Here is a 142,579-nt window from a genome sequence, read left to right as displayed (position 1 = left end):
GGTTACTAACCACTGGACCACAAGAGACGTCTACGACTTTATCTTTTTTATTTAAAATTTCCTTTTCATTAGGAATTATTTAAGACATATTTTTTAAAAAAAAGTAGAAACAGTGTCCCCATCACCCTATTTAAGAAATAAAGCATCATATACACATTCTCTCTGCTCAACTAAAGTCAGAACTTCATATCCCATGCCCTGGAGGCCTCCACTCCCTTCTCCATGCTGCTCATGGTCTGTGAGAGATCCAGATAGTACACAATCAGATCCTGCCACAACCCTCTTGAAAACCTCCACTTAGTAAGATAAAATCAAACACATCCCCTTGACATCCAGGCCCTTCGCTTCTGACCCCCACTGACCCTTCCTGTTTGATCTCTGCCGCCCAAAGTCAAAATTCCCCTTGGCATTTCTTTTCTTTTTTAAAAAAGAGATTTATTTCTTTTATTTTTTGGCTGTGCTGGGACTTCCTTCGTACATGGGCTTTCTCTAGTTGTGACAAACAGGGGCTCCTCTTCGATGCAGTGTGCAGGCTTCTCATTGGGATGGCTTCTCTTGTTGCAGAGCACAGACACCAGGCCCATGAGCTTCAGCGGCCAAGTGGCACGGGCTCAGGAGTATGAGCTTCAGTGGCTGAGGGGCATGGGCTCAGGAGTATGAGCTTCAGTGGCCGAGGGGCACGGGCTCAGGAGTTGTAGCTTACAGACTTAGTTGCTCCGAGGCATGTGGGATCTTCCCAGGCGAGGGATCCAGCTGGGGTTCCTTGCATTGCAAGGCAGATTCTTAATCACTGGACTACCAGGAAAGCCCCCCTTAGCATTTCTTAAGTGTCTCTGCTCCTTGCATATGTCGGCTCCTCTGCTGGGGGGTTCTGTGTAATCCTTCTTTTCTTTCCTTCCCTGCCTCCAGGAGAAGCAGCATCCTTTGATCCTTCAAGACTCCCCGAGCACTGTCCAACTGGGATGCATGTGTGTGTCTCCCCTCAGCTGTAGGGTCCTGCAGCAGGTCCATGACTGACACATTTTCATCTGCTCCTGGTAAAGGAGAACCATACGCTGGACTCCACAGTTGTAGTTGAGTGTGTTTGGGGCAGCGTGCTAAGGTGCAGTATGGATGGTCATCCAGTGACTCCAGCCCCATGCTTTTCACTGGGAACTCACAGTCCATCAGCTTTGAAAGGTCTGGGGAAGAATCCAGAGGTCCTTAAATGGGGGCCTCATTTTAAAGAAACTCCAGCACAGTGCGATTTCCTGCAGTGCCTGGTTTCCCTTCTCCTTCCGTCTTCTCGGTTCTCCGTTTCCTCTCTTTGAGCTCCTCATGATGAGTGGATCATCCCTGAGACTGAAGATGTGAGACATTCAGTGACCATGTCATGGATCCAAGAGACCTGTAGGGTTAGGGAAACCAAGTGGATGCCAGGTCTGACTCCAGACAACCTAGGAGCAAAGGGGTTGCTTCCAGAGCGGGGGCTCCTGGCCTGTTTTCATAACGCCAGGTGTACCTGCAAGGCATATTCTCTTCACAGAGAGAGGAGAGCCTGAGTGTCCATTGAAAGTAAACTGAGAAGTGCACTCTGCCTCTAGGGAGGAAGCTGAGTGCCTCACAGGAGGGTGGGGAGGGTGGGGAGAAGAGGGACACTTGCTTCTATAGACATTTTGTTCTACGTTCATCTCTGATTTTTTTTTTTTAATAAAAACATATTGGATGATAATCAGAAGAGCTGGGTTCCAGTATTGCAAATACCAGTGACCAGCCTGTTCACCTTGGTCTCTCTGAGCCTCACTTTAATAACCACCCAGTTCTGAAGCTCAAAGAGCAGACCTTACAAGGGAGACCTTTGTAAACTAGACGGGGCTGGGTGCACTTAATTATTATTTACTCTGCACTCAGTTCATCTCAATAGACAATCACTGAGGCCTCTCTATTGACCATAGTGTGTGGATCTCTATATACAAGTTTGGGTGTGTATATCTGGGCATGAGGGTGTGGGTCTGGGTGTGTGTGTGCCTGGACATGTCAGGGTGGGGTCTGAGGTGACTGTGAACTTGACCACTACAGGGTTTCTGCCCCAGGGAGCTCCTGGTGCAGCAGGACAGGTGACCAAGTGAGCAACTTCCTCTGACACTCCTGAACTCTGTTGCTGTTGTTTAGTCCAAGTCGTGTCCAGCTCTTTGCAACCCCAAGGACTGCAGTCTGCCAGGCTCCTCTGCCCATTGGATTTTTTCAGGCAAGAATACTAGAGTGGGTTGCCATTTCCTACTGCAGGGGATCTTCCTGACCCAGGGATCGAACCCGTGTCTCCTGTATTGGTAGGTGGAATCTATACCACTGAGCCACCAGGGAAGCCCCTCCTTCATTCTGCTCAGGGCCAAATAAAGAGAAGAAAATGTGGGTGCACAGAAAAGGCAACATGGAATCACACAGGGGCCTTTGTCCTGGCTGTTTCTTCTGCTTGGACTGTTCTTCCTCAGAATCCTTAAGTTCCGCCGCCTTGCCTCCTTTGACTTTTTGAGCAAATGTCGCCTTCTCAAGGAGGTTTACATGATCATCCCACTAAGTAGCAACTCCACTCTGCACTCCCAAAATCCATCCTGGCATTTTTTTTTTTTCTTTTAAACCTAGGCCCTTACTTTCAATGACAGTAAATTTATCTATAACAAAACTTACTTAAAATAGTCTTATACTTTACTCATTTTTGTTTAATTGTCTGTTTCCATCCTTTGCTTCATTAGAATGAAAGCTCCTGCTATGTCCCTGCCCAGGGCCTGGAATGGTATGCCTGGTGCAGAGAAGACACTCAGTGAGCATTCATGAGTAAGGGTGGTAACAGGGCAGGTGTTCAGGGGTGGGTGGCAGAGAGGCCATAGCCTCTGTGGACTAAAGGGGTGCCTTGTGATGTGGGATCTGGGGTCCCTGCAGATGCTGGGGGTAGGACACTCTGGTGGGCACAGGCAGAAAACATGGCCTGGAGAAAACTTAAGACATTTTGGGAGCCATTCTCTATGTCCCAAATTCCAGCTGAGTGTCCATCTTTTCCCTCTGCCACCCTGAGAATCACAGTCTATGTTATGGGGGAGGGGAGATTCACGGGCCCAGCTGGTGTGTGGGGGAGGTGATGAGGGACCCATTCATGAGAATCAAAGGCAACCTGGAGGTCCCTTGGCTACGAGAAGGTACCTATGGGGACATGGGGGGTGGTGCATTTAGAAGAGAGAAGGCAACAGAAGTCCCTGAGATGGTGATGGTGGTGCTTGCATTGTAGACTCCGTGAAAGTGGAGATGTTTTTGCGAGTGTTGGTAACAGAGAGCAAGGTCCAGGCAGAGGGCACTCCTGGGACCATAAGCTAGACAAGAGCTTGAGCAGGGACTGAGGACAGGTTGGGAAGGGCCTCAAAGCCAGGCAAAGGAGTCAAGATAGAATCCTGGGAGCCCTGGGGAACACATAAGGATCTGGAGCTGAGAGTAGGAGATGGCAAAAGAAGGAAACAATTTCTCAAGAAGATTTGCCTTTCAGGGGTCTTTACCACTGTGAGCTGCCCCAAGAGGAGGAGGAGACATGCTCTCTGAGCCTCATAGACAGAGCAGGGGGACAGAGTGTCCATCTCACTCTGGTAGTCCATTCATCGACTCACTCACTTTATCAAGCACTTAATGTGTGCTGGACTCCATACTAGGATTTGGGGATCCCAGGAGAAATCAGTCCCAAACTTTGACCCCATGTGAGGGAGAGAATACCCCAGGAAAGAAGTGACAGCTCCAAGGAGGCTATGGTTGTGCCCAACTGGGAGATCAGAGAGAAGGATTCTAGGAACAGGAGGCATCTGAACTGGGCAGTAAAGGATGGTCAGCGGTTTGAAATTCATCTGATCAGGAAGAGAAAGCATTTTAATCAGGAGCTCCAAAGCAGAGGTTTTAATGCATATTGTTTCATTTAGTTCACCCAGCAACTCTTGGAGGAGGTAGCCAGGCCAGAGGAGGTGATATATTATAGATAAGGAAGTAAAGATCTGGCCCACCCAGGTCAGCGCCCTGAAAACCGCAGAGTTGAGACTGGACCCCAGGGTGTTGGGCTCCCATCCAGGTGCCCATCCTGTGGGTTCACAGCCACACTGGTTGTTTAGGACTTGAATTCACGGCTGCTCGCTGGCGCTATGAGTGCTGTAGAGAAGCTGTCAGTCCGTCCCCACCCCCGGGATCTTGATCTGCCTCTGCCTGACCCCAGAAAGGATCCAGGACAGGGACCCAAGACCCAGTGCAGGCTCCTCTGTGCTTGGCTGTGGGCCCTGGTGGCTCAGAAGGTAAAGAATCCGCCTGCAATGCAGCAGACTCGGGTTCAGGTTAGATTCCTCGGTCGGGAAGATGCCCTGGAGGAGGGCATGGCAACCCACGCCAGTGTTCTTGCCTGGAGAATCCCCATGGACAGAGGAGCCTGACGGGCTACAGTCCACGGGGTCCCACAGAGTCGGACACGACTGAGCAACTGAGAACAGCAGCGCAGCCCAGGCAATGGCTAGGATGGAAAGGGGCTTGTCGGACTTTGAGTCTGAGGGCTTGGTCCCAGCTGTGCCACGTGCTGGCTGAGCAGCTTAGGCAAATCACCTCACCTCTCTGGGCCCTTCAGTTCCTGCCTCAGTCAAATGAGACTGCTGTTCACTCTAGTATTTCCCACGTCCAGTCAGTGGAGAAACCGAGGACACGATAGGTATGACCAGATAAAAGCTAGCTGTTATTATCTTAAGGGACTGGGGGTTGTCTGCACCATGAGAATGATGACAGGAACACTACTACATTATGTCTGCAGGGTGAGTTTCTCTGAGTCCTTACCAAGCCCAGTGCTGAGCACTTGCTGTGTATTAATTCACTGAATGGAGTGTGGATGGGAAAATATTGTGGGTAAAACGATCATCAATATGTATGGTCTGTAAATATGATGATGATGAGGGAGAAGGAGGATAAAGATATCTTTTAAAGCGATGTAATTATCAGGTTCAGAAGTCTTGGCCAGCTCCTGGGGGCTTTGCAGACTCTGTGGCCTGGCCCCTTGACAACTCTGGGCCTTTGCTTCCTTCATCTGAGTGGCTAACATCCTCAGAGCTCAGGCATCCAGCCTCCCAGCCCCTGGATGAGGTGTTTAGGCCCCAAGCCAGGCCAGCCCCAAGATTCCTATTCTGGGGCAGCCCAGCTACAGCCCCAGGAGGGCCGCCAACAAGGGGCCCAGCAGCTTATCGCTGTGCGGGGACTCTCCAGCGGGCAGACTGTCTCCACTGCTGCTGAGCCAAGCTGATAAAGAGGACAGACCCTTGTGTTTACAGTGGCTGGGAGAGTGGGGCCTCCTGGGGGCGGCCCCATCTCCTGTGGGAACAGACTGTCTGTTTGCTGAGATAGCATCGCATTCCTGCAGCCCCAGGATGGATGGGGGCGGGCTGGGGTGCGGAGATGGGAGGGGAGGAGGAAATATGACAGCTGCCTGCTCTCTCTCTGTTCCCTGGGGCCCCACGTTGAGAAGGCCGACACTGGGTCTTCTGGTGGGTCTATGGTTTCCCAGCCTGATTGTTAAGCACTTCATTAATGTCAGTGATACCCAACACGGGCACTTCTCTCTACAGTTTATAAAATATTTTCTCAACATGTATCTTTTTTTGGTCTTCCAGAGAACCTTCTATTTAGTTAGTTTGAGGTCATAACATTTCACAGAAAAAGATGCCTTTCTTTCTAACCAGACTGGCGCAGAGGACCGGTGACATGACTGGACATTGGGGCCGGGGTCCTGCATGACGCTCAGCTGACTAGGCCACCCCACAATTAAAGCTACTTACATACTGCTTGCTATGGGACAATGACTGTCAAAAGTACTTGAGATGCACTAAGTCATTTAATCTTCACAACAGCCCTCGTGAGATAGGTGCTATCATTATACATTTTACGGTAGAGGAAATCAAGGCATAAGTCACACAGGAAGAAAGCGAGCGGGCTGGGATTTGAACCCCAGCAACACGACTCCAGCATCCCCAATTTAACCATGGGACTACACTGCCAGCTTAAACTCAGTTCATGATAGTTATTGGGTCGGTCGGCAAGTTCATTCAGGTTTTTCCGTAAGATGTTATATCTCTCCCATGCTTACAAAGGCAGCAAGTGTTTACAACCACGGAAGCAGGAACTGGCCTTGGAGTTAGGCCTGTGTTCAACTTCCAGCACTGACACGAATGACCTTGGAGGCTGACCCTCGCCTGTCTGAGTCTCAGTTTCCTTCTCTGGAAAGTGGAAACAAGACCAGCCTTAGCAGCCTTAACTCTGACCAGGGTGTCAGAGTTGTTGTATGCGAAGGGTCTGGGACAGGGTAGATTTTCATTAAATAACCACTCTTATTACTTTGACAGCTGATGTAGGGAGGTGGCCTGCCCAAAATTGAGATTTCAGAAGAGTATCATTTAAACAAGAGAGACCCGCCACTCAGCTATGGAAGCACAGGGGAGGGGTGACATCTAGTTGAACAGATCTGGTGGCTTCTCAGGATGCAGCATGTGGGTGGGACCCTGGCTTCAGTTGGACAGCCTTGAGTTCAAATTCCAACATCCAGCCCTTACTCTCTGGGTAGACTTGGGGAACTGCTTGACTTCTTTGTAAAATGAGAACACTAGGAGAACTATTGGAGAAGGCAATGGCACCCCACTCCAGTACTCTTGCCTGGAAAATCCCATGGACGGAGGAGCCTGGTAGGCTGCAGTCCATGGGGTCGCTGAGGGTTGGACACGACTGAGCGACTTCTCTTTCACTTTTCACTTTCATGCATTGGAGAAGGAAATGGCAACCCATTCCAGTGTTGTTGCCTGGAGAATCCCAGGGACTGGGGAGCCTGGTGGGCTGCCGTCTATGGGGTCGCACAGAGTTGGACACGACTGACGCGACTTAGCAGCAGCAGAAGCAGCAGCAGCAGCGGCAGCAGCAGCAGCAGAACTATCCTCCTAGGGTTGTGAAGAACGGATGAGATTGTTCAGGAAAAGAAGCACTGGGCACACTGGCAGGTGTGTGGTAAGTGCTCAATAAATACTGCTGATATTATTGCTCCTGGGGTGGGAGAGGGGGTGGTAGACAGAATAATGCCCCCCTCAAAGATGTCTGTGTCCTAATCTCTGGAACCCTCAACTGTGTATCCTAATCGCTGGAACCTGTGACTGTGTTAGGTCACGTGGCAGAGGGGAATTCAGGTTGCTGGTTGAATTAAGGTTGCTAATCAGATGACCTTGAGATGGGGAATTATCCTGGGTTATCAGTGTGGGCCCAGTGTCATCACAGGGCAAATGAGTTAGGATAAACTAGATAATGCTGTGGTAACAAATATCCCCCCAATCCCAGTGGCTTTACTATAACCATGTTTAGGTACTACCTGATGAGTTATCAGGATGCTCTGTTCTTCAAAGTCACTCAACCGTCCAGCTGTAGGAAGTTCCACATTGATATATTTCTATAATGACAGCGGCAGGGAAAAGAGAACATGGCAAGCCACACACTGGCTCTTAAATCACCTGCCTAAAAGTATTGCACATCACTTCTGCTCATATTTTATTGGCCAAAGCAAGTCACATGGACACATTTGAGTTCAACTGGGTGGAGAAGCACAATCCTACTATCTTCCCAGAAGAGAGAAATGACTATTTATCAAGTCTTAATACCTATCATCAATGATATAGTCCAGAGTGGGGCTTGGGTTGAACGCAGTTCAGACATAATTTGTTTGGCATGTTCAGTATTTTAAATAATTATATAAAGTTTCCAACATGTATGACATCAAACTATGTCATAAGTTCATATAATCTGGCTAAATTTGAAAAGTTAAACTATTGTGATAGTGAGCCCAGCTGTATTAATTAGAATTGGGTTGGGCAGATTATAACAGAAAATGTCAAAATAACAGTAGTTTAAATAAGATACACGTTTCTTTCTCATATAAAAGGAGCCAGGAGATAAATCGGCAGCTCAGGCCTGGGTAGGTAGATTCAGAAAGCCATCAGCGGCTTAGGCTTCCCTGTTCTGTTGTCTTCCGTGTACAGCTCCCATTTGCAAAGGCTGCTTCACAGTCCGTGGTGGCTTCCAGGGCTCCAGCTATCACATCCACATTCTAGGCCAGAGAAGAAAAGCTGAAGTCAAACAGGGGGCCTCCGGATGAGCCTTCCCAGAATTCCTGCACAACACGCCTCCTTGCAGCTTATTGTCTCAATAGCTGCATGGCTATACCAAGGGCAAGGGAGGATGCAGATGGTCATGTGACTGAGCTCAAGCCAAAGTAGTCCTTTTCTCCCAGGATGAAATTTTCCCAGCTGAAAATAAATCATCTTTCTGCTATTAAAAAGAAAGAAAAAGAACTGGGGTTGCCATTGGCACTTAACAGTCTCTGCCAGGAGCCTGCAGTCCTGGTTGTCTGGAGTGGAATAGTAGATTCTCATTCACACTGGGCCTGAGTGCATCAGTTTCCCACAGACCCCACCACTCCCTGATGCCTCTCCAGCACTCTGTCCGTTACTATTTATCATTGGGCTTATGTTGGCTGTTTTGGTCTTTTTTCGTAGCAGAATTAAGAGGAGAAAGAAATATTTCTTTTATTTTGTTAAAAGTCAAGAAAGAGCAAAAAATATACCAAGAGAATCATGAGAGTAGAAGTATATTTCTCTGGGGAAGAGAAAAATATTCTTTTTAAAAAAAATTTAAAAATATATTAAAAACATTTTTTATTGGCCACAGTATGCAGTATTTTAGTTTCCTGACCAGGGATTGAATCTGTGCCCCTTGCATTGGGACTGTGGACTCTTAACCATTGGACCACCAGGGAAGTCCTGCGAAAAACATTCTTAGCTGTGTATCATGCAAACACAGTGTATTAAAAAGAATGCAGCTTAATACACTGCTCTGAAACAGCTGACTTGCTTTGGTTGCCGCTCTGGCCGGGCATCTGACTGGTTATGTAGCTCCCTGGGAAGACAGTGGGCCTGCGATCCTCCTGGTTTTGCACAGCTCACCTTCTTTTTGGGAGGAGAATAGCCTCATTTTGTCCAACATCTTTTACCCCTTATTTGGGATCACCCTGCCCTTCTTTGTATTCGGGACTTATTTTGAGCAAGTTGAAAACTGTCTTGTAAAGTTCAAGATCATTATGGCAGGCAAAAATGCAGTGAAATAGCACACCACTGTCAGTTAATTACTAAAAATCCTTTAATAGCTGACATTATTATAAATTATATACCCATTATGACAGGGACAATTGAGCTCTCTGTTTTTTTTTTTTTTTTTTGCCCTGCATTGGAACCCCAAACAATGCTGTCTTGTTGGAGAATGACCTGGATGCTCTTGGAAGCAAGTTGGGAGTTTTCATGGGCTACCTATGCTGACCACAGCAGCCTGTGGGCCTCTGAGGACACCCTGTTGCTGGGTGGGGATGAGGCAGCTACCTGAAAAGGCCTCAAAAACAACCATTTTCCTGTTCCGACCTGCCTCCCCCACTGCTATGGCCGCAAGAGTCTCTTCCCCAGTGAACCTCCCAACTCCCTCTGCTCTGTCCCCTGTTCTTTCCCTGTCCTAGGCCTGGCTCAAAGAGCCCCTCTTCCAGACAGCCTCCCCTGATTCTCCTTCCTGAAGCTCCAGACACATAGTTAGTTGGTTCTCTTTTGGTTTTGCTTTTAGGTTGAGCACATAAAGTACACATATTAAATGTAAACCTTGAAGTTTTTTTTTACCTGTGTGTACACTATGTAGCCTCCTCCTGAATCAAGACATGGACTATGGGTCCTCTCTTGACTCAGAAACGTACCTGTGCATGAGAATTCCCTCTGGAGAGTGACAGACCTCTAGATGCGGCCTCTGGCCTAATCCAGAGATGCCAATTCAGTAGATCTTGAGTGGCTCAGGAGTGCAGATGAATAGCACTCAGGTCCTCAAGTAGAGGGGACTTCCCTGGTGGCTCAGTGGCAAAGAATCTGCCTGCAATGCAGGAGACCCGGGTTCAGTCCCTGGGTTGAGAAGATCCCCTGGAGGAGGGCATGGCTAACCCATCCACTATTCTTGCCTGGAGAATCCCATGGACAGAGGAGCCTTGTGGGCTGCAGTTCATGGGGTTGCACAGAATCGGACACGACTGAACTAAGCAGCAGCAGCCTCAAGTGGAGCAGGTCTGCAGCCCACCCTGGAGAAACCTACTTAGTGCTTGAGGGGGTAGGTCCCCTGTCTTCTTTATTACCCGCCCTGTCAGATGGGGGCATGTTCTGGTCCCTTGTCTCAGGACCCAGCAAGGTTCTGGGCTGAAAGAGGCATCCACAGGGGTGCTTCTAGGCTGGGTGCTGTCTGAATCTATGCAATTCGGGATGCTGGCCCAGAGAAAAAGAATACTCTGATGGGTGCAGGGCCTTGGAAGGGCCTCCTACAAGTTACTTTTACCCCACTTTCAGTCTACCTCTGGCAGCCACTTAAGAGTTCATGGTCTTAGATGTTGTAGGGGTGAGACGTTGTCTGCTGGATAAGACAGCTTACTCCTTCCATCCACAGGAATGGCCACCAGGATGCTCAGCCTTGCTTCAAATTAGAATCACCTGGGGGAGCTTAAAAAGAACCCCACATACCCAGCCCCCCATTAGATATTCTGATTTGATTGGTCTGGGGTAGGGGTAGAGCTTTAGTATTTTTTAAGTTCCCAGGTGATTCCAATGCACAGTCAAGGCCGAGAACCCCTGAGCAGAGGCCTGGCTCTGAATTTTAATCTTTATCTGCTCCAGATATATACTGAGTATATAGCTTCATAGATACTGTATAGAAGTATATAATATATATATACTTAGTATATATATTTATAGTCTTACATATTTATACTCAGTATATACACTCATATATAATATTTTATATGTCTAAAAGTCTATGAATATACTTATATAAAAGATTATATCCATATATAAGGGTTTATATACCAAGAGTATAATTAAAACCAGGTGAATGCGTGTCCTCCCGCCACCTCCCTTCTGCCTCTCCTGAAGGGGCCAGGACTTCTGACTGTGGTTGGTGTCATCCAAGCCAACCATGTCCCTGGGCTACCTTCGGGCACCCACTCCCTCCTGGAGACAAATCAACTAATAATATTGGACATTTATGAAGCATCTTCTGTTATATTTCTAATCCTCACGGCAACATTGCATTTCAGCAGGAAGGAAGCTGAACTCAGGAAACCTTAGTGATTGCCTTCAGAGCCTCAGTGGGTAGGGACTGGAGCTGGGATCACACCCAGGCCTTTAGGGTTCCAAAGGCCACGTGCATTTCCCTGGCCAGGCTGCTCCTGGAAGCAGTGCCTGATTACTGAACACCGGCCATGCTCAGGGCACAGGCCCACTTACCCATTAGGCACGGCAGACATGGTACCTAGGGCCCATGGTAATTTTAAGGGGCCTAGAAAATGTTTTAGTTTTCATTGTGTTTGAAATCAGAAGAAAAGAAATAATAATGATAAACATACAGTGATGAATCCAGCCTGGATTACATTTGTCAAATGTAATGTCAATTACATATGCCAAAACACTTGTAAAATAAATAATTTTTTTTTTTATGGAAGAAGGTACCCATGAAGACAAAGTGTCTAGGGACCGTGGAAGTCACAATGCAGCCCTGTGCAGAGTCCTGGGTCCTGGAAGTTGCTGACCATTGTGTCCCCCAGCCCTTCCCAGAGCACAGTGAGTGCTAGTGAGGACTGAGGCAAGAAATGTTTATTACACACCCTCTGTACACCAAGCTCTGGGAAGTAAACAAAAGCGACAAGTGTGTCCCGGTCTAGCTGAGAAGAGACGATATGCAGACAGGAAGCCAGACAGGATGCCCTCTCCCACTGTGGTCAGTTCTTCTATCTCTTCTTATTTTTTTTAATGTTATTTATTTGGGTCTTTGTTGCTGCGGGGGCTCTTCTCTACGGCAAGCAGAGGCTACTCTCTAGTTGGATTGCTTCCATGTCTTGGCTATTGTAAATAGTACTGCTAAGAACACTGGGGTGCATGAATTTTTTCATATTAGAGTTTTCATCTTTTCCAAATATATGCCCAGGAATGGGATTGCTGGATTATACAGCAGTTCTACGTTTAGTTTTTTAAGGAACCTCCATACTGTTCTCTGTAGTGTCTATACCCATTTACATTCCCACCAACAGTGTAGGACAGACTTCCTTTTCTCCACACTCTCTCCAACATTTATTATTCATAGACTTTTTGATGAAAACCATTTGATTGATACTGGTTTTTTGATACAGACTTTGTGGTTTTGATTTGCATTTCTCTAATAACTTAACAGTGTTGAGCATTTTTTCCTGTGCTGGTTGGCCATCTGGATGATTTCTTCAGTGAAATGTATATTTAGGTCTTCTGACCATTTTTTCATTGAGTTGTTTGTTTTCAGTTACTTAATATCTTGATCTTTTCATACTGAGGGCTGCCTCATTCTTTTCCAATAGCTGGATGATATACAGTAATTGATTTAACTAGATCCTTTATTGATAACCTTGTTTCCAATCTCTTCGTTATAAAGTCACCTTATGGAGCATAACTCCCACTCTTCCAATTGTGCATTAAATAACTGTATATATACATTATTTCAGTATGTGCAAGCACATGTGTATGTCTGCATATAAAATGGAATCACAGCATCAACAGGTGCAGGCACTGTGAGGGAGGGGTTGTTGTTTAGTTGCTAAGTCATTCTCAACTCATTGCAACCCCATGGACTGTAGCCCGCCAGGTTCCTCTGTCCATGGGGATTTTCCAGGCAAGAATACTGGAGTGGGTTGCCATTTCCTTCTTCAGGGGATCGACCCAACCCAAGGATCAAACCTGTGTCTCCTGCACTGGCAGGCAGATGCTTTACCACTGAGCCACCAAGGAATCCTGCGAGGGAGGGGAAGTTGGGACAACTTCCATGGGGAGGTGAAAGTGGCCATATTTATCTACATTAAATTCCTTCTCCCCAATTTTGGGAGCACCTCCTGGGTGCTGTGCTAGGGGTACAGAGGGGAAGAGCATTCACGCTTTGCTCTTGGGGGCCTCTCAGATTGGGACAATCACTTGTGTTCCTGGGAAGGAGGTCTGTACAGATGCCAGGAGAGCGAAAGGGTGGCAGCCACAGGCCTGTCTCTCGGGAGAGAGAGGAAAAAACTGGCGGAAAAGAAGGAAGAGCATTGCAGGCAGGTGAACCAGCTTGTGCAAAGGCTGGGTGTCAGTTGACAGGAAACAGGGGGCCTTTAGGGTGTTCTGGGGCACAGGCCTTCTCTTGTTCAGGGTCCACGTGATGGGAGGGGAGCTGAGAGGGGACCTACACCTAATTGGGCTGGGAAGTGATTCTGCCCTTCCGGGTCATGGGGCTTGAATGGTTCTCAGTCTGGGAGCCTCACGATGAGAGAGAAGTGCTTGAGACCTTTTCCTGGCTGTGGTGTGGAGGAATGACTGAATAACAAGGACTACCCAGTAATCTCCCAGGCCCTGAGGGGCAGGCTCCTTGCCCGAAAGGCCTTTGACCCATAGCAAGCGCCCTATAGAAACACGTCCCTGAATTACAGTCAAGAACTCAAACAAGCCCTGTTCCCGGGCGTTGTCTCTGAGACGAGGGCTCCTGGATTTGGCTGAAGGCTAAGGGGCGTGAGCTTCCTCCACCAGGAGGCCTGGGCTCAGGCCGGGGGTCAGGTCTGGGGTCACAGTCCGGTGCTGCTCACAGTGATTGTGACATTCTTTAGGAATCTCTCATCTCTGTTCAAAGAAAAAAAAAAGCCCCTCCATTTTGCAAACTATTCCCTGATACATCTAGGTTAGCTTTAATAGTAAAATGGGATACATTGCAAATATAATATAAAAGTAAATTTCTCCAACCTTTTTGAGTCAAATTAGCCCTTCAGAAAAATCCTTTGACTTCGAGGGATTCTCCTAGTTTGAGACGGATGGATGAAGGCAATCCAGTTTCACTGCAGCGAAGCTGCAGTCCTCACCCAGGTCTCTGTGTAACTACCGCTGGCCCTCTTAACAACGAGGAGACTGTTGCTGATGAAGACTTCACTTATTCACGCCTCTGTTCCTTCATTCACCTGGTATTTCTGAAGCCTGATAATGTGCAGGGCAAAGGGCTTCCCTGGTGGCGCAGAGGTTAAAGCGTCTGCCTGCAATGTGGGAGACCTGGGTTCGATCCCTGGGTCGGGAAGATCCCCTGGAGAAGGAAATGGCAACCCACTCCAGTACTGTTGCCTGGAGAATCCCGTGGACGGAGGCGCTTGGTAGGCTACAGTCCACGGGCCGTAAAGAGTCGGACACGACTGAGCGACTTCACTTTCACATGACACTCACAAGGAGCAAAATAGCAGTAGCAGCTGTAAATGCTTTGCATATATATCAGTCAATACAGTGATCCTACAGGGTAGGTACTAGTATTATTAAATCCATATTACCGATGAGGAAACTGAAACTTGGAGAGGATAGGTAAAGTGACCGAGGCCACCCTGTAAGCGCCAGAGCCAAGATTAAAACCAGGCAGTCTGACCCCAAGGCTGCCCTTTTATCTCCTGTTCTGTATCCACTGCACAGTTAGGGTGAGAAGCCTTAGGCACTGGAATAAGGGGCAAAGAGCCCTCGGAGCTAGAAAACCTCAGGTCAACCTCTGACTCCTTCCAAGTGGCCCTGTGATCTTGGACAAATCACTCTTTTTCTGGTTCTAGAATCTCCTCTGGCTCCCCTCCCTGTCCTGTTCTGAGCTGTTTAGACTATTTAGATAGTGGAGGGTTATGGGCAGCGCAAGGGGTGTGACCAGCAGCATTGGGAAGGGCAGTTTCTCTAGGTTCCCAGGAGCTGCTGAGTTCCACAGGGTGCCAAGACTTTATTCCTGCCACAGTCAAGCAGGCCCATTTTATCGATGAGGAAATTGAGTCTCCCAGAGGTTAAATAAAACAACTAACTCCTTGCTTATTTAGCTAAGGTGCGTGCTCAGTCGCCAGGTTACATCTGACTGTTTGCGACCCCATGGACTGCAGCCCGCCAGGCTCTGTCCATGGGATTTTCCAGGCAAGAATACTGGAGTGGGTTGCTGTTTTCTTCTCCACGGGATACTTCCCACCCAGGGATCGAACCTGCATCTCTTGCGCCTTCTGCACTGGCAGGCGATTCTTTACCACTGTGTTGCCTGGGAAGACAACATCTCCCATGTGCTGAGCACCTATTAGGTGCCAGACATTGGACTAAGCCTTTGAATCTTCAAAACAACCTCCCAATATTATTATTACCAGTTAAGTGTCAGGCTCCCCATGTATAGTCTCTAATCTGGGAGTAATAATAGCACCCAATTGGGGTTTGTTTTAGGAAGTTAAGGAGGTTGCCTATGGTCACACAACTGAGAGGTAACTGAACAGGGTTTGAACCCAGGTCTGTTTGGTTCAACAAAATGATGGTTAAGAACCATTACCCCGTGCTACCCAAGCATAGGCTGCCTGGAGTGGTAATGGTAAAGTCGGCATTTGATTCATAGAGGCTGTGGTAATAATAGGTTCCATAATTGTAGACAGGACCAGGAAAAGTCCTTCTGAGAGAAAGTAAGATGTGAGCAAACAAAAAAGCCTAAAAGTAGGTGAAATTAGGAATTCGTTAAACCTGCGTTCCCAAGAATGCATGTATTCAGATGGTTATTAGGATAATTCAGGTGATACACAGATAAACCGCCTATTTTTTAATGTATTATGTATATATGTATTTATTTTGTAAGAAATGCTTTATTTTTAAAATTTGTTTGGTCACACTGTGCAGCTTGTGAGATCTTAGTTCCCCAACCAGGGAATGAACCTGGGCCCTCGGCAATGAGAGCATGGAGCCCTTACCACTGGACTCTAGGGATTCCTGATTTTATATATTTGTTTCATTATTATTATTATTAAAATTTATTTACTTTTGGCTGTGCTCTTCGTGGCCGTGCATGCTTTTCTCTAGTTGTGGTGCACAGACTTGCAGTGGCTTCTCTTATTGTGAACCACAGGCTCTAGGACACATGGGCTTCAGTAGCTTGGCACATGGGCTCCGTAGTTGCGCCTCCAGGCTCTGGAGCACAGGCTGAGTGGCTGTAGTCCATGGACGTAGCTGCTCTGTGGCATGTGGAATCTTCCCGGACCAGGAATCGAACCTGTCTCTTGCATTGGCAGGTAGATTCTTTACTACTGAGCCACCAGGGAAGCCCCTATCATTATATATACATATATATATATATATATATTTTTTAATTTAAATTTGGCTGACCCAGTTTTTAGCTGTGGCGTGGCTCTCAGCTGTGGGATGTGGGACTAGTTCCCTGACCAGGGATCAAACCCAGGCCCTCTGCATTGGGAGCGTAGCATCTCAGCCACTGAACCACCAGGGAAGTCCCTTTATGTATCTATCTTAAAGTCATAAATTTAACTAGCACATTTGTGACGCCATGGCTATTACTGCTTGTGACAAGGCTAAATAAAAGTGGTGAACTGATTTTTTAAATTAAGTAAATAAGCGTCAGTAAGGTGTCTACACTGTTCAGACGTTCTCTCACACTCTCAAGTCTGTGTAACAGCAAGTCACACTGGTTCTATCTTCAGATATGTCCAGGATCTGACCTTTCCTCCCCATGCCAGCATGGCCTCTCCTGGGCCACTGCAACCGTCTCCCACCAGGCCACAATCTCTGCCCTGCCATCTATTCTCCGTGTGGCAACTAGGGGGAGCCAGTCAAACAGAAGGCAGACCGTGGCCCTCCTCTCAGAACCTCCAGGGGCTCCCAGCTCACAGGACAAGCCCAAGACCCACCAATGGCCCGGGTACCCTATAATCTGCATGCCCCCCCACCTCCCACAGTACTTGTCTCATCTCATGACCTCTTTGATGGTCCTGGGATATGCAAGGCACACTCCCACCTCAGGGCCTTTGCATTTGCTGTTTTCTGAGCAACATTCATCTCCCAGATAGTGTCAGATAGTGTCAGACAGTGTCACCATCAAGACCTTGCTCAAATGCTATCTTCCCAGAGAAGTATCCCCTGACCACTTTCTCTGAACCACATCCACTTTCTCCTGGCATTTGTCTCTTCTTATTTTTAACATTGGCACATTTATCTTCCAAGATGCTGGATACGATTATTTTGTTTATGGTCAGTCTGTCCTCCCACTGGACTCCTTGAGTTCAGGAATTTTTGTGTTTTGCTTACTGAAGTATCCCCAGCACTGGGAACATGGCCTGGCACCCAATAGGAACTAGATGAGTATGTGTCATGTGGGTGAATACATGCCTGTGTGCATTCTTCAAGACAGAAAGGGTCTGCAGCATTCATCAGTCTCAGAAGGGTTATCCATCCCCAAAGGGTACCCATGCTCTCCCACTTGGGACCACATTGACCAACGAGATTTAACCTTCTAAAGGGGCAGATGATACCACTTAGCCAGTTGTTGTTGGGCCTATAGTTGTTTTCCTGAGAATTAATAAGAGAAGCCTTGATTTATCCATTAGTTTTCTGTGAAGTGGGCTGGGATGACTCAGTCTCCCTGCCAGTCCATCTCACCATAGCAAGAGGCAGCCAGACTCTGTCTGTGATGCCTCTGTTCATAAGCAGTAGCCCCTAGAGCCTGGCTCTTCCCACCACCAAGTTCTGCCTTGTGTTCTTTCTGCTCTTTCATGCCTTGTGAATTCCTAGCTAATGTGGAAACATCCAGGCTTCCCAGGTGGCGCTAGTGGTAAAGAACCCGCTTGCCAACGCACGAGGGATAAAAGTTGCAGGTTTGATCCCTGGGTTGGGAAGATCCCCTGGAGGAAGCATGGCAACCCACTCCAGTATTCTTGCCTGGAAACTCCCTTGGACAGAGGAGCGTGGTGGGCTATGGTCTATAGGGTCGCAAAGAGTCAAAAACACAGAAGCGACTTAGCATGCAGAGGCATGGAAACATCCCAAAGACAAAAGACCGTGTTTCCTTTTTTAGGGCCAGATACTAAGAAGGAGAACACTCAACTCAAGCGGCCCTGGGTTCAAGTTCCATCTCTGTCACTTCTTGGTTGTGTGACCAAAGACAAATTACATAACCTCTCTGTTTGCTTTAAAAGTGATTTTGTAAGAACAGGAACAAAATCTGGGGGGATTTGATGAGATAGTGCAAATAAGTGTTTGGTCCAGATGATCATGAGCATGGAGCTTGGTGAAGCAAGGGGTTTTATTTATTTATTTATTTTTAATTTTTATTTTTTTTTGAAGCAAGGGGTTTTAAACAAAGCATGTCGCAGATATAAAATGCCCATTATGTGACAGGTGTTATGCTAAAGACTGGGGAGAAGAAATGGGGTAAGTCTTGTGTGAATTAGCTTCTCTGATGGTGCAGATAGAGTGAGAGTGAGAGTGAAGTCATTCAGTTGTGTCCGACTCTTTGTGACCCCATGGACTGCAGCCTACCAGGTTCCTCCATCCATGGAATTTTCCAAGCAAAAGTACTGGAGTGGGTTGCCATTTCCTTCTCCAGGGGATCTTTCCGACCTAGCAATCGAACCCGGGTCTCTCGAATTGCAGGCAGATGCTTTACCATCTGAGCCACCAGGGAAGCCCGATGGTACAGAGGGGCATCAAATGGCCTGTTTCTGACTCGCTCAGTGGGGCTGTGGGTGGCCTGTGCCTGACAGTTTCCCCATCTCTAACCACATGACACTTACATTCCAGAGACAGAGGAGAATTGTGATCAGGTCGTATGGGTTTATTAACTGTGAGAAAACACAGGGTACTTTGGGGGAATATTAGAACAACAGGGAAGGAGCAGATTTGAATCTGAGGGGTCAGAGTTACTTCTTCGTGAGTTACTTTGTGAGTAACCTGACTGTGGAAACCTGGGTAGCAGCAGCTAGGACCCTACATTTCTCCCTTCCCATACCCCCAGGAAATTTGAGCTTGTTCTCCAGAGGGGTGGTTTACAAAGGTGTCCTTAGGCTGCTGGAGAAGACTCTTGAGAAAGCAAGATCAAACCAGTCAATCCTAAAGGAAATCAACTCTGAAGATTCATTGGGAGGACTGATGCTGAAGCTCCAGTACTTTGGCCACCTGACGGGAAGAGTCGGCTCATTGAAAAAGACCCTGATGCTGGGAAAGCTTGAAGGCAAAAGGAGAAGGGGGTGACAGAGGATGAGATAGATAGATAGCTTCACCAACTCAATGGACATGAATTTGAGCAAATTCTGGAGACAAGTGGAGGACAGAGGAGCCTGGTGTGCTGCAACAGCCCACGGGGTTGCAGAGTTGGATACAACTTAGCAACTGAACAACCACCACCTAAGGCTGAAGCTCTGAGGCTCTGCCCTCTGGGCACTGCCACACGCACCCTCTAGTGGTCACAACATAGGCAGCCGCAGGCCAGGCTGGATGGGCCCTGGAAATCCAAGGACAAGGGGGCTGACTGTCACCATCCTTTCTTTCCTGATATTATTGCTATTGAGACGCGGTCTTCCTGGAATGAGGGATGCCTCTGGGACCTCATGTCATTGAACTTTGGTTACCATCTGTGGCACGATTCCTATTCCCACCCCAAGGCTTATAGAGCCGAGGGAGGTTAAGCAGGATCAGTCCTGAACTCAGGCCTACCACACTCTGGTTTCTGTGCTCTTCAGGTGCCATCTAGCTGGCACCTAAAGGCACCCCACCCCCAATGCCTCATCTCTGGGTGAGCAGAAGGCAAACTGTCCAAATTACTGCTCAGGAAAGAAGGCAGCCCTCCCCAGGGAGGTTTCTGTTTCAGTCTTTCCTTGGTCTGAGGCCCCAGACACAGACCTGACATCCCTCAGGGTGCTCCCCCAGGAACCCTTCAGAAAGGAATGTCCTGGTACCTCAGGGAGGAACTGGGGAATGGAGGGGGAAGGAGACATGGTTTGACTCCAGGGGTAGGTGTTGAGCATTTGTGGAAGCCCTGAGGGGTAATCTGTCTGCTTGCTGTCCTTCCCCTTTAGATTCCCATCACATACACCCCTTCCCCCAAACTAGCTGGGTTGAAATCCAGCCTTTGCCACTAAATACGAGCTTGTACAAGTTACTAGGTCTTTGTGCCTCGGTGTCCTTAACTATAAGTTAATGGTTAATAACTATGCCTACCCCCAAATTGTTGTTAAATGGAGTCTGGGGCCTTACCCCACAATGCTTTGATTCAGCAGGTCCAATGGACCGGTTTGAAAAGCACTGTTCTCAAGGATATGCTCTGGCAACACAGACCCACATCACTTCCTTGCTGTCAGGGTGAGCGCACATACCGGCTGATGTCTCTGTGGTGTTAGCATTATTTTAGCACTTTGAAGACTATCTTCATGTCAATGATTAATTCCTCTTCCTCAGTTTACTTACCTGTGAAATGGAGGTAATAGTATCTATCAGGGCTGTTGTGAGAATGACTAAAATCTCTGTAATGAAACATGGCCTTGCCCACAGTAAGTGCAAGCTATTATTATAATCCACAGCCAAACCAGCGGATACCCTGATAAAACACTTTACATTAAATTTCTCCTCCTATTTTAAGACGCACTAATTTCCCCAGGGGACAGAAGTGACTGAAAAGAGGCCTCAAGGTCCGTTGTCCTCTCCGTATTGCTTACACTGGTGTTTTGTTCACTTGTGAAAATTCACCCTGTCTGCTTGTGATTTGTACACTTTCCATGCACTTATCTCATAGGGGCTTCATGGTCCCATGAAAACGCAGGACAGGCATCATCATCTCCGTTTTTCAAACGAGAAAATGAGGCCAAGACCGCTATTCTGTCTCGGCTAACGCAGAACGGGATGCGGGTGAGGAAGCTTCTAAGCCCGACCCTCATTCGCCAGAGTAACCGCCTCTCCCAGAGGGCGCAGACTGAACAGTACCTGGTCCAGGTAAAGCTCAGCAAAGGGTGAGCCCATCCAGCAAACACTGCCCTACCCCCAGCGCACACTTAAGTCGGGGCGGCCCCGGGGACTCGCACTGCGGCTGCCTCACACGGCCAGCCCCACACGTGGGAACCCACACGAGAACCGCGCGCCGGCGCCCCCTTCGCCCCCGCGGGGGAATGGCGCCCAGCCTCGGGCCAATGAGAGTAGCGGAATTTATTTCATTCAGTGCGGGGCCGGGCTCTTGCCCGGAAAGGGGCGGGGCGCCACGCCGGGGGCGGTGCCGCCGCGCGCCCGGGAGAGGGCGGTGCCCGCCCCGTGGCCGGGCCAATCGGCGCCGCGCCCGGAGAGGGAGGGGGGACCAGGCCTTTTTTCCCTCCGCGCGGGGCCAATCCCGACTTTACAAGCTTGAACTTTTGCCACCCTCGGACGAGAGAGCGCGCCCGAGGAGGTACCCCGCCGCGCCGGCTCCAGGGGCAAGAGCGGCCTTAACCCTTCCCGCGCCAGGCGGTCCGCTGCTGCCACCGCGCCCCCACCAGCTTGCCCGGGATCAGAAGGGATCTGGCCCCCAACCCACTCCCATTTCCATGGTGAAACGTCGCTGGGGAAATCACGAGCCCTACCCACACCCCTCTTTGTGGTGCAGAGAATAAACTGGAGAAGGACAGCGGGTGGAGAAGTCACCCAGCCTCGAGGGGGCCCGGACGGCTGGCGGCCCGCCTAGCTCTGAGGGAAAGACTTGGCGACCGAAAGGAGCCCGAGAGAAGACGTTCCCCGCCGCCACCCCACCCTCCGTAACTCCTCACCTCGAGCAAGCCTAGAGTCCCTCTGCGTGAGGTATCCCACGCCACCCGACTGGCCCAGCAGACTACCCCCGACTTTGAGCAGGGGTGTGGAAACCGTGCTATCACGTTAGATCCCGCCACCCCAACAAATCAGCCGCCCCCTACTGCCAAAAAACGTAAGCCAGGAAAGCACACACGCACACCCATTTTTATTAGCCTTCCCTGGGATAGGGGTTTGTACCAATTCTAAAGTGCAACGTGTGTTTGAAGTTTGTGCACAAGCCAAGGAGAGGCAAAGCGCCCCGTTTGCGTCCGAGTCTCAGTGGGTCCACCAAACTCTCGCGCAGCCAGCCTGCCCGTGGTTTGTGTAACCGTGTGTGTGAGTGTGTGCGCGCGCACGCGCTCGCATCTGTGCCCGCGGCGCACGCGAGCCAGAGAGCCGGCCGTGGGCGCTGTCAGGCCCTGGGCGGGGGAGGGGGGTGGTGCTGGGGCAAGCGTGGGGCGGGGGCCGGGGCTCGGCCCGCCCCGGGAGCCGGCCCCTTGGAGCCTCGGGCCCTGCAATGGGACGTGTTCTCCTTTAAGAGTTAAGAAACTTGAAACCTTGTTTGCGCAACAATCAGCGCCGCGGAGCCGCCAAAGTGTCTAGACTGGCATATGATGGGAGGCAGCCAATGACTCCGCGGCGCTCCTCCGGGGGCCCTCAGTGTGCGTTTGAGGAGAACAAAAAAGAGAGAGAGAGAGCCGAGTGGGGGAGCGAGCGAGGGAGTCGAGCCGAGAGAAAGAGCCGCCGGGCGCTGCCTCGCCAGACCTCGCCGGGACCGCGGGGCCACCGGGAGGCACTTTTTGTGGAGGGGGAGGGGGGCGACCTCTGCAGCCGCAGCGTCCTGGGCGTCCGAATGCGGCGTGGGGCGGGCTATGACCTCTGCCTCGGTGGATTGCATTTTAATTAAGGATTCCCAGCAGCTCTTTGGGATTTTTACAGTTTCCACTCATGTGTTGACACCGCGTTCAGGAGAAATTCGCTCCAAGTGCATCTAGCGCCTGGGACCTGAGACAGAGCTGGCCTTTCGTGCATGCAATTCCAGGGATTTTGGTTTTGTTTGGGGTTCTTTTTCTTCCTTTCCTTTTTTTCCCCCTTTTCTTTTTGCAGGGAGTAAGAAGGAAGCCGAGGGTATCATCAACAAGCCTGCCTTTCGGATCCTGCAGGAAAAACCCATGTAGTGAAGCGCTTGGGTTTTAAAGGCAGGGCTTTCCAGACACATTCGGGGAGTTCAGCTCGAGTGCTTTGTGCTCATGGACCAGCCGCGCAACTTTTGAAGGCTCGCCGGCCCATGCGGGGTCTTTCTGGCGGCGCGCCGCCTGCAGTCCCTCTAAAGTGCCGGCGCTGGAGTTGCTGAGCTTCCCGGCCGCCGGGGTCCATGTAGCCGCGGGCCGGGCGCGGACTGCGGATCGGCGTGCGCGCGTTCCCCGCCGTCCAGCCCCGGCGAGCTCCCTCATGTTGCAGCCTTGCGGTGCCCCTTCGACGACAGGCTGTGCGCGGTTTGCACGGCGCCCTGCGGCAGAGCTTCATGTTGGGCTGCGGCCCGCGCAGCCGGCGCCTCGCTGAGGAAACGGACCCCCGGTAACCGGAGACCGCCTCCCCCCCCCCTCCCCCGGCGCCAAAGGATATCGTATGTTCAGGTCCAAACGCTCGGGGCTGGTGCGGCGACTTTGGCGAAGTCGTGTGGTCCCCGACCGGGAGGAAGGCGGCGGCAGCGGCGGCGGCGGTGGCGACGAGGATGGGAGCGTGGGCAGCCGAGCTGAGCCGGCCGCGCGGGCACGAGAAGGCGGAGGCTGTGGCCGCCCCGAAGTCCGCCCGGTAGCCCTGCGGCGGCCCCGGGACGCGGTGGGACAGCGAGGCGCCCAAGGCGCTGGGAGACGCCGGCGCTCAGGGGGCCCCCCGAGGCCCATGTCCGAGCCGGGGGCCGGCTCTGGGGGCTCCTCGCTGGACGTGGGGGAGCCGGGAGGCCAGGGCTGGCTGCCCGAAAGTGACTGCGAGACGGTGACCTGCTGTCTCTTCTCGGAGCGGGACGCCGCCGGAGCTCCCCGAGAAGCCGGCGAACCCCTGGTCGGGGCGGCCCAGGAGCCGGAGGGCGGCGGGCGGAGTCGCGAAGCCCGCTCGCGGCTGCTGCTGCTGGAGCAGGAACTCAAGACGGTCACGTACTCGCTGCTGAAGCGGCTCAAGGAGCGCTCGCTGGACACGCTGCTGGAGGCGGTGGAGTCCCGCGGCGGCGTGCCGGGCGGCTGCGTGCTGGTGCCGCGCGCCGACCTCCGCCTGGGCGGCCAGCCCGCGCCGCCGCAGCTGCTGCTCGGACGCCTTTTCCGCTGGCCCGACCTGCAGCACGCCGTGGAGCTCAAGCCCCTGTGCGGCTGCCACAGCTTCGCCGCCGCCGCCGACGGCCCCACCGTGTGCTGCAACCCCTACCATTTCAGCCGGCTCTGCGGGCCAGGTAAGCACGCCGCGCCCTGCGGGTCCTCGCGGTTCCCGTCCAGCCACCTTCCGTGGCTTTCTCTCTCCCCTTGACTCTCGGGAGGGAGGGCGAAGCTGCGGGTGTTCCCCCGGGTGCCCCGGAGCGTGGGAGTTCCCAGTGGAGGCGCCTCATCCTGGCAGCAAAACCGGGTAGTGGGTATGTGGGCGCACACATCAAACGGCAGCTTCATCTAAGGCTTCAGCAAACTCAGACTGGCGCCCTGCCGTCCATGGGGTCGCGAAGAGTCGGACACGACTTGGCGACTAAACAAACTCAGAAAGGTGCTCATTGCACTTTGCTCTGTGCGGCTTCAGGGCTTTAAGGCAGACCCCAACTTTGTAGACAGTAGGGGAGAAGGGCAGGTCTAGGAGAGGCCAAAGACACCCCCCACCCCCCAGTGCATTAACCTCTAGTCCGAGCCGTGGCCTGAGGCATTTGTGTGCATATGCCTATACCTGTGTTATACTTTGTCGGATCCAAGTAGATGCAAGTTGTAAATTCTGGTGTAGACAGCTCATGGCTGGAGTCGAAGGTTTTCGTAAATGTCCCACTTGTTCCTGTCTATACTTTGGAGCAAAGCTTTGGCAGGGTAGCCTTTCTCAGAGTGAAGACCACCGTCTTGTTCTGATTGTTTCCAGAATCCCTTGGGTGTCAAATGCATGGCCTTCTGTCATCATCATTCTCTATTCTGTGTCCAGCTTTTCTAGAGAATCAAAAGAGTCCTGGAGGTGTGTAGCTAGGGAAGGAAGCAGGCTATTTTAGTACCTTTGAGAACCGCTCCCCTTCTTTGTTCTGTTCCTGGGATTTTCTGTACACGTGATCTACCCAGTCCTGCTTACCTGAGCAGGCTCTGTATGCTGGAGCAGAGGTGAGGACAGATGGAGACTTCTGCATCCTCACCCCCTTGCACTACAGGGATCACACGTTTTAGCCTGTAGCATCGTCTGGGTGTATGCATCTTAGGTGGCATGGCGGGGGGTTCGGGGTAAGGGGGGGGAAGAGGGGTGTTCTGCAGGGGTGTTGGGTCTGGGCAGGCCCTGAGTTCTTCCAGTCTGGCCCTTCTTGGGAGAGACAACACCCAGCCTGGGGGCGTTTAAGAGGGTCAGATCACACAGGTCTTCTGACTCCCAGTGTGGAAGGGAAGGGCGGGGCTAGAAGCATGGATGTGTCCCAGGTGTCTTGTTTATGTCTGGGGTGGTGGCTTGGAGGGGAAGGACGGTGCTTCAGCGGTGGTTCCTGAAGAGAGAGCACTGAAGGGGGCTGGGGAGAGGCAGCGTTGATCTGACTACCTGCTCCTCATATGGTCATTCCAGGCCAGATTCTCAGGGGCTTGGTCAGTCCCTTATCTGTGGCCCACTGCGGGCCTTTTGTGTTCCTTGTTCCTCTCTGACAGCTTCCCCTGGAAGTGGATTTTCCCACTTTTCTTCTCTGACTCCTCCCTGCCTCTGAGGAGTAGGACCTAACTGTGGTTGCTCTGTTCCTGGTCCCTTTTTTTTCAGTGGGAGAGAATTTGTGGGGTTCCCTCTGCTCTTTCAGAAGGCCCCGCTGGCCATTTTCTTTCTCACCACATCAGTCTGCTAGGGGATATTTGTTGAGCACTTACCCTGTGCCAGGGACCACGCTGGGTGATGTAGTGGGGAGAGTGGAAATATGAGTAGCATCCATGCCCTCAAGAAACAGAATCTTTGGGTAGGGGTCAGAGGAGAGATGGGACAGAGATGCGGGAAGTAGGGCCAGGCCGGGCGTCTGGGGTGTGCATGTGACAGGAGCACCTGTAGCAGCCTTGCAGGCTGGCTGGTAAAGGGACATGAGTGTTGCAGGGGAGGAGGAGGGGCCCTGCTGAGAGTCAAGATGCCAGGCAAGTTCAGGTGCGTGGGTGGGAAGAGACGGGATGAAGAGATTGGAAACAGGCAGGACCCACCCTGCCCATACTTTTTGGATAAGTCTTGGTTTGAATTTGGTGAACTTGAGCAGTGTTAAGTTAAAGGGCAAACTGCAGTGGACTGGTTCTGACCCACAGACCTGGTCCTAGGCTCTGTCCTGCCAGTATGACAACTTGACCTTGGAGGGGGAGTAATCTCCCCTCTCTGTCTCCCTATGGGTCAGTGGGATTGGCTCTAGAAAATTCTCGACATCAAGTTCCAGACTCAGCATTGGCACTTGACTCCTCTCCTTGTCCCAGAAGGAGGCGCTGTTGCAGGGGCTGTGCCTGTTCAGCTTCTTCACTAGCTCAGCGCTGCAGCCGGCCCACCCCACCCCCCCATTCAAGCCACGCCAGGGGGATTTGGGAGGACTGGTGGTCTGGGACGAGTGTCCTATAGGCACCAGATTGACCCTTTTGCTTCATCCTCTGCCTGATGGCTTAAGCCACCAGGACTGAGAACTGGGGGTCTGGCGGGCGGGAGGTGGGGGGGCGTGCGGTGCTCTTTGCTGCCCACCCCACCTCCGCCTCCTGGCCGCCAGCCTGACTCCCTGAGCTGGGCGGGTGCATAGCTGGAGCTCAGCAGTGCGCGTCCTGATAAGGAGACTGCTCATTCCAGGCCCCTGGGGGAGAGGGCTGGGGCACCGGGGCCAGCAGACACACAGAGAGTAGGCTGGAATACTCAGCAGGCCAACTGAGGGACACCCACTTGCACCCCAGTGCCCCCTAGGAGGGATCCCTAGTGACAGGCGGCCCCACTCTGGGCAGTGTGACTCCCTGCTGCTCAGAGCAAGCGCTGCTCCATCCTTCTGCTTGCTTTGGGGCATTGGGGCCAGTTTTCTTTAGGCCTCTTTCTCATCTGTAAAGCAAGGGGGCGAACAGCATCTTTAAAGTCCGATGGGTGGATTCCAGGTTACACAGGCCTGCCCTCTCCCTCATGCTTGTCTCAGAAAGTGGGGTCCCCCATACCTAGCTCTGCCCTGGGCTTCCTGCTCCCGTGGGACTCAAGCCCTGGCTTTCCCTCCTTCTGGTGTATCTTTCTGTCCCAGGAAAAGCCAGTTCGCTGAGCTTGGTGCCTATGTGGACGGAAATGTGGAGAAATACTTTAATCACAGTTCTAACCTGTGTTTATAGAGCTCCTTTCTCCCGAAAGTATCCATTAACTTTGGAATAAATCTCCTGCTCTTTGCTTCACCACTTTTTTTTTTCTGTAATTATATTCAGTAAATTACTATTATCCAAATTGCGCCAGGGAAAGAGACAGAGCTAGGGAGAGAACTTCTGAACGACTGGAGGAGGCCGCCTAGGAAAACACAGGGTTCCCAGGCCAGGACTATAGGAATTAGAATGGGCTAGAAAGTTTTCCTTTTATTTGGCCCGGCATTATCCCTTTGAAATGAGATCAATTTCAAGTTGGGCTTCCAAGCCCCCGCCCCGCCCCTCTGGCGGCCCCTCGGCCTGCCCGCCCTGCTCCTCGGAGCTCCTCCTTGGAGGTGAGGAAGGGGTGATAATGTGCAGTTTGCCTCTTGCTGGCGCCAGCCGGCTGCGCTGTTTATCTGGCTGCCGGGGGAATCTGGGCAATTAGGCTCCGCCGGCCTTAAAGCGCCAAGAGCTTCTTTTCGGCTTCTCCCACCCCAGGGCTTGGGGTTGATCCCTCAGGTTCTGGGGGTGGAGGGGACAGGCACCCGGGAGGCCACTCCTCTGGAGGGTGAAAACTGGGAGGCCCAGGAAGGCACGTGAACCTTTCCTAAGAAGATGCTAGGCTGCACAGATGGGGTGGAAGGTAATGTCTCCAGTTGAAACCTTACCAGGCAGTGGGAGAGGCTGTGAACTCTTCTGGCTTTGCAGTTAGGGTCTAGATCCCAAAGGCTCAGTACCCCCTGGGGGCTAACCAGAGGCTTGTCTGGGCTGAGCTGAGCTGACCTGAACTGGGCTGAGTGTTAGCCTTCTGATACCCTCGGCCCCTGGCTGACTGCTCTCACTTCTGAAGGAAGTTGGAGGCGATTCCTGAAGTTAATGTCTGAGGCTGGCTGTCTGCAGAGGCTGGAGTTTCTGATCTCTTTCTCTCTCTCCCCTCCCCAACTTCCTCCCTCCCTCTCTTCCTCCTACCCATGATCGTTTCTTTCCAAGGGGCCTGTAGAGCCCTAAGAGCGCTCCCCTTGAAGTTTAGAGCACAAAAGTTATTATTCGGAAATCAGCACAAGATTTCTAAGTACTAAGGTAGCTTCTAAGAGGGGAGTGCTGACAGAGGGCCTGGAGGCACCTTACACTTTCTCTTCAGACCTTCTGTCCCACCTGAGTTCTTGACCTGGGGCTCCCTCTTCCCAGATCCATGCGGGGAGGGTTGATGTGTTGGAGGTGCCAGTGAGAGGTTTGTGTATAGCAGCATTTATTCTGTAAGAACCAAAAAGTGGAAACAACCGAATGTCCATTAGCTCATAGATGGATAAACAAATTGTGGTATAGCCATCCAGTGGAATAGTATTCAGCCATAAATAAGAATGAAGTATGAGAGGACAGCATGGCTGAGCCTGGAAACCAGTATGTTAAATGAAGGAAGCCAGATACAAAAGTCCTCATGTTATAGGAAGCCTTTGGTGTGAAATATCCAGAATAGGCAAACCCATGAAAATAAAAAGTAGATTTTTGGTTGCCTGACGTTTAGGGATTGGGAGGAATGAATGACTGCGAATGGGGCAGGGTTCCTTTTGGGGTGATGAAAATGTTCTGTAATTAGGTGGTGGTGTTGGTCTCACAAATCTGAATGTACTAAGAACCACTGGATTGTATATTTTAAAAGAGTGGATCTTAGGGTATGTGAATGATAACTTTTTTTTTTTTTTTTAATGTAACTTGGTATTAGTCCTGAACTGGCCTCCCCCTTTGCTTAGTTGAAGTAGAATAACCTCGGCCTTCCTGTGTGGCTTTGGATGGGCCCTTTACCTGCCTCTACCCAACTTGCCCCATCAGTTAAAAGAAGTTGAGTTGGGGGGAACCTCTGATATTCTAAATTCCGGTGTCTTGGGGGTGGAGTCTCTTTTTTACTTGCCTAGGATGGAAGTTTGGAGAAGGCAATGGCAACCCACTCCAGTACTCTTGCCTGGAAAATCCCATGGACGGAGGAGCCTGGTGGGCTGCAGTCCATGGGGTCGCTAAGAGTCGGGCATGACTGAGCGACTTCACTTTCGCTTTTCACTTTAATGCATTGGAGAAGGCAATGGCACCCCACTCCAGTACTCTTGCCTGGAAAATCCCATGGACGAAGGAGCCTGGTGGGCTGCCGTCTGTGGGGTCGCACAGAGTCAGACACGACTGAAGCGACTTGGCAGGATGGAAGTTAGTGATGTGCTTCCAGTCTCTGTGCAGATGGTTTTGCTAGAATGGAGGAGGATGGGGGTGCTGGTAAAGTCCCTCCTAAAAGCTTTGCAATTCCCAGGTCTGTGGAGTTGCATTTTGCCTCACTCATGTGTTAGATGCCCCCAGCTCAGGTGTGTCTGTGGGTGGTGAGTATCGTAACTCAAGGCCTAAGTGGCTTCCGTGAGGGGGATCTTCTTGAGCCCCTCTTCCCCTTTCCAGGTCCCAGGTTACAGCCACTGGAAGAGATGCTGGAGTTGATTACAGTTGCTTGACTCTAGCCAACACAGCCCATCGCTGCCAGATTTCACTTTTGGGGACAGATCTGGGGGCAGATGTCCAGACTTCCTGCCCACGTGTAGCCTGGGCCTCAGCCAATCAGATGTTTGCAAGAGGAACCCTGACGCAGGAGTCGGAGGCCTTCTGATAAGCTGGTGGGGGGTAGTGGGAAGAGCGTGAGGCTGGGGGTCAGGAAGCCTGGCCTCTGGTTCTGCCTCTGCACCAGCCCCCTGCCAGACTCTGAGGGAGTCACTTCTATTCAGGCCTCAGCCTTCTCCTCTGTACAATGGAGCACTGGCTTCAATTCTCTTTCCCTGTGGGTCTCTAGCCCTTCCTGTGTTTTGCCTCTTGTTCTGAGAGTCTAGTCCTCACTTGAGTCTGGTCTTTAGCTCTTCCAAGGTTGGTGGATAAAGGGGCTCCTACTGAAGGAAGCAGTTCCCCTCCTTGAGTCTTGTGTGAGGTCTCTCTTGGGTGACCCTTTTGGCCCTGTATGTCCTCTTTCTCCCTCCAGCTTTACCATTAACCGTATCACTGTTGTCTTTGTCCACATTATACTGAATGCTTTCTGTGCATGGGATGTACCAGACCCAGCTGGGATGAAGGAGTGGAAGACTGAATGCTCCTTTTTTTTTTTTTTTAATGTGGACCATTTTAAATCTTTTATGAATTTGTTACACTATTGTTTCTCTCTTATGTTTTGGTTTTTTGGCCACGAGGCATGTGGGATCTTAGCTACCCAACCAAGAATTGACCCTACGCCCCTCTGCATTGGAAGGTGAAGTCTTAACCACTGGACTGCCAAGGAAGTCCCAACAGGGTGCTTCTTGATGGCCTGTCTCATTGGGGTGTAGAGTAGAGGCAGCCCTGGGCTCTGATCCCAGCTCCACCATGATTGGCTGGGGAGGCACTGGAAAAGTCAGTTTTCTCATCTGTGAAATGGGGATGATAATGGTTGTCTTATTTATTTTTGAGAAAGGATGAAATGAAAGTAGGCACCCATTGAGCATGATTAACCACTCTGTACCTAAGGTCCAAAGGAATGAAATACAGTGAATGAAATGGAAAGGCCCCAGCGCAGAGAGAGACACAGGGTAGGCATTCAGCAAATGTTTGCTTCGCTCCCAGTGGCTAATCCATGATTCAGTTTCCTTCTCCCCAATCCAGTCCACAAAAGATTCCCTGTTTCTAGACTTTGTTGAAGTCATTTCTAGCTGGAAAAGCTGGGTTGGGGAAGAGGTGAAGCTGCCTGCTCCTACAACTAATTGTGCCTTATTATAATTGCGAAAAACACTTATTACCCCTTGTGTCATTCCTGATACCTGCCTAATAATAGTTATTACCGCTTTACTACCACTGAGAGTTTGTTTTAGTTTGCGATTTGATGGTGTTTAGTTTCATTTACAGAAAATGAAGGGTCATTTCATGCATGCAAATTGTTACTTAGTTTAGCAAATTGTTACTTCCCAGAAAGCAAGAGGCTAAGGAATTCTTCTGAAGACAAAGTATATGTTTTTAAGGACAAGTATTTTAGGCAAATGAAAGGAAACCCAAAGGAAAATGCCATAGACAATGAGGAATCACACAGGGTCTGAGGTGGGCAGCCACGGAGGTGGCGTCCTGCCCCTTCTCTTTACGGAGGGGGAGACTGAGGCCGAGAACCAGTGGTGACTGGGGTATGGTCTCCCGTCTGGGGAGCTGGGTTTGGCTTTTTCGGTCCTAACCAGTCATGCCCGTCTCGCCCTGAAGGGCCTTTGCTCTAGTGTAGCTTGTTTGTAAGTGAGCTTCTGTGTCTCTGTGGGCCTCTGCCCTCACTCAGTTTTGTTAGAGTTACCACACTTAGCAAAGCAAAGCACAGAATGCCCAGTTAAATTTGAATTTCAGGTAAACAACATGTAATATTTTAGCATAAGTATGTCCCAGATATTGCAAGGGGCATACTTATACTCAAAGTGTATCCCATGTATATCCAAAATTCAAATGTAACTGAGCATCTTAGCTCTGACTTTGCCTGTACCCGTGTTTCTCTCATTATAATAATAATAGCTGCTGTTTGTCTCGATATTTTTCTGCAGTTCCAAGAATCGTCTTGAGCATTTTACGTACTTTATTTGCTTTTGTCTTCCTGACAAACCTAGGGAGTCTCTCTGATTATTTTCCCCATTTTAGAGCTGAGGAAACAGGCTCAGAGAGGTAAGGTAGCTTGCCAGCTGTCACACAGCCGAAGGAGATAGAGCGGGGATTGCGCCCAGGTTTGTGGCCTAAGACTGTGGCTTTCCCTATGCTGGTCCAGGGGATTTGGGCAGCAGAGGTGCTGATTTCCTGGGAGCTGGGTTTATTATTTGAGGAAATCAATCATCAAAAACATGTAGAGCCCCTCTGTGTGAACTTTCTCATCCCGGCAGTGACACACTGACTCCTGTCTTCCAGAATCACCGCCACCCCCCTACTCTCGGCTGTCTCCTCGCGACGAGTACAAGCCACTGGGTAAGTGTGTCCTCCTTCTGACCCTTGGGGAGGTGTGTCCATCCCAGGCTCCCCCAGGGCCCCGCCTCAGTGCTGAAGAGCAAGGGGAGGAAGGGATCCCCAGCCTGGTTGCCTTTGAAATGGGGTGGGTGAAGTTTTACAAACACACTCCCAGTTGGGCCAGAGCCGACCCAGCCTCTGCAGTGGGCTATTTACATCTAGAAATTCCTCGCTCATCATTAACCTCTCTGTGACCTTTAAACATGAGCCTGTGGGAGATGAATGGGTTTTGACTTCAGCCTCTCATTGGAGGTGGGTTAGGGTTTCTGTCTCTTTTCCTCTCCTTCCCTCCCAGCCTTAGGTGGTTCTCCTTTGATGTGTATTAATTAGCACCATGACAGATAGGCTGAGCATGAAGTCACTGTCGAAAGGAGCTGTATGTGTCATTCCCCACCCCCACCCCCACCTTTATTAAGCCAAGAAATTCACCTGGGCAGAAAGAACAGTTGAAAAGTTTAGAAAGCAAGTGTCTTGGTACACTCAAGCATGGAGGGTACCCCTCAGTGGTAATGTCACTGTTGGCAGGTCCCATTCAGAGGTAGGATGTGTTTTCTGTAAAGCCTTGGGGCTGAATGCTTAGCCCATATGCTGGGGTAGATGCATACGGTTTTAAAAGTAGAGATGGCTTGTTTTCTGGCCCTCCTGGTTCCTCCAGTGGAGAATCCCTGTGTTGGGGTGAGTGAGTATGGCCTTAATAGCACCAGGAGAGTGACTTGGTGACCCAAACAGCTCCCATGAGACCTGAGCTTTAAAAGTCAGATGGCGTGGCAGTGATGCTAACACATTCCACCAGTGACCACAAAAAGTGGGTTTTGTTTTGTTTTTGGTAAAGGCCTCTTCCCGGTAGTGTGTGTCAGCACCATCTGGGAGGTCACTCCTGAGTGTCATAAACTTGCAGGCATCCAGTCCAGTTTTCCTTCCAGGCCCCCCACTGCGGAGACAGCAGTGCCCACTGGTTCCCTCTGGGAGTTGGTCCTCCTCCGTCTAGGACGACAGAGGCTGTCCCAGGATGGGGTATGAGTCAGTGCCTTAATGGTGGCAACTTCCTCATTGCTTTTCCTGAAGTATGGTCATCTCGTGGATGGAGGAGCTTGGTTTAGTTCTCTGAGGAACTGGAAAGGTTGTCTGGGGGTACCCTGTCACTTGAAGGCTGCCCAGCTGATAAGCAGTGGGGCTGAGGCAGAAACCCACAGTAGCCCCTGTTTAGCTCAGCGGTACCCCACCCTGCCTTCCCAGGCCTGTCTCAGCATTTTCTGAGTTAACATAATTGTACTCGTTGCTTAGAAGATCCCTAATTCAAAAGATGGGGGAAAAGAAAAACCAAAACCCTCAAATGTTCTTAGTAAATGTAGCGCCTGAGCTTGAGTGTCGAGGATCATTGCCCTGAGGAATCGTGGGTCATCTGGTGATAAAGCCACAAAAAATCAGGACCCTGTCCAGCGAGGCAGAGTGACCATTTGAAGATGAACAAGTGTCCCTGTTATTTTACAAATGGGACCACTGAGATGGAGAAAGAGGAAGTGACGTTTGCTGGTGCTCAGGAGTCAGAAGACGACAGCCCACCGTTTGTTTTTGTTCGTGGCTCATGAGCCGAGAATGGTTTTTGCTTTTTAAAATGGTTAAAAAAAAATACAAAAAAAACCCAAACAAACCCACCCAAAGCAGAAGACTCTTGTGGCGTGTGAAAGCCATGTGAAATTCACATTTCAGCATCCCTGACGGTGTTCTGCTGGAAGCCGGCTGTGCTGTCTGTGGCCGCTGCCACAGGACCACAGCAGAGGTGGAGGGTTTCAGTGGAGAGTTTCACAAAGCTGAATACTCTCTTTGGGCCCCTGGCAGGCAAAGCTGGTGACCCCTGATTTTACTAAGAGTGGAGGGTGGAACTCGAATCCTGGGCTCCAACTTCCAAATGGGGTTCCTCCCTGGGACTTGAGCAGTGACCGAGGCGGGGAGTGTTCTTTTCCTACAACGGCCTTGGAGGGCCTCGCTAGAAGCCCCAGATGCGAGGGGTTGGAGAGTGCATGGCAGGGACTTGTAGCTGCAAGGGATGGAAAACACCCATCACCCAACCCCTGGAAAGTTCATGAAGCTGGCTGTGTCGGCTCCACAGCACTTCATGAAGAAACAGGGTTCAGCCTGGGATGTTACTGCTTCAGACAAGAAGTGGCAACAAGACTTGGGGCTTGAACACTTTGGGAAGATTAGGTATGAAAAGCAAAATTCTTTTACGAGGTTCCTACTTAGGCATTGAGGTTATTGTCTTTTTTTAAAAGAGATTTTCCATCTGTCCCTATTTTCCTCCAAACCTGTTTGACCAGGAGATAACTTTCTCAGGCCCTGGTAAATAGTCTGAGTTATTTTTTGTATTATTTTCTTTTCCTTGCATTGTTAGTTTTTCATAAACAAAAAGTCAGTTCACTTCTAAGCTGCTGTGATCACATGAAACCAAAAAACAAAATAAAACCCAGAACACCCAGTCAGCATCTGGCAAGTGGGAAAAGAAAAAGGAAAAAAAAAATAGAGAAAGGCCAAATTGGTTAATGTTTCATCTTCCCGCTCCCCAAGCCATGTGGTAAAAGGAAAAAAATTCCTACAGGATCGAATGGAATTCTAGCTCGCAAGGGCCTAGGCTAACGGTTTTTGTCTCAGGGTTTCCCCAGCTTGGAGTGGCTCTCCTGAGCCAGTGGGACCAGCTGCGCCACACTGAGCTGGGTGGGAAGATGAAAGATGCTACAGGCCTTCCAGGAAGAACATGTCTTCTGACTCCTGGACAGACCTGTCCCTTAACAGGGACAACACCCCGTTGCTGGTGGCAGAGGCACAGGCCCAGGGAAAACTTCCCAAGTCAGCCTGTCCTGAAAGGCACCGGCTTGTCCCACTTAGCAGCTCAGTGTTCAGGAGAAAACTTGTGCAAAAGAATTTCCCATCTCCCTTCTAAGTTGCACTGCAGATAGAGGAAACAAAGAGTGTACGCTGTATGAAGTACTTAAAACTACTTAAACAACAAATGAATGCCTTGAAAAAAGGAAAAACCAGTCCAGACGTTGAAAGTTCCTTTGGGAGCAGGTTTGGATGTGAGAGAGTGGGGGAAGGGAGAGAGAAAACAGTTAGTCTGGGAGCAAATGCTTGAGCCCTTAATTAGAGGGGTGTAAGCGGGACAGAGTGAGGATGGCTGGTAACTTGTTAAAACAGAGTTTCCCCAGCTCCAGCAGGAGGAAGGAAGGAAGGAAGGAAGGAAGGAAGCAAGAAGGAACAGCTTCAAGAATTTTAATGGTTGTAATTAAGTACAGCAGCTATGAATTGTTTAGGGGCTTAATTTAACCTTACCCAGGGAGGCTCCAAGTTACTACTTGCTTGGTCCCCTGAACTTGGGTTATTTCTGTGGTCAGAGCAATTGAAACTTTTTCAGGTGCCAGAGCTGCAGCAGTCAGCATTTTCCAGAAGAGTTCCAGGGTTGGCCGGCCTGGTCTCGTGCGATCGTGGGACAGGGAGTGGCAGCAGAAAGTTGTGAGGCACAGGCTGCCCTTTGCAAGCATCCGCATGCCCACATGTGCACGCGCATGCGTGCGTGCACACACACACACTCGCATGCATGCTTGAGAAATAAGAGAGGAAACCCCGACAGCCAACTAAGTTCTCTTTCTCTTCCCTCCTGCAGATCTATCTGATTCCACATTGTCTTACACTGAAACAGAGGCCACCAACTCCCTCATCACAGCTCCGGGTGAATTCTCAGGTTGGCATTTCTTTTTCCCTTGCATGTTACTGTTGTGTTGAATTTACAGGAGGGGGTCCGGTGGCAGGGGCCTGATGGAGGTCTTGTTATTGTCCCCCCGCCTTTTCTTTTCCCTGGGCCTCCCACCCCTCAAGGAGAAGACTATCAGTGTCTTCATCACTGGTGTTCTTGGGGTGAAGAACAGTCTGTATGAATGAGGCCTGCGGGTGAGAACCTGTCCAGTGTCCGGCAATCCATGCTTTAACTAGTTGTCTGTTGTGGAAATGATGAAAACGCAGCCCAACTCTCCATCCCGATTTTGAAGGGATCCTTTCCCCCAGCTGCCGAGAGGCAGCAAAATGGATGTGTTTGTTTTCATTGTCTTTGTAGGTTTCTCTTATCCCCGCCTCTAGGGAAGGACTGATGTGAAGGGTCAGAAGAGGGGGAAATGGAGTGGGTAGAACATTCATGAAGTCTGACCCGCGAAGAGTTTTCCAGAGGCTGTGGTTTCCATGTCTCTCTCTGGGCAGTGGATGCTGGGCTAGGAAGCAGAGAGAACTCTGGTGAAGAGCCTCCTCCCACCCCCGGCATTTAGGTGTTGGCCATAGGGCCTTTCCCATTCTGGGAAAGACGTAGATCAAGCTTTCCTTGAGAAATGACAGGTTAGTGGTGAGCCAGGGGATTCCAGGGCCAGGAGGGACTCAAGTGTCAAGGTCTGTGGGGCTCTTTGGGAGCAGGGTGTGTAGGGGGCACTGTGAGGACAGCTGGGGCTCATGGCCTGGCTCTGCTGCATTGACTGACAGCCTGTTGGGCTGGAGATGCTTCCAGAGCGGGCATGGCTGGATCTCTGCAAGAAGGCCTCTGTCTGCATCTGAACCATCCTTCCCTGACCCCACCCCCATGTCATAATGGCAGCAACAGTCATCGTAGCTGTTTATTGAGTGTTTACTTTGGGCCACATCCGGTACTCAGGCCCTTTTATGATCATCGACTCATAACAGTAGGAAGGTGACTTGCCCAGGTCACACAGGAGCAGAGCCATCTGCCACCACGCCTCTGTGCTCCTGACCATGGCTCTGTGCCCCACTTCTCCGTAAAGACTGGATGTACCTCCAATGAACATATTTCATGGACTTCTGTCATTTCTTATGTACGCTCTCCTTGACTTAAGGGTGTCTTGATGTTGGCTGCTCAGGGCTGCCTGCTCAGTGCCTATGTCCAGAGCCCTTCCCCGTCCATTCCATGTTCTGTCACAGCCTCAGGAGAGCACAAGAGTGTGTCTATTTGGAAGACAGGGAAACTAGAAGCCAGAGCAGGAAGTGACTTGCCCATGGGCACGGTGGGGCTCATGACACAGCTGGTACTGCGGCCCGGGTCTTCTGGGCCCCACTTGCCTTCTGCTCTCTGGTGGCCCCTCTGACTGGGCCGCTTTGTTTTCACCCTGCCTTTTGACCCTACTTCTTAAAATGTCTTGCCCTGAAAAACCTAACTAGAGCAGCACAAGACGTTGTTTTAATCCCTTCTTTTCCCTCTCTGCCTGTGTGGAGGGAAGCCACATGTAAATATAAAGCAAGAGGCTTAAAAGTATTCCTGAATGCGTGATTCCATGTCTGTGCCAACAATCAGAGTGTATTTAATTTGGATGGATTGCACTGGCGTCGGTCGCACGGTCGGATGGATGGTTTTTCAGCATCCCTTCCCCTTGTTAATGGTGGAAGCTGCTGTGTGTGGAGGTGCCTTACGGGTTCATGGCATGTTTGCAGACGTCGTCTCTCTTGATCGCTGTCATCCCAGAGCTGGCCTGGTGTGCAGCTCAGGCTGGAAGGGAGCAGAGCCCAGAGAACCTGCTGGAGGCCCCTCCTTTACTCGGTTCCCAGGAGGGAGCGCCCTCTCGAGGCTGGGAGGTCTCTGGAGACCCTGAGGCCGTTAGATCTGGCTACCTTGGAGTCCAGTGGGCCCGTGTTTGGGATTCCCACCCAGTTATCCCAGAGTGGTCTTTGGTTCTGACTGGTGGGATAGCACTGATGCCCTTTACTGTGAATGAGGATCACGTGGCTCTCATGAGCAAATCTGGCACCCAGCGCCTTGGGATTCTTAGGGGCTGAAGGAACTGGGGAGGACGTTTGGGATTTCCTGTTGGGGGGTGATTGGTCTGAGTCGCGGGTGGTCTCAGTAGGCAAGGAGAGTGTCCTCTCCAGTGCAATCATCCAAGCCCGCCTCAGGGATGGCACAGGTCTCCTCCCACTTGAGGGACTCCTGGTTCAGCTTTCCCAGCTTACTCGTGCCGTGGGGATCCCAGGACCAATGGGGTTGGCACTGCCCCTGCATGCTGGGAGCACGTGGAGTTGGGGCTGTGGGTGGCTGTCACCCTGGAGGACAGGCTCAGGCAGGGAGGCCCTGCAGGATGAGGAGAAGGCCCGGAGAGGTCTCAGTGGATGGTAAAACAAGACTCATCCTGTAAAGATGCATGGTGCACGAGGGCAGGGCGGGAGGTGAGGTGGGAAAGGTGAGGGCTCCGAGTGGGTAGACTGTGTTGAGCCAGGCCCGTGACGCTCAAGGACAGGTGATAAGGATGCTGATACTGACCTTTATTTATTCAACATTTGGCGTTCACAGTTAGCACTGCGCTAACTGCTGGTTGTTCTCCATATCGTTGACTCATTACCAGAACCCAGACACAGATGTGATTCCCCCCATTTTGCAGGTGAGGACACTGAGGCTCATTGCTGGGCCACTGCCCCAAATTCCCAAACCAGAGGTGATAGGCTTGGGATGGGAGCCTGAGCCGGGTGACTGCCCAGCTCACGCATTGTGTAGGGCCCACCCAGCTTCCCACGGCAGCGATCCCCATCCTCCTCCCCCAGCCACACCTGGCCAGGTAGAGCGAGCCACCTGGGGTCAGCCTGTCCTGATTGAAGCACCAGGGACAGGGCTGGGGCCTGGCAAGAGGCACCTGCCTCTCGGGTGAATCTTGCCAACCACCCAGAGACCAGCTCAGCCACCACTCCAGTCCCCTCTGTCTCCCTGCATCCCAGGGGGCGCCGCTGTCCCTGGGAGCCTGGCCTCTCTCGGCATCCTGGGACCAGTGTCGCTGGAGCAGGGTGTCTGCAGCCCAGGCCAGAGACCGCCCTTGTTTGCACAATGACAATGCCAGCACCCGGCCCGAGGCTGGCTATTTTTATCCAGCTCCAAGGTCTCTCTGCTTCACTTTCCTGTCCTGTTGTTGAGGCCGCATTAGGGGGAACAGGGTGGGGGTTTTGAGAGGCAGTCATAGCCGGGGCAGTTGAGGACACATCGGTGGGTGTCCTGGGGGCAGCAGGACACACGTCTGTCTTGGTTCAGCCTTCTGCTGAATGCTTGACACTCTCTCATCTGATCTGTATGTCACTTCCCCATGTTGATACGTGATCCACACCATCAACAACTGAAGCTCATGGGGGCAGGTGACTTCATCAAGATCACCTAGTAAGGGGTCAGAATGTGGAGCTGCCACTGAGTAAAGGACTGCTACGCCTGGAGTCTTCAGTGGGATTTAGGACAACCTGAAAGCCTAGAAGTCCCTTCTGGCATGCCTTCAGGTCCTTGACACTCTGGCTTCCTTGCCTGACTGCCGCCCCTTGACTGCCTGAAGCCCCCTCAGGTCATACTCTTCTTTCCTACATCTCCACCCCTCTCCCATTCCCTTGATTTTGATTTAGTTTGGGGAGGAAAGCAAGAGTCGCTCTAGTTAAATTCAGACTAAAGTGTGAGTGGCTGGTAGGCAACTCTTTTTTGGCAACTGAAAGGCAAGATATGCGATAATTCAAAGAAATTGTAGGATGAAGGGCCGCATGGGAATGACCATTCTGAGGGCTGGGTTCTCTGGGCTCTAGGTTAGAAGCACAGAATGAGCAAGACATAAGGAGCTTTTTTGCCCTTGATGAGGAGGGGCAGCCAGGCCAGACTCGGTGCTGGGTGCTGAGTGAGCTCTGGGCGTTGACCAGGGCTCGAGGTGATGCGCTGCTTTAGAAGCCAGGCCTGCCTGACTCCAGTGCTTGGGGGCTGGGGTGTGGAGCACTGGCTCTGCAGGAACCAGTGACTCCCCTCTAGAACAGAATGTCCCATTCTAGTGCCTCCTGGATAACTGTTCAGGTGCTCTATTAAGCACCCACTATATGTGAGTCATAGTGTGAGCTGCCTGTCATGGGCACCAGGCAGTCGTTTGTCTGGTACCTGACTCTGTGTACCAGTGTCTCATCCTGTGGAGTGTGCTGGTTTCTTCAGAGCTGCATCAGTGAGGATGAGCCTCTCATTTGGAAGAGAAGGCCCGGGAAGGAAGAGAGCTCCGTAGGACAATGTGGAGAGCTGGAGGTTTAGCTGGACGTGGATGTCTTTGCTCCACCAGCCAGACTGAAAGCGCCTCAAGGGCGCAGATCGTCCTCTAGGACTCGTGCGTTCTGCAGATTGGCAGAACAGAGGATGCCTGTTCTGGACACAAAGGCTCAGAAAGCTCAGGAGAGTGGCTGAGGGCCACACAGCAAGCATATAGCAGGTGGAGCCAGGTCACAACTCAGACAGGTCCATGCTGCCCGCCCACCTGCCTCCTTTCCTGTCGTTGGTCCCCAAGGAGGTTCCCCTCTGCGGTCGGTGCTGTCTGATATGCGTCAGTGCCTACAGAGGTCAGGAGGCGAATGAGTTAACGCAGTATTGAGTCCTGCTGCTGTTTCTGGGCTCAAGCATGCTCGCCTCAGAGGTCCTGGTCCAGCACAGACCCTAGACCTCCTCGTTCTCCAAGGTCCTCAGCGCAGCTCCGTTAGTGTGTGCTGAGCCTCTGCAGCAAGCTGGGCTGAAGAGCATGCAGTGCACACCAGCAGGCCCTGGGTTCAAGTCCCAGCTCTGCCATTTCCTAGCTGTAGGACTGGGGGCAGCCATTGAGCCACTCTGACCCTTGATTTTCTCACCTATAAAATCGGGTGGAAATGACAATGTATCATCTATAGTGAGGGTGAAATGAGGTGATGACAATTGAGTCAGCCAAGGCTTGGCGTACATGTGGTAGGTATGGCTGTTATACATGTGGTATAAGAGGCAGTCAAGAGGAAGAAGGGCTTAGTGACTAACTCTTGGTGTGGGAAGTGGCCCAGGAAGACTGTCTGGAGGAGGTGATATCTAAGCTGGGTTTTGCAGGATAAATAGGAGTTTACCAAAGAAACAGGGTTTAGGCTTGAGGGATACAGTCCCAGTAGAAGAAATATCAAGTGCAAGGGCCTGGAGGTATGAAAAACAGTCTGATATTGAGAAACCTAAGGAGGGTAAGAGGTTGGAAAGGAAAGTACCTGATGTTGGTGGGAGATGAGGTGTGAGGAGGTCAGGGTCTAGGTAATACATATATTTTTAAAGACTTTATAATATACCAAGTATACAAATCCGTGTCCAGTTTGGTGAATTTTTACCAACTGATGGCACCTGGGTGACAGGCAGGGCCTGGATAGCATTGTTGCACATGACTGTGCTCAGCCTTGGCATGTGACAGCACTCAGGGCCTGTCACGGTCTGGGGGGCCACGTGTTGAGTGAGTGGTTTAGAAGAGAGAGCAGGAGGGCAAGGGGATTGGCTTCTAGTTGAAAAGAGGGTTTCATTTGGCCTTAGAGAGCAGGAAGGATGTGTTACTAGAGTTTGGGGCAGATGGTGACCTGACTAGTTCGCCTTGAACCTAGATCGGAGGTGCCCTTGGGTGTGGCCCACTCCTGCTCTGCCTACCCCCCAGGTCAGGCACCAGCTTGGACATTTGTGGATGGGGACTGGCACTGAGCTCCTGGGCCAGGACCAGCTTGCCATTCCCAGTTCCAAAATGGCCCCAGACTCCTTGCCTCCTCTTGGGGCGGGGGTGGGGGAAAGGTGCACTCCCCTCTGGTTCCAGAGTCAGCAGCATTTGGACCTTAACATCATATCTCTGCCATGGGTTCTTTTGTTTGCTTTTATAATTTTTTTTTTTAAAGGTTCTAAAACCTTTTATTTATGGCTGTGCTGAGGCTTTCTCTGGTTGTGACGGACAGGGGTACTTCCTAGTTGCGGGGAGCAGGGGCTTTCTCTGGTTGTGACGGACAGGGGTACTTCCTAGTTGCGGGGAGCAGGCTTCCTTGCAGTGGCTTCTTTCGTTGTGGTGCACAGGCTCTGAGGCACACAGGCTTCAGTAGCTGTGGTACACGGGCTTATGCGCCCCACAGCACATGGAATCTTCCTGGACCAGGGATCGAAGCTGTGTCCCTGGTACTGGAAGGTGGACTCTTAACCCCTGGACCACCAGGGAAGTCTGTCTGCCATGTGTTTTCTTTCTGTTATAGCTTTCATCTACAAAAGAAAAAATAAAAGGCGTTTCCTCCCTAAAGCCTCCCAGATATCTCATAGAGGAACCCATTCTTCCTGGGCTGGTGGTTTGGGGTTAGAAGAGAAGCAGTGAGGAGGTTGAGGGCTGGAGCAACAGAGATGATGCCAGCAGTCCTGGGAGGACCGGGCCGTGTGAGGAGGCCTGGCGAGCATAGTTTGCCAAGAAGTACGTGGGGGTGGTGAGCAGTGCACCTCTGTGGGTTCCAGGCTTGGCCTTGCCCTTTACCCTATGGTGTGAGTTTTGGTAAGCTCCTCACTGCCTAGTCTCAGTTTGCTTTGCTCCCTATACATTGGGCCCACTGGACCACTGATCTCAAGGGCTCCCTGGTACCAGCTCCTGGACCTTGAGGGGTTGTGCAGAGCTGGGACTTCTGGCCTGCAGCATCTTAACTTCTCATCATTGTCTCATCAAAGTAAAACTACAGCCTGGGACAAGGCCATGCAGAAGGAGATGGTTGGTGTCCTGGACTCCCCACCACTCACCACCCCGGCAGTCCTAGTCCCAGAGTATGAAAACTTGGGAACTAGAGCTGGGGGTACACTTAACCTGCGATGAATCCGAGGCCCAGAGAAGGCGACTGGTTCACCAGAAGTCACACAGCTTTTACACCCTCCAGGGTCCCTGACAAAGGACCCTGGGGCTGGCCTGTTTCCTGACTGTAGGCTTTGGGATGACGAGTCAGCGTATTGAATGCATATTAAGAGCCTGCTGCATGCTGGTGCAGGTGCTCAAAGTGAAGAAAGCCAGTTTTCCCTTAGGAGCCGATGGTCTAGAAGGAGAGGCAGATAGCAAGCCAAGAATGGTGAGTGGTTGTGCTAAGCGGTGTAGAGATGTGGACAGGCCTTCGTACCAGCACAGAAACAAGAGCAGGGGACTGTCTTGGGGTGGGAATGAGGTGTTCAGGGAAAGCTTCAAGGAGAGAGTGATTCTGAGCTGGGCTTTGTAGGATGACTCAGTGTTCGCCAGGAGGACGATAGGATGGAGACAGCCTGTCAGGAGGAAGGAAGAGCTTGTGCAGAAGCAGAGGGCTGTGCAAATAGCATTGTGTGTTCTGAGTTTATTTGTGGCGGAAGGTTAATACATGAGAGATGGGGAATAGGGTAAGTTGAATCCAGAGGTGTCCTGAATCTGGAAGAATGGCTGGAACAGAGGGGTAGTAGTTACTGGGGCCGGGGGACCTCCGGTGTATACTTGGAACTGAAGGGGCTCTGGATCTTGCCTTAGCATCCAGCACAGGTCCTAGCCAATAGCCTGAGGTCATTGGCTTAATGACACGAATGAATTGACATGAATGGTCATAGCATAAATGAATGAATGAATGAATGAATGGATTTTTGCCTGGGGCAAAGAGACCTAGAAAAGAGAGAGAACACATAAAAATAAAGACAGATCATAACACATTTAATAATCACATTTATGAATCCCCCCAACAGGTCTATGAAGTAGCTACTTATGAGCCAAATTAAAGGACAAGTAACTGGCTCGGAGAGGTTAACCAACTTCCTAAGGTTACCCAGCTAGAAAGCAGTGGACCTGGGATCAGACCCAGGCGCTCCGGCCTCTTTTGGGTTCCTTGGAGTCTGGCATGGTGCCCTCTCTTTCCCTTGAAAGATATGGGACTCCTGGTTCTTGCTCTTCTGGGGCTTCTGTGTTCCTGGGTCTCTGAGGTTCAACGTGAACAGCTGCCATCGGGTTTTAGAGAGCCTCTGCTCATCAGTGGTTGCTGGATGAGTACATGAGTACGTCAGTGAGATGGCGAGTAGTTGAGCTTGTGCGTGGAGGCTGCTGGGCTGAGGGGGAGCCCTGTGCCTGTCCATGCAGGGCTGTGTGCCTCTGAGCTGGAGGCAGATGGCCCCTGCCCCTCACTCCGCCTCAGGTGGCCTGTGTCACCGGGGGAACCGGCAGGTTTTCTGAGGAGACCTGAAATCCCAGAAAATGCACTTGGTTGCGTCCAGCCTAATCACAACCATCTGTCTGCCGGGCCGCACGGCTCACCCTCCTGTCCCCGCTGGCACGCTTTCCTCCGGTGTCTGTAACAATCGGGAGCCGCGCTCGAAAGTTTCCTTGTCAGGGTAGACCGCCTGTTGCCAAGAGCTCCTTCTTTGACGCAGAAAATGTATCCTGAAGGTACTTTGTCAGATGTTTTTATATTAAACATTCTCCGTCCGTGGCCCTTGGCCGCCAAAGGAGGCAGAGGTGCTTCGCTTTTCCAGTTGTCCTTTGTGGAAAGAATTCCTGGTGTTCACGGGCCCTTTTCCCGTGCCTTGCCCCCACCCCCCAGTCAAGGCCTGGCACCCCCAGCTTGAGAAGGTAAAGCCCGGGGTGGGAGGGCTGGCACCTCTGCAAAGCTGTGGCTGCCCTGGCCTGAGGGAGGGACGCTACCTTCACCCCATGGTAGAAGTCTCTGGAAACACAGAGGTCTCAGGTCTGGAACAGACATCAAAGGCACTGTCCCAGACTGCAAGGTGAATCATCGCCAAGGCTTTAATTGATCTTTAAAAGGCAAGAGGTGGGCTCAGAGATAGGAGCCTGGAAGCCGTTTCCATCTCAGAGTTGTCCAGCATAGTGCCAGCTCTGGACAGAGCGGGGAGGGCCGGCCTTCTGAGCCAGGCTGGGGGAGAGTGGGCTCGGTCACACAGTCACACAGCGTGAAATCCAAAGGAGAAGGGGCGGGTGGGTGAGGCCGAGCCAGGAGTGTAGCCCTGGGAAGCAGCTGAATGGGGAGGAGGCTTTGCTGGGGGCAGGTACGGTGAGTGGGTGTGATGGGAAAGGGATGGGAGCAGAGTGTGGCCGGTCTGGCTCCAGCTCCAGTCTGCAACCTCTTGGGGGTGAAATGGGGCACCCGACAAGTCCTGGGTGGGGTCTACCCCCTCCACCCATTTCTGCCCACCTTCCCCAGCCCTCTGTCCACCGCCTCTGTCTGGCACTGAGGGAACAGGCTCCCCAGCCCTGTGTTAGATCCCGGCCTCCTTTCCGCTCAGCTGCTGTGTGGTCTTCTACAAACTGCTCGTCTGCTCTGGGCCTCAGGTTCTGCCCTGCTGAGCCGAGGGGTGTGCAGGGTCCCTCTCAGGGCCATTTGCAGGGTCACAGGAAAAGAGGGGACAGTGTTTGCAAGACAAGGCTGCTCTCAAAGGGCAGAGGTTGGGAATGGGGTTTGCGGGGGCTTGGCTGTGAGAGCCGCACCTGGGTCACCCCCACCTGGCATCCAGCTCAGGGCCTGGCATGCAAAAGTTGTTGGGATTGTTTTGTGATTCACGGGAGCACCCCTTCCCCCCTCACCCCCTTGTCCCCTGAGGTGGAACAGATTCCACAGAGAGGCTCTGGCTTCACGTCCTGGGACCCTCAGCTCATGTTGTCTGTCTCAGGTCCAAGGAGACCCTATTTGGGTTGAAGGGAGCCTTGTTTCTGGGACTTCTGCTGCTGTTTGACCTGGGAGAGGGGCCAAGGAGGGCAGAGAGAGTCCAGGTACTTGCGGAAACAGACCTGTCTCCTCTGACCTGGCTGCCCAGCTGTGTCTTAGCTCCTTGCCCTCTTCCTCTCAGGGCAAAGGTCAGGCAGAGCCCCCAGGGCTTTCTCTGAGTCAAAAGTTAATGTCACATTTCACCCGAGGGCCAGGAGATCCGGATCCCAGTCCTAACTCTGTCCAGCATCTCCTGGTGGTCTCAACCTGCTTCTGCTTGGCTTCTCTGTCTGTAAGATGGGTCAGCTGGTCTCGCACATTGGTTCTCAATCCTCTTTTGCACATTAGAGTCTCCTGAAGAGTTCTTGAAAAGCTCAGAGCTCACTCTAGAAATGACTGGGGAGGGACTGCGCAACAGGGTTTTAGAATTTCCCCAGGTGATTCTAATATGCAACCAGAGCTAAGATCCCAGAGCTCGACAGACCTAGAAGGGAGCTGGAGTGCCTGGGCCATCTTCCCGTCAAGTCAGGAGCCTCGATCACTTGATCACTTCTGGGATGGGCGTGCCTGGCAGTTTAGAGCAGCTGGATCCATTCATTGGCTGCTCAGCTCTCATCCCTTCAGCTGCCACATGTGATCTGGGGGCTGGCAGTGGAGAGCACCAGTGCGTCACGATTGAGCCTCCCTCTGAAAGTCACCAGGTGCCTGCACGTTGGAATCTCCATACAGACTGGTGAAGTGGGCATTGTGACCTCCAGTTTTCAGGGGAGATAAACGAGTCTGGGAGATGGTTAATTCGATGCTTAAAGACACTCAGCTAACGGCGAGTGTCTGAACAGCACCTCCATGAGGAGGTTGCCTTTTGCATCTTCTGCAAGAAAGTGGGCTCTGTGTGGTTGCTCAGGAAAGCTGAAGGCAGCCCCACCTGAGCCCTGAGTCCCTCTCCTTGTTGCCCTGATGTCTCCCTTGGGTCTGAACAGCTTCACTAAAAAATAAAATAAGCCACTTAGTCCTGCCCTGTCCTGCTTCTAGACCTTGGAGTAGGGATGTAGGGGGGGTGGGGTATGAATGACAGGATGCTTGTAGACCCAGGAGGGCAGAGGTGAAAAGCCCAGGCCTTGGAGCCAGAGCAGACTTGTGATTTAAATCACTCAGCCTCCCTTTTACAGGCTCACTTTACTCCACTTGACAAGTAGGCTTTGCAACCCCTCATGGATGCCACAGAGACCCCACCTATACCATAGGTAATGAGGCAGCTGGAGCACATTTAGCTTTCTGTAAAGGGTAATTAAATGAATTGGTAACCACATATTAGCATGAGGGATAGGACTGGGTGAAGCACATACCCAAGGTAGGACCTTCCCAAGAAACCTAGAATCGAATTGGAAAGATTGGGGGGGGGGGGGAACTTCCTAGAGAGGCGGGGAATAACGCTGTTTCCCAAGTGCACAGTGTGGGCTGAGAGACAGCCGCTGCCCAGGGTGGCTGCTGGGGGCGTGTTGCCGGGCTAGGGGCGGGGAGGGGCAGCCCGGGCCCAGGGGCGTGCTGCACAACCACACGGCCATGGGAAGATGCTTGTTCTGGGAAGGGAGCAGTCCTGGAGGGGCAGTAAGAAGTGAGGCCCACGGGGAGGGCCTTGAATGCCAATCAGGGAAGTCCACAATTGTCTCTGTGGTGGGCCATGGTGCCAGCCCCAGAAGTACTTTTGATTGGTAGGTGGATTGACCGTTGCTTCAGAGGAAAGGTTTGTATGGCTCTGTCTTGACTTGGAACATCATTGACTAGTTTTCCTATTTTTGAAATTGTTGCAAATGGAAGCAAACACTGAAGGATCTTCCTTTTTCTTTTTTAGTTGGAATATAATTGGCCTATCACACTGTGAAACTTCCCTGCTGGTCCAGTGGTCAAGACTCCAGGCTTCCACTGCATGAGGGCATGGGCTCAATCCCTGGTCAGGCAACTAAGATCCTGCATGCCGCGTGGCAGGGCCAAACCCATGAAACATTGTATTAGTTTTAGGTGTGCAAGGTAGTGTTTGATATATATATGTATATATTATGAAATGATTACCACATAAATTCAGGTAACATCACCTCAGAGTGACAAATGATTTTTACTTTTTCTCAAGATGAGAACTTTTAAGATTACTCTTAGGAACTTTAAATATATAATACTGGATTATTAACTATAGTCACCATGTTGTATATTACACCTCCAGGACTTCCTTATCTAATAGCTGCAAGTTTGGACCTTTTGACCTCCTTTATCCACACTCCCCCACACATGCCTTTGGTAGTCTCCAGACCTGTGGGCTTTTCCTCATTCCAAAAATGGAATGTTTATGAGGCTCACCCATACTGTTGGGAATGTCGATGGTCACTCATTCGCTTTGGGTAATAAATACTCTGGGCACAGCCAGGGTTCTCCCAGGCTAGTGTATCCATTTCACTCCTGACGGGCACTATGGCAGTTACCAGTTTCTGGCTCTTACCTGTGATGTTACAAATAAATATTTTTGGACAGGCCTTTCTGGGGACATAAGGACATGCTTCTCTTGGGTAGATACCTGGGAGTGGCCTTGCTGAACTCTCCATCAAATATACTGTCAGCTTTAGTCCACACTCTGCCCGACTGCCGTCCAAGACCAGGACACTCAGTCAGGCACTTCTAAGGGGGTTTTGGTTTGTCCCATCCACTTTACAGATGAGACCAGAGAGACGGCCAGTGCCCATCCTGGGCCCCACAGCTCCCAGGTGACAGAGCCCGGTCCAGACCTGGGGTCTCCCCACTCTGTGCCCAGGCCTCGCTCAGCCCACCACTCAGATAATCTGACTTCAGGTCCCCTTCCCCACCTCCCTGCTTCCCTCCAGGCAGGATCCTGGCTCCATATTCTTTCTGAAGGCCCTGGGCAGTGCACTCTGGGAAAAACAAAAAGGAGAAAAGAGTGAAAGGAAACCAAACATTGGAAAAGAAGTGTGTTTCCAATAAACTGGGCCTTTCACCGGTAGCCAAAACATTACATTCCTGTACCCCGGGAGCAGCCGGTCGGCTCTGCCTCTCCGGGCTGTAAATTTTGCAGGCACTGGGCTGGGACTCTCGCCTTGTCCGGGGACACAGATGGACAGTGTCCTTGGGGGCTTTGGATCCCTGGGCTTGGTGGGGGGACATGTCACATTTTCATTGGCTTGGCCCCCACGGGCCGGGCAGCCGGGCCCTTCTGAGGGAGCAGTATGAGAGTTACCGTAAGAGACTTTCCTCGCCTGCCCGCCCCCTCTCTTGCTTGGGTGCTTTGATGGGTTGGAGGTGTTTATAGGCTTGATTCACGACCGAGTTACCAGGGTTTTCCACGGAAATAACTTATTAAAGGGGAGGTGCACACAGCGACATTGAAGTCTGGAGAGGGGCGTGCGCATCAAAGGCGCCCGCGGCCCCGCCAGGCAGCCCTCCCTGGCCAGGAGCTCCAGACGAGGGCCAGGAGGGGCAGGGAAGGGGCTGGCCTGGGCTGCGGGAAAAACACTTGGACTTAAGCAAATACTCCCCAGACAAACCCAAATTCAAGTCCCTGGAAAAAAAAGCGGGGGATGAAGTGAAAGCCTAGCATCCATGGGCACCCCTCCGTGGGACCCTCCTGCTCAGATGTGGGGACACATGTGAGTGCCCAGATGATGCATGGTGCCCGGACTGACTGCTCTCGTGCCCGCACCTCCTGTTGGCCCAGGGCTGGTCCTTGGTAGGACGTGCTGAGGCTGTGGGCTTCCTGTTGCCTTTTACCAGGAGAAAGGGTGAGAGGGGTAAAGAGAGTTTTCTCATTCTCCCCCTTCCCGACGGGGCCTCTCCTGTGGTTTGGCTGCATCTGATCTGTCCTTTGTGGCTCAGTGAAAGCCTGCCTTTTCCAGGAAGACTTCAGGGATTGTGTAGTTCTGAGTGGCTTCTCTCTTTTCTGAACTTCCTGTAGCTTTCATCCACATACCACTCTGTTGCTGTGGGTTGATTTTGCACTGATTTTGTCTGCTGTTTCCAACCACACTGTGAATGCCTTCTGGGTAGGGCCTAGGCCTGCCTCTCAAGGGAAACTGGTGGTGCTGGTGCTTGTCATTGCCTACCTCGTGCAGGAAGATATGGATCGAAGTCATTTCCTGCAACTCAGTTCTAGCTCTTTGGCAGTAATAATGACAGTAGCCATACGGGAAGTAATACTAATAGCTAAACTTTGAGTGTAGCAAAATATGTTTGTTCTTCCTTAAGCTCATTCGGTCCCAATAAGGTAGCTTCTGTTATTACTTTGCCCTCATTGTTCAGATGAGACAACTGAGGCTCAGATGGGAGAAGCAGTTTGCCCAGGGGTGGCAAGCAAGCTAATAAGCGGCAGCACTGAGGTTTGAACACAAATCCATCTGACTTCAGAGCTTGTGTTCTTGGGCAAGTCACTTTGCCTCTTTGGGTCAGAGTAACCCCCACATTTATCAAACCGGTTGGAGAAACAAGACAAGCCCTCATGAGGCTGAATAGGGTTTGTTTGGTTTGATTTATTAAGATGCAATCTACGTAGTAAAACTGTTTGAAAGTGTATTGTCCTGTGAAATTTGACAGTGATGTAACATTATCATAATCAAGAGACCGAACATTTCCATCACCCCCAGAAGTTACTTGGTATTTCTTGTGGTCAACTCTTACTCCTCTCCCCAGCTGCTGGCAACAACTCATGTCATCTGTCTTTCTCATTTTGCCTTTTCCAGAACACCCTACAGATGTAATCACATTGCAAATGGCCTTTTGTAACTTTTTCTTTAACTCAGAATAATGCTTTGAGATTCATTTGTGATGTTGCATGGATAGATATCTGGATTATTTCCAATGTTTTTGGCTATAAACATTTTGTACTCAGGTTTTTGTATGAACCTAAGTTTTCACTTTGGTAAATACCTAGGAGTAAGATTATTGGGTATATGGCAAGGTATGTTTAGCTTTATAATGAATTGCCAAATTGTTTTCCAAAGTTTGTACCATTTTACCATCTCACTAGCGGCGTAAGAGAGTTCCAGTTGCTCTTCATCCTCACCAGCTCTTAGTATGGGCAGTTTATCTTTGAGTTATTCTGATAGATATGTACTGGTATCTTGTTGTGGTTTTAATGCACATTTATCCTATTGATGAGTGATGTTGAACTTCTTTTCATGTGCTTATATGCCATCTATGTCTGTGATATAGTGTGTTCAGATCTTTGCACTTTTTTTTATATTGGGTTGATCACTTTTTTATTGAGTTTTGAGAGTTCTTTTATATATTGATTATCAGTCCTTTAAAAGATAAGTATTTTGTAAATGTTTTCTCCCAGTCTGTGGCTTATTGTTTCCTCTTCATAATGGAGTCTTTTAAAGAACAGAAGCTTTTAATTTTTGCTGAAGTCCAGTTGATTAATTGTTTCTTTTCATGTTTTTGTGCTGTGTGAAGAACTCTGCCAGACCTAAGGTCACAAGGATTTTCTCCTATGTATTCTTCTAAAAGTTTTTTACTTTTTGGTTTTACATTTAGGTTTGTAATCAATGTTGGGTTAACTTTTGTACAAATTGTGAGATAAGGGTCTAGTTTCTTTCTTCTTCTTTTTTTTTTTTTTGCCTATGGAGGTGCGATTATTCTAGTACCATTTGTTGAAAAGACTTACCCTTTCTCTTTTGAATTATGTTGGCCTTTTTGTTAAAAATGAGTTGATCATTTATGTCTGTTCTCTTTCTGGACTCCATTCTGTTGCACTGTCTATGTGTCTATCCTTTTATCATTAATGCCATCCTGTCCGGATTATTGTAGCTTCGTAGTGAGTTTTTAAAAATGTTTGCTCGTTTATTTTTGGCTGTGCTGGCTCTTTGTTGTTGCACGCGGGCTTTCTCTAGTTGCAGAGAGCAGGGGCTTACTCTTCAGCGTGGTGCCCGGGCTTCTTGTTGCTCTGGCTTCTCTTGCTGGGAAGCATGTGCTCTGGGGCACGTGGGCTTTGCTAGTTGCAGCTCCCTGGCTCCAGGGCACAAGCTCAGCAGTTGTGGCACACGGGATCTTCCCGGATCAGGGCTCGAACCCGCGTCTCCTGCATTGGCAGGCAGATTCTTTACCACTGAGCCACCAAGGCAGCCCCATAGTAGGTTCTGAAATTGTGTAGCATGAGTCCTCCAACTTTGTTCTTTTTCAGTGTTGTTTTGGCTATAACAAGCGTTTGCATTTCTATATTAATTTTAAAATCAGTTGTTGATTTTCTACAACTGCTGGAATTTTGGTTAGAATTGCATCAAATCTATACATCAGTTTGGGCAGAATTGACGGCTTGATATTATTGAGTCTTCCAATCAATGAGTAGGGTATATCTCTCCATATATTTGGGTCTTTGATTTGTCTCATTTGTGTTTTGTAGCTTTCAAAATATGGATCATACACTTTATTATTAAATTTATTCCGACTTTGTTCACATTTCTTGTTACTATTATAAATTATAAAGCGTTTTCCTATTATTTATTACTAGTATTGAGTTTATGCATTGACCTGGTATGCGGAGAATTTTAATGGCTTTGGTGCTTGGTGCCATGTTTCAAGGAAGTGTTGCAAAGTGGAGAATTATCTTCTCCTGGACTCTTCGGAGCTTCACCTATGCCCCATGATTTTCCCTGAGATAGTCGAGTGTGAATTTATCCTACCAAGACGCATGTGACACTGGGCGAGTTGCCTCAAACTTTGGGCGTCAGCGTTCCGTCTATGAAATGGAAGGCAGTGGAGAGGACTGAATCAGGTGACCTGGAGAGATCCCTTGCAGTTCTGAGCCTGCTGCTCACAGAAGCCACAGGCTGGGAGCTTTGGAAGAGGACTGAGTCCTTGCTTCAGGGAATCCGCCCCTGATTTTACAGAACGGAGAGGGCAGGGGACTTGCCTTGGGTTGCACAGTAGTTGATGAGAGGACAGGGCCCCTCTTCTCAGACTTGGATGGGGAAAGACAGCCCAGCACGGTAATGGGGAGGGAGGGAGAGGCTGGTGAGGCGGCCCTCGCTGCCAGCAGCCAAGAGGCCGCCAGGAGCTGTGACCCTCAGAAGTAGCCAGTTCACGTTTGGCTGTTTTCAAAGTATGAAAGCGCCGTGCTTGGAAATGCGGGTTTTGGCTGACCTCGCCTCGAGTGTGGAGTTTAAAGGCCTTTGTAACTCTTTGGTTTGGAACCGGGTCTGGGCACGGAAAAGGGAAAACGCTGGAACCCGTGAGTGCTCGTTCCAGTCGCTCTGCCTGTGGGAGACGGAAGCAGCCTCCTCTCGCCTTCATCACTGCAGGCAGCCCCAGATCCTAAAGGGTACCAGTGGGGAGGGATGGGCAGTGGAGGGGATGGGCATCCTCTGCCACAGAGGCCCCTGCCTGGCCTGAGTCTAACAGCCCCAGGAGCAGTTCAGCACTTTATCCCCAACAGCTTTGATTTTCATGGCACCTCTCTGAGTTCTCATCCCATTGTACAGATGAGGAAACTGAGGCTCAGAGAGGTTTCACTTACCTGCCAGCATCACAGAGTAAAGAAGTTGTGACTCAAACCCAAGTTTTCTCTGAACTCAGAAGCTGGCATGAGGGGAAAGGCCGCTAATGGGCATGAGGTTTCTGTGGGGGTGATGAAGTTCTGGAACCAGATAGTGGTGATGGCTGCCTAAAGTTGTGAATGTTCTTAATGGCACTGAATTGTACGTTTAAAAATGGTTATAATGGTTGACGTTTATTATGTGTATTTGTGGTCTTTCCCCCATCCGTGCTGCCTCCAGCATAGCAGACTCCTGGTGTGTCAGAGTGTGTGGACCTTTGCTGCTGTGCCTCCTGGCTGGTAGGACTGCCCAGGGTCCAGGCAGGAGGCCAGGTGGGGGCTTTGGCCAGTGGCTTGCCATGACTGGGCTGGCCTTTCCATGCCATCCCCTTCTTTAAGAATAGAGAGACACTTAAACCCTGGCGGCATCCCCGAGAGGTGGACCTGGGTGAACATGGCCTGCCGGCTACCAAAGCCACGCCATAGTCCAGGGCTGGGCTGGAGCCAGAGTAGATGGCCTGGTGCCTGCCTGGTTGGCCTCTGATCTCTGTCCCTTGGCACTGCTGAAAGTTATGACTCTTTCCCCCACAAGAGCCTTCCCCTTTGGGAGGAAAATTAGGGAAGGAAGTCAAAATCTTAGAGGCTGACATTTTTTTTAGACGCACATAATGAAGGATGTAGGGGGAAATGATGGGAGGTACTTTAGCCAAAACAAACACGCGAATAAATAAAAGGGGCTCAATGAAGCAATCTTAATCATTGTTGCACGAGTGAGAGTTAGCTCATGTTGGCTTCTGAGAAGCAGAGGCTGAGATGGGGATTTGGACACACTCAGCTTACTAGGGGGCGTGTTCTTGGGAGAAGCGAGTGAGGGAAGTGGGATGGGGCAGCAAGGGTGTGGGCTCAACTGGAGTTTAGCCTCAGCCTGTTCCACGGGGAGCTCTGGGACGGGCACTGCACCTCAGAGTTGGGCACACCTTGAGGCAAGGGGTCAGCATTTTGTTCCCATCTCATTGGCTGCGGATAGGTGTGCATACAGACGCACATTCACACACTCTGGGAGGGACTATTATTGCCTGACCAGGACAGTTCTTCCAGTAAGGGGCATCTGTGAACCATTAACAGCCCAAACCTCCTAGTAGCTGGGGACAAAGGGAATCTGGGCGGGGTGTGTAACAGCATCCACTCCATAGGTATAGAGGAGTTTATTGTTACTATTCTTGCTACTTTAGCTGTGTGCTTGAAATTTTTCATAGTGAAAATTAAAAAAAAAAAAATCTGGGACAAGGTTCTGAGAAGAAAGGAAGAAAAGGGTAACATTCACCCAGTGAGTACTGGCTTTATGCCAAGTATATGACTGCCTTCTTTCACCTGGGTTATTTCCCTGATGCACTTGGAGAAGTTGACTTGGGACATACTTACACTAAAAGTTATTCGTAATTCAAATTTTAAGCAGGCATCTTGTATTTTACCTGACAACCCTACCTAGAGCACATACCTTGTAAGTGGTGGAGCTAAGATTCATACTCATATGGGACAGACATCAAAGCTTATGTGTTTCAACCTGGATGGGTACAGTACTAACAAAAGGTTTTTGGAGGCAGTATCTTGCTAGGGCATCCAAAAGGTCTTCCCTGGGAACTCCCTGGTGGTCTAGTGGTTCAGACTCTGCTGCTAATGCAGGAGGCTTGGATTCGAACCTGGGTTGGGGAACTAAGATTCCAAATGCCACAAAGCATGGCCAAGAGATTTTTTAAAAAGAAAGGCCTTGCCCGACAGCAGAGCCCAGTTAGAATCAATCTGGGCAGCTTTGAATAATCTTGATGATGCCTAGGCTGCTTTCATTATTCATGACTGTGGAAAGGAATACACAAGACTGAGAGGGAACCTTGGTCTGGTACCTGGAGAGTACCCAGGGCCCCTGCCCTGGCTTGGGCCCAGGAACGTGTTGGGGTGAGGAAGGGAGTCTGGGCCCCCGTTCATCACCTCCCCAGTTCAGCATCCTCCCACGGCTCCCTGCCACCAGCAGGCGGAAGTTCAGCCTGGCACACGGGCCCTGTCCCAGACTGCCAGCATGCCAGGCTCTTTCTCGGCCCCCGAACCTTTGCTGCGCCCTTCACGTGGACTGCACTGCCAGGCTGTTTCTGTCCATCTGGCCAGCTCCTCCTATTCCTTCCAAAGGTCCAACTCATGTCACTTCCTCTCCGGCGCTTGCCCTGGCCCTCAGGGCAGAGCTGGTCATCCTATCCTCCATTGACTCATGGCGCAGACTCAGTGATAGCAGTTCACGTCTTAGCAGGAATGAGCGAGGGGTCTTCTAGCCCCTCCACTGCTAGCTCAGTACTTCTCCACGTCTGCAGGTCGTGCCTGGCGTGGGGAGGAACTTGGTAAGTGGGTGCTGAACTGAAGGCAGAAGGAAGGGTTTTGATGAGGGAGTGGGGTTCCATCTTTCCTCCCCTTCCCGCTGTCCTCAGGAAGGGCCCCCTCTCCTGACTCTCCTCCTCTTGGCTGGTACCTGAGTGCATGTGCCTGGAGCCTAGGCCCTTTGTAGCCTAAAGGTAAATAGGTTTAAATGACTTGAGGGAGGTAAAAAAAAAAAAGAAAATGCAAGTGAGCCAGGAAGTTGTGTAGTGCCAGCTCTGGACCTGGGTAGGTGGAAAAAGGCCCCGATGGCAAACCTGGAGCCTTGGAGCCAGGCCCCAGCCAGCCTGGGCTGAGCCTCTGCTGCCCAGAACTCCACTCTGGATAAACACGGAAGTGAGGTGCACGGCCTCCCCACTTTTGAGATGGGCTATGGCCCAGAGGGGGCGGAGGAGCTGGGGAGGAGGATGGGGAGCCAGGACCCCACTTAGAAGAGGGAGCCCTCAGGCACTTGCTCTTTGAGCTTGAGAAGAATGGCTTTGAAAAAAATTGTTGCAAAAAACACAATATACAATTTACCATTTTAACCATTTTTAGGTGTCTTCTTCAGTGGCATCAGATACACTCACATTGTTACGCTATGCATCTCCATCCATCCATAGACTGTCTCACAAAAGGAGAATGGCTGTTTCAAAGGCTTGTGTTAAATTTTGTTGAAAATATACACCTACATGCTGTTTTCGCATCACCGACTGGGGACGTAAATAAAACAGCTGCTGGCACTTAGGGAGCTCTCTTTCTTTTGGGACAGCTAGGACCAAGGAGCCAAGGGAGGTGGGCACCGACGCGTGGTGAGGGCACGACTGAATGTGTGTGGCGGGGCGGACGTTGCTGGTCTTGGACTCTGAACTGGACCCTGGGTGATGGTGCACGTGGGCTACTCGTGGGTACGCCTGTTCATGTCTTCCCATGAAAACAGCGGGTGGTGGTGCATGAAATGAGTGTCATGATGACCCAGGAAGCTCAGAAATAAGGAGAAAAATGATTCTTCCCCACAACTGCCATGCCTGTTTCCCCTCTGGCCTTCAGGAGCTCGTCTCACGGGTGTATTTTCACAATGTTGCAGTGCACTGGCAAAGAAGAGAGCATTTTCTGCCCTCCTCACCTGCTGTCATCTTAGAACCGCTTTTCCAGTGTTGCACCCCCTCCCACCCCAGGCTCTGGAATGTTTATGAAAAACCCTGCTTTCTCCAGGGAGCAGTTCTGCTGTTCCCCCTCCGAGGGGTGGGGTGGGAGTGGGGTGCTGCTCCATCTGGGGCCAGAGGACAAGCTCGAATGGAGGGGCTGAACTGTAGAAGGAGTAGCCCAGGTGCTTTGGCAGCTTGTGGGGCACCTTCTTTTCTGAGCAAGCTTATGGACGGTGGATGCTGGGACTATGGATGCAGCATCTTTGAGCCCTTGCATTGCACTCTCAGGCACCCCCCTCTCGGTCCTATATCACCAGTGGGGAGCTACGGCCCCTGCCTAGCTGCACACAGAACCCAGGTGTGGATTGCTCAACCCAGCAGCCTTCCGGGACACTAGAGATGGCTGAGAAATGTGCAGCTTCATCTGTCCATCTTTCTGGGGCTTCGGATTGTCACTCCTAGGGCCTCCAGGAGAAGAGCGCCTCAGCCAGGCTGTCTGTCTCCCAGTGCAGCTCTTTCATCCTCTGCACAGAGGGATGTGGGTCGGGGCTTAGGGGTCTGCAGTGGCATCATTGGGGTTCACTTAAAACACACCCATTTGCTTTTGTTTTTCAAAGAAGCATATAGCTCATTAATGGGAAATGTGGAAAGCATAGAAAAGCTCAAAGAGGTAATCCTCCCCCTCTCAGAGATAACTACTGGGAAAAGTTTTGGCTTATTCTGTTTAAATTGTTTTTCTGTTAAAAAATGCAACTTTGTGTCCTGCCTTCCCCGCCCCCCCCTCAGCATTTGGTAAATATTTCCTTGAGTCCTTAACACTTTTTGTAAACATTGTTTTTGATGCCTGCTTCTATTCCAGCCTATGGATCTCCCCAGGCTGATTCATTCGCTCCTCAGCAGGACACCCGGCCTCTCAGGTGGGAAGATGAACCCAGGTGTGCGGAGGGCTCTGCCCACAGGGCAGGCAGCGGTTCCTGCTTCTTTCTCTACTGCTCCTCTGGGCTGTGTTGCTCCCTAACTGGGCCTGGCCCAGGGAGGTGGTCACCCCGAGTGGGTGGTGCTAGCCACTCCCTCCTTTGCGCTTGGGCAGCCCCAGATATGGATGGCATGCCTGTCTCAGTTCAGTTGAGTTAAGTTCAGTCACTCAGTTGTGTCCGACTCTTTGCGACCCATGGATCGCAGCATGCCAGGCCTTCCTGTCCATCACCAACTCCTGGAGTTTACCCAGACTCATGTCCATCGAGTCGGTGTTGCCATCCAGCCATCTCATCCTCTGTCGTCTCCTTCTCCTCTTGCCCCCAATCCCTCCCAGCATCAGGGTCTTTTCCAATGAGTCAGCTCTTCGCGTGAAGTGGCCAAAGTATTGGAGTTTCAGTTTCAGCATCAGTCCTTCCAATGAACACCCGGGACTGAGCTTCTTTAGAATGGACTGGTTGGATATCCTTGCAGTCCAAGGGACTCTTCAAGAGTCTTCTCCAACACCACAGTTCAAAACCATCAATTCTTCGGCGCTCAGCTTTCTTCACAGTCCAACTTTCACATCCATACATGACCACAGGAAAAACCATAGCCTTGACTAGACGAACCTTTGTTGGCAAAGTAGTGTCTCTGCTTTTTTTTTTTTTTGTCTCTGCTTTTTAATATGCTGTCTAGGTTGGTCATAACTTTCCTTCTAACGAGTAAGCATCTTTTAATTTCATGGCTGCAGTCACCATCTGCAGTGATTTTGGAGCCTCCAAAAATAAAGTCTGACACTGTTTCCACTGTTTCCCCATCTATTTGCCACGAAGTGATGGGACCAGATGCCATGATCTTCGTTTTCTGAATGTTGAGCTTTAAGCCAACTTTTTCACTCTCCACTTTCACTTTCATCAAGAGGCTCTTTAGTTCCTCTTCAGTTTCTGCCATAAGGGTGGTGTCATCTGCATAGCTGAGGTTATTGATATTTCTCCCAGCAATCTTGATTCCAGCTTGTGCTTCCTCCAGCCCAGCATTTCTCATGATGTACTCTGCATAGAAGTTAGATAAGCAGGGTGACAATACACAGCCTTGACGCACTCCTTTTCAGTGCCTGTCTCAGGTCACCTTATTGGAAGTTTTCTCAGGTAACCCCACCTTGGGGTGGCCAGTGGGTGCTTGCCCTCCTCTGCCAACTCCCAGGAAGGAGGAGCCTTTGCATACCCTGCCTAGATTGCGTGTGTCTCCAGAGTGGGCATCAACCCTGCCACGTTTAGCCGCTTTTCTTCCTGACTTTAGGGGAAGGCCTTAGTATTCCCAAGCTGTGTACTTCGGGGTGGGTTCCTGAACGTTTCTGAGTCTTGGTTTCTTTGTAAATGAGAGTGGTTACTAAGGTCCTGTTTGCCAGGTTGTGGTGTAAATGAAAAGAGATAATATATGCTAGGTGCCTAGTATCGTCCAGGGGGCCTGCTGGGTGTTTGGTAAGTGGAGGGGGTTGTTCTGAGTGACCCCGAGAAATTGTGCTGTCCTGCCGTCTCCCCATTTGCCTGCAGGAATGAGCAGCCCTGGCGGGATGGTTGGCCTCGCCTGTGGTTGACTCAGCCGCAGTTGGATGAACTACATACACCTCGGTTCCCTTTTCTCCTGCCCACACTCTGGTTGGGGAAACTGAGGCCACCCTGAAGTTCCGCCTACACTCGCAGTCTCTTGGCGGATCCCATGAGGGTGGCTTCGGAAACGGCTTTGGAGATTCAGGAACACACTGGATGCATCAGTTGGTGAGCCAGGGAAATTAGCAGTAACGAGCTCATTTCGATAGCAATGAGCTGAGTCTCCCTCCAGCTGCCAGACATTTATGAGGCTGGCTGGGTGCCGGCGGCCGGAGGCCTCCAATGGCCCTCACCCCTCTGCCTTCCGGCTGGAAATAATTCGTATTTAAAAAATAACAATAATAAAAAAAAGGATCTCCATCTCCTCTGGCCTTCTGGTTCTTTTGGGTCCAGGTGGGGAGACAGTAGATGCCTTTTCCCTGTGAACTCTGTGTGGGGCAGTCAAGACAGGAAAGGGTCCTCTGCAGCCCCAATGCCTGGAGTCTCAGGGGCCTACAGCATGTCTAGCCAGCCCCCGGGGCAGTAACTTTAGTCCCAAGGATGGGACTCAGCCATGGTGCTCTCACTGGTTGCCCCTTCCCTAGGGGAAGACTCTGTGGCACCCCTCCTCCATCCCCGCCATGCAGCTGGTGGGTCTCAGGTCATCCCTGGCATTTCTGACCCTGTCACAGTTGGTGCCCCCTCTGGAGCCCCGGCCTTACTTAGGGAAGTCCAGTGGGTCACTGGGCATGGCCTTTCCTCCGAGCTGCCCACTCAGCCCTCTGCTGAGGCTGCCTATACCTGCCTCTGCTTCTCACCTTGGGGTGGGGGTGCATTTACTGAGTTCTTGCCTGAATCCTCAGCCCTGAGACTGGTTTTCTTGGAGCCCCCCCACCTGGAGATCCTGCGTTCCAGAGCTGTTGCCCCTTGATGGTCAGCATGCGGGAGGCTGTGCCCTGGTGGCATGATTTTTCCCTCTGTGGGCCTCAGTTTCCACCTCGGGACATAAGCATGCTCTGCTCTTCCGTGAGTCACCCTGGCTGTGGCAGCTGCCCAGGGAAGGCTGAGTGAATGGGCGGAAGCATTCACCAGCCAGAGACCCTGCAGGGCCTACTCCCATTGGATTCTGAGCATCCCCTGTGGTGAGAATGTAGCAGCTGAGAGTGCCCTTTCTTAGAAGGGTTGGTGGCTCTGCAGTGGGGCAGGTTTTCCCAGCTTCCCACCCCACCCCCTACTCCCACCCAGTGCTACAGGGTTGACATGGGCTGTGTTCTCTTGGGGTGGCTGGTGGTGGGGCTTAGATGGTGAGCAGGGGGTCTAGCATGGAGTCGGTTTTTGTATATGCAAAGTGGCTGTCTACCTGGAAGGGCTTTGTGTGGCTGTGCAGGTATTGTCCTTCTAGCTATCAGTGTCACTGACGTCCTCCTTAGGCAAAGGCGCCTACAGACATTAGCCAGCTTGGTAGTGAAGGAGCCGGCCCAAGCCCCGCCCCAGTAGCATTTCCTTTTTCTTCCTTTTTTAAAGTAATACATGATGAATGCAGAGCATTTAGAAAACAAGAGAAGCACAGAGGAAAAATAGATCACCCTTAGCTCTACCACCCTGAAAGGAAATTATTATCATCTAACTAGCTTGCAATAGTATTTTTCTTGTCATCCTCTTTCTTAGCAAAAAATGGGATTATAGAAATCTGCTCTATAGGTATATGTACATACTGCCAAACGAAAAGAAGGGAGTAATTATTAGCAACTGAACTGAACTGAATTAAAAGTATATATAGCCATTTGTAGTGCTCTTAGCAATATTGAGAACATTTGCTTAATTCAGCATATATTCTGTGGGCTTTCTAATGTCTACTTAGCATTCCATGTCATGGATGTGCCATATTTCCTTACTAGTATCCCAGGCCTGGTTGTTGCAGTGATGTTTCTTTTTTTTTTAACTCAGAAGCATGGCTTCCTGGTAAGCGCCCTTGTGCACATGTGCACATCACTGGCTATTTCCTTAGAATAAATTCCTAGAAGTGGGACTGCTAGGTCAAAGGCCATGCACTTTTAAGGTCAGAGTGCTCTCCGGAAAGGCTGTACCCATTTTCTCTCCCAGCAGCCGTGAATGAGACGGCCCGGATCTTGTAACTCACAACCCTTTGCTCTTTCCAAACCACGAGCCCAGAAAGAGTTGAGGGGGGTTGGGGAAAAAACCACCGTGCTGGGAGCGACTTCCTGCCAGAGGAAGGGAGGCACTTGGTAAATAGTCCACTCCCAGCGTTTGAGTGGATGCTCTGCGGCCTGCCTTGGGAGCAGAGGAAAGAGCTGAGACCTGTCCATGTCTCAGGTGGCTTCTCATCCCCCTGGATGGGGAGGATGCTGACCACCTGAAAGGCCACAGGAGCATGAGTGCAGGACGTGTGCCTTGGCCAACCCTGGTGTCTGATGCAGGCACGTGGACCAGACCTATGGTGAATGTTTGTTGAATAACAAAAAGCAGCTTGTTACCAGCGGAAGCTGGTGTGAGCTCTTTGAAGTAGGGTTTGAGTCTTGTTCACCGCTGGCTACGCCCCGAGCCTAGAACCACGTCCCTTCTCCATAAATACCGGCTGGATGAACGAAGGTTCCCAGGGACAAATGCATCCAAGAATGTGGCAGAGGAATGGCCCAGATTTCTGCAAGGAAACCGATGACCCGTTGTGTGCCACATACATCCCCTGCCACACTCCTAGGTGCTGGAAAGGGCCAGACAGGGAGTCTGGATGCCAGTTTCATGCCCCCACTCCCCGTGAGCAAGGGCAGTTGCCTCACTGACAGCCTCAGGACCCACACCCACCAGCACCAGCACTTAGTGGCATGTGGGATCTTAGCTCCCTAACCCAGTATCGAACCTGTGCCCCCTGCAGTGGAAGCTCGGAGTCTTAACCACGGGACCACCAGGGAAGTCCCTTAGCCTGTTTCTTAAGGGACTAGACTTTGTTCTCAGGGGCTCCCTTCTGTGGTCAGGATGTGGTTGAAGAGGCTGTCAGTCGGCAAGATTCTGGCCCCACATATCCAGCCAGACGGGGTACCCCAGTGTGACCTCAGGATGGAGGGTACCTAACTGTCCCAGCCTGGTCCCTGCCACTGCTTCCTACCCACTGGTCCTCAGGCCCCTTGAGGTAGCTGCTGGCACTCCCTTGGAGAGGGGATATGGAAATGAGGTGATCAGGCCCTTCCCAGCACACCCCTCCATTTTGAATAAGGTTGTGGATTGTTTATTTGAGAGAAGAGAGGCCCCAGCCAAACATCCTGCTTTTAAAGTCTGGAGCTCCAGCCCCAGGCCATCCAGCCCCACCCTCCCAACCAAGAGGCCCTGCTTTTGCAGCACTTTTGCAGCACCCACTCGACTGGCATGCCCTCTGCCCCTCAGCTTGACTCCCCCATCCCCTCCCCACCTCTCATCTCCCTGCCTGGGGCCCACAGTAAAACAGCTTTGGAGGGGCTCTCTTTTCCCTCCTGCTCTGTTCCCCTCCGCTCCTTGCCCTAAACTTCCCCTTTGCTCATGCTAAAAGAAGGGCTTCCAACTCTAGGACGGACTGTTATTTTCGCAAAAGACTGTCCCATCTTAGGTTTGTGTCTTCACATTCTGAGTACAAGATCATTTTGTTGGTGAGGACTTAAGAAAAGCAAAGCCCTTTGCTCGGGGCACATGGCCCATCAGCAGCCTAGCGCAGGACAGAGAATCGGGCTGGGAAAGCTGGAACTCCAGTGCAGCCTCTGCCTCCAGCTTCCTGTGTGGCTTTGGACAAGCCTCATCCCCTCTCTGGGCCTCAGCTTGCTCCTGCACAGTGTGAATGGGTGGTCTCTGGAGTTCCTTTCCACCCCTGCTTCTCTAAGTGAAGGTCATGTGGCATCAGGTGGGGAGGCCCCTCAGAGTGCCTCCAGAACCTGTGGCACCCCGACCCCTCCCTTGCGCCCCACTTCCCGCAGCCAGTTTGGAGCCAGAGACAAAAGCGTGCTCTGGGCGGAAGGTGCGGCCAGTGGGGATGTGTGCTGCTGCCTGGCTGGCGGGCTCTGATAAGAGGCCGAGGCTCCCCATGAGTCAGCTGGAGGTGCTGGGGGTGGGGGAGATAGGGCAGGCTGGCACCGGTCTCGCCAGTCTCTGCCCGCACCCTCTGGGGCCTCATACAGGTGAGAGGATTCAGGGCGCAGGCAGGCAGAAAAGGACCCCAGCAGCTGCGTCACTGTGGTGACTCTTGTCCTATTTTGTGTTTGCAAGCCTGGGATTTTCTGGCCCCAACAAACCTGGGAGCTTCAAACGGCCACGTGACCCTGAGGCTCTCTCCTGGTCGTGGGACAATGTGTGGGATGGGACGTGTGTGGTTTCTGGAAGTTAAAGGTCTCCCTTCCCGGCGAGCCAGCTCTTTGTTCCACATCCTCAAGGACCCTGACTTCAGCCTATTGTTCCTGCTGCTGACACAGAGGCTCCCAAGTTCCTCTCTGGACTTGGGCTGGGGTGGGGGGTTCCTGGTGTTGGCAGTGGGGGCCTGGGGGTTGGGATCTGTGCATACCTGCTTATGAAAAGGCATCCTCTCGTTCAGGGAAAAGCTCATTTGGGGACACCCTCTTGCTGTGTGGGAGGCTGAGACAGCAACTGCCAGGCTTTTGTGTCTTTTGTCAAACTGAGGCTTGGCGACTTGTGGCTGCGGCTGATTCTGTGCCCTCGGTGGACATGATAATTAAACTGCTCGGGTGGCCGGTCAAGGACGAGGTTCATTGTGACAGTAGCTGACGGTGGCATTGCGGAGAGGACTCACTTCTGGATGTGAGCAGTTACGACGGCCCACTAGCAAACCCAGCGTGTCCCCCCAGTATGGCTTCATTGGAGTCAGAGTTTATTATGAAGAACTGTGTTCTTCAGAGTTGGGAGGAGGATCTCAAAATGCGGAGACCTTGGTTCTGTAGGTTTAGCTTTAACACAAAAGGAAGGGAAAGGCGTCTTTAAGTCACTTTCAGTGAACACTATGCAGTTGGGCATTTATTACGTCAGTTATTGGTATGACAGTACTAATACAAAATTCCTTCTGGCCTGATTTTCAATTTACAAAGAACAACCCAGTTGATCCAGTTGATCTTCCATGAGAAAATCCAGCCAGGAAAACAGAAATTCTTAGCTCCACTTGGCAGGTAGGGATACTGAGGCTTGGCAGGAGTTGCAATTTGCTGAGGGCATGTATCCAGCCAGTGGGGTGTGGATGGGCCTTGGGCCCCTGGCTGCCGAGGCTGGCCCTTGCCGCCACACCTGCCCTTCACTTGAGAGCTTCTTCTGCCCCTATAAACCAGCTCGTCCTTGATTAGGGTCCCTTTGGTCAGTGGAAAGTTCTGGCCAGATGCCTCAGCTCCCCTGTGGGGAAGCCAGCCTGCTCATGCCAGCTGCTCTTTGAGGAACCATGTCCTCATCTTCTTGTTCCTTGGGAGCAGAAGAGTTTCGTGGTCGGGACTGGGGATGCTGTGGCAGAGCCCACTGGGCCAGCGATGCCGCCTCATCTGCCCACATTGCTTCTTCACCTGAAGAGTATTCATAGATGGTTAAGCCCAGATTACTTTCCCTTGGCACTGGGGTTCCCCCTTGTCGTATATACTTAGTAAAAGTTGAAAAGTGAGCAGCGTAAACTTGATAGAGGTCAAATGAAACACCCAACCTTAGGATGCAAGGCAAACGCAGGTGGCTTGGGGGTCATCAGACATTGGGGTTATCTGTGGAGGCTCCAGCCCCCTTTTCCTCAGGGGGCTGAGTGCAGCCACCTGTTCTGTGTAGGAACCACTAACTCACCCTTCTCACCCCTGCAGAGATGGCCTAGAGTTTCCCCTGAGAGTCCTTTGGGTTCTGCAGTATCACAGCTGCCCCCGTCTCCTAAGTTGCCCCACTGAAGCCAGGCCCCTCCCCGAATCCTGACTGAGCTACATAAATCACCCTAAGAGCACATTCCTTGGGGGATTTGTAAAATAATCAAAATATTTGGGGGAAAGACCTTAAGATTACTTATGGCTATTAGTGCGATCCATATATTTTGGCACCAAGCATGGCTTAATTGAAAAAATATGTGTGCTGGGTGATTTCTTTCTTTCCATCTTTTTTTTTCCTTTTTTCATAAGAAGTAGGCCCAGAGAAAAAGAGTGGTTAAGGAAAAAAAAAAAAAAAAGAACCCAGGAGGAATTGAATATCAAAAGGGTTTGTGTAGAGGAGCTGTTTACAGAATTTTGGAAAATATAATGCTAAATGGAAAGTAAGCCCTGCCTATATAGTCCGGAATTATTAACAGAACGGAGTTACCAGGCACATAATGAACCTTTTAAGAGACCTGGGACAACTTTCCCCGTTGCAAAACAAGTTTCCTTCGAATAGCACCATTCACGCAGCTAAGGGCATTGGGTTACAACAATAAATAAAAATGAACAGTGCCCTGAGAAATTCAAGGAATGCACCAACGATTCAGTGATTTAGTATGAGAAAACACTACTTAAACGTTTAATTGAATCGCATACTTTCATCTTTAAAACGCCAGCGTTTGAACCGCCACCTGAATCTTTCTCTTCGCTTCATTAGATGGCAAGGCTCCTGGGGGAGGGGTCGCGCTCCAGCCCCTTCACAGGTTTTTCCCTTCCCTGCTGCGCCCTGACTCGCTTTTGCCCGAGATCATCAGGAAGAGGCGACTGGATGGGAGTTTCCTCGTAGAGCTGTAGAGAGAGGCCTGTGTGTGGGATGTACTTTTTCTCAAGCTTTATTTGCCAGGACTTGGTCTTAGCTTTGGGCTCTCCAGATGGCTCAGTGGTATAGAATCTGCCTGTAATACAGGAGATGAGGGTTCAATCCCTGGGTCTGGAAGATCCCCTGAGGACGGCATGGCAACCCACTCCAATGTTCTTGCCTGGGAAATCCCGTGGGCAGAAGAGCCTGGTGGGCTACAATCCATAGGATCACAAAGAGTCGGACACAACTGAGCAACTGAAACAACGACAGCAAGAACGAGGTCTTAGCCTTGGAGCCCTGTCCGTGACTGCCCCTCCCCAGGGGCTGTTTCCCCCTCTGTTTAATGAGGGGCTTGGATCCGAGCCTCTGATTCGAGGCTTTGCCGTGATGCACATGGTACATGGTACCCAGTACTGTGCCTGGTGCCCGGTCTGACTTAGCAGCTTCCCCACCTTCCTGATTAAGATTTCCTGGAGTAGGTGCGCCTGAGAGCCCTTCCAGGAGTAGGAAGCCTGAGGGCAGGGACGCAGTGACAGCAGGGCTCCTCTTGGGGCCAGGCCTGCTGCACGCAGCCTCCCTGGATCCTCAGGTCTGGAGACTTTGTGATTTGAATTTCGGGGTGGGCTGGGCCGATGCTGGGATGCCTGGACCCAGATGACGTGCTGGAGTCAAGTCTGTGTGTGTGGACAGTGGTTCCGAGGTGCCGGGTCCACGGAGCCAGCCGGGGCCTGCTGACAGGCTGGGTTTGGCGTCTGGGAGAGCAAGGGGAGACCCTGGGTCTGCACACATTCTTCAGACCTGGCGGGGGCTGAAAACCTTGTCACTCAAGGTTTTAGTGTGTACACACCGTGCACACTCACCGTGCACGCTGGCGACCGCTGCCTCAAACGTTCAGCATGGGGGGGCTCCCGGGCTCTCCTTAAAGATTCACCAGTGGCTCCTTACTGATTGCTTGCTGTGTTCAGACCATGCTCTGGGCCGCTGTGCGGGACACAGGGTTGGGGGAGGCTGGCTTTGCTCACCCCTGCCCTTGATGAGCTCGTAGTCTTTTTCACGCTGAGACCAAGAGCCGTGTGACCTTAGGTAAGTCAGATCGCAGTAAGACTTGTGACCTTTATCTTGACACCTAGGAAACCCCCCAGTACCAAATGCTTGTTTTTGTGTGAGCATCTTCACGGACTGTTTTATATCTTATCTCCCACCTAGACTGGGGCCTGGTCAGGACAAGGATGAGTGTTCCATCCAGTGAACAAGCCATCCCTCATGTTCATTCTGGTCCATTTAGGGGCACCTCCCTGCAGCCCAGCCTGTGCCTGATGCTGGGACACAGAGCATAGAAGACCCAACCCTGGTTCCCACAGCACTTCTTGTCTCTCTAGGAACTTGGGCCTGGGAACAGCTACTGTAGCTGTGATTTGTTTGGTGCTAAGGCAAGGTTTTCTTCTTTTGAGGGGTCGCAAAAGCAGACCATGAGATAGGAAATTTGAGTGCATGATTTATTGAAGCAGGAGGTTGACCCAGGAAATAGCAGTGGAGAGTGGGGAAGGGATGGGGTGGGAGAAGCCAGGGCAGGGAGCATTATATGAAGCCAGTTACCTCTGTGGACACTTGGAGCGGAATCCTCCTGGGGACTTTGGGAAACAACATGTAGTTCACCTCAGAGTTATCCCAGCTGAGCAGGGGGACCAGTCCATCACTCCTGGGGTGTTCATTCCTGCTATTTCCAGCTCTCAAGCAGAGGAAGCCCACAGCAACCTCTCAGGAGTGTCCTGGGACAAAAGCAGGTCCTGGCATTTAGAAGTTGAGCTGTGCATTGGACTGGTGCAGCTGAGGGGGACATGGGCAGAACATCAGCAGTGTTTGTGGGCAGCCTCCACGTATGAGGCCACTGGTGGCCCCGGGACCCCACCCTTGGCTGAAGTTTGTTCTCAGCAAAGGAGAGCCTGACAAGCCCTACCCTTGCAGGGCCAACACTGAGGCAGGCCCTGGGTTTCAGGTTCTCTGGGTGAAAGTGCTTTGCACATTGTGGAGTTCTGCTCTGCGGGAGACGGTGGGAGGCTTGGGGGAGCAGGGGTTGGAGGATGATGGTGGATCAGGTGATCAGAGCTCTGCATAGAGAGCTCTGCATAGAGGGCTCAGACCTTACTCCAAAATCAGAAGACAGGACCAGTCGGTACCCTATGGCCTTGGGGAAGCTACTGAACCCACCTTGCCCGCTTACCATGAGCCTGAAATGGGAGCCAGGACAGCGCTCAGTCTGTTGCCCAGGATAAAGATGCTCAAGAAAAGGCCACTCTCACTCCCATCCCTCACAGACTGAGAGCTTGTGCAGCCCTTCCAGCGTGCTGGACCGTGGCCAGTGGGAAGGGTTCTGTCACTGCCTCTTTCACAATAGGAAACTGAGGCTCGCAAGAACTAAGACTGAACCTGGGTCACTGAGCCCCCTGGGTCACAGTGTTTTCCTGACGTGACAGGTGTGCGTTGAGGTCAAAGCAAACCACAGAGCCAGCCTGGGAGCGGGGAGATGGGCTGGCCACGTGCTCTGGCCACGGCACTCACCTGTCTCAGGCAGGTCCTGCCATCAACATATTGCACTGGCAAAAAGTTCATTTGGGTTTTTTGTAACATCATATGGAAAACCCCAAATGAACTTTTTGATCAACCCAACATTTAGGCTCCCTGGGACTTGAGCCCCTGATCTGTGCATGCTGCCTTCTCAGTGCCTTGACCGTGCTGGGCATGGAGCAGGTTTTTAGTGCCAGAGGGGCTTTGGCGGTCAGCCAACCAAACCTTTGTTTTGTTGGGAAGAGGAAACAGTCCCAGAGACACCAGTGACTTCCCCGAGACACAGTGACTTATTGACGACCAGAACTGCAGCCAGGCCCCGGATGGCTGGCGTGCTTTCTTCCTACGCCTTCCGTAGGAAGCTGCTGTGTAAAGTCCGTTTTATTATAGTTGCTTATAAACATAATAGAAATCCTTTACATTTAATGGTGCCTTTTTTTAAAAAAAAGCAGTTTACATCCCAGCTTTTCACTTGCTTCTTAGGAAACCCATTGAGGGACAAACAGCCATCGCCCGTTTTCAAGCTGTAATAACTGAGGCTCAGCAAGCCTGCCAGGGTCTTGAGTCCCCCAGGGCAGTGATCTTTCAGCCGTACATGGATTTTAGTGGGTCAGTGTTGGAAGTCTTGGCTGGGAGGTGCTCTCCCCACTTTCTGACAGATTATAGACATTTTGGGGTGGAGGGATTTGGGGAGGGAACCCTGGGCTGATGTCCAGAAGGGGTTCAAGGCCACCTCTGGCCTGGCTTGCTGTGTCACTATAGGGAGTCCCCTCACCTCTGTGCTTGGAATTTTTTACACTTGGCTAGGTGGTCACATCACCCTCAGTACTCACAATTTGATGGTAGCAGGCATGTAATTTAAAAGCCACATACAGAACTCTTTATTATAAAGATCTGAATAGATTGCTCTGGGATCCAAATGGGGGTTGCCTAGGCGAGTGCAGGAGGGCTTCATGGAGGAGGTGACCTTTCGCCCGGGCTGGGATAGTGAGGGACACTCCAGGGAGAACTACAGGGGGATGGCAGTAGCCTTTGCCAAAGGCTTTGCCGCAGCACCACATGCACTGTGTTTTCATGTATTGTCTTGTTGAATTCTTATAACACACCGCCCTGGGAAGGTTGTTTAATCATTGCCATTTGGCATATGAGGTCATGGAGCCCCAGAGAGGGCGGGGAGCTAGTTGGGGGCCACGTGAAGCAGGTTGTAAAGCCCCTTTGTCTTCTTTCTACCTCTCTGAAGCCTCCCACACCACTGCCACAAAGGCCCTGAGGCCCCGATCAGACTTTCTCAGCACTTTCAGGATGTGAGGTCTGCAGAAGGTGCTGAGGTTCAGATGGTATCCCCAGGCGGGGCGTGGCAATCCAGTGTCCACCGCGGTGCCAGCAGCCTTGCTCCCCAGCCCGCCCGTGTGTCATCCCAGCTGTGGGATCTGGGCAGAGTTGAACCTTCTGTGAGTCAGGCACCCATCTGCAAGGGGCCCCTGGTGCTCCTCCCTAGCCCCAGACCCCTCAGCACTGCCCCTCGGCTGCCTTCTCGCCACCTCTGCCGTCTTGCTGCCTTGGCTTCCTCAAGCTGCCTCCAGCATACACCAGGGGTGAGCATGTTGCCTCTGCATGCCTGCTCCCCGCTCAGCTCTCTGGGCGGCCTTTTTTTAAAGGGTCCTGCCTTATGGGCGTGAAACATCGGGGTCAGTCAGCTCAAGATTTCTTTGCACAGGTGGGGTAGCCCCGGCTCTCAGAAGGGAAGTGACTTGCTCAAAGTCTCACTGCATTAGGGGTTGGGCCAGAACTCCTGGCGAGGCCTGGCCGGGAGTGACTGTTGCGGGACTCTGCAGCCCTCCGCCACGATAGGATGGCTCACGGGATTCAGTACATACTGCCCACCTTTTATGACTCTGGTGCCTCACCCTAAACAGCCTCGTGAACTTGAGAAGGAAGCTTAGAACATTTTCCTCCTCTTGCTGCAAGGGCTTCATTGGTCTTTTGGAGATTTGTGCGGACAGGGTGTTGTTGGTGAGGGAAAAAGCCCCAGCCAGGTGAGCTTCCTGGCACTGCCTGCCTTTACAATCGGAGGGCCTGAAAGGCAGCATGCGGGGTGCTTGGGGATTCAAGCTCTGGGGTCAAATGGCACAGTCACCGTGGGTGGTCACGGGCTCGTTTGTCCTCCTCTATAAGAGTGGGGATAATGGGAGCCCTACCTCAGGGGCCCGATTTAATAACAGGCCTGTAGGAAGAGCTCCATGAATGGGTCATATTGTTATCTGGTCCTTGGAGACAAGGGGGGTTACTTCTCATCCCTCTTCTGTCTCCATCTGACTCTCTTGTGTTCTCTGAACTTGCTCACTCTTACTGACTGGCCTCTTGGTTGTGCTCTCTCTAAATCAAGGCAGGGGTCAAGTTCAGAGTCATACTTGCAGAAAGGTCAGAGTTTGCCAGGCTCCAGGTGACCCTGCCTGGGGCGTTGTCTCATTGCACTACTCAAAGAGTTGGCTGCAGTTTGCAATATGCAGGGGTTCACACCCACTTCTTCCCTGGCTGTCCTCCCCTAGCACAGGAACACACACACACATGGTTCATGCAAATCCTCATGAAAGTACCACTGGTGGTACTTGGTTGGAGCTCAGTAAAGGCATGTGCCCATTTTATTTTCTGTCCTTTGGTGGTGGTGTTACCAGGCAGGCACTCTGTGCTAAGCATTAGAGGGTTGAGCAGAATAAGTGCCTACTAGCTGTTGCACAGAGTCGGTCACGACTGAAGCAACTTAGCATGCATGCATGTGTTGGAGAAGGAAATGGCAACCCACTCCAGCATTCTTGCCTGGAGAATCCCAGGGATGGAGGAGCCTGGTGGTCTGCCGTCTATGGGGTCGCACAGAGTTGGACACACCTGAAGCGACTTAGCAGCAGCAGCATCTGTTCAGCACAAAGTTTGGCATTTTTAGTAAAGTGTTTCCCATGATTCTTGTAAGCACTGGGAGTAGGGGGCAGTATAGTTCATTAATCCCCATTTTACAGGTGGGTTCACTAAGGCTTAGAGAAAAGGCACATTGCACTTAAGGCAACAGTGCAGGGGTTAAAAGTCCATTTAATGATACAGATGCACTTATTTACAGAATAGCAACAGTCTCACAGACATACAAAGCAAACTTACGGTTACCAAAGGAGAAGGAGGGGGGAGGATAAATTAAGAATTGGGGATAAACAGATAGATACTACTGTATGTAAACAGACAAAACCAAGGATCTAATGTCTAGCACAGGGATCTTGTAATAACCTATAATGGAAAAGGATCGGAAAATGTGTGTGTGTATGAATCACTTTGCTGTATGCCTGAAACATTGTAAATCAACTGTACTTCAATTTAAAAAAAAAGAAACTTGTGTTAAAAAGATGATCTCATAAAATAAAAAAAAAAGTCCGTTTAAGAGAAGAGGGCGCAAAGGACAGGATGAGCCTTGTGGCTGCCTTCAGAGGCAGCAGTAAGGAGCTGGGGGAGGGGAGGGGGAGCCCTGTGGTCTGGGGGCGCCGTATGTCTCCCCTTGCCAGAAAGAGAAGGCTTCTATTGGAGCTCAGGGTAGGCTGCTTTGTCCTTGTGCCTGGGCCCTCCTCTGCTGTGTGCTTGCTGTGTGACCTTAGGCAAGTGTCTTTCCCTCTCTGGGTCTATAAGGACTGCTCGCTCATTCACTCTCTCTGAATTTTCTGGAAACTCAGGCAGCTAATCAAACATGTTGGTTCTAGTGCTGTCCTTACTTTTCAAAAACTCCTTAGGACTGTGGGGGGTCATGGCCCAGCTCTCAGGGTGACCTTCATGTTGAGGAGTCATCACCAGGCTGGGAAGCTGTCTGAAAGTTCCTGTTTGCTCACAGGATGGTCCCAAACATGCCCGCATGTATTCCCAGGCCTCTTCAGTGTGCATGCAGGACCGCACTTCCCAGAGTCCCCGCCTGCCCTGAAATTAACAAACCATGGGCCATGACTGTTACTGGTCCTGTTTCCCCCTTTTGTACCAGGAGAGGGGACAGCTTGGATCTTTACTTTTCAAACTTTTTCAGGTGCTGCTCTAAAGCATGAGGGAAGGAGTAGTTGTCCTTGTACCTGTTTTAGATCCTGAGATTAACAGTAAGATTCTACAAAGGGCAGTGAATGTTCCATTGCTGAAGAAGGAAACAAGCATTAAGAACCGAGTAGACGACACCTTCTGGCTCAAGTCCATTGTGATGAGAATATTATTATGCTAAGGTCATCCTTGGATGACCCCAGGGCCCTGTGATCGCCACTGCAGCCTTCTGTTCACCTGCAGTAATGGCCCTACCTGGGCTGCAGGTGGCAGAACCTGCAGCATGTCCCTGGACTTTGTGGGTACTCTGTGGCTGACAGGGTGCTCACCACTGACCTCTTAGCACTAGCTTGGGTAAGGCAGCTGCTGTTGCCACCCCATTTTAGGAATGAGAAACTGAGGCTTGGGGCAGGAAGAGCCTGCCCAAGGTGAGAGGCTGGGCCATCACCGTGGGGGCCGGGTAGTAATATCCCGCTCAAGGGCCAGGCTGGGCTTGGCCCCCACCTCTGCATGGGGCTTCCAGCCAGCGGAACCCACTGTGGGGTTAAACAGAAAGGCCTCCTGGAGGAAGGAAAAGATTCCCAGAGTTCTGTGCTTCAGGCCATTTTGGTTAAAAAAAACCTAATTAGAGGTGACAATGGTGACTTTGTCTGTGTGCTCACGTTTTCCTCCCTCTTCCCCACACCTCCCCCTTCTCTGTCCCTCATTTGTTATATCCATGGGAAAACTAGGTAACGTTATAATTACTGAAAATACTGTGGGTCCGTGGAAGCTAGGGGGAGGGGCCCTGTGCCTGGGAGTGCAGGAGGCCCTTTTTTAAAAAAAAAATTTTTTTTTTTTTTAGGCTTTATTTTTTTCCTTTCGTTTGGAAATGGAGCCCTTTGCAGTCATGCTGTCACAGTTAAAATAAGGTTTAAATTACAGGCCAGCCCGTGGCTTTTCCCCTTTCTTTCAGAATTTTTGCCAACTTGCAATTTACTTAATGAAATCCTGCTATTCCGTTTAACGGGGATATTTTTTGCAGATGTTGATTTAACTTAGCTTTGCAAAATATGTGAACTGTACCGTTTCTTTTCCTATTTTTAACGGTTTCAGGATTCTAGTTCAGCAACTCCGCTGGCTCTGCCATGCCAACCGTGGTGTTTACTCCCAGCCCTTGAAAATATTTGTTTTCCATTGCGCTGGCTGCCCTCCCCTCCATCCCACATGCCCACAGAGGGGAGGGGTCCCATGCACAGCAAATTCTTCCAGAGGCGACTCAGTCAGTTTCAGTCATGGGTGGAACTGGACTGAAGGGACACCAGAGTTTCTTACAGTCCAACCCCCTTGTTTTGAGGGAATGGATGCTCAGAGTGGGGAAGTGACTTGCCTAAAGTCGCACAGCAAATTAGGAGCATGGAGGCTTGAGGCATAAGCTGGGTCCTCTGGAGAGAGTGGGGGAGTCAGGGTGTTTTTGCCTTGTGGCTATTTTGGCTGGTTCTTCTCTCTAGGAAGAGATCTGCCCTCTCCCCCCACCCCGCCACTGCTGGGCTGGGGGTGGTTTGGGCTTGACTCTCATGTGCCAGGGGAAGTTCTGCTTCATATTTACCTGAGGCAGCTATAGCTAGTGTAGAAGTACCCTGAGAGCGCTGAGGCTTGGAGCTGTGGGGAAGGGCTCCTGCTGCTTGGCTGTCTTCTGTGAGCTGGTAAATTGTTTCCTCTCCCCAAGCCTCAGTTTCCCCACGTGTACAGTGTAGGTGAGAGTCCTCGTCTCCTCTGTCAGGGTCTAATGAGGAGGCCAGTGTGAGAAGCTCTGGCTGGAAGCCCAGCAGGTGTTCAGGGAATGCTTTTGTAACATCCTCACACACTGCCACTCCCCACGGGGGGACGCAGGAAGAGAGGTGTGACACGCGAGTGAACCTGGGGTCTGTGGGTACCAGGATCTGGGTCAGATGTAGTAGGACACGCCCCTTCTCTTCAGTGTGGGAACCCCCGCTCCACCAGCCACCCTTTCTTTAATGAGGACTCACCCAGAATGACAAGGACTCCCGTGGTGTCAGGAGAGAGTGGGCAGATTATTTTACTGAGTAGAGGCAGAGGCCCAGACTGGCAGGGGACTTGCCAGGGGCAGAGCTCAAACCCAGGGCATCACTCTTACTGGCTCCTGTGGTGATGGGTTCGGGGGTCAGGCCCTGAGGATGGGTCTCTCTCTGAGTCCCCAGGTTGGGGGCTGGTACATCTTGACCCTGGCCCCTTTCAGGGCCTCGCCCCCAGTCTCTTGGAGGGCTTGCCTGGCTCCAGCCTTCTGGAGCAGGCTAAAGGAGATTCTGGAGGTGGGGCCAGCCAGGAGCGTGGGGGCAGCGATTCAGTGCTGGAAGGCGCCTGGCTGGGCCTGCCCCGATCGCTGCATTCCGCACACACGCCCTAGATGCTGGAATGTCCACTGAGCTGCGAAGGAAGTGCTGGCAGGACAACAGAGCCGCGGGCGGGCGGAACGCGATGGGCCCGGGCACTGGAGATCGGGCCCGCTGCAGACGTGGAGATGGCCAGGCTAGGGCCAGGGATGGAGGGACGGCCTCCTTGGCAGACTAGGTGACCTCAGGGAGCAGTTTCCCGTGGCCTCGAGGGCCTGGTTTCTGGTGAGGCTGACGGAGAGGACCAGGGACCCTCCTTGAAACCAAGTCCACATTATACAAACCCCATTTATATAAAGTGGTTGTTGTCTTTGTGTATGTCTGCGGGTGGAGGTGGTGGGAAGGGAAGGGTGACTGGAACTTTTGTTGCCTGAAGAATTCATCACATGGATCCTTGTATACTCATGACCCTTGGTTCCTTAACACTCTCCTTTTTATTACTAAATATAAAGTAGCATGTCATCACACAAGCAATGTAGTTATAGCCTCTTTTTATAACACTGAAAATATACTGGCAAAGCAGAAGTGTCCCTTTCTTACCTTGCGACTTTCCTTCTGGGGGTTAAGCAAAACAGCAATGAAACAAGGTAGATTAAAAAATAACAACACGGCAAATCCCGACACTAGTGACAGTAACGAAAACATCACGAAAGCTCTCAGACTGTTTTCATAAATCTAGCTACATGCTCAATTTCCAGGAGAGACACAGCCAAACAAAATCATATAGGAAGGTTGAAACTGAAGAGAATTGGTGGAGGTGGGTGGGACAGGGAAGATAATCTAAGTCAGTGCTAAGCAGAGAGAAAGCAAGTGCAGCAGTATTAACACAAGGTAATATAATTCCAGGCGAAAGAGCATTAGAAGGAACAAAGAGGCAAACTTGACAAAGATCAAGGGTTGGCAGACTTCGCCGTAAAGGGCTAGATAAACATTGTCGGCTTTGCAGGCTGTTCCGTCTCTGTCCCACTACCGAGCTCTGCTGTGTGGCATACGCACACACACACAGACACAGATACACACAAACACACAGACACAGACACAAACACACACACACAGAGACACACACACATAGACACAGACAGACAGACACAGACACACACACACAGACACAGACAGACACACACACACACAGACACACACTGACACAGACACACAGAGACGCACACACATAGACACAGACAGACTCACACAGACACACAGACACACACAGACACACACACAGACACACACACATAGACACACACAGACACACACAGACACAGACACAAACACACACACAGAGACACACACAGAGAGACACAGACACACACACAGACACACACACACGCAGACACACAGAGACGCACACACATAGACACAGACAGACACAGACACACAGACACAGACACAGACACAGACACAGACACACACAGACACACACACAGACACACAGACACAGACACATACACACAGACAACACAGACACAGACACACACACACCACAATGCTCGTGATTATGTTCCAGTAAAACTTCAGTACCCCAAACAAGTGGCAGGCCACATTTGGTATTTGCTGACCCCTGACATAGGTCAAAGCTAAACAGCCAGAAAGATATAATAATCAAGAATCTTTATACACTTAGCAACATAGTTTTGAAATCTCTAATAAATCAGAAGATGGATAGAGCTTCCCTGATGGCTCAATGGTAAAGAATCCACCTGTCAAGCAGAAGATGAGGGTTCGATCCCTGGGTTCAATCCCCTGGAGAAGGAAATGGCAACCCGCTCCAGTATTCTTGCCTGGAGAATTCCATGGACAGAGGAGCCTGGGGGGCTAAAATCCGTGGGGTCACAAAGAGCTGGACATGACTTAGCGACTAAACAAGAACAGCAACACAAAAGATAGACAGAAATAAAAAGGGAATTTGACAAACTTCCAGAAGAATGGGAGTTTGTAACAGTGCTTTCCGAAGCTGACAGATGCAGAAGACAAGAGAGAGAAAGAGGGTTTTATGAAGACCACGGCAAACATTTTACACTGTGTGTATTTGTCTATTTCCTGGTGCTTGTCCCATTGTCCTATGCCAGGACCCTGTTCCTCCTCCAGGTGTTTTAGGGTGGTCCGTCTGGTCTCTAAATGGACTTGATGGATCAAGATAAGGTTGAAAGAGCTCTGCCTCTTTAGCATTCTGTGCTTCCTGCAGTTGTGGAAGCCCCACCTACAAAATCCACCTGTCTCCCAGTGTTAAACACACCCAGTTGTAGGCAGGGTTGCCGCCCTGAATGAGCTCACAGCGGAGTGGGATCCTTGCCCACCACCTTCCTGTGGCTCCTTGTGTCCCCAACAGCCAAGGGCGCAGCCCTCACCGACGCCTGCAGACTCTCTTTTCTCCATGAGCCCTTCTGTATTCTGTGATCTGGCCTCAGAAGGCTGCTTTGCCTTGACTTTGCCCATGTGCCTTTGCCCAGCCCAGCCCTCAGCCCCGAAGCGCCGCGCCCCACCCCTTCCACCCCTCCGTGGTCCCCCTCAGCTTCCTCTTCCCCTGGCCCAGCCTTCTTCGCCTCGCTGCCCCTCACTTACGTTCTTGGTGGTCACGTCCTCTCTTACCCAGGCTTGGAGTTCTGAGGGCAGAGGTGCACCCGGTCCCCTGACCCCGGGAGACCAGCCTTGTGCCCTGCGGGGGCTCTGAGCAGCGACTGCCTATGGAAAGGGGCGTCCATGGAGAGAGAGCCTCCCTGCCTCTCGCACGCGCCCTGGGGGCGGAGGTTAGACTGCATGTTTGTGAGTCCCGCCACCACCCCTTCACCAGTGGGTGACCTTGGATGAATTAGGAGGCCTCAATTTCCTCAGTGTCCAGTGAACAGGCGATTAATAATATTCCCCCCTACCCCACCCCCACCCACCCAGAGTTGCTGTGGGAAGTAGATGCCTGCCATGGGGTGAGCTAGCAGGACACGTCAGCTCCTGGCACAGTCGTTCCCTCTCCCATGATTCTTTGTCCTGGATGCTCTTGATCCCATTTCACAGATAGGGAGCCGGAGGCCCAGAGAGGCTTAGGCCATTCATCCCTGACACATAGCTAGTAAGTGGCAGAACTGGGATTCGAGCTGAGGCCCCTGACACAGGATCCCACGAGGAGGTGCATGCTGTCCCCAGGGCCTGTGCTCAAACACGCCCAGATGCACTGAGTCAGGCCCATCCGCGGTGGCTCCGGAGTGTCGCCTTCCCGGCTGGTCTCCCAGCCTGGCGCTGGGACCGCCACGTCTGTCTAATGCTAGGAAGTCGATTCGGTTTGGTCTCCTTCCTGCCCCTGTCATCTGTCCCCTGGGGAAGCCAGCTCTGTCACTACTATGCCAGGCTGCTGAACCCTCTCCTCATGGGATCGTGACATATCAGCCAGAAAGGGGCCTCTTAAATCTTGTGAAAAACATAGATTCCTGGGCTCCACCCAGGACCCATGAATCAGAATCTCCAGGGGCGGGGCCTGGGAATCTGGACAGAAGGGCCCAAAGCAGGGGAAACACTAGTTCTTTTAACCCTTTTATTTTTCAGTTAAAGAAACTGGGCTTCAGAGAGGAGTCTGCGTTGCAGGGAGGCTCAGAGAGCCTGGGGGCCTGAAAAGCCTTCTCTAGACCCTTACCTGGGCCACAGCTGCTGCCCCTTCCCAGCGCTGGTGCCCTCCGCAGCCCTCCCCTGCCCTGGCCCCAGCCAAGCCCTTAGCCTTGGACCTCTAGGAACCCTGTGCAATGGAAGTGGTTGCGAATGGGTGTGCAGAGACCTTCTGGAAACTCAGGCTCTGCTCGGAGACTTCCTGTGTCTTACAATGTTATCTTCAGAATAGGAAACTTTGCCCCATTTTTGCAACGCACATCCTTTGCCTGAGAGTCTGTGGTGGTACCGGCCAGCCGGGGCGGGTCACTTCTCAGGCAGAGGCAGGGAGTCGTTCTGACAGCCATGTGAGGAAGACCTCTTTGCCTGCTACCCACAAGAACAAACAAACAGACCCTTTTACAAAAATAATTCCTGTTGGCCAGACTCATCAGGGGCATTTGTTCCTTGAGCTCAGTGATACTGAGGAGCAAGTCTTTCCTTAGAGACAGGCTCCCTAGCCATGAGGCCCAACTCTGCTGCCTAACCTCTTGCAAGTGATTTCTGCTCTCTGAGCCTCGGTTTCCTCTTCTGTAAAGGGAGGAGGCTGGGCTGGATAAGTTCTGGCGGTAACAGTGAATAGCTCCCCAAGTATCCTTTTGATTCCTCTGCTTCCTCCAAGTTTCTCTTTGAAACCAGCATGCTTTTGCTGTTAGACAGTGTGTTCCGGAGTACCCTATAATTTTCCGAGATTCCACCAATCCAAGACAGGCATGCCCCTCCTCACCCTCAACTCTGAGACATTCACATGACCCATTGGGGTGGTGAGTGGGTTTCCCGAGTGACAGGTTCCATTTTGAACTGGGAGCAGGGAAATGCCCCTTGGAACTCAAAGGGAGCAGACTTTCTGCGGGCTTGCAGTTAGTTACACGCCCGGTCCAGAACTCACTTCCTATGGGCCAGCTGCAGAGAATGTTTATGCAGTTTCTTTTATTCCCCTCAGGCTGGAAGTCTTAAGGAGGACTCTTGGTTTGAGGGGAAAAAAATGTGTGTGTGTAGCCCACTAAATAACTTGGAACTGACCAGAAGGACTGATGTTTACAGAAACGAGAGCCTCTCTGATTTCCTTTGACACACACTCCTTGCCACAGGACTGATGATTCCTGCTTCCAGGGAGTCCGGGTTGGTGCACCCTTGCACATAGTAGGCATGAAGTGAGCGTGAGAGAGGAGCCCCACCTCCTGGGCAAATGCTGTTCTTGCCTCTCCGTGGCACTTCTGTTGGCTGGACCCCAAACCCACAATGAGTGGTTCTTGAAAACATCCTTCCCACTCTTTCCCCTCAGGGAATTGCTTTCAGGGTTTCAGGGTGGGGCCCTACATATTCCAGGCCTGGGCAGGGCAGCTCTCATGGCTGGGTGGGAGCAGTCAGGAGGGGGGGTGCCTTGGGAAGGTAGAGATGGTCAGACTGTGGCATGAGTGACCTGCTAAGATGCAGTTCTTGGTGGGTCTTTGTAAGTAAGCGAGTCGGTCTGCCTGTTTGATGGTAAGGACCACGAGGAGGGAGAGGGTCAAACCTAGAGGATGCCCAGATTCCAAACATATGGGTGAAGGTCCTTCTGGCCAAACTGGGGGTCAACTACAGAACCCATGGTGACCGTGGTAGGACGTCCGTCTGGGGGCAGATGCGGGCATATGGCAAGCCCCAGCCTCCATTGTGTTGTTGGTCTTACCTGACAGCGCTATGTGAAGCCCAGGGAAGGGCTGCAGGAGTGCGAAGGCATTGGTAGCGAGAAGGAGAGGAAGCACCCCCCAGTGCACCTGGCTTCCCCACCCTGCAAGACACAGGATGCATCTTGCCCATGGGACACGGCGAGAGGCCCTTGCTAGCCTAAGGGGCACCTCTACGGCTGGCTTCATCACCCAGTGGGTGCTCCAGAGTCTTGGTGATCCCAAAGATGTCAGGAATGCACAGAGGACCGGAGCCGCGGGGTGGTGGTCTCAGGATGGGGGGCGGCGGCTCTGCCTGGCAACTCTGGATCTAGGAGATAGGGGGGGTGGAGGGAGAACAATCTTTCAGCCTCAAAGCTGAGCCTGAGGTCAGTGCCCCTTGCGGGGCGGGCTGGGGGGAGGCTCTGCCTTCGTCTGGGGTCTCTAGGTGGGCAGGCTGCGGGGTAGCGCCAGGACAGGGGCACCCCGGGGAGGCTGGCGGCTCCAGGTCTCCCTGGCACAGCTCCAGCCCCCACGTGCCCAGAGACACAGGCGGTTGCTCCTGACTCGGTGGCCTTGGGGACCCGCCCGGCCGGAACCTGCCATTCCCCCGTCAGTGCCGCCTCCCTGACTTGGCAGGGCCATCTCCTCGCGCTGGAGCAGCCCTCGGTATTTCCAGCTTGGCCCTCTGCCCGCCTCGCTGGGGCCTCGCAGTCTGTCCTCCCGGGCCAGGACCAACACACCCTCTCAGCGTGATGGCTTCCCAGCCGTGCCCGGGCCTCTTCCTGCCACCCCCCGACTCCCTGAGCCGAATCTTCGGTCCCCTCACCTAGCCTGCCTCTCAGAAACCATCAGTGGCCACCCTCTACCCCCATCCCCCGGAGGTGAAATGCACTTCCTCCCAGGGAGAAATGTGGGGCCTGGCTCATTTAGAAATCACCGAGGAAGCCATAAACATCCCGGGTTCCCCTGCTGCAGTTGACGCCCGAGGGGTTTCCACGTGGGGTGGGGCCCCTGCTCACCAGCCCTCACGTGGAAACGCCCCAGTTGGCTGCGTCCCCTGGCCACACGCCCTAGGAGAAGCTGCTTCTTTCAGATGGGCATGGAGATAATTGGGTGGCACGTTGGCTTGCGGGAGCCAAGGGCTCCCTCTCCTTCCTGGGCAGCCGCTGAGGGACCTGGTGGTGCTAGAAGTGTACCCCCCCACAAGTGGCTTCCTTTGCAGATGCTCAGAAAGGGAGCACTGAAAACCCAGGGGCTCACCAGCTGAGGCCATTGGCGGGTGGCTGATTGGAAAGGTTAGCATCTGGGAACCAAATTTTGTGACGTTCAAGTACCAGAGACGGTGATGCTAACCAGATAATGTTTCCCGTTAGAGGTCATTTGGAGATGTGCTTTAGTGCACAGATAAGAGTGATTTGTAATTGGTATGCCCGTTGTTTATACAGTGCTAGTAGAATAAACAGTTCTCCTGAACCTTATTTATATTTTGCATTTGTTTATCAAAACTTTTTTTTAAAACTTCAACCCAGCTGCTTTCGGAATTGTTACAAACTCTGGATTTATGGGTCCTGATCAGTGATACTTTACGTGTGTGTGATCATTTATTTTGACAGCATGCATGTTTTATCCAAGAGCCTCAGTGCATGGGGTAAGGGAAGCCAAGAGTGTCCCTTCCTCCCCAGAATGTCAATGCTATAGGAAGGCTTGGGAGACAAATGTTTGTCTTATCTGATCAAAATCATGGAGTAGATAATGCATAGGATTTCAAAGTGCCTTCCTAGACTAAACCCTGAGGGCTTGAGTTTGCAGAGCTTAACTGGGACCCTGTGGTGAGGCTGACTCCTGGGGGATGCGTATGTGGCCAGTGGAGGACGGAGGAGCAGAGATGACCAACGGATACTTGGCAGCAGTTTCCAGCAACAACAGATATTTCTCCTGTATTTATGACCATATATGACCAAATATGACCATATTTATGAACACATAATGATATGTTGTCATTGTTCAGTTGCTGTCACGTCCAACTCTTTGTGACCCAGTGGCCTGCCACACACCAGTCTTCCCTGTCCTTCACTATCTCCTGGGGTTTGCTCAGACTCACGTCTATGGAGTCAGTGATGCTATCTAGCCATCTCATCCTCTGCCACACTCTTTTCCTTTGCCTTCAATCTTTCCCAGCATCAGGGTCTTTTCCAGTGAGTCAGCTCTTCGCATCAGGTGACCAAAGTATTGGAGCTTCAGCTTCAGCATCAGTCCTTCCAATGAATATTCAGGACTGATTTCCTTTACGATGGACTGGTTGGATCTCCTTGTAGTCCAAGGGACTCTCACGCGTCTTCTCTAACACCACAGTTCAAAAGCATCAATTCTTAAGCACTCAGCTTTCTTTATAGTCCAACTCTCACATCCATACATGATCACTGGAAAAACCATAGCTTTGACTAGACGAACCTTTGTCAGCAAGGTAACGTCCTTGCTTTTTTAATATGCTGTCTAGGTTTGTCGTAGCTTTCCTTTCAAGGAGAAAGCATCTTTTAATTTCATGGCTAACCTCTCTATTGTTTTTGTCCTTCACTGGTCTTACAGCTTACTTTTGACGTTCACCCACTAGCATTGGCATCCACCCTTCAGCGTGACTTCTAATCAGGAATTAATGGTGCCACTTAGCCCAAGGCTTTGGCACTGATCTCAGGAGAGCTTTGCTCTGATTTCACAATTGAACCTCACTGTTACAGGGGACTACATTTCACACTGAGGTTGGTCACCTTGTTCTGTTGATCCCCACGTTTCTTGGGGTGTTTGTCTGTATAAAGACCTCCCAAAGACTTGACCCAAAGAGGGGCTCACAGTTCTATCCTCTTCCTCACGCCCGAACTCACCTGAACCACTTGAATAAAACTGAACACAGCTGTAGCTTCTCCTGCCCTCTGCTTACCCAGCTCCCATCATTTTTATTCATCATTTAACCTTTTCCTGAGGCTAAAGTGAACAGGTGAAGTTAGGAGCACCACCTTCCCCCTGCCTACACACACACACACACACATGCACGGACGCACACACGCACACACACACGTTGAGGGGGATGTAGCCTCGTTCTACAGATGGGAAACAGGCATGCTATGCTTTTGCACACAGGTAGGGTAGACACTCTGGGATGGGGTTGGAAAAGGAGACTTCTGGGTGTTTGGGTTTTCTGCTGTTATTTTTAACTCTGGTATGAAGCATCCTTTCTTGCAGTTATGGCCACGAGATAGGGCTGGGATGTTGTGAGACTCTTGATGTAACTGAAAGGGCCTGGCCTGTGAGTTCCTGACCAGGGAGGAAGTGGTTAGGTGGCCAAGAATGCAACCTGCACCTCCCAGATTAATTAATAATTGAGCGCTGGCTCCTGGCCAGAAGGAGCCAGGAGAGATACAGTGAACCGAGAGTGGTTAACTGCAGTGGGGGAAGGAAAAGTTTGACTTTGCCTGTGGCTAAAAGGGAAATTCACAATGGCCGTGATTTATGAGCTGAATTACGGATCCTCCTTCGTGGGCCTGCACTCCAGGAATGCAGAGCCAATTGTGCCCACGGGGAAGGGAGGTGGGAGGAGTGGGGGGACAGGCGCCAGCCTCGGTGGAGGAGGTGTTGGTCAAACCCCTAGGAGAGGACCAGGAGAGAGGCTGGCTAACTGCCTGTTGGAAATTGTGTAGGCTAGAAGCTGAGTGCCCATCAGGTCACCCTCTGCAAGAAGGATGGGCGGAAGAGTGGGTATGGAGTCTGGTTCTCCTGGGTTCAAATTATGGCTGATTGACTTTGTGACCTTGAGCCCGGGGCTTAACTTCAGTGACCCTCCATTGCCTCCACTGTAAGATTCTGCCCACCTCCTAGGGTTGTTCTCAGGGTTAAATGAGATGGCGTGTGGGGACAGATGGTGACTGAGAGCCCCTGAATTCCCATGGGATGAATGGAGGCCTCAGTATTGACCCAGCAGTGACAGGATCATTACTTGGCAAAGTTCTGCTAATGGTTGCTGGGCCCATGCATGTCAGGTGTGTGCCACTTGGTCAAGTAGACACGATTATCCAACCTCCTTCCCCTACTAGAGTTGCTTCAGACTTCAGATTCAGGAAAGGCACTCCTTCCCCGCCCTTGTCATGCAGGTCCCTGTGGCTGCAAACAGCCCTATGGAGGAGGGGGACGTAGTTCTAGAACGCACTTGGGTGTTGCCATCTGTTGCGTTCAGCCCAGGTATCTACCTGGGCTCTTTGTCTTTCATATAAGACGTTAAGAATTACGAACTGGGAACTTCCCTGGTGGTTCAGTGGCTAAGACTCCAAGCTCCCAATGTTGGGACCCAGGTTCGATCCCTGGTCAGGGAACTAGATCCCACATCCTGAAACCAAGAGTTCACATGCTGCAACTAAAGATCCACACGTCAACAGATACTGAAGATCCTGTGTGTTGCAGCTAAGAGCAGGCATAGGCAAATAAGTACAGATAAGTATGTTAAAAAGAATTAGGAACTGGGTCATGACAAACAAGCCTTGTACCTCTCTCTACTGAAAAGCTAGCCTTGGGAATAGGAGACCAAACAGAAGCACAGTTGACAGTTGTGACATTGCTCCCATATTTTGCTGCATTGACTTGAGTCGTGCAGCTTGTGTGCCCATGTGTATCTGGACACAGATTAAAGAATTACTCTGAGGGACTTACTGAGCCGATGGCTCCCTTTCCCAAGATGCTTGGCTGACAGTGGAACCGACAGTCGGGGGAGCATCTTTGGCTTCCAGAGACAGGGATGAACCCTGATCCTCCTTCCTCATTAACCCTGTGGGCAGTCACCCAGCCTCTCTGAACTTTATAGGCCATAACCTAAAAAGGGGTCCTTTACGAATGGACTTGGAGAATTGGAAAACCCTCCAGTTAGACGGAGAAGGCAATAGCACCCCACTCCAGTACTCTTGCCTGGAAAATCCCACGGATGGAGGAGCCTGGCAGGCTGCAGTTCATGGGGTCGAGAAGAGTCGGACACGACTGAACGACTTCACTTTCACTTTTCACTTTCATGCATTGGAGAAGGAAATGGCAACCCACTCCAGTGTTCTTGCCTGGAGAATCCTAGGGACGGGGGAGCCTGGTGGGCTGCCGTCTGTGGGGTCGCACAGAGTCGGACACGACTGAAGCGACTTAGCAGCAGCAGCAGCAGCAGCCACAGTTAGAAACAGCATCCTACCATCACCACTGATTGGGGGAGAACCAACTTCTTGACTTGGGCTATAGGGGCTGCGAGAACCAAGCTTGGCTGCTTCCTTCTGCTTTGGAAACTGACCCTGGACTTGGGGTTGAGGCATGGGGTGCAAGTCTATGAGTCTGTGTCCACCTGCAGGCCTGCTGTGATGGACGGTTGCCTGACTTGCTCTTCCTCCGCACCTCTAGCCCCATATCAAACAAGCCATCCCTTTCCAGGCAGCTTGGAGCTTGGGCAGGGATGGCGCCCAGCAGCTCCAGCTGCGCACAGTAGCGCGACTGCAAACAGGAGGCCGACTAGCAGGGATGAGCTTCTGCCAAGTCCTAGGTCATTTTGCAACATTTTTGTAAGGAACATTTAAATCTCATGCTACTGTGTTCTTTACAGCAAATATGAATATTTAATTGTGGCTTAATGATCTCTCCAGTCAATATTAGCTTTTTGCTTATTATAAAGCATCCTTGTTTGCTCCAGAAATGTGTAAGAATGATCCAGGCAAGCCTCACTTGAAGAAAATCCAGTTGTAGGACCCTGCCTTCACTAAAGAGATATGGATTAGGTGCCTTTGTGTTTAAAGATAAGGTTTCAATGCAAGGATTATTTGTAAATTGAATGCCTCTGCCCCTGGGACTTTAATTTGGGGGTGTTTATCCCAAAGTGTTAGTTGCTCAGTCATGTCCAACTCCTTTCAACCCCATGACTGTAGGCTGCCAGTCTCCTCTGTCCATGGAATTCTCCAGACAAGAATACTGGAGTGGGTAGCCATTCCCTTCTCCAGGAGATCTTTCTAACCCAGGAATCTAACCTGGGTCTTCTGCATTGCAGGCACATTCTTTACCATGTGAGCCACCCAAAACGCATCCCAAAGCGCATCTTTAATGTAAATAAGGCATATTTGACTTGTAGAGGTCACGTGATACTGGTTCATTGGTAAATAACAACAAGCTGGTGTTAGGTGAGGCATATCTTTGAGAGCTTTGCAAATAAGAAAATCAGCTCCCATCCTGTTCGCTGGCATTTCCATGGAGAGCCATGTTCCCTGTTCCATTCACCCTCACAGACCTAGCAAGCCTGAGAAATTAAGTCCACCCCCATTGCCAAACAAGGTGACTGTAGGCTTCAGGTGATTTTACTTTATTGAAACAAGTGTGGCACATAGCGAGCTCATCTGGCGTTCCATTGGCTGGGTTGCATTGTGAAGATCAGCAAACAGGGATGTTGCTTCTCCCTCCCCGGCTCCATGCCCTGGCTTCTAGGCCACCTTGGTGTCTGTCATCTGTTCAATGGGAATGGCATGGCTGCTGCATTTTTTCCAACCTGGGGAAAATCCGATGATTTTCCAAGTGCCCCCCCAGCCCTCAGATGCGAAATTCCAGTCATCTCCTGTTATTGACAGCGTCTTGGTCAGGAGGCAGGGTGCCTGGTCCCAGGGTGGGAAGGGCAGAGGCAAATCCCCGGCCAGCCTGTTTGCAGGTGGGTGAGGTGGAGACACACGCCCTCCTGATGCCGGCATCAAAGAGCATCATGGAGGAGGGGCCGAGTGGTGCAGACCCAGGGACTCAGGAAGGCTTTTCAAAGGAGATGACATTGGGGCCGTGGTAGTTGAGTAAGAGTCTGATGTACTTTGGGGAATGGAGGAAGAATCTCGTGTTCATCAAGTGCCAGTTACTGTCGTTAGGGCTGTCATGAACCCGCCCCCCAACCTTGACCCCTTGGAGTGAGTTGCACTAGCTTCATGGGTGTTCGATGATGTGTGCCCCGCTCAGGGCCTTGTGCAGAGAAGGGGCCTCTGCTCAGTTTAAGGCTCCGCTTTCACTACTGAAATTCTGGATACATTTTGAACAAGGAACCCTGCCTTTTCATTTTGAACTGGGCCCCCCAGTTCTGTAGCTGGTCTCGACACTCAGAGGTGTAGTCCCCTGGTCACAGTAATCCAGTTGTTAGGATCTGCACTAGTTCACCTCTCTGCTGCCTGTGGTCTCACGGAATTTTCCAGATCGAGAGAGAGTGGGATGGACAAAGTACACCTGGGGGTGGGGCGGGGGAGGTGTTCAAGGCCCAGGGAGCTAAAGGATCCCCCTCACAGGGGACGGTGGAGCCAGGGGTTTGAGGGGCCTGGGTTGTCGGGGCCTCCCCTGGGATGTTTCTGCAGCAGTGAGGGTTCCTGCCTCCGAGACAAGTTGATTGAGGGCAATTTTAAGGTTCTTTGCTTGTATGGCTTTCCATTAGGTCCAGGAAGAAGTCTGAGGCAGGAGATTTGCCAATAAAACTCATATTGTATTTGGGAAATAAAAGAGAAGTGGAGGTGCCCTGAATGCCCCCGACAGGGCAGGAGCGTGTCCCCAAATGGACTTCCTTGAAGCACATCGCCAATTTTCAGAGACCGCTTCCCCCCACTTCTGACGCCTGCGCAGGCTGTCCCCGTCTGAACCCCCAAAGGGCCGACTTGGTTCTCTGTGTTCTCGGATTCAACAGGGAAGTCAAGGTGGGGTTGAGTCAGTGAACTTTGGCACCTGAAGGCTCAGGTGAAAACCCACTCTCCCCCAAGACAGGAACCCCAAAGAGCAGCCAGGGCCTGGCTCCTGAGAGAATTCAGGAGTTCAGCCATCAGCAAGGCTGACTCGCAGGCAGGGAGGACAGGGGCGGGGTGCGGGGGGCCTTCCCTTCTCACAACTGCTGCCTCTCCTGGGGACCTAGGTACCCAGCTTCGTCATTGTGCACACACAGTGCTCTTTTAGAATCTTTCCAGGGTTAATATGAAGAGCCAGGCTTTCCCACCCCAGGGGGTCTCTGGCTAAGGAAACAAACAAACTTACTCAGAGCCCTGACTTTGTGATAAAACAAAAGACGACCTGGAATGGGAGCAAAGTTCAGAGTCTTTTGTTGCAGAAACTGGTTCCTTCTGGAAAACGTGGGGCTGATTTTATAAGCTGCTTATCGCCGGCTCTCCCCTCCCCTCCCCTTGGAGACTGACGCTTTTCACCGTCCTTCCCTCCAGGACACAGGGAACCAGAATTCTCCCACCTAGACTCAAATTTCTCCCTGAAGTCTGAGAGGTTCTCCCGCTCAGCCTCCTTGCGGTTGTTTTTCAGTCACTAAGTCATACCCAACTCTTTACCACTCCGTGGACTGCAGCCCGCCAGATTTCCCTGTCTTTCACTATCTCCTGGAGTTTACTCAAATTCATGTCCATTTAGTCAGTGATGGCATCCAACCATCTCATCCTCTGTTGCCCTCTTCTCGTCTTGCCCTCAATCTTTCTCAGCATCAGGGTCTTTTCCAATGAGTCGGCTTTTTGCATCAGGTGGTCAGAGTATTGGAGCTTCAGCTTCAGCATCAGTCCTTCCAGTGAATATTAAGGGTTGATTTCCTTTAGGGTTGACTGGTTTGATCTCCTTGCTGCTTCTTTGGCGTTTTGTCTTTTCCAGCATAGGGTACTGGGGCTTCCTTTAGGACCGTCGGACCGGGCCAGGTAGGCCTGCTGGTGTTTCTGGGGTACAGTCTGATGCTCAGCTCTGATGGAGAGCAATCTGATGGCAGCCTCAGTGTGGCCCTCAGAGCTGGGCCTGCCTGCAGAATGTTTTTAAGAAGGAAGCTTGGACCACAAAGCACCAAGGCCTGGGGAGAAAAGCCACAGCCCCCAGGCCCAGAGAACCTCAGAAAAGCTTACAGGGGCAGCAGGGCGAGAAGGATGCTGATGGAAGTGGTAGGTCCTGGTGGGCTCCGGGGATACTACGTGTGGAGGACACCCTGAGCAGGCCTGTGTAGTAGGGCCCAGATGAGAGCTTGTTTTATGCCAGGGTTGCAAGAGGAGCTCATCTTTTCAGGATCCATTCGCATGCTGCAGGAGATTAAATAACGGTAACCTTACCCACCTCAGCCCAGGCCGCCACCTGGTTCTGCAGGAGACATGGGACTGAGCAGGCAGGGGTCAAGGTGCCAAGGGTGAAAGAATCCCGCTGGGTCCAGCAGGACTGTTCTTAGAGAAGACCAGCGACGACTCAGCAGGCTGGCCACTGACAGCGCTTACTCCCTCTAAACCCCTCAGGGCGGCGGCTCCCTGGGCCTCCCAGCAGAGCAGAGGCAGCACGCAGGGCCCAGCAGAGAGAAGCGGGCTCAGAGTCAGGCCATCCGGTCAGGATTCCCACGCAGCCCTGCTCTGTGGCCTCTGTGACTTGGGGTCTGTCCTCAGAGAATGGGGTGATCCTGCCTCCTGAACTGGGTGCAGAGCAGAGAGCACCCGGCACCCCCCACCCCCTCCAATTACGCAGCCAGGGTCAGCAGCCCTGGTCACCCACCATTACTGCAGTACGTGTAGAACTCGCTCCTTGTGTCGAGGAGCGGAGATGGGAGTCCATGGGAGAAACTGTACTGAAACACTGACAAAATATATGTTCGCAGGGCTGCATAGGGGTCCATAGATAGTTGTTAGAAGGCATGGTTTTTGAAAACCCCCAAAAGGTGGGCAGTGTCTGTTGGGGCCTCCATATCGCCACATCTAAAGACCACTTTGAACATCCAATCTTTATAAAACCGCCAAGTGCCGGCTTGGAGTGGACATGGATGGGCTGTTACAACACAGATTCTGTGCCATTACCCTGCAGGCCTCTGGGGTTTTGCAGCTTATAGGTTGGAACCATGAGAGAGCAATGCAAAGTCCCCAGTCTCCAGATAGACATGAGCTTGGATCCCAGATTTATCTGCAGCTTCTTAGGTGAGGACTCTGGACTCACTACCTGACTTTCAGGCCTCAGCGGCGTCTAAAAATGGGAATCACTAAGAGAATGAACAGAATGATGAGACAGTGCATTCAAAGTGCTTCCTACTCTGCTTAGCATTTGGTAAAAGGTCATTAGATGTTGGCTGGTGTATCAGCATCATTATTACTACTATTACTACTGGCTGGTTCATTTTATTGTTCTTACTACTAGTGCGCCTCTTCTTAGCATTTCCCCTTGATTCTCAATTCCACTGGCACATTACCTAACCTAATATGAATACCCTTATGAACTATTCAGACTGAATCAATCTATTAAATAATTTACACAATTAGAGAGAAGATATACAGTGGTAATAACACTAGTGAAAAAGAATAGCTGCTACTAACCGAGTGCTTATTTTGAACCAGGCATTATTTTATGCACTTGAAATTAATCCCACCAGCTCGAGGCAGTAAGCGCTGATTGCATCCCCATTTTACAGATTAGGAAACTGAGGCCCCAGGGAGTGAAAGCACTTACCCAAGATTTCACTGCTGGTGAGTGGCAGGGCTGAGATTCACACACATAGGCAGCTTTGCTCCTGGACCCTATGCAGGAGACACGCAACTGGTCCTAGCTGCCAGTCTATTGTGAATCTCTCCTGTAGCCCTGGCCAGTTCCTTTCCCTCTTGGGGCCTCAGTTTTGCATCTGCAGAATCCTGAATTTTGGCCACACGGACCACGAATTTCCTGGACTCCCTCCTCCTGTTGTCATTCTCCCTTTGCCTGCTTCACTGCTGTCTAGGGGGTAACCCCCCGCCCTCCTGCCCCCAGCAGAGCGGCTAGTCAACTGTCTGGAAAGTGGTGGCCAAACAGTCCTTCGCCCAGAGACCAGCGCCTGAATGAGCCCCCAGGGTGGACCCCGTGAAGGCGGCGGTGGTGGCCAGACCGCCCGTGATGTAATGACCGATTAGGAACTTCCTCTTGGAAGCCTGGCTTCCTCCAGGGGCCAAAGGTGCTGGAGTTGAGGTGGGGGTGGGGAGGGGCGGGTGGGAGCGAATAAGAGGAAACTCCTGTCAGCTGGGCCCTGCTTTTGGAAAGCTTTCAGCAGAGAGGCTTGTTCTAAGCTGTTGACCATTAACGTGGCCCTGTGCACATTCCTTCTCTGCTTTTACTGCCGGATCTCAGTGAATAAAGGACGGGTCTCCCCCTCCCTTAACGAAGAAAAAAAAAAGAGCCTCTAATTAATGCTGCATCTTTAGACTTGCTGCAAAACCTGAAGCCATTTCTGCAGCTTAAAATGACAAAGGAAGGTTAAGTGGAAACTTCTTTTCCCCCCTTTAGTTTGATAACAAAAACTACTTATCTAATGGGCAAACAAGGCTTTTAAAGGGGTGTTAGGTTAACCAGATGCAGGGCCACGTAATTACTCCCAGGCCTGAGAGCCTCAGATGAAAAAGCTCCTGGTTGGATGGGAACTTAAAAGCCGCGGGCATGACATGGGCCAGAAGAAAGGAGTTTTCCAGGAGGGCAGGCGGCCCCAGCAGGGCTCGATCCCTGCAAAGGGGATTGGAAAAGCCAGCCCTAGGCTCCTCCTTGGCTCTGCCACCAACTTGCTGGGTGACCCTGGGCAAGTCACTTAGCTTCTCTGAGCCTCCCTTCCCAGCTCTCGGTGGGGTCTGCCCTTGTTTCATTGTTCATTTAAGGTGTGGCTGGGCCAGCCCCCGGAAAGGCAGTGAGGCTGCTGTGGCCCAAGGGGGTGTGAAGCAGCAGCCAAAGCTTTGAACATGGAGGAGCCTGAGCAGCCCAGCTAGGCCCTGGAGACTGGGGGACTCAGGGCCAGCTTCCTGCGAATGCCCGGAGCCTTCACATTTCCCTTCCTTGGAGTCTAAGCGATCCGGAGACTTTCATCTGGGCACTTCTCTGGTTCACCTCCCAGGGTGGGCAAGTCCAGGGCAGTCTGGCGCGGCAGAAAGGGGAAGTCACGAGGGAAACAGGCTGCATTGCGTTGTTCAGGCTTTTGGAGTGTGTGGCCCACGGGGGAGCACACAGGAACGTTCCTGCCCTTTGTTTTGACAGAAAGCTGCTGATTCAAAGAAGCTAAAGGCTTTCCTTGGTATTTCAGTTTTCCCCACCTTCCCCAGACTACAGTTGGCCCCCTAGGTGCCCCAGCACCCCCACAAAATTACACATTGGGCTCGCAGGACCCTCACTTGGTCAAGAGGCCCAGAGGAAGGAATGCCAGCCATCAGAGGGGCTGGCTGCAGTGCAGGGGAGGGGACCTTCTGCTGGGCCAGTCTCCTCCTGCCCACGACAGGCATCCACCACCCTCTGGTGGCAGGAATGTGGGCGCCACCCAGAGGCCAGGCCACCCTTGTCGGCCTGTCCCCTGGGCCCCCTGGGAGCCCTGCTGAGACCACTTTTAGGACAAGCCACAGAGGGCTGGCCTGGCAGCACATTTCTACTATCTTTGTTGTCATCCTTTCAAGGCGTCATACCTACGATGCATTGCACAGCTCTTCAGTGCACAGGTCATGATTTTTGACAGTGTGTATACCCGAGTTCCTGCTGTTGAAGATAGCAAACGTTTCCAGCACCCCAGAAAGTTTCCTCATCCCCAGGGATTACTCCCCAGAGGTAATCCCGGTTCTGATTTCTGTCACTTTAGCTTCGTTTTGTCTACTTAAGAATTTCATATCAGTGGAGACAGCACATCTTTTGGGTCTGGCTTCTTTCACTCAGCCAGATGCATCTGAGATGCACCCACGTTGGGGTGTGTTTCAGTAGTTCATTACTTTTTACTGGTGAATCGCGGTCCACTATATTGCGTGCATGCTCAGTTGTATCTGACTCTTTGAAACCCTATGGATTGTAGCCCGCCAGGCTCCTCTGTCCACAGGATTTTCTCAGCGAGACTACTGAAGTGGGTTGCTATTTCCTCCTCCCGGGGATCTTCCTAACCCACGGATCCAACCTGAGTCTCTTGCGTCTCCTGCATTGGCAGGTGGGAATTTACCACTGCACCACCTGGGAAGCCCTCTTGTACTGAATGGATGTGCCTTATTTTTGTTTATCCATTATCATAGTCTGTTTGGGCTGTAATCACAATGATACCCTAAATTGGGTGGCCTAAATAATACATATTTATTTCTCACAGTTCTGGAGTCTGGGAAATCCAAGATCAAAATGCTTGCTGGTAAATCTGGTCTCTAGTGAGAGCCACTTCCTGGTTCATAAATGGCCATATTCTTGCTATAGTCTCACACAGTGGAGTGAGGGGGCTTTCTGGGGTCTCTTTTAAAGGGCACTGATCTGTTCACGAGCTCCTCATTTCCCAAGGACCCTATCTTCTAATACTGTCACGTCAGGGATTAGCATTTTCAGCCTGAACTTGGGGAGGGACACGCAGGAGCATTTAGTCCATTGGCATCCATCCTCTTGCTCATGGACATCTGAGCTGCTTTCCAGGTTTGGGTGATTATGGGTAGAGCTGCTGTGAACACTCATGAAGTCATAGACGCGTAGAGCTCACTGTTCAGAGGGGAAGACTGAGGCCGGGAGAAGAGAGCGCGCCTGCAGATCGGGGCTGGGAGACAGGACACCTGACTGCAGCACTCCTGACCCCCCGGTCTGGTGCTGCTCCTCCAGATCCGCCCCAGACATCATGCCAGACCGCGCCTCTCCTCTCCCCCTCCCCCCGGAACCCTTCCAGCCAGGACCCAGAGTCTGGCTGGGAACTAGGCCAGGCCCTGAGCAGGGGGTAGCGAGCAGGAGTTTCGGTCAGAGAGCGGTCATCTTTGATGTTGTTCACTCGGGTCTGACTCCCCGGTATTTATTTGCAATTAAGGAGCTGGTTCCTAATTAGGCTGATGGCGGGACCACAGCCTTGGAACCATGAGAAGAAAAGGATCTGCTGCAGATGAGGCTGTCTCCTCGCATCCCGAGAGGCAGCCCAGGCTGCAGATGAGGCTGTCTCCTCGCATCCCGAGAGGCAGCCCAGGCTGCAGATGAGCGGCCTGGTGGGTGGAGTGGGGCTCTGCGTCTCAGGGGAGTGGAGAGGGGACCCTGGGTTTGAGTGTGCCTGCCTGCTCACTCGCAGAGAGCGTTGTTAGCTTGTGAACACGCAGCATTAGATGTGAATACACGTGTGTGTGTAAACAGAGCCACAGGAGCACTCATCTGTGTCCCTCATGTTCAGCTATTCATCGCTTCACTTTTATTTCGTCACTTAATGAGCACCTCTTTGCACTTCAGGTACCAGGCTGGGAGCTAAAGCTTAACATTGGTAAAGTGCTTTACAATTTGCAAAGGCCACTGCTGTCCATTGTCCTGTTGTAACCTCCCATGGTGGTGATCCTGGGTCATGACCCCCAACACCTAAGGAGCCCTGGCCTTTGAAGGGTTAGGCCAGCATGCGGACAGCTAAACAGCTGCTTCTTTCTGCTCCATATCGATCTGCTGCTGGAGTTGCCAGAAAGTTCAAAGAGGGACTGTGTAATTGAGGTACTCAATTATGAACAAGTCCATTTTACAGATGGGGAGATTGAGGCTTGGGGACATTCAGTGACTTGTTCATGGCCACGTATCTAGTCAGTGGTGAAAGTTAGGTCTGTCTCGCTCGGAAACCTTTTGGGTCATGGGACAAGCATTAGGTCAGAATTCAGAGGTCTCTAGTTCGGGTCCCACTTCTGCCACCCACTGCTGTATGTCCTTGGGCAAGTCACCTGGTACCCCTCCCCCCGGGCACCATCTTTGGGGCACGAGGACACTGGACTCAGTTGATGGTTCCCACAGGCCACTCTCAGGACTGAGTTTTCACTGGTCTATTGTGAAAGAAACAAGAAAATTTCTTACAATGTAAATGTATTTTAAAATTTTCTGATTTGATTTTTAAAATACTCTATTTTTTGAGAATCAAATTATACTTTCTTTTGTGCTAGTGACAGTAGATGGTCTTGGGGTTTTTAACCAGTCTGTATGTGACAAAATAAAATTGTAGTAACCTTGTAATATTCCCACCCCACACCCATTAAACAGTGTATTGGTTTGTGAAATTCCAGAGTATTGGGGCTCCCTGGGGGACCCTCAAGCACTGGAGCCCAGAGACCCTGAGAGCTAGGTGGAGACAAGGAGGCCTCAGGCATGGTGACAGGCTCACCTGCTGGGCTGCTGTCTCAGGATGAGACCTGAGACCCTAGACCTTGCCCAGCACCTTTCAGGCCTGAGGCCATCAGCCCCAGCTACTGGGAAGGATTCCAGTAAGGGGTAGGGTGACGGCAGTATGCCCACACTTGGCATATATTCTGTTTCCTTCCTCCTTCCCTTGCAGGGTGTTCCAAGAGCACCCTGGACGATACCCGCAGACTTGGGGCAGACGCAGAGGGGACTAAGACCCACCCATTCCTCCTTGAGAGTCGAGGCCAGCCAGGGACACTGACCAACCGCACAGACCTCTGCTCAGGCCAAGAGCGAGGCTGCATTTGAGGCTCTAGGCGCACAGGAGGGAGAGGTCGGAGAGGGCTTCCCAGAGGCGGCAGTCCATCCCTTGGAATTTGGAAGCCCTGGCCCAGAGCCCAGGCTTGATGAGGTGTTACTGCTCATCCAGAGGCCACAGGAGGTGAGGCCTGGACTAGGCGGTGTCCTGGAGCACCACAGCTGGGGCAGGCTGGGCCCCAGGGCAACTCGGGGTGGGTGGTTTATCCCCATGCATAGGGTTCCATCCCCCGTGAGGAGCACTGACTGGGACAAGACCCGGGACACAGGTGACAAGACCCAGGACATAGGTGTTGACTGGGGTTTGGGGGGGTGGTTAGATGATGAAGGCACAGTTGGTTTGGCTTGGCTGGGATTGGAGGTGCTGAGGAGGGGGACAGGAAGGCCCACCTGGCCTTGAATTAAAAGCCTTTTAGGAGCTGGGCGGGAGGAAGTGCCCCACCCCTAGGGTCCCATTACTCTTCTCTCTGTTAAAGTGCTTCTTAAGCTTTTACGAGTGGCTACACCCTGGGGCAGAGCTGCCCCTTTATGACTAGGGTGGCCCCTCTGTGCTTATCGGCGGGACAGCAGCACTCCCTCCCTCAGTAGGACTGTGTGAGTCTTCAGGGGATGAAGGTCTTTCGTTTGTGACTCACCAGCTTGTGGGTAAGCACTTCTAGGGATTCACAGCCCACGAGAACTGTCATGGTTACAGATAGGGAGACTGAGGCTCTGAGAAGGTGGGGCGCCTGTCTGGAGTATGGAGACGAGCTCCCCTCGAGAGTGTGGCCTGGCACTGATGCCAGCCCCAGCACTGTTGAGCATGTGCCCTTGGCCGGTTATGGCACCTCCTGGGGCCTCCGTTTCCACACCTGTAAACAAGGCTGGTAGCAGGTGCACCAAGGCCGTTGTGAAGAAGTCACCTGGCTTACGGAGGGCACTCAGAGGTGCCTGCTGCCTGTGTTGTCGCCCAGCATTCTCCAGGCACATTTCTTTGCCTCCACACCTCTGTGCCTGGAGCACTGACGGAATTCTCCTCTAAGGAGAAGGTTGGTTTCGGAGTTTCACAGCCAGGCTGGGACGGTGCTGCTTCTCTTCATCTTGACAACTCTCAGACCAAGGCCAGATGGATGGATGGAGAAAGGGACAAGGGCGTGGGGTACTCCTGGCTGCCCAGCTGCTGGGACTGGCCTAGTGCCCACTGGCTGAGGGGTAGGTCAGCTGAGAGCAGGGAGCAGGGCCTATTTCCCCCACTCTGACCACAGCTAGAACCATGAGGGGTCTGCGTAGAGACCATGAGACAAAGTATACATCCTCAGGGGCTAGCCTGGGGCCCTGTGGCTGGGACCTTAATGCCACCCTTTGAGACTGTGCCCAGCCCCAGGCAGAGCAGAGCAAGCAACCTAACAGGAAGCCCCTCAGGTGCACAGCTCCCTGCTTGGCTGGGGCAGGGGGGCGCTCCCAGAACATAAGGGAACATCGGGAGCTCTGTCACCCTGCTGCTCTGGGACGTCTGGGCGGGACTGGACTGAAGGCAGACAGCTGACCTCACCCAGGCTCCTGAATGAAGTTGTTGGCAGTGCTTTCTCTCTCAGGTGTGACTGGACTTTGCTCTGTTTCTCTGGGATAAGCTGAGCTATAAAGGGCCTCACTGTGTCCTCATCAGGCCTCCAGCAGACCTTCTCCCTCTGCCAAAGCCCCAGCCAAGGGCCAGAGTGGGAAACACATCACCCCACTGGGCAGTCTGCTTCTCAGAGCCGTGAGCTCAAAGGAGAGCCCAGGTGTCAAAATGCTTCAGAATCTGAGGCCAGCCATGCCTGAGGGCAGTGAGGACGAGGCTGCCCTTCAAGACAGGGCCCTTGCTATACCTAGTTTCAGGAAATTGTTAAATTCACGCAGACGCATAGAGGTGCTCCCAGCTGGAGTGAAAAGGGATTCCAGTCTTCATCCAGGCCACATCTTTGCTGTCACTGGGGAAAGTGGGGTCTGGAGAGGAACAGCTCGGAAACTGGAGCCCTTGAGGAGCGATCTCCTTTCCCACTTAGAGACCCTTCGTTTCTCTGTCTCACAGAAGCGGCTGCAGTTCTGGTGAAGACCTCCACTTCCTGCCAAGAGAGCCCACCTGAGGGGCTGGGGGTGGGGGTTGCTGGGAGACTGCATGACACTCAAGGCTGAGGCTGGGAGCCGTCAGCATTGAGCAGCTGTGATTCCCAGCTGCAAGAGATACTGGGGGCCACGTCCCCTACCCCACCGTATCCTGCCTTCTGATTCCTGAGACCCCTCCAAAGGGTGATTTACATCCCTCCATTGCCTCACCCTGGTGGCTCACACAGTAAAGAGTCCACCTACAATGCAGGACACCTGGGTTTGAGTCCTGGGTCAGGAAGATCCCTTGGAGAAGGGAATAGCAACCTACTCCAGTATTCTTGCCTGGAGAATCACATGGACACAGAAGCCTGCCGGGCTATAGTCCACAGGGTCGCAAGGAGTCGGAAATGACTGAGCGACTAACTTGCACCTCACCCCACTCTGTTCAAGTTGAGGCTTGGACTGAGTGGGTTCAAATCCTGATGGTGCCACCTGCCAGCTGGGTGGCCCTGGGCTGCCAAGTCTCAGATCCTCATCTGTAAAATGAGAAGGTGGCCTCCTCGCCATTTCAGGAGGCCCCAGAGAGTCACGTGTGGAGTGACGAGTGCAGACCACAGCACCCAGAACAATGTAGGTGCTCACCGTTCAGCCCCTCCCTTGGGTGTGTGGGTGTGTGTCCCTCTTCCGCTGGCTTGTAAAACTCTATGGGCCGGAGCCGGGGGTGGCTCCTGTTTGGGTGCCCGTGGCACCTGGCACAGTAGGTGCCCTGCCTTTGTGTGTGTGTGTGGGTGGGGCTGGGCGAGGGGGCCTGCGGGTTAAGTTTGAGGACAGCCTGGCCCGCAGTGGATGCTCCCCATGTCTGTGGGGTACTAGAAATTCCATGCACCTCCCCCTTCTCCCCGGGCCAGGCAGCCACACCACCTCCGCTGCCCGGGAATAACAGCTGCGTGCCCTGTGCTTGCCCCGCAGACGCCAGCATGTCTCCGGACGCCACCAAGCCGAGCCACTGGTGCAGCGTGGCCTACTGGGAGCACCGGACGCGGGTGGGCCGCCTCTACGCGGTGTACGACCAGGCCGTCAGCATCTTCTACGACCTACCTCAGGGCAGCGGCTTCTGCCTGGGCCAGCTCAACCTGGAGCAGCGCAGCGAGTCGGTGCGGCGCACGCGCAGCAAGATCGGCTTCGGCATCCTGCTCAGCAAGGAGCCTGACGGCGTGTGGGCCTACAACCGCGGCGAGCACCCCATCTTCGTCAACTCCCCGACGCTGGACGCGCCCGGAGGCCGCGCCCTGGTGGTCCGCAAGGTGCCTCCCGGCTACTCCATCAAGGTGTTCGATTTCGAGCGCTCCGGCCTGCTCCAGCACGGCCCCGAGCCCGACGCCGCCGACGGCCCCTACGACCCCAACAGCGTCCGCATCAGCTTCGCCAAGGGCTGGGGGCCCTGCTACTCCCGGCAGTTCATCACCTCCTGCCCCTGCTGGCTCGAGATCCTTCTCAACAACCACAGATAGCGCCCCCGCCACCTGCCCCGCCGCCAGGGGGGCCCCGTGCCCAGAGACACAGCCCCCACGGACGAACCCCCCCACCCCCAGATATCATCTACCTAGATTTAATATAAAGTTTTATATATTATATGGAAATATATATTATACTTGTAATTATGGAGTCATTTTTACAATGTAATTATTTATGTATGGTGCAATGTGTGTATATGGACAAAACAAGAAAGACGCACTTTGGCTTATAATACAGATATATTTTCCTTCTCTTGCTCCTTCCTCTTTATGTTTTTTTTTCTTTAAAGAAAATGATACAGCAGAGCCAGGTGGAAAAGCCTGGGTTTGGTGTCTGGTTTCTGAAATATTAATGCCCAGACAAAAAGCTAATACCAGTCACTCGTTGATAATAAAGTATTCGCATTATAGGTTTTTTTTTTTTAACTGTCTTCTTTTTAACAAAGAGGGATATGCAGGGTTTCCGTGGGTTTCTGACCAGTCAGGCATTTGAAACTTGATTTCATTCTTTTAGTGGTTAAAGAATAGAGGGAGTTACATTGGAAAGAAAGGAAAGACCTATGTTTGTTCTTAAGACCAGAGAAGGTTCTGTTGATCCTTCCCTCCCGTGGCTGTGGGGTATCCACAGGATTCAGGAGGAGGAGGAGGAGGGGGAGTTTGTGGCCCAGCCATCCTGGGTAAACGCTTCCAATCTGATGGGGGAGGCTCATGCTGTGGCCTACGCCAGCGCTCAGTCTGATGGGGAAGATGTGGGTCCATGCCTCCCATCTCTGAGCTGTCTGCAAACCAGAGGACTGATTCTCACCACTTTGGGGAAATGATCTGTGGAAGAAGGACTGAGATGGTGCGTGTTGGACCCACTTAATGGCCTTGTGGAAGCTCCCTGAGCCCCAGGGTGAAACTCCCTTTTAGGACCTAAATAAGCTACCCTCCGATCCCTCACCAAGTAGGTCAGAACCTGCCCATCTGGGGCTGTCGTCATGATTGATGCAAAGGCAGGTGGTTTCTTTCTACTCTATAAAAGGGAAAGAGTTAAAGGTTCTGGAAGGGTAAATGACTGGCTCATGAAACAGACCAAGGTTTGAACTTACATCTAATTGTAGGACCAGAGCCATATTAAATTAGTTTCCTCTGTTGAGAAAACTCAAAAAAAGAAGGCCTTCTTGGCCAAATAACTAAGGGGAATGTTACATTGTATATCTTCTTTCTTGGAGATTTACATTAGCCTATTAAATGCTCTGAGAAGTCCTGTGTATTATCTATTGCTGCGTAATAAATTATCCCAAAACTTGGCAGCTTGAAACAACTACCATTTATTATCACAGTTTCTGTGCTCAGGAATGCGGGAGCAGCTTAGCTGGGTGGTTCTGATTCAGGGTCTCTTGAGGCTGCAATCAAGCTGTCGGCCAGGGCTGCAGTCATCTGAGGCTTAACTGGGCCTGGAGGACCCACTTCCAAGCCTGCTCACGTGGCTGTTGGCTGGAGGCTTCAGTTCCTCACCACGTAGGCCTGTCCATTGGGCTACTCGTGACGTGGCTTGCCTAACAGCAACTGATCCAAAAGAGAGAGACCAAGTGTGAGGCTGCTGTGTTTCCTAACCTTATCTCGGAAGCGTCATTCCATCACTTCTGCCATGTTCTATTGGTCACACAAACCATTCTTGCTACAGTATGTGTGTGTGTTGGTGGCAGATGTGTGTGTGTGGGAGAGGGGGTGGTGTTGCTACACAAAAGTGCCCGGAGGTGGGAATCATGGCCACCACATCCTCCAAGAACTACACTATTTTTACTTCATTTCCCAAAGTGCTATGCCAGCAGACTCCTTTCCACCCCTCTAATTCTGTCTCAGACCCAGGTCAGCCAGCCCAGTCCCTTTCACTCCACTCTGCCACCCCAGACCCGAGCTTCCCAGGAGTCCTCCCTTCCTCTGCTGTCCCCGCTGTCCAGGCCTTGGTCCTCCTGGGGTGCAGTGAGCAGAGCCGTGCTGTGTTGGGAGGATGGGCCCAGAGTCACTGTATCTGTCTCCTTTTCAAGTCAGTGATTACTGACACGAACTGTTTGTGAGTCCTTAATACCACAGAGCGAGAACCTCTGCGAGGGTGTTCTTGGCCAGTCCCTCTTTCCAGATGGAGAAATGGATGCTTATGGGAATACTGTCCTGTGCCCAAGCTCCCTGGGGAACAGGACACGTCTGTCTCAGATGTGGGCTGGGCGTCTTGTCCGACGTCCTCTCTTGTGCTGGTTGTGACTGGCTTTGCTGGAGTGGGCCTGCCCCCTGGGGACCGTCCTTGAGTCTGGAGGGCTGAACTCTGGGGACCCAGGGGCCTCAACCTTGGAGCAGTCTTGCTCCCAGGCCTGCCCTCTGCCCAGGCTGGGAACCTCCCTGAGGTCCTTGGATGGGCTCAAGTGTTGCGGAGAGGCCTCATGGCTGCCTTTCTTCACGGGGGTCTGAGGCTCCAGTTCTGGTCCTTCAATTCACAGGGGGAAACCGAGTCCCAGACAGGACAGGCTGAGTTGCTGAGGTCACAAGTGGCAGCAGGACCTCCATCCTCCCCCTTTCCCAGTCGTGGTGCCTGCAGAAACTCTGTGGTTTCCCCCAGACCACCCAGGGATTGGTGACTCAGGCTCCAGAAGACACTTTCTAAACAAGGCCCTGTCTCTGGAGAGCGTGGTGGGAGCCGGGTCGCTGCAGGCTCTGGGAAGTGCGGTGGGTGGGGTTTACTGCCCCCAGGGCCAGACCTAGGATGGGAACGGAGGGGGAATGGATTTCCTGCTATTGGCTAGATTTGGGGAGAGGCGTTAGTCCCTCCTTTGCCCCTCTCTCTCTGCTGCACAGCCCACCCCCATGTCCTGTCCCTTCCCTGCCTTAGTCTCCGAAAGTGTCTGGGGGTGAGGGTGTGCAAGGATGGGTCTATGAGCCAGAGGAGTACAGCTGGGAGGGGGAGGGGTCCTGGAGATCTTGTGTTCAGGTTTCAGGTGAGAAAACGCAAGGCTCAGAGAGGGCTATGAGGAGCCCAAGGTCACACAGCAAGTTTGGGGGCAGAACTGAGCCTGAATCCCAGGTCTCAGAATGCCTGATCTGGCTGCTTCCTCAATGTCTGGACACAGATTCCCTCATTATTCTAGAGGGTGTGCACACACCTCTGTTCACTTCTGGGAACTCCCCCCATCCCTTCCCACTACCTGTTCCAGAAGCTTCCATCCCACACATTTCAGAAGGCTTCATTGTTCTGGCTGTCTTTGGCTGTAACTGCCTTGTTCTAATCCAGACTCTGCCACTTACCACATAAAGTGATCTGAAGCATGTTACCTGTCTGTGCCCGAGTTTCCTCATCAGAATTACAAGAGTATTTCCATCCTAGGGTTGTCAGGAGGATTACGTGAATTAATACCTGTTAGGCAATGGCAGCCCACTCCAGGACTCTTGCCTGGAAAATCCCATGGACGGAGGAGCCTGGTAGGCTGCAGTCCATGGGGTCACTACGAGTCAGACATGACTGACTTCACTTTCACTTTTCACTTTCATGCATTGGAGAAGGAAATGGCGACCCACTCCAGTGTTCTTGCCTGGAGAATCCCAGGGACGGGGGAGCCTGGTGGGCTGCCGTCTATGGGGTCACACAGAGTTGGACACGGCTGAAGCGACTTAGCAGCAGCAGGCACTCACAACTGGCAAGTATTAAGCTCTCAGCAAGTGCCTTGAGGCCTAGAAAGCAGCTCAGATTGCTAAGGAAAGCTGGGGTTAGGGTCTCAGCATGTATGAGGTCTCAAATTCAGATCTCCTAACTCACTCCTGGCTTGGGGCAGTCAGCTGACCTGGGAGAACCTCACTTTCCGCAGCAGGAATAGTCAGTGACCCACTTGGATGTCCATAGTCCAGGATGCCAGGGCCTCCACCAGCAGCTGCTGTGGCCTCTTGAATAGGCCTCCCTCCCTCTCCCGCCCCTTTCAGTCCACTCCTCACCCAGAGTCATGGTCTGCACCCAAATCTTTGTTTAACAAATAAGTAATTGACGTGTTTTTGGCTGTGCTGGGTCTTCGCTGCTGCTCAGGCTTTCCTCGAGTTGCGGGGAGCAGGGGCTTCTCTCTGGTTGCAGTGCACAAGCTTTTCGTTTCAGTGGCTTCTCTTGTAGCAGAGTGTGGGCTCTAGGGCGAGTGGGCTTCCGTGGTTGCAGCTGCCGGCTCCGGAGCACAGGCTCAGTAGCTGTGGTGCATGGGCAGCGTCGTTTCGCGGCATGTGGGTCTTCCCCGATCAGGGGTCGAAGCCATGTCTTTTGCGTCGGCAGGCGGATTCTTTACCACTGAGCCACCAGGGAAGCCCCTGCACCCAAATCTGACAGTGAACCTCTTCCATGTGACGGTGACCTCTCCGCTGGCTGCCTGTGTTTAGGACATAGCACTGCCTCTGAGAGGACCTAGCGCTGCCCTGAGTCGTCTTGGCCAAGTACCTTCAAACACCACCCTCCAGACCTCTCTCTCCCCTCTAGGCCTTTGCCCAAACTGCCCCCTGCTCCTGACCATACCCTGGCCTGCCCAGTGCAAGATCTGACCACGCTGCTGTCCCCACTCTCCTCCCTAGGAGTCTCCTGGAAGCCAGAGATGTCTTATGACCCTGGTCTAGCCCAGTGCCGGACACAGAGGATGGGCTTTCTGGTTGTTTGTGGAGTGAAAGGGTCATGGGAGTACTAGATGTGGGCGTGTTTTATAAACTCTGCAGGAATGAGCAGGCATCCAGAGGGGGGTGTGTTTATTAGTACCATGCGTCTCCATGACAACCCCAGCTGACTTCTCCTTCTAGGCCTCTAAGAACCTTCATGCCCTCCACTAGCCTCAAGCCCGTCCTATAGTCTTATTTTACCCTCTTGGGGCTGTGATAGCAAGAATTCCTGATTTGGGATGGGGGGGGCATCCTTTAATGATTTAGAGCACAGAATCAGAAAATGTCCAGAGTGGGAGGGCATCTAGTTCCATTACTCTCATAGAACTGAAGCTCAGAGAGTCAGGCTGCTAACCAGGGCCACACAGCAAGGCAATGGCCAGTGGAGGCCAAACCCTTGACCTGGGGCTCCTTTCAGAGCTGACCTCCCAGAGATGCTGTAAAGGCTTCTGAGAAACCTGCATTAGTCTGACCAAAGCAGAGGAGAGGCAAGAAGGTTAGTGGCAGAGATCATTTTTTGGTTGTGTCTGTTTTTAATTGTGGGTAAAAAAAAGAACATATGTAGTGTAAATTTGACCAGCTGAACCATTTTGAAGTGTACAATGCAGTGGCATTAAGTGCATTTGCACTGTTGCACAATCATCACCACCAACCCTCCCTAGAACTTTTTCATCTTTTCTATGTTTTCGTGGTGAGTGTTATTATTGTGGTAAAATACACATAGCAGAAACTGCAATTTTAACCATTTTTCAGTGTGTGGTTCTGTGGCATTAAGAATATTCTCCTTGTTGTGTTCCCTATGCTTTTTAATAAAAGGCAAATGAAGACAAAGTTTTACAATTCTTCACCCTGAGATTGAGGGTTTTGCTGACTTCCGGCAGCCTGGATAACCCAGAGGAAGCTGAGTGTCACCTTGGCCTGGTTGGGGGCTTGGTGGAGGATCCTGGGAAAAGGGGAGTCCAGTGAAGGCTGACTGTCACCGGGAATATGAGTTGAAACAGCCTCGCAGCCTTGCTGTTTTCAATGCAGGTCATAGCGAGGCTAGTGGAGTGTAGATGAAATGCCTAGAATTTCTGAATGTGAGACCAGGAGCTCATGGGCTGAGCAGAGGATACAGATCGTTTTTAATGTGACCTCCTTGACTCCCTGGGGGCACTGTGGGAGACCTGGCTGAATGGTGCTAGGAAAGGCTCCTCCCTGGGCTTTAATTTCCCTTCAAAAATGAAAGGTCTAAACCAGATGTCTTGATGATGCCTTCTGGAGGAGCCCAGGGGTTCTAGAGATCCCTTGCTGCCCACCCCAAAATCTAAGGTGGGCTCTCTTTTTTAGAAATTTTATATATTTATTTATCTTTGGCTGTGCCGGGACTTCTCTGCTGTGTCAGCTTTTCTCTAGTTGCGGTGAGCAGGGGCTAGTCTTCTTTGCGGTGCACCGGCTTCCCATTGCAGTGGCTTCTCTTCTTGTGGAACACAGGCTCTAGGGCACAGGCTCAGTAGTAATACACGGGCTCGGTTGCTCCAAAGCATGTGGGGTCTTCCTGGACCAGGGATCGAACCTGTGTCTCCTGCATTGGCAGGTGGATTCTTTACCACTGAGCCACCCAGGGAAGCCCTAGGGTGGGCTTTCATATTGGATCTGCTGAGAGGAGCTGGGGCGCTTGCTAGTAATAGAACCCTTACTTTGTTTAGCAATAACCATAACACTTTTCATTTATTAAGGGACTTGTTATTAATATATACTAAAGTGTTAGTCACTCAGTCATATCTGACTCTTTGTGACACCATGATCTATAGCCTTCCAGGCTCCTCTGTCCATGGAATTCTCCAGGCAAGAATACTGGACTGGGTTGCCATTCCCTTCTTCGGAGGATCTTCCCCACCCAGGGGTCAAACCTGGGTCTCTGCGTTGCAGGCAAATTCTTTACCATCTGAGTGTTGTATACTAGGCACTTTGTATTATCTCATTTAATCCTTATCCCTGATCTATAGGTGAGGCTCAGGGAAGTTAAGCAAGGTCATACAGCTAAGAAGTATCAGATGGAAGATTCCCACCAAGATCCTGGTTCCAGAGCTGGTGCTCCTACCTACCCACTCCCACCCCCCTCATCCTGTGAATAAATGGTGCACTTCTGAACTTGACTGAGCACACAAGCTTTGGAGGCAACTCCCACGGCTCCAGGCTCAGCTCTGCCTCCAGCTAAGTGACTTCGGATAAGTTATTTAAGGACTCTGTGCCTCAGTTTCCTCATTTGTTAGACTGGACACCTTCTAGGATGGTTAGGAAGATGAAATTAAATGGGTTTCTATTTGTGAAGCGGTTAGAATAGGACCTGCTTATAGTGCCATTTAGCATTTGTTGAATTTTTAAAATACTGTATTTATTGCCAGCTTTGGGGGGTCAGTTTTGCTTGAACCAGCACATTAATTGGGAATGTTTATTTGTCATAGTCTCACTTTCTAGCCTCATCTTTGAGCAGTGATCTTTGAGCTTCAGGAATGCCTAGGAAAACATGCATATAAACAGCACTGCGTCCATGCGTGCAGGGCAAGCGGTGCTTCCCTTAGCACTGCAGACGAAACACAGCTATTCGTGAGTGTTTGTAGGGAAGGGGGGAAGAAAGATCTTCTCCGTTGGCCATAGAATGTTGACTAGGCTCCTTAAATTGTCTAAAATGGGCAGCAGTTTGGTGCTTTCTGAGCATGTGTACAGGAAGCAGATCCTTCGGAAGTGGCAACCCCACCCCCACCCCGTTCCCACTTCGCTCTCCTCCTCCACCCGTGGAGCGATGATGCTTGCCGTTCCTGGCCCTCATGACAGCTCTTTTGACTCTTTAAGAATCCCCAGCTTTGTGCTGCCCAACATATAATGTCAATACACGTCAAAAACCACATCGGATCCCCAGAAAGCCAAGTGGCGCCTTGGTGACAGGCCTCAGCTGGCTCCCAAGCTCTCTGCACTCTGGGGCTCCGGGGCTGAGGTCTGACCCTTGGGCTCCTTGGCCCCATCTGGGCTCACAGCCCGGGTCTCTGCCAGGCCCTGGCTGTGCTGAGGGGTGTCCCTGCCACAACTTGCAGGGAGGAAGAACCAGCTTGAGCCACACAAGGATTTTTAAACTGAGGAATTAGTCTGCATATTTGGGATCCCATTCTATCCGAGTCTGAGGCTGGAGATTCCCAGGGGTCTTCCACTCGGGGAGGGCTCTGGCCAGCCTGGCCCTAGCTTAAGCAGGCGATGTCATGAAACATCCCCTGGAACAGTTTCTAAGCCTCAGGGGTGGGCTCCCAAGTGACCAGGATAAGCCAAAGGCCTTTGAGGTGAGTCTGTTCTGGAATTTGTCATGGTTAGGGTGAGAAGAGCCACGAAAACCATCTCTGAATTAGAGATTTTGCCACCTTTTCTGTCAAGCCTTCTGTCTGAACTGCAGTTGCTGAGGAATTTGGGCCAGTTTTGGAGAGAAGTGGGAAGCTTTGATGTCTGAATCCTAGCCCCACCATTCTCCACTCTCTCTGAACTTTTCATGTGTTTCCTCTGGGCTGTGGTTTTTCTCATACATAAAATGAGAATGATATCCTCTATCACGTAGGGACCAAACGAGAAAGCTTGTAGTGTGGGGAGAGAATTCTCCATGGGACTCTCTAAGAATCTTGGCAGCAAAGGCACAGACTGCTTGTATTCCAGACTCTTTCTTCCAGGATATATGATAACCAAGAGCCTTAGAGATAGTGTCTCCCTCTGGTGCAAAGGACAGGCATTTTACTACCCCGTATAAAAGATCTGGGTTCCCAAGCTTAGGATTCTGCTCCTATAAAGCACCCTACTCGATGTGAAGTTGTCACTTGTCCCTCTTTGCATCACAAGAAAACCAGTGCGAAAAAAAAAAAAAGGAAAACCAGTGCGGACCTGCTGCAGCAGTGACCTGAGTGCTGGAAATCTGTCGTCTCTGAACCAGGCGTCTCGTGTCGTCCATCAGCATCCAGGAAACAGGGCAAGCTAACTTATTGTCTTACAAATTGGGGAAAGTCTCAGATCCTTCATAGACTTTGACAGTGATGCAGAAGGGATGTTGAGAGAGACATGGCTTTCTGGATGAGGAAAGAGGAGGGTCTTACAAGCCACTTAATGGACTTTTGAGGAAGTCCATGGAACTCAGTAGCAAATATATTGATCAAGATGTATGGCCAACTGGGCAATAAAGTGAAGTGAAGTTGCTCAGTCGTGTCCAACTCTGCGACCCCATGGACTGTAGCCTACCAGGCTTCTCTGTCCATGGGATTTTCCAGGCAAGAATACTGGAGTGGGTTGCCATTTCCTTCTCCAGGGGATCTTCCTGACCCAGGGATCAAACCCAGGTCTCTCGCAATGCAAGCAGATGCTTTACCCTCTGAGCAGTAGATGTCCCTATATTTTATTGCCTTTTATTGAGGAGGATTGGGGAGGTGGTTTCAGGCTGAGTGCTAAGAAGGAGATTCAAAGACAGCTGCCAAAATGTTTCCCTGACCATGGTTAACTCTCTTCCAGGTAGTGGGACTTCCTTGTCAAGGTAATGCCCAATGTCAGTTTCCCCCATCAAAACGAGCCACCGCTAGAGTTTCTCCTGGGGGATTGAGGTTGCTCTTGCCTTTTAGATAGCAGTTATGGAGATGGGTACTTACACTGAGAAAGGAGAGAAATTCACCACTGACATGGACAGGAACCAGAGGGATCCTTAGAACTTCAGCTGGTTCGCTTGGGACAAGAGGGTGGCCCAGGTCATGCTCCTTAGGGAAGAATGATGACTCAGCCCCTCATACAGTGTATCCTACCGACTTTAGATCCAGGCAGAGATGACAGTCAGAAGTCTATAAGTGGGTCTTGGCTGCTCTAAGGTAATTTTGACTTTCTTGGGGAAATTTCCCTGAGACAAAATCCAGGAGGAAACCATAGGTGGAGAATGGACTGGTATCAGGGCTCTTTCCCCTGAAGGTTGGGTTTGTCCCGATGGTGTCCACTGGGCAGCGGCAGCTACTCCACATCAGTGTGCCAGCTCTGCGAATGGGCACAGCCGCTGTGCTCAGTGGGCAGAACTCAAGACTGTTCTCATAGCTCCAGCCAACAGTCCTCTTGATGGAGCTTGTTATAGTTTTGCTGTCTCTTGGATCTAACCAATGACCTGGCTGTTTCATTTGTCACTAGGAGAACTACAAACTGGCAAATTAAAGACACCTCTCTATATGGACACAAACTGTTGCCACTAATTGAGCCTGCTGATTGAACTTTGTGGGTCACTCCTGTAGATGCCTGTTGGAAATGGTCTGTTCTCTGATGAGACTGACTGGCATGCCTGCCCTAGCCAGCCTGCCCCCTGTAGCTGCCCGAACCTATCCCCTACCAGACATGATTACCCTCAGAGATCTGAGCAAGGAAAGGATGGCATGTTTCTACACAGTCCACCAGGCCTGAGACTGCTGCCCAAAGCTGACCTGTAAGCATGAAACTTGGCTGCTTATGGGAGATTGACTGCTTCAGACCTCTGACCCCATCTTGGGGCTGTGGGTGTATGCTTCCATGCTGTTGACACATTTTTAAGTTATGTTGTCACTGGCAGTCAGATCAGCCAATTCCAGCCACAACATTTTGGCCCCAAAGCTGATCTGGGTCATGTTTTCGCATTCAGGGCCATTTACAGTTTAACAACGGTGCAAACTTACTGCAGAAGACACTTGACAAGGGGCTGATGGTCAAAGTGTTCATGACCATCCCTGTTCCCTGCCGTTCACAGGGATGGTCTTGGTTGGGTCAACATTCCCAACTTTCTCTCCCTCCCCTCTTCTTGGTCCACACACCTGAATAAGGCAGCTTGGTCATTGATTGTGACTGTCCCCAGAAAGGGATCACCTAATTCTGGGTCACCTGGGTAATAACCAGGATGAAAAGGGTTGGGGAGTGGATTTAAGGAGATTCTGCCCTAATAATTCCTGGGCCAACGACTTCTTAGCTTCCCTGAATGGCCAGCCTAGTTAATGCACCCTATGCTTGGTAGTCTGACCAAAAGGGGATTCAAATGGAATTCTCGTTAGTTTTTATTAAAGTGCCTTGCCACTCAGTGTACCTGGCCCTTCTGGGTGAAAGATCTGGGTACAAGTAGAGGGTGAGTGTGGAAAAGATAGATACTGGGAGAGAACACATAACTTTTGTGTCGGTGGAGGAAAAGCAGCAACCCAGCACCTGGGAAGGGAGCACCTTGCATGCCAGGACCTTCTTCACAATGGGCAGCACCTGTGCAGCCTGCCACGTTGGTGTGCATGCCTTAAATGCACTGCTGGACTAGCTATCTACCACCAAATAGCACTGACGGTGATTTGATCACTCTTTCTCTTAACCTTCCCAAACCAAGAAGTTATGGGAAACAGCATGAGATATCCCCTATTCCTGTACCTCCCATGCAGAACACCTGTCAGCACCTTAGAATGTCTGCCTCACCCAGCTTCCATCACTCAGGCATCTGGTGGAACTGATGGTGTTGACAAATAGGAGAGGTTGGACTGACTAGTTTGGGGAGATAGTCTTTCTAAAAACAATGTAGTTTGTTACACAGCAGTAAATAACTGGTACACCATCAGTTCTCTCGTTTCACGCTCCCAGCAAAGCTTTAGCATATGTGGGATGATGCCTGTTTTATAGATGAGAAGCAAAAACTCTGAGAGGTCAAGTGATTGCCTGAAGGTCACACAGCCACATGGTGGTGCTGGGTTGTAACTGGGTCTGCCTGACTCTTGTTCCAGTGCTCATTAGCTTTCCCTCACCTAAGGTGCTGGGATTCTTTCATGTGCCTCGAAGACACTGGCTTGTAGAATTTCATGCCTCTCAGCCTGTGCCCTGACTCTGAACACCATGGTTGAGAGGCTGAGAAGGCTGGGGAAGCATAAAGCAGCCAAAGGGCTTCCTACCACCTTCTCCCCACAAGGGAGTGGTCTCAGTCTCTTTATCTATGAAATGGGTCTAATACTTGTTTTGACAGAGTGGTTGCAAGGAATAAATGAACTTGGAAGCAGGAAAGTGCTTTGGAAAACAAGATGGGAACTGATGCAAGCACTGATGTGGTCTGAGACACGACCTAGAAGAGAATAAGGGCTTGATAGAGGGCTGGGAGGACTTCCCTGGTGGCTCAGTGGTAAAGAATCTGCTGCAATGCAGGAGACCTGGATTCAGTCCCTAGATCAGGAAGATCTCCTGGAGGAGGAAATGGCTACCCCTCCAGTGTTCTTGCCTGGAGAATTCCATGGACAGAGGAGCCTGGTGGGCCATAGTTCATGGGGTTGCACAGTGTCAGACTTGACTGAAGGGATTAAACAGCAGCAGCAGCAGCACCAGCAACAGAGGGCTGGGAGGGAAAGAAAGCAGAGCAGAAAGGGCTAGTCAGACACACACACTGGCCCAGTGATCTTTTATAAACTGTTGTTTATCCGCTCTGATACCACCTGCCTTCCTGGGCCTTACACCTGGCCACTCCTTTGGGTTAAGCAGGAGACTTAACCTTTAGGGCAGTGGTATGGTACTGACATAAACTGAGTCCCCCTCCCACTAATGGAATACTCACACTGGACCCTCATGCTAGCACTTTCTACAGATATGGCTGTCCCCTTTTATAGATATGGAAGAATGAGGCTAGCAAGAGCTCAGGACTTTGCCTGAGGTCTCACAGGAAATGAGGCATAGAGCTAGGGTTCGACTGAGATCACTGCTGCTTCAGAATCTGGTGGCCTTTGGGTTCCGAGGTTTTTGTATCCTAGACTTTCACCCCCAGAGCAGCCAAGCACGCTGAGACTGGGACCAGGGCAAAGGGGCTCAGAATGCTCCCTGGTGGGTGGTGTCTCACAGGGACTGGAGGCCACTGCTCGCTTGTTTGAGGACAGACTTCCAGGCTTGGAAGGGGCAGCCCCAGACCACCTTGGCTCCATCACACGATCTTTCTGTGGCATCGCCGTCACCCCCTCGTAGCGGATCCCTCCACAGGCCTCTAGGAACTCCCTTTGTTCCCCTCTCTATGCTGCAGCCAGATGGATCTTCCTAAAACGCAGCTTAGTAAGTCGTTTCTCTGCAAAAAGCTATCCTTTGGCTGCCCATCAAAGTCCAGGCCCCTTGTGGGATGTATCAGGCCCTTCTCAGTCCCCTCACCCTCCCAAGTCTGAACCAACCATGTTCCCTAAATAGGCCAAACTGATCTGTGACTCCAAACCTTTGCTAATTTTTGAAAAAATGTTTATTATTTATTTATTTGGCTGCACTGGGTCTTAGTTGTGGCACACAGGATCTTTAGTTGCTGCATGTGTGGGATCTAGTTCCCTGACCAGGCCTCGAACCCCCCAGCCCCCTGCATTGGAAGTGTGGAGACTTGGCCACTGGGTCACCAGGGAGGCCCCTCCAAGCCCCTGCTTATGCCGTTCCCTTTTCTAGATGCCTTTCACCCACTCTGGCGCTTCACTGTGAGACTCCTTCCCTTTAAAGTTTGGAATATCTTATGAGCATTTAACACAATAGGAGATAAGCGCGTGTGTTATAAATGGCATGAGGAGGACTGTCTTCTCCCACCCAGGCACCCTTGGGTCACCTATTTGTTGAGTGCCTTTGTGTACAGAAGGTATCACTGGAGGGCTGGGGGCGTCTTCAGGTGGTAACGGCACAGTGTCTGAGGCTGCTACACGTTGCGGAATCTCCTAGAAAGGACTTCCCTGGTGACTCAGACAGTAAACAATCTGCCTGCAGTGCAGGAGACATGAGTTCGATCCTTGGGTCAGGAAGATCCGCTGGAGAAGGGAAAGGCTATTCCAGGGTTCTTGCCTGGAGAATTCCATGGACAGGGGAACCTGGTGGGCTATAGTCCATAGGATCACAGAGTCAGACATGACTGAGCGACTCACACTTTCACTTCTAGAAAGGAGGTTTTGCTTTATGAGTGGTGCCTAGGAAACCAAGGAGATGGACAAGTGTAGTGGGGAGGAGGGAGACGGCAATGGCATCCCACTCCAGTACTCTTGCCTGGAAAATCCTATGGACGGAGGAGCCTGGTGGGCTGCAGTCCATGTGGTCGCTAAGAGTCGGATATGACTGAGCGACTTCACTTTCACTTTTCACTGTCATGCATTGGAGAAGGAAATGGCAACCCATTCCAGTGTTCTTCCTGGAGAATCTCAGGGACAGGGGAGCCTGGTGGGCTGCTATCTATGGGGTCGCACAGAGTTGGACACGACTGAAGGGACTTAGCAGCAGCAATGGAGAGGAGAGAGAATAGCTCCACCTTCACCTCACACTATAGAGCAGAACAAATTCCAGATGGCTGAGACTGCAAAATGTGAAAACAAACCATGAAATAACTAGAATAAAATGTTCATGATTTTGATCTCTGGATGGGAAGGGTCTCTAAGCACTAGCAGTCATGGAAGAAATTATACAGAAAAAGATGTATGTATATGTTTGTGTGTGTGAGATCAGAAATTTCTGTATATCAAAACATCCCACAAATAGAAGTAAAATAACAACACATATGTAAAGAGCCCTGGCAAATCAAAAAGAAAAAAATTTAAGAAACTCAATAGGAAAAAAAAAAAATTAAGAACCTCAATAGGAAAAAAAAATGCACAGTGGACATGAAAAGAAAATTAATGAAGGGGAAAAAATGTGACTAAGTTTATGTTTATATTTGAAAGTAAGTATCTAAAAATATGTTTAACTTCTTTAGAAAACAAAACCTCAGTTAAAACTGCAAGATGTTATTTTTCACTTATCACCTTGGCCAGACTATAAAAAAATAGCCCTCAACAGGGCTGAGATGGAGTGAGGTAAATAAGATGAATGTACTTCTATGCTGATGGGCCAACAAACCCGGGGAGGGGGGGTGCAGTTTTCAGGAAATCAGTTTCTCAATATGGATTAAAAGCCTTAAAAATGTTATGCCCTCTGTGCCAGCGGTTCTGCCTCTGGGGATTTTTCCTGAGAAATATTCATTTGGTATGGCAGCAAAAATTTTAAAAGTCTAACTGTCCAATATAAGGAATTACAGAAATGATGGCACATCCATGTGACAAAATTTTATGCAGCTTTTTAAAATCATGTTTAATTTTTTTTTTTATGTTTAATTGCTAATGGCAATTGTGCTGCGAAAATGGGAGGAAAGATCAAAGTGAGCTGGGGGAGTATTTTCTTTCCAATTTCTATTTTTCTGAACTACCTATCCCACCATCAGCATGTGTTATAAAGAAAACTATCATGTTTTAGAACCTTCAATTATCTGGAAAATTTATGATATAATGACAAGTGGGAAAAAAACCTAGTGATAAATCGATACATATATAAAGGACTTCATTTCCATATGTACATAGATAATACAGTAAGCACTGAAATTCCACCCCTGACACATATATATCAATATTGTGATATTAATGCATAAACATGTATATTAAATATATCCAATGAATATTTCTGGGTTGTGGAGTTAGGGGTAGTTTTAGCATTCGTTTTTTTAAAACTACTTTCCCATGTTTTAAAAATTTTCTACAATGAGCATGCATTATCTTTATTATATTATATTAAACTTTATTTTAAATTATAATTATAAAACCAGACTCTCCACTATAAACATTGAACCACAAGGGATTTGGTGTTAAGTCTTAATTAAACATTTCTATCTGCCAGTATTCTTCTTAGTTGAAGTTTGACTGTATTAAATGACAATAAATGAAACTTACATTTTTTTCCCCATTTTTTTGGCGGTGCCCCATGGCATGTGGGATCTTAGTTCCCAGACCAGGCCTGGAACCCGTGCCCCCTACATTGGAAGGGCAGAGTCTTAACCACTGGACTGCCAGGGAAGTCTGAACCTTACATTTGTGTAGTGTACTTCCACCTCTCAACTATCTCCCTTGACCTCTATAGCACCTCTGCAAAGTCCTGGGAAAACTTCACAAGACATAATGGGAAAAGTGTACACACACACACACACACACACACACACACACACACGCACGCACGCACGCACAGCTGAGGCACAGTCTCGATGGCTCCAGTCTCGTATAAGCCCCACACTGTGGCTTTAGGTGGCCAGGCCACAGCATGGCTTTCTAACTGGGCTCTCTGGCCTTGCTGCCATCTGTCAGGTCCAGGTGGGAGTTAGCAGGGTAGGAGGGGAAGAGAGGCACATGCCCGCAGTTCCCAGAAGGGTGATGGGGCGCATTTCCTCTCTCACTTGGCTTTCAGAGAAGACTTTTCGGCTGCTCTCCCTGGAAGACCCCACCCTGATCAATGAGGCTGCTGTCCCTCTGGATGCCGCACAGACCCGCCCTTCTCAGCTCAATAGTGGAGTTGGCAAGAAAAGGACATTTCCTTGGAAGAACAGAAGACCATGCTTCCAGGGTAACTGCTTTCCATTCTTTCAGTCATTAGGTTCATGTGTGATGGGTTTCTGGGGTACTCGGGATACAGACGGTTCTGTGAGCCTCAGCACTGAAACCCTAGTTCACAGATAGACTGAGAAACCTTTGAGGGAGAGGGGACACAGGTCAAGCAGGATTATGGGGCAACATTGCATTAGACATGTCGTTGCTACACGCTAGAGGCCATGCCATAAAAGAGTTTAGAAAGAGAATAATAATGTGGATGAGGAGGAGGAAGTAACTGTTGTTTATTGAGCACTATCTATTATGTGCCATCTGTAATCTCATTTAATTATCCCATCATCCCTGTGAAATAGGTAATGTTATGTCCAATTTACAGATGGTGAAACTGAGGGAGGTAAAGTAACCTCCAGATACTCAGCAAGTAAATAGCAGAGCTGGAATTCAAATCTAGGTGTTTCTTCCCCCTAAGCTAATGTCCAGAACTTACCTGGCACATAGTATTCTCAGTGGGAGTTGTATGAAATAGATGGACTTAAGGAATATCTTCTGAAGGCCAAATCATGGCTCACGTGCTTTTTACATGATATCTCATTTAATCTCCACAACAGCCTTTGTGGGGTATGTGTTAATTATTACCATTTTATAAATGAGAAAACTGAAGCTCAGAGGTTTGTTGAAGGTCAAACTGAGCCAAATAAAGACCTTTTTTTAGGGATGCACTCCTGGGGAGAATGAGTCAGGAACAAACTGGACCCAGGGGCCAGAAAGGGCTAGGGAATGGGGTGGGGCAGGGCGAGCTGGTAACTGGACGCTGTCTTCACCCACAGGAGGCAGTAGAGGGCCCATGGGTAATTACGATTTTGGACAAGCTACCCTGGCCTCAATTTCTTCATCTGAAAAATGGAACCACCAATATCGACTATATCTGATGGCACTATACTATAGATGGCACTAGTAGTAAAGAACTTGCCTGCCAACACAGGAGACTCAAGAGATGTGAGTTCGATCTCTGGGTCGGGAAGATTTCCTGGAGGAGAGCCTGGCAACCCACTCCATATTCCTGCCTGGAGAATCTCATGGACAGAGGAGCCTGGTGGGCTACAGTCCTTGGGGTCACAAAGAGACGGACATGACTGAGCGACAGCACACATATTACCTACTGTATGGGGCCGTCAAGAGGATTACGTGAGATAATGCACATGACTTGCTTAGAGCAGTGCCGAGCTCACAGAGAACGGCGGGCAAATGTGAGACCCCGCTCCTTCCACCCACGTCCCTTCCCCTTCTCTGTTGGTCTCTGTCAGCTGGCCAGTATTCCTGGTATCTGGAAGACCACTTTGGCATCCCATCTACTGGTCCCTGTCCCAGACCCAGCACCAGTGTGTCGTCAGGGTTTATGGACTGAGACCCGGCTGAGCTGCTCCCTGGCTGTTTGACCCAGGTGGCTCAGAGGTAAAGAATCTGCTTGCCAATGCAGGAGATGCAGGAGAGGCGGTTTTGATCCCTGGGTTGTGAAGATCCCCTGGAGGAGGAAATGGCAACCCACTCCAGTATTCTTGCCTGGAAGGTTCCATGGACAGAGGAGCCTTGTGGGCTGAAGTCCACGGGGTTGCAAAGAGCCAGACACGACTGAGTGACTGAGCGCCCCCCACCCAGCTTATTTACTCTCTTTGACCCTCAGTCTGGGCTTTCAGGTCAGGATTTGCGGGGGCAGGGTTTGCTGCCTGGACCATCTCCAGGGCCCCGCCATACCCACGTGAGCCACTCAGCGCCCCCACACTGGCTCTCTCTCCCCCAGCCTGTACCTCCTCCGCCCTGACCCTGCGCACGAAGCCTCTGGAGGCCGAACCAGCTACCTACTCCCCAGGGACCATCCTAGAGGCTCCCTTCCCTAGCCGTGCCAGCTGACAGACCAGTCCTTCTTTCTCCCACAGCCCCTGGTAGGGGCCCTCCCACTCCAGCAGGGGACAGGAAAGTGACTCAGTCCCTACAGCCCCCTCCTCAGACTCACACTTACAGTCTTGCTTTGGAAAAAGGGTGGTTTTCATTTCTTCTCTTTTTTTCTTTTCCTTCAAGTGCTCTTACTCTTCTGTCCCTGGGCTGTCTCTCCCACGGGCCTCTGTGGTCTGGGCCAGGAGTCTGTGGCCAGCCCTTCTCCATCGGCTCCCGCTGGAGGGTCTCGCCATCAGGGCGGGCTGTGTGGCCCTACTGTGCGTGGTGGGAAAGAGGCTGGCCTCTGGAGGCCCCAGCTGGCCCCCTATTATATTGGCTTCTATTAAACCGAAACACATAGCACATCTATTACACAATAAACCACAGCTATTTCATGGATCAAATTAAGTTTTATTTGGGCAAATTACAACCTTTCCTACAGTCGTGCCTTTGTGAGGCCATTCCTTTTTAATAAAAGCGAGCATTTCTGGGGCTAGCCCTCCTGGACCAGAGCTCCATGGTGGGTTGGGGGCTCCGGCCAGGGCTGGCAAGGGTGTATATGTGTGTGTGTGATGGGAATTCTTGGGGCCCCTCTCGGGAATGGATTTGACCACCTTCTCCCGCTGCCTCTCCATCCTGAGGTTGCCATGGAAGTCTGCAGAGAACTTCTCATTAAACAAGAAAAAAAGCAGCAGCAGCAACAGGAGGAAAGCATTTCCCGGAATCCGGGAGGAAGCGTGAGTCACCAGGCCTGCTAAGTGAGCCCTGCGTGGCCACTGCAGCGCCTGCCCAGGAGGCCTGGGGAGCAGGGCCAGCCGCCAGGACTGCGCCAGGCCTGCCCGCATAGACATGCCCACTGCCCAAGCTGACGCAGGCTCCAGGAATGCAAACAAAGCTGGGTGGAGGGGCCTTCTGAGGGCCAGGGCGCTGGGCCAGGCAGGAGGGAACCGGCCTGGAGGAGAGGCCTGCGGAGGGGCCTCAGGCCCCTGACGAGCCCCTCTCTGGTGTCCTTGGAGCCCAGGCTGCTGGAAAGGTACCCCCTCCTGGTGTGACTGCCCTGGCACTGCCAGCTCTGGCCTGGCCTCCAAACTCCTCCTTTTGGGGTAGGGACAAGAGTTCCCCTAGGTCAGAGGGTTTCCAAATTGGTCCCCGGATCAGTGGCATTGCATCACCTGGGGACTGGTGAGAAATGCGGAGTCTCAGACCCCCACCCCAGCCCTGCTGATCAGAAACGCTGGGGGTGGAGGCCAGAGAGCTGAGGTTTAACAAGCCCTCCCAGGTGACTCCGATGTGCACTCAGGTTTGAGGACCGCTGTACTTCATTTTCTCCAAGTCAGCTTCAAACCCACATCTGCTGGTTATTTATTGACCAAATTAAGAGGTAATGCTTAAGGAGCGCCTTCTGTGTGCCAGACCCCAGGCTAACCGCTTGACGCATGCTTGCTCATTCACTCCCCACGTCAACCCCGTGACATCATCTTCTGTGATCATTTCTCCATCTTCAGGTGCCATAAGCACTGCTTTTTAGCCAGAAGCCAGTGCTCTGGGACCTTGTAGGTGATGGGAGTTGCCGGGCTCAACTCAGATTTGGCCCATGTTGATTAACTGGTTTACAGAGTCCTATCCAGCTCTTTGTGACCCCATGGACTGTAGCCCCCCAGGCTCCTCTGTCCATGGGATTTTCCAGGCAAGAACACTGGAGTGGGTTTACGAGGCTGGCCTTTTCCTGTGCAACTTTTCTTAAATGCCCTTCAGAGACTATGCTGCCTCCTGAGAGGTGGTGGTGGAGAGAGCGCTCATTCCAGAACTGGGAGGGATCAGGCAGGTGGAGCCTGAGAGGCAGGGTCCTGTAGTGTCTTGTTTCTCCAAATGTGGTCCCTGGGCCAGCAGGGATCAACATTACCCAGGAGACTGTTAGAAATTCAAAATCTAGGGCCTTGCCCCAGACCTGCTGAATCCAAATCTGCATTTTAATAAGATCCTTCTGGTTTGTGTGCACATTCAGGTTGGAGAAGCAGGGTGAGGCACACAGATGTGTCCCCCAGCCTTGTCCTGCCACATAGAGGGGCAGGATAACAGGACCTGCACCAGCCTCAGCCCAGCTCCCAGAGAGAGCAATGGCACCCCACTCCAGTACTCTTGCCTGGCAAATCCCATGGACAGAGGAGCCTGGTAGGCTGCAATCCGCAGGGTTGCTAGGAGTTGGACACGACTGAGCGACTTCACTTTCACTTTTCACTTTCATGCATTGGAGAAGGAAATGGCGTCCCACTCCAGTGTTCTTGCCTGGAGAATCCCAGGGACGGGGGAGCCTGGTGGGCTGCCATCTGTGAGGTCGCACAGAGTCGGACACAACTGAAGCGACTTAGCAGCAGCAGCAGCAGCAGCCCAGCTCCCATGGTCTTGGCTCCCCTGAAGACCCTGGAGGGAGCCTCCAGCCCTTAACACCCACAGGCAAACTAATACAGTGGGAGGGACTCTCCCTCTGACGAGCCCGCTTCCCAGAGCTGAGGATCTTAACTCCTTCACCCTTTCTTCCTAGAATGTGCATGCATATGTGTGCTCAGCTGTGTCTGACTCTTTGCGACCCCAAGGACTGTAGCCCCCGAAGCTCCTCTGTCCATGGAATTTTCCAGGCAAGAATACTAAAGCGGGTTGCCATTTCCTCTTCTGGGGAATCTTCCTGACCCAGGAATCAAACCCCCGTCTCCCATGTCTCCTATATTGGCTGGTGGATTCTTTACTGCTGAGCCACCCAGGAAGAATATGCACTCTGCGTTCAAACCCAGACTTCACCACTTACTCTGATTATTGTTGCAAACTTCTAGTTCCTTGGTTTTCCTTTTCCATAAAAGAAAGTGAAAGTGAAGTCACTCAGTCGTGTCCGACTCTTTGCGACCCCATGGACTGTAGCCTACGAGGTTCCTTCATCCATGGAATTGTCCAGACAAGAGTACTGGAGTGGGTTGCCATTTCCTCCTCCAGGGGATCTTCCCAACCCAGGGATCGAACCTGGGTCTCCTGCATTGCAAACAAGTGCTTTTACCGTATGAGCCACCAGGGAATAGGGTAACAATATTTTCTGGATCATACATTTTTGTTGAGCAGGTTAAATCTATGAATACACATCAAGTACTAGGAACGATGCTTGGCACAAAGCTACACGAACATTAGCTACTTGCTTTCAGCCTGCCTTCTCTCCCTGCTTTAGCTGGCTGGCCCTCGGGCTGCGGTGGGATGTAGAGAAGGCAGGACTGACTTGTGAGGCCCCAGAAGTGCAGTGACCAACCCAAGGCCACAGTTAGTGAAGGATGGAGCTAGAGCTGGAGGGGTGTCCTTGGCCAGCCTGCCCTCATGACCCCTTGCTTCTGCCTCTACTACAGCTCAAGCCAGTCCCTTGAGGAGATAGAGGGATCCAGAAGGTCAGAGCTGGCAGAGGATTGGGAAGCAGACGGGTCCTAGGGTTGTGGTTCTAGGCTCTTTCATCAGAACCTCAGTTTCCCCTGATGGTACCTCACTCTTGCAAGGAGCAGGGAGAGTCTTCTTTTTTCTTTCTTAAGTTAATTAATTTTCGACTGCTCTGGGACTTCGTTGCTGTATGCCAGCTTTCTCTAGTTGCAGCAAGCCAAGGCTGCTTTCTACCTGCAGCGCGCGGGCTTCCCACTGCAGTGGCCTCTCTCGTTGCGGAGCTCAGGCTCTAGAGTGAGGCTCGGTAGTTGTGGCACATGGGCCCAGTTGCCCTGTGGCACGTGGAATCGTCTCAGTCCAGGGATGGAACCTGTGTCCCCTGGATTGGCAGGCGGATTCTTGAACACTACACCACCAGGGAAGTCCCAGAGTGGGTCTTCTGAGTGGCCCTGCACTGAGCTTAGCTGCTCCTGGCTTTGCACCCCATTCCAACACAGTTGCCCGTCTCTGTGCGCCTTGACTGGAAGGCAGGCCTTTGGCAGATGTGTTAAGACCCCAATAGGGGGACTTCTGGTTTCAACACCCATGTATAAAAGGAGTTGGAAGATGTCCCACTCATCTTCACAGCGGGAAAAAGCTGAACAAACTGAAAGTCAACAACTTTTAGATCCATCAGAGAATTAAGGTCCCAGGGCAGACTGCGGCTCTAAAATCTGGAGAGACAGGTGAATATAGAGGATCACAGCTAAGACCAGCTTACTTAAGCAGAAGCCGCCAAAGCTAGTAACTATTACGAACACTTGAATGGTAATTATTTTTTTAATTAAAAAAATTTTAATTGAAGTATAGTTGATTTACAGTGTTGTGTTAGTTGGTAGTGTATAGCAAAGTGATTCAGTTACATATATACATATATATGTTAATTCTTTTTCATATTTCTTTTTCAAGATTTTTTTATTTTTAAAATTTTATTGAAATACAGCTAATTTACAAGTTTAAGTTCTGCTGCACGGCAAAGTGATTCAGTTATACACACTTATACATATACATATGTATATCCTTTTTAATACCCTTTTCTTTTATGGTTTATCACAGGACATTGAATCTATTGTAGTTCCCTGTGCTTACAGTAGGACCTTGCTATGTATAATGGTTTGCCTCTGCCAGCTCCAACCTTCCACTCCACCCCTCCCCAAGCTCCTCCCTCCGGCAGCCATATGTTATTTTCTGTTTGTGAGTCTATTTCTTTGTAGATAAGTGCATCTGTACGTATTTTATATTCTGCCTTCAGTGACAGTGTACGGTATTTGTCTTTCTCCAACTTACATCACTTAGTATGGTCTCTCTGGATTCATCCATGTTGCTGCAAGCGGCGTTGTTTCATTCTTTTCTGTGGCTGAACAGTATTCCATTTGTTCCACATCTTCTTTATCCCTTCATTGGCTGATGGGCATTTTAGGTCGTTTCCATATCTTGGCTATTGTGAATAGTGCTGCTCTGAGCACTGGGGTGCATATATCTTTCTGAATTATCAATTCGTCTGGCTATATGCCCAGATGTGGGGTTCCTGGGTTATATCCCACACATCTCACATATCCCACATTGCTGGGTGATTCTTTTTTTAGTTTCTGAGGACCCTGCATACTGTTTTCCATAGTGGCTGCACCCACTTACATTCCCACCAACAGTGTATGAGGGTTCCCTTTTCTCCATTTGTAGACTTTTTAATGATAGCCTTTCTCACCTGTGTGAAGAGGTATCTCATTGCAGTTTTCATTTGCATTTCTCTAAAGCAGTTAAGAATCTCTGTGCTGAAATTTCCCTGGTGGTCCAGTGGCTAAGACTCCATGTTCCCAGGGCAGGGGGTCTGGGTTCAATTCCTGGTTGGAGAACTAGATCCCACATGCTGCAACTGAGGTTTGAATTATGGAACTAAAGATCACACATGCTACAACAGAAAGATCCTGCATGCAAGACTGAAGACCTGAGTGCCACAACTAAGATCCACATATGTACAATATGTAGTATTATATACGTATTATATATCTATAATATAAATAAATATGAAAAATCTCTGTGCTAAATATAAAAACACACACACATTATATATGTACACACACATATGGGCTTCCCAGGTGGGAGTATATATATAGTGTGTATATATATATATATCAGTTCAGTTCAGTTGCTCAGTCGTGTCCGACTCTTTGCGACCCCATGAATCGCAGCACACCAGGCCTCCCTGTCCGTGACCAACTCCCAGAGTTTACCCAAACTTATGTCCATTGAGTCGGTGATGCCATCCTGCCATCTCATCTTCTGTCGTCCCCTTCTCCTCTTGGCTTCAATTGTTCCCAGCATCAGGGTCTTTTCCAATGAGTCAGTTCTTCTCATCAGGTGGCCAAAGTGTTGGAGTTTCAGCTTCAGCATCAGTCCTTCCAGTGAATATTCAGGACTGATTTCCTTTACCATTAACTGGTTTGATCTCCTTGCAGTCCAAGGGACTCTCAAGAGTCTTCTCCAACACTACAGTTCAAAAGCATCAATTCTTTGGCGCTCAGCTTTCTTCACAGTCCAACTCTCTTACTCCTTGGAAGAAAAGTTATGACCAACCTAGATAGCATATTGAAAAACACCAATACAGTATACTAACACATACATATGGAATTTAGAAAGATGGTAACGATAACCCTGTATGAGAGACAGCAAAAGAGACACAGATGTATCAGATGTATAGAACAGACTTTTGGACTCTGTGGGAGAGGGAGAGGGTGGGATGATTTGTGAGAATGGCATTGAAACATGTATAATATCATGTAAGAAACGAATCGCCAGTCTAGGTTCAATGCAGGGTACAGGATGCTTGAGGCTGGTGCACTGGGATGACCCAGAGAGATGGTATGGGGAGGGAGGTGGGAGGGGATTCAGGATTTGGAACTCATGTCCACCTGTGGCGGATTCATGTTGATGTATGGCAAAACCAATACAGTAATGTAAAGTAAAATAAAGGAAAAAAGAAAGAAAAGCAGAGACATTACTTTACTAACAAAGGTCCATCTAGTCAAGGCTATGGTTTTTCCAGTGGTCATATATGGATGTGAGAGTTGCAAGGAGATCCAACCAGTCCATTCTGAAGGAGATCAGCCCTGGGATTTCTTTGGAAGGAACGATGCTAAAGCTGAAACTCCAGTACTTTGGCCACCTCATGTGAAGAGTTGATTCATTGGAAAAGACCCTGATGCTGGGAGGGACTGGGGGCAGGAGGAGAAGGGGACAACAGAGGATGAGATGGCTGGATGGCATCACGGACTCGATGGACGTGAGTCTGAGTGAACTCCGGGAGTTGGTGATGGACAGGGAGGCCTGGCGTGCTGCGATTCATGGGGTCGCAAAGAGTCGGACATGACTGAGCAACTGAACTGAACTGAACTGAACTGAATAATTACCAACGTTGAGTATCTTTTCATGATTGTTTGACCATCTATACATCTTTAGAGAAATGTCTATTTAGATCATCTGCCCATATTTCTTTCCTTTTTGTAAATTAATTTTTATTGGAATATAGTTGCTTTACAATGTTGTGTTAGTTTCTGCTATACAGCAAAGTGAATCAGTTATACATATACTTATCTCCACTTTTTTTCAGATTTCCTTTTCATTTAGGTTGGCACAGATCACTGAGCAGGGTTCCCTATGCTAACCAGTAGGTTCTCATTAGTTATCTATTTTATACATAGTAGTGTATATGTGGAGAAGGCAATGGCAACCCACTCCAGTACTCTTGCCTGGCAAATCCCATGGACAGAGGAGCCTGGTAGGCTGCAGTCCATGAGGTCGCTAAGAGTTGGACACGACTGAGTGACTTCACTTTCACACATTGGAGAAGGAAATGGCAACCCACTCCAGTATTCTTGCCTGGAGAATCCCAGGGACAGGGGAGCCTGGTGGGCTGCCGTCTATGGGGTCGCACAGAGTTGGACACTACTGAAGCAACTTAGCAGCAGCAGCAGTGTATATGTATCGGAGAAGGCAATGGCAACCCACTCCAGTACTCTTGCCTGGAGAATCCCAGGGACGGGGGAGCCTTGGTGGGCTGCCGTCTATGGGGTCGCACAGACTCGGACACAACTGAAGCGACTTAGCAGCAGTAGCAGCAGCAGCAGCAGCAGCAGTGTATATGTATCGTGCCAATCCTAGTTTCCCTGTTTGTCCCCTCCACACCCTTCCAGGTTCATGTGGTAAAGATCAGAGAAAAATACCCTCTTTGGGGCAGGAGAAATAAACACTTTAAAATATGCCAAAACAAAGGCCTTCCCCTCAGGAGAAACATACATTACCAGAGCCTTGTCTGACCTAGAGGAAGGGCAGTTAAATAACTGCAGCCCTCTTTAGCCTTACTGTCTCATTTAAGAGGAGAAATAAAGGCTAAGATATACTTAAAAACGTCACAGCCTAGGGACTCAGATCAACTGGAAATCAGAGATTTAGTGATAGGAATATAGTCTGTTTCCCCTTCCCAACATCTTACTGCTAATATAACAGATTGTCAGTATTATAATTGATTACAGCTGAAAGAGCTGCAAGACACAGCCTCTTTTTAAGAAGGAGTTCTTAGGGAAGCTCAAAGATAACAGGGGAGGAAAACACAAGGAAGGAAATTCTAGGGAACTGAAGCCTCTCGCACCTACAGCGATAGCAAGGCTTACACACAGGTCAACTCCTCACCAAATTAACATAAAGCCTCATTACCTAAGTTCCTATAACCTGATATATCATATCTGGTTTTCAACAAAAAATTTAATGGCATGCAAGAAGACAAGAGAAAACAGTCTGAAGAGACGAGGCAAGTGTTAGAACCAGCCTCAGATATCACAAAGATTTATGGAATTAATCAGATAGAGGTTTTAAAATATTGATAACTTTGGTTAGTATTCCAATGGAAAAAAGTAAATAACATGCAAGACTACATGGAGAATGTAAACAAAGAGGTGGAAATTCTAAGAAAATATCCAAAGGATATCTGAGAAATCAAAACCATTGTACCAAAATGAAGAAAGTCTTTAATGGGCTCATCAGTAGACTGGACATGGCCAAGGCAAGAATCACTGAACATGAAGAGATGTCCTGATAAACTTCCCAAACTGAAATGCAAACAGAAAAAAGAATGGGAAAGAGAGGAACTGTGGGACAATTACAAAAGGGGTAATATATGCACAGAGGGAATACCAGAAGGAGAAGGAAGAAGAGAAGAGAAATTTTTGAAGTGGTAATGGTTGGGAATTTTCCAAAATTAATGACAGACACCAAATCATAGATCTAGGAAGCTTGGGGAATACCGAGTAAGCAAAATATAAAAGTATCTATACCTAAGCAAATCTTGTTCAAACTGCAGAAAACCAAAGACAAAGATAAAATCCCAGAAGAAACCAGAGGAAACATACACTTTGTCCAGAGGTGGGTAAAGGTAAGAATTACATCAGGAAACCATGCAAACAAGAAGGGAATGGAGAGGGGATTTTAAAGTATTGAAAGAAAAAAACGCATCAACCTGGAATTTGGTATTCAGCAAAATCATACTTCAGAAGAGAAAAGCAAAATTTCTCAGAGAAACAAAACCTGAGGGAATTTGTCACCAGTAGGCCCGCCCTCCAAGGTATGTTAAAGGAAGTTCTTCAGAGAGGAGGAAAGTAGGTAAGAAACTCAGATCTGCATAAGCAAAGGAAGAATATCAGAGAAGGAATAATGAAGGTAAAAATCTTTTATTTTCTTATTCTCAATTGATCTAATAAACAACTGTTCAAAGTGAAAATAGCAAAGATAATAACAAAACCCCAGCAATATAAGTATTGGGTGTTTATAGTATATGGATAAGTGAAATAAACACCAGCAATGTTATAAGGGATGGGAAGAAAAATTGGAAATACCCAACTATAAGGGACCATGAAGCAATATATTATTGAAAGTAGACTATAAATTATAATCTATAGATTATATAGACTATAGATTATAACTATAGATTAGTTGTAAATGTATATTGTAAACTCTAGGGCAACAACTAAAATAGTTTTTTAAAAGAAATTTCAATTGATGTGCTAAGAGCAGGGAGAAATGGAATCATATAAAACCAGATGAAGCAAGAGAAGAAGAGGAAGATTAAAAAAAAGAAACAAGTGTAACAAACAGAAAACAATTATAAACATGGTAAATATTAATCCAATTACATTAGTAATTACCTTAAATGTGAATGGTATAAATATACCGATAAAAAACAAAGACTATCAGAGGCATAACTAAACGGGACTCAACTACCTGTTGTCTATAAGAAGCCCATTTTATTTTTATTAACTTTCACTGGAGTATAGTTACTTTACAATGTTGTGCTAGTTTCTTGCTGTACAGCAAAGTGAATCAGTCCTATGTGTACACACATCCACTCTTTTTTCGATTTCCTTCCTATTTAGGTCACCATAGTGCACTGAGTTTGAGCATTCTTTGGCATTGCCTTTCTTTGGGATTGGAATGAAAACTGACCTTTTCCAGTCCTGTGGCCACAGATGAGTTTTCTGAATTTGCTGGCATATTGAGTGAAGCACTTTCGCAGCATCATCTTTCAGGATTTGAAATAGCTCAACTGGAATTCCATCACCTCCACTAGCTTTGTTCGTAGTGGTGCTTCCTAAGGTCCACCTGACTTCGCTTTCCAGGGTGTCTGGCTCTAGGTGAGTGATCACACCATCGTGATTATCTGGGTCTTGAAGATGTCTTTTGTACAGTTCTTCTGTGTATTCTTGCCACCTCTTCTTACTATCTTTTGCTTCTGTTATATCCATACCATTTCTGTCCTTTATTGAGCCCATCTTTGCATGAAATGTTCCCTTGGTAATTCTAATTTTCTTGAGGAGATCTCTAATCTTTCTCATTCTATTGTTTTCCTCCATTTCTTTGCATTGATGACTGAGAAAGGCTTTCTTAACGCTCCTTGATTCGGAACTCTGCACTCAAATGGGAATATCTTTCCTTTTCTCTTTTGCCTTTAGCTTCTCCTCTTTTCTTGGCTATTTGTACGGCCTCCTCAGACAACCATTTTGCCTTTTTGCATTTCTTTTTCTTGGGGATGGTCTTGATCGCTGCCTCCTGTACAATGTCATGAACCTCTGTCCACAGTTCTTCAGGCACTCTGTCTATCAGATCTAATCCCTTGAATATATTTGTTATCCCACTGTATAATCATAAGGGATTTGATTTAGGTCATACCTGAATGGTCTAGTGGTTTTCCCTACTTTCCTTAATATAAGTCTGAATTTTCAATAAGGAGTTCATGATCTGAGCCACAGTCAGCTCCTGGTCTTGTTTTTGTTGACTGTATAGAGCTTCTCCATCTTTGGCTGCAAAGAATGTACTCAATCTGATTTCAGTGTTGACCATCTGGTGATGTCCATGTGTAGAGTCTTCTCTTGTGTTGTTGGAAGAGGGTGTTTGCTCTGACCAGTGCGTTCTCTTAGCAAAACTCTGTTAGCTTTTGCCCTGCTTCATTCTGTACTCCAAGGCCAAATTTGCCTGTTACTCCAGGTATCTCTTGACTTCCTACTTTTGTATTCCAGTCCCCTATGATGAAAAGGACATCCTTGTTGGGTGTTAGTTCTAGAAGGTCTTGTAGATCTTCATAGAATCATTCAACTTCAGCTTCCTCAGCATTACTGGTTGGGGCATAGGCTTGGATAACTGTGATATTGAATGGTTTGCCTTAGAAACAGAGATCATTCTGTTGTTTTTGAAATTGCACCCAAGTACTGCACTTTGGACTCTTAACTAGGAGGGCTATTCCATTTCTTCTAAGGAATTCTTGCTCACAGTAGTAGATATAATGGTCATCTGAGTTAAATTCACCCATTCCAGTCCATTGTAGTTCACTGATTCCTAAAATGTCGACGTTCACTCTTGCCATCTCCTGTTTGACCACTTCCAATTTGCCTTGATTCATGGACCTAACATTCCAGGTTCCTATGCAATATTGCTCTTTACAGCATTGGACTTTGCTTCCATCACCAGTCACATCCACAACTGGGGTTGTTTTTGTTTTGGCTCCATCTCTTCATTCTTTCTGGAGTTATTTCTCCACTGATCTCTAGTAGCATACTGGGCACCTACTGACCTGGGGAATTCATCTTTCAGGAGACTGTGTGGATCACAACAAACTGTGGAACATGCTTAAAGAGATGGGAAAAGCGGACCACCTTACCTGCCTCCTGAGAAATCTGTATGCAGGTCAAGAAGCAACAGTTAGAACTGGACATGGAACAACAGACTGGTTCCAAATAGGAAAAGGAGTACATCAAGGGTGTATATTGTCACCCTGCTTCTTTAACTTATATGCAGAGTGCATCATTCAAAATGCCATGCTGGATGAAGCACAAGCTGGAATCAAGATTGCTGGGAGAAATATCAATGGCCTTAGATACTCAGATGACACCACCCTTATGGCAGAAAGTGAAGAAGAACTAAAAAGCCTCTTGATGAAAGTGAAAGAGAGTGAAAAAGCTGGCTTGAAACTCAACATTCAAAAAACTAAGGTCATGGCATCCGATCCCATCACTTCATGGCAAATAGATGGGGAAACAGTGGAAACAGTGACAGACTTTATTTTTGGGGGCTCCAAAATCACTGCAGATGGTGACTCTAGCTATGAAATTAAAAGATGCTTACTTCTTGGAAGAAACACTATGACCAACCTAGACAGCATATTAAAATCAGAGACATTACTTTGCCGACAAAGGTCCGTCTAGTCGAGGCTATAGTTTTTCCAGTGGTCATGTATGAATGTGAGAGTTGGACTGTGAAGAAACCTGAGCACTGAAGAATTGATGCTTTTGAACTGTGGTGTAAGACTCTTGAGAGTCCCTTAGACTGCAAGGAGATCCAACCAGTCCATTCTAAAGGAGATCAGTCCTGGGTGTTCATTGGAAGGACTGATGCTGAAGCTGAAGCTCCAATATTTTGGCGACCTGATGTGAAGGACTGACTCACTGGAAGAGACCCTGATGCTGGGCAAGATTGAAGGCAGGAAGAGAAGAGGATGACAGAGGATTAGATGGTTGGATGGCATCTCTGACTCAATGGACATGAGTTTGAGCAAGCTCTGGGAGTTTTTGTGGACAGGGAAGCCTGGTGTGCTGCAGCGCATGGGGTCTCAAAGAGTCGGACATGGCTGAGCGACTGAAGTGACTGAACTGAGAGCACTGAGTAGAGTCCCCTGCGCTATGCAATAGGTTCTTCTTAGTTGTCTTTTTATGCATAATTGTGTATGTATGTCAGTCCCAATCTCCTAATTCATTCCACACCCCCTCAGAGAGCAGGTGCACAGGCTTCTGGCTGGTGGGGGTACAATGTGAGGCTGACTCAGCTCAGCTGAATTGAGGGACACTGGGTGGGAAGAGTTCCCCAGATGGAGTGTTTGGAGATGTCCCAAAGATGGGGGTCCATTCCAAGCTGAGAACACAGCCTGAGCGGGGCTTGGAGGGTGGCTAAAGCAGTGTTCGTGAAGCATGGTGAGCAGGCTAGAATGGATCATGGACCCCAGAGATGGTCAGGGTGCAGAGGTCACTTGGCCCAGTCATCTTGACATAGAGATGCCGAAACTGAGGCCTAGAGAGGCAAGAAGAGACCTCCCAGTTGTCACACTGTTAGATTTGCTTCCATCCTGGGGCCTCACTTAACTTGGAGAATGAGAGTTTTGATTAGAAAGAAGGATAATTTAGCGATGATAAGGGACTGATTCTTACTGACTGATGAATGTGTGTCAGGCACTGCTGTGCGGGCTTTACAGGGGATATGCAATTTTATCTTCGCAAGTAAACCTGTGAGTTAGAAACTATTATCTCCATTTTAGAGTTGAGGAAACTGAGGCACAGGGTGGTTATTAACGAGTCCTCAGTGCTTTGGGGACTTCAGCAGATACCACTCACTGCCTCGTCCGCATCCACCCTGGCGTTTCTCCCTTGCTGTCTCAGCAGCTGCCCTGTTCCTCTGTCCCTCTGTCCCACCACTGCAGCTTCAGGAGAGGCCAGCTCCAGGGGAGCCATGCATGATGGCCCACCCCTCCTGCAAGAGATTGTTTCAGGGATACACATAAGATGTCTTCTGGCCTGTTAGAGGTGGAGGGAAGTTTGGGGAATTCTGGAAGGAGTTCCTTGATTGTAAAAAGGAGAGAATGAGAGAGAGAGAAAGACAGAATAGAGAGAGACCCATGGAACATACAATGGCCCCTCTTCCACTTCTGAATGTTGTGGTGCCTGCATGTGATGTTGGAATGATGGCAACCACTTTGGGTTCATGAGGAGACAATTCTGACACAGAAGATGGCAGAGCAAAGGCAGGAACTAATGGAGACCCCAAAGATGTGGATGAGCTGCTGAATTTACTAACCCAAGATGGGCTTCCTCCCGTTTTCTTGACACAGGGGATCTCCCATCTCCTATTTGCTAAGCCAGTTGCATCACTGTTTTCTGCTCCTTAGAGCTGAAAGCATTTTTGTTGGTGGAAGGGTGAACCCCAGATCTCCTCAAATGTCATTCAAGGCTCAGCCTCCTGGCATCCCGTTTCTTGTCAGCATCTGCTCCTCTGCCAGAGTTGAAGGCTGGCTAACCCCCGGATGGCCGTGCTCTCTGGGGCCTTGGGGTCTTTGCATTTTCTGTTTCCTCTGCTGTGGTGCCCTCCCACGCGCCTGTTTTACACACTCCCTCTTCCCTCCTGAACCGGCGGCTCTAGCACCTTCTGTGCAGAATCCCCCAGCACCGGTCTGCGTGATGACGATGAGCACCGCTCTCATCACCCAAGTTTTCCCGTGCTAGTTTATGTATCTGCCCATTTTCCTGGACTGAGCTCTGGACTGAGAGGGCAAGCCCTGGCCATGTCTGTTTCTGGGCCCTTATCACAGGGCCCGGCCTAACACACATACCCTCTCAGTGGCTGTGGGATAAATAAGGGTGTGGGAGCTCTCTGGGTACCCCAGAGCTCCTGAGGGGGCCTGCAGACATCAGCAATATTAACAGTGATTGTCAATGAGCCACCAGATGTTCCATACGCATCGTCTCCTATGCTCTTTGTGGGACTGCCAGTCTTCTTGTACAGATGGGGAAACTGAAGCACAGAGGGCTAAAGTGATGTGTTCAGAGCCGGGATTTAAATGTGAGTTTTCAGCAAAGTGAAAAAAGATATACAGAATTACCCATGTATGATTGTGTATGGGAGCATTGAGTGTGTGTGATTGAGTATGTGTGTGTGTTTTACTGCCCTAGGATAGTATGAATATTGGCCACTGACTTCCAGTTTTCCCAATATTTTTAATTCTGTTTCAGAAGCATAATGGGGGAAATTTTTAAAATATATAACCAAAGGTTTAGAGAATTAACTTTAGGCTGGGCTGTGTACCTGGAGGACTTTATTTTCTTAAAGATTCTATAGTGGACCAGGAAACCCACGTCACTCTGTGTTCTTGAGATGCAATCTGAACCGTGTAATATCAAGATTTCCTGATCCCCTGTTCTCTAATCTGTACTCTCATGAATTGGGGGAATTTTTATTTGTTTTTTTCCTCCTTCCCTCCCTCCCCTGCTTCTTCCTTTCTCTTTTTCTTCCTTCCTTCCTTCCTTTTTTTCTTTTTTGGCCAGAAAGTGAGGATAAAGCATAAGCAGTGTTGACATTTTTCTAGCACAACTTACATTTTTCCTACTTAGAAAAGGTTAAGTCATTAGGTCATTGGCATGTGGATAGGGAGATAGGAAACTCAGTTCCAAAAATCCATCTCCTTTCTTTCTTATTTACATGAAACTTTGTGCTGAAGTCTTCTCAGGGGCCTAAGCACAAGCTCACAAACAAGACCAGGTCATAACCATTCTGTTCTCTGCCCCTCGCCCAGCTGGACCCTGGGTGGAGCCCCAGGACAAAGCTCTGGGGGGCTCCAGGCAGCAGATCCAGCCCACCCCAGGAGGGAGGCCCCACTGCCCTGCTCTGGCTCAGAAGAGGAGAGAAGCTGCTGGACTGAGGAGCCAGGCTCCCCCCACTCCAGCCCAGCAGAGAGTCTGTGCTCAGAGAGGGGAGGCCCCAGTCCCCGCCTCCATGAGATGGGGCTGTTGTGAGAACCCAGTGGGAGGGCGCAGGGCCCCAGTGGGAGAGAGGACCAGGCTGGGCCAGGAGCTCGGGCAGTGTGGGCTGAAAGCAGTCCACAGCCTGGGTGGGGGAAGCTTTTGCAAGTCAAAAGGCATGTGTTTTGAGAACCCTTCATTCTGCTCTTGGCTTAGGGCTCTCACACCCCTGTGGATCACTTCTTGCAGCACTGGTGTTCTCCTCGTCTTGTGTTGAAGTCACATGAACCCCCAGCACCCCTTTCTGCTTCCCCCTGGGCTGGCCCCCGGGAGCTGCCTGTCTATGCCATCTTCTTCTTTTTTTAATTTATTTGCTTATTATTTAATTTATTTTTGGCTCAGTAGTTGCGGTGCACGGGCTTAGTTGCCCTGCAGCATGTGGAATCCTCCGGGACCAGGGATCAAACCCATGTCTCTTGGATTGGCAGATGGATTCCCAACCACTGGACCACCTGGGAAGTCCTGTCTATGCTATCCTGAGGCAGCATGAGGGCCAGGTGAAGAGCAGGGCAGTAGAAAGAACTCTTGATGTGATCAGAAGCCATGAATGTCTCACAGTCTTGCCACGAAGCTGCCCTTTCCACCTCGGACCTCAGCCGCCACCCTCCCAGATGGGACATCTAGCCTAAATGTCGGGAGGGGCCTTCTTAGCTCTGTGGTCTCAAGGGAAAGGCTGGGGCAGCTGGAGGGAGGCTGGCAGGGAGCTGAGCCCTCTCTTGTTGGCTCCCACCCCATCCGGCCCAGCTCCCAGACAGGGTTCGAGGCAGTGGCGGCTACTGGGTAACACAGACCAGATGCAGCCCTTTCCTCGGCCATGCTCAGCAGCCTTCCTCCTTCAAGGCCTTGGGGATATTTGAAACCCCGTGGAGTTTGGCATCAGAGTCTGGAGTGGAAACCACAGCTCCATTACGTGAGCACACATGATCTCCCTGGGAGAAGAGAGGCAACCAGCCTCAGCATGAGAGATGAGTTGGAGGTTGCTAGCTCCAGAGGACACTTAGGACGGTGTCTGGGACCCCAGGGAGGTGAAGTCCAGGGCACTCGGGTCAGATCCTGGCATGACCTCAGAGTGGTGGGCTGCCTGACACCAGAGGATGGAGCAAAGGCCAGGGCCTCTTAGAGCGGAGACTTGAGCCCTGAATGAGAGCTGGACGTCCACCAAGGAACCATTATATCTCCCCCGCCCCAGTGGATTGCACATTTTGAAAGCTTTGTGTTTGCCACACAAATCACTGAAGAGAGAAAAATTCCACTGAAATGGAATGACCTCCCCATCCCCTCCCCCAGGGTAGAACAAGCAACTGTGTCTGCACGAATTAGTGAGAGATGATTTCAAAGTCACTGCCAGTTAAGATATTCCAGCTTCTGCCACTGCCTAGTTGGGTAACTTTGGACCAATAATTTTGTTTTCTTTTTTCCTTTTTCTCTTTTTAGCCTCAAGGCATGTAGGATCTTAGTTCCCCAACCAGAGAAAGAACCTGCTCCCCCTGCAGTAAAAGCACAGAGTCTTAATCACTGGTCCACCAGGGAAGTCCTTGGGCTAATAATTTAGTATCTCCAGCCTCAGATTCTCGTTTCTCAGTAGAAATACTGAGCCCTACCTTGGGGTGGGGGTGGGAGGCTCTTAAATATGCATGAAAGGTCCTAGCAGAGGCTCACAGAGGCAGGTTGGTGTTACCCTCAGATGACATAGATTAAATCCTCATACCCCATATCTAGTAATCCAAGATCATCATAACTGTCCGCCAGCAATGTGGTCAACAAAAATAACGGAGACACCCCTTGGGGGTGGAGTGGTCAGGCTGAGGCATCCAGTCGGCTGGCCTGAGTGTAGCACCTCCCGGCTGGAGTGACAGTCAAGGGCGGGCACTTTGAATGCTGCTGATGCTCGGCAGTCATGACCTTTATGGGCAGGAACCAGGGCTGAGGCCATCTCTGCTGGCCCCTCCTGAGGTTCTTTCTCTCCAGGGGTAGAAGCTCAGGCAGGGCCCTGGGTCCCCCAGCTTTGGTCTGCTCAGGGTCCACTCATCTGGGCTGCTTTAGTCTGGCTTTTTCCGAGTGGTGCAGAGCTGACCTGCTAGATCACGTAGCAACCTCAGTTTCCTGCTCTGTGAAATGGGAGCAGCAGGCACATCAGCTCCCTGGCAGGGTGTTGTGAAGGACAGGGAGAGCGGTCAGTGGGTCTGGGTGGGTGGAGAGACCTCAGGCTTCAGGGCACCAAGGAGCAGGAATGCAGAGCAGTCAGCTCTCCTCAGGGGTCAACTCCTAGGAGAAGGTACAACCCCTGGCATAGGGTCTGGAAGTGGGTGGGGCAGGTTCTCAGTAAATCTAAGATTTGTGGAAGGAAAGAGATTGGATTTGTTAATGGACTTTGAAATAGGCCACCCAGGCCCAATAATGCAGATGTTTCTACCCTTGCCCAACCATGTCCTTCCTCATCCTCGTTCTCATCCATCCCTTCATTCATGCAGCTACTTATCCCACAAATACTTCTCGGGCACTCTCTCTGTGTCCTGCACTGGGATACAGCACAGAGTGTGGTGCTGGCCCTCATGGAGCTCCCACTATACTGGGGGGAAAAGACCTTAAACAGATAGCTGGGGGGCTTCCCTGGCGGTCCAGTCGTTAAGACTTTGCCTTCCAATGCAGAGGGTACAGGTTCGATCCCTGGTTGGGTAGTTAAGATCCCACATGACTTGTGGCCACAAAACCAAAAAAACATAAAACAGAAGCAATATTTTAACAAATTCAGTAAAGAATTTTAAAAACGGTCCACATCAATAAAATCCTTAAAAAGAGATCAAATAGCTGGATGAATCAGTTTGAAGATACAACACTTACTAGGAACCAGGAAGAAAGAGATGGGCTATTGCCAAGTTCACAGCAAAGACCAACTCCCCCGAAGGCCAGGACTTGCTGCAAGCCTGGCAGAGCCCTAAGCCCTTGATATTGTCTCACAGAATCCTTGCCACATCCCTATGGGGTGGGAGCCATCACTACCTCCATTTACAGAAGGGGAAACTGAGCAGAGCCCAAATCTCAACTGTTCCTCTAATTCTGTGCCCTAGGAGGGCAGGCTTCCTTCTTCCTTTTTCTGCAAATGAGGAGACTGAGGCTTTGGCCAGAGTAAAAAGTTTTTTTCAAGGTCACAGATAAGAATGGCTGAGTTCTCGGGTCCTTCTCCTGCCAATGTCCAATCAACCCAGGACAGAATTTTTAGCCCAGTGGAGAGAAATCATCCCTCAAGGAATGAACATGTGATCTAGTTGTAGAGACAGACATTGTGGAAGATTAATTGTATTCCTAGTCCCACAGTTCTTCACCCCTCCCTGTATCCACCTCTTCTACCCAGTAAGTCTGCAATGCCCTCCCCCCCCAGGAAGGAATGTTCTGCCCAGACTTTGATGCTGGGCTCAGTTCTGTGACTTGCTTTGGCTGATAGGATGTTAGCCCACGTGGTGCAGAGGCCTGACAAAGCACTCACAGTTTCCTCTTCTGCAATGGTCCTGAGAACATGCCAGCTAGCTTGTTGAGTGGCTAAGGCATGTGGCCCATCATCACAGCCAAGGCCACGGTAGGTCAGCAGCTGACCCCAGCCAGAAGCAGCTGAGCTAACTGAATGAACCAACTCATGGGGTAAGAGGATGTTTGCCACTGAGGTTCCGGGTTGTTCGTTACGTGGCATTACTGTGGCAGTCAGCACCAGACGTGGATGTGTATGCGTCCAGTTTGGCTGTAGAGGCTGGTGCTGAGGGTTCTGCTGGAGTCTGCACAAAGCAGGAGAAGAATAGTTAATTCTGAGCCTAGAGGTCAGGGCGTGAGTCATAGAAGAGAATGAGTGCATCTCCGAGAAGTAAGACGGTGTCATAGGCAGATAAAGCAGGCATAGGCACGAGGTGAACAATTATAAGGCGTGTTTGAGGAAGGGCAAGTCAGACACCCAGTGTGGCAGTGCATGTTGGGCAATGTGGGAAGTGAGCCTGGACTGCTCCATCAAGGAGCCCAGTGGTGGCAAGTCCTGAGGGCCACGGTCTCTAAGTGGGCAACAGGAGGCCATGGAAGGTTGACAAACTGCGCGAGTACAGCGGACTGAATGTTTGTCTCCCCTCAAAATTCACATGTTGAGGGCCTTCCATGATGGTCCAGTGGGTTAATCTGCCTTACAATGCAGGGGATGCCAGTTCGATCCCTGGTTGGGGAACTAAGATCCCGCATGCCGTAGGGCAACTAAGCCCTGTCTGCAACTACTGAGCCCACGCATCACAACTAGAGTTCGTGCATCTCAGTGAAAGACCCTGCATAACACAATGAAGATACTGTGTACTGCAACTAAGAACTGATGCAGCGCCCCCTATAATTCATACGTTGAAATCCTCACCCCACAATATGATCGAATTAGGAGGTGGAGCCTTGGGAGGTGATTAGGTCAGGCGGGGTGAGCCCTCACGAATGAGATTGGTGCCTTTTGAAAGAGACCCCAGAGAATTCTCTCGCTCTCTTTCTGCCATGTGGGGACATGACAGGAAGCTGGCCATCTGTAGCCCTGAAGAAAGCTGTCACTGGAGGACAGTCTCATTGGCACCCTGATCTTCCACCCTCCAGAAATAACCGTAGTTTATTTCTGTTGTTTTGAAGGCCCGCCTTCTATGATACTTTGTTACAGCAGCTCAAACTCAGACAGGGAGCTTGACACCTGTTCTGCCCCTCTATTGCCAGGTCCTCTGTGTTTGGTCCACCCTTTGTGTCCCCCACCTCCCTGCCCTGATCCTGACCTTCTCAGTGGGGCTCTTGCTCATTCTCTGCATGGAACCCCAGACCGACCCCCAACAGTCCCTCGCTAGAGAAAGGATAATTAGAACTTGTGTCGCCCTAGAGCCTTTCCCAGCATTAAAGTCAAGGGACTTGGTTCTGAGGCTCCTCTAGGACAGGCCTTTGCAGCTGGGGAGGCCACGACCTCTGGAGTCTGAGACTACCTGTGGGCCAAACTGCACCACCATAGACTGAGGGCATGACCTTGGGGAGCCCCGTCCCCTCCCAGAGCTTTCCTAGCCCTCGCTGCACCTTGGGATGCTGGTGTGCCTGAGCTGTAGAGGCTCAGAGAAGTGTAGTGACCTTCCCAGGGTCGCAGAGCAAGATGGGGGCCAGGCAGCATGGGACCCAGGCTTTCTGTCCAAGTGCCACGTCCTTCTGGGACTCCTTCCTGAAACTGTGAGGTAGGATGGTACCTTCTCTCCAAAGGCAGTTGCCAAGAATTTCTCCCTACTGAATACATACTGTGCTTCTCCCAGAAGAAGGAGGGCCTGTCTTCCCTACCCTCGACTGGCCCTGTGACTTTCTTTGAAAAGAGAACACAGCAGAAGTAACTCTCCTGTTCCAGCCTAGCCTTCAATGGCCTAGGCCTTCTGCTTTCTCTCTCTCTTTTAAAAAATTTTTTTAAAGAATATTTTGTTATGGACCATTTTTTAAAAGTCTTTATTGAATTTTTTAACAATATTGCTTCTGTTTTATGTATTGGTGTTTTGGCTGTGAAGCATGTGGGATCTTAGCTTCCCTACCAGGGATCAAACCTGCACCCCCTGCATTGGAAGGTGAACTCTTAACCACTGAACCACCGGGGAAGTCCCTCTGTCTGCGTTTTGGAGTCCAGCGGCCTTGCGTGGCAACCTGAGCAGACAAGAGTGTCAGGAGCCACGTGGGAAGAGAGGCCACATGGAGGGGAGCTGAGGTGCCCCAGCACAGGCCTGAGAGGGAGGCCTCGTGGCTGAGCTCCCAGCTGGAAATCACCACGCTGATGCCAGAGGAGGCAGGAGGTACACCCAACTGACCTACGGGCCATTAGAACTCGTAAATCAGTTATTTCAAGCCACTAAGCTATGGGGTGGTTTGTTACATGGCAGAGCTAACTGAAACAGGAGGCCTTGTGGGTGCTTGGGTTCTATTAGTCCCCGGGACATCGGACCCCCTGCAGAGCCCTGAGCCCTGGCTGCCGTGGTTCCTGGGCAGATGGTGAGAGCTGCTCCTGTTTTACTCATTTTAAGGAAGGTGAGGGGAGTTGTATCGTTCCCCCACATCCCATTTAAAGGCATGCCTATCACAAGCTAACAGAGCTCCTGTGATAAGAATGACAAGCTAAGAACCTGAACTCTGCAGTCAGACTCCTGGGATTTAAGTCCAGTCTCTACCAGTTTCTAGCTGTGTGACCTTGGGCAATTTACTTATCCTCTTTGTGCCTTGTTTTTTTCATCTTCATTTTATAGTGAGGTTAATACTCGTGCCTATCTCATAGAGTTCCTGTGAGGATTAAATGAGATAATATACATAAACTCTTAAAATAGTGCTTGACTCATTGTAAGCCCTCAATAAATATCATCTATTGTTTCAGTACTATTAGTATTACTAGGTTCCAGGGCTTCTGAGCTGGATATTTCAGTGTTCTGGAGACGTATAGCTGACACCTAAATGGGAAAGTTAGAATACAGAAGGATAAAAGTAAAAATAGGAATATGGTCATATCTGGGAGGGGTTTATTTTACCTGGGATTTAGGAAGTCTTCCTGAGGGAGGTGACAATTGAGCTGGGTTTTAAAAAGTTTTAAAGGAGTTTTCTGGCTGTATCAGTTAGGTTTACACTTCGCCCTGAATGAAAACAAACACAGAAATAACCGTGACTTATACATGATAGAAGCTTGTGTCTGACTCAAGCCAAAATCTGGTGGGGGCAGTCCCAGGGCTCATAAGTTTCTCCATGGTGACAGACACCCAGGTTTCTTCGTATTTTCTTGTTCCACATGCTTGACCTCGAGCCTTCACTCTCCTCCTGGTACAAGGTGGCTGCCAGAGCTCAAGCAGCCGTGTTTTTAAGGACACTCCTGGAAGCTGTACATTGCACTTAGAAGCCATTGTCAAGGCTCAATCCCATGGCCCATCTAACTGCAAGGGAGGCTGAGAAACATATTCTTTATTTTGGGTGGCCATATGCCCAGCTAGCTAACACCTGGGGGTTCCATTTCTAAGGAGGACGTGGGGAATAGACACTGGAGGTCACAACTGGCCAAGTTTGCCACAGAGAGGACAGATGATAGGAAAGGACTCCCACTAGAAGGAACGGCATATGCAGAGGTCTGTGTACATGAAAACATGACTGGTTCTGCCGCCATGAGATCTCCCAGGACCTCCCTCCTCTCCTGAGGCTTTCACCGCTTCAACCTGGCTGCTTCCACGGACTTGCCTTTAGACCGGCTTCTGGCCAGGCAGACGCGTCTCACTCCCAGCTCTCCTCTTGTTCTGGAGGCTCCACCCTACCCAGGGCCTCCACGGGAGAAACTGCAATGCCCAGAGGAACTTGTGGTCACTAAAGACAGACTCGTGAGTGGAGGGGCCTCAGGGAGAAGGACCTGGGTTCTCCCTGGGCTTCTGACCTAGGCCCAGACAGCTGGGGCGGGTGGCTGAAAGGGGCCCCGGGCCAGGGAATGCTGTAAACCAAGGCCAGGAGGTGGCTCTTAAGGCACTTAGGGGGCCGTTGAGGAGAGCTGTCCCTGCTGGTCCTGGGGGCCTGAGACCTGGTGGGTTGGACGCTTGGGGGAGGAGAGCCTGTGGACCCCCCGGTCATGTCTCACAGAAGTGCTCGTCGCGGTGGACTGGGGCCATGGGGTCCGTGCTGTGGAAGAAGACTGGACGCCACAGAGGATGGGATCTGGGAGTGGGCAAAGGGAAGCACTGGCCCCACCCTGAGCCCCCTCTGGGCCTGGAGCAAAGAGTAGGAGATGTACCCAGCACAGGCCTTGGTGTGGAAGTCCAGTTCTGCCCTGGACATGCTGGGTTGCTGGAAGCCTCCATTTTCCCATCTGTAAAGTGGCTGGCTGGCTGCTTCTCAAGGGCATGCTGAGGGTTCCAAAATGATGGAAGGACCGGTGTGAGACCTCCGGTGCTGTGCACAGTGCCTGTTACCATGGAGATTTCTGAACGGAGGACCTCCCACAGGCACAGGCTTTCAACAAAGCAGGATTTCCTGGTCTCCAGGACCCAGCTGGAGCCTTAGCTTCTCAGGCAGCCGCCTTGGACCACCTCCGCACCCGTGCCCTCACCTCCCAGCCTTTCGTAGCCTCCGGCTCCAGAAGAGCTCATAGCCTCTGGGTCAAAGTTTGGAACGTAAACGTGAGCCGCAGCCCAGGCCCCACTACCTGGCCATATTCCATGAGCCTGGAGACTCAGGCAGAGGGGACCTGGTGGCTAGAAGGCCCCAGTGCTAGAGGGAATACTCACCCAGCGAGGACTCACCACTCACACGCCCACAGGGACTAGGGCAGTGGCTCAGGGGGTGGCATGCAGCCTCTTTCATGCTGGGGAGCATGTGCCTAACCAGCTCAAAGGAAGTGTTTTTATACACCCCCTTCTCAAAGCACTAGGCCTGAAAGGCAGGACTGAAGATTGGAGACTTTGTGACCTGGGTTCCCAGTCACCAGCGTCTGCTCTGTAATGTATTAGGGGATAGGGAGGCTTTTATTTATTTATTTTTTTACAAACCAATAAAATCAGCCCAGCATGGAAGAGAGCAGTGCCCATCTGCTTTGCTTCTGTGTCGGAGGTGGGGTGAGAGTCCTGGGTCTGACCAGGGGGCGGAACCCAGAGCAGGCAGAGATGACGGTCGTTCTCTTTGTCCAGTGTTGTCCCCTTGCGGGAAGCTGTTCCCCATCATCATCGGCCACAGGTTTCCTACAGGATTGGCCATATTGATTCTCCCCAGGTGGGGATCACCTGACCCACGCTGAGCCAATCTCTGATTTGTGCAGAGAATTTGGAATCAGAACCAAAAGACTTCAGCTGAGGCTGGCTGTCTTCGCATCTAGAGGCCAGGAGCTGTTGACTGCCGGGCTTTCTGCTACTGGTTGGAGTGGTAGACAGAGCCAGGGGCTGCAAGGAAGACGAAGAGACGGAGGAGAGCAGCAAGGTAAGAGGAGGGGAGCCCTGCTGGGCATCCACAGGGCTTTTAGCCCCTCGGCACCCTTTCCTGAGACCCACTGGGTCCTGGTCGAGGATTCCAGAAGGTACCCCAGGCACCTTTCTGTAATTGCCACGCCCCTCCCCCAATATCTTCCTTTTCTTGTTGTAGCTAGTTGTATTTTTTAATATTTATTTTAATTCTGGCTGCTCTGGGCCTTTGTTGCTGCGTGCGGCCTTTCTCTAGTTGCAGTGAGTCGGGGCTACTCTCTCGTTGCCATGTGCAGGCTTCTCATTGTGGTGGCCTCTCTTGTGGAGCATGGGTTCCAAAGCTCAGAACCCATGGTGTGGGCTCAGTAGTTGCAGCTCACAGGCTTAGTTCCCCTGTAGTATGTGGCATCTTCCCAGACCAGGGATTGAACCCGTGTCCTCTCCATTGGCAGGTGGATTCTAACCACTGGACCCACCAGGGAAGTCCTTGCTGTAGCTAGTTTGGGCAAGTTTGTGCTGCTACTAAAATAATCCCAACTGATATGAAGAAAAGCATAATAAGACCTATTTTTCTATGACTGCCACTTACTAAGCCAGCTGCATTGTTTCATTGTGTCCTTATGATGACTTTATATGGTAGGTAATGTTATTATTTCCATTAGGCAGATGAGAAAATTGAGGCCCAGAGAGGCTCAGCAATGTGTCCAGGGTCACACAGCTGATAGGAATGAATCTGGGCTGGCTAATTCTAGAGGCTGAGTGGGAGTATTCCTGTCCA

At 50.7% G+C, this 142,579-nt stretch overlaps 1 protein-coding gene across 1 annotated transcript; it reads left to right on the top strand.

Moving 5' to 3' along the window:
• The first annotated feature begins 22,343 nt into the window (after positions 1-22,343).
• SMAD6 (SMAD family member 6) lies at positions 22,344-99,756 on the top strand. The gene is made up of 4 exons (XM_068964866.1): positions 22,344-24,150; positions 32,153-32,209; positions 35,907-35,984; positions 98,825-99,756. Exons 1-4 carry the CDS (start codon positions 23,334-23,336, stop codon positions 99,364-99,366), a joined length of 1,494 nt encoding a protein of 497 aa, XP_068820967.1. The 5' UTR covers positions 22,344-23,333; the 3' UTR covers positions 99,367-99,756.
• Positions 99,757-142,579: the final 42,823 nt, after the last annotated feature.

The sequence above is a fragment of the Capricornis sumatraensis genome, chromosome 2 (genome assembly GCF_032405125.1).
Source record: "Capricornis sumatraensis isolate serow.1 chromosome 2, serow.2, whole genome shotgun sequence".
Taxonomy (NCBI): domain Eukaryota; kingdom Metazoa; phylum Chordata; class Mammalia; order Artiodactyla; family Bovidae; genus Capricornis; species Capricornis sumatraensis.
This window is presented reverse-complemented; position numbering and strand designations above follow the sequence as displayed.

Coding starts and splice junctions, on each gene's coding strand:
- SMAD6 (XM_068964866.1), top strand. CDS start 23,334: ATGTTCAGGTCCAAACGCTCGGGGCTGGTGCGGCGACTTTGGCGAAGT. Junction 32,210..35,906: donor CGACGAGTACAAGCCACTGG/GTAAGTGTGTCC, acceptor TCCCTCCTGCAG/ATCTATCTGATTCCACATTG. Junction 35,985..98,824: donor AGCTCCGGGTGAATTCTCAG/GTTGGCATTTCT, acceptor CTTGCCCCGCAG/ACGCCAGCATGTCTCCGGAC.